Source organism: Miniopterus schreibersii, assembly GCF_964146895.1.
Source record: "Miniopterus schreibersii genome assembly, chromosome: 14".
In the NCBI taxonomy this organism is placed as follows: Eukaryota; Metazoa; Chordata; class Mammalia; order Chiroptera; family Miniopteridae; genus Miniopterus; species Miniopterus schreibersii.
Window position 1 is genome coordinate 55,786,852 of NC_138114.1, and position 139,506 is coordinate 55,926,357.

A 139,506-nucleotide genomic window follows, 5' to 3' on the forward strand; every position below is an offset into this window, starting at 1 on the left:
GGCTCTTGATGAATTGGTGTCTTTTCATCCCGGTGAAGAATAAATCCTGGAAACTGCGCCTGGACACTAAAGTGGGTGCTCGTATTTGTCATTTTCAGGGGACGGCTCCCTTTTTATTCAGGGTGCACAAAGCAGTTGGTGACTGGGCGTGGGGACGGGGCTTCCTGCACCAGTAATTTATGTGAGAATGTGTTAACAGCGTTTTCAGCGGCTGATGGATATGTTGTCACAGGACGGGACGGACTCTGTCCAGTGGCCGGTTGGTGGGAATATAAAGCTGGAAGGGGCCAGCCTCGTTCCCAGCAGGCCGATGGACACTCATCTCTTCCTGTGACCCGGGGTCTGAGAACTGGAGATCTATTGGTATGTTCAGAGCAACCCGGGGAGGGGGGAGTGGGTGGCGGACGGTCCCCTGGCTGAGGAGCCAGTTCATGAAAAGGCCTGGGACTGACTCGGGTTAGAACCTTGACCAAAAAGCAAACCCTTCCCCAAGCACACAGACTGATCATCTTCCTTGAGAATCAGGGGATTATTTGTGCTGCCAAATTTCCAAAATACAATTCCGAACCCATTTGCTTCAAGTGTTTCGCCGGATTAGATATTCCTGGCTCTCAAGTCATTTACATAAAAAGTCGCCTACGATGTGTTCCGAAGGTAAGTGAGCGCTTCTGGGCCTAGCGAGCTTTTCGGAGGAAAAATGATTGAAGGTTTTAATCTGTAGGGTCTTGAGCTTCAGCAGGAGTGCGCAGGTGCTGGGTGAGGGAGAGGAAGCGTATTAAAAACAAACGATCGCCGCGGCCCGCGGGCCTGAGCTGCGGGAGCTCCTCGGGCGGGGAAGGGCGCGGGCCGGGCTCGGGCTCAGGGCGCGCGGGCTGCGGCTCCGCCCCAGCAGGGGGCGCGCGGGAGGCGGCCGGCGACGCTCCACCGTCGCATCGAGGTTTCTCTCCCTCCCCTCCCCCTCCCCTATCTCAAAATCAATAAAAAATATCTGGGGGAAAAAAAATTATCCAGCCAAGTGAAAAAGGTAAATGGAAAATATGAAATTTAACAAGTTGCAACTTGTTCTTCAGTTGAATCTAAGATTCCGAGGGAGCTGACTTGCTCAAGGTCAATCGGGTGGTGTTTTTTTTTTTGTTTTTTTGTTTTTTAGCAGAACTGAGTCTAATTTAGGATATAATTTCTTTTTATTGATCCAAATACATGGGACTAAACAACACAGTTCTGGTTGCATTTCTGGCCCTTTCCAAGGGGTCGGCCGCGGGGCCCTGGGCAGATCCGCGCTCTCCGGCGCCCGCTGCTGCACCTCCCGCAGCGCCCCCGCAGGACCCGCTTCCTCGCGTTCCCAAGGGCAGGACAGCGCCGCGTCCCGCAGGCATTCCCAGCAGCCCCCCCCCCCCCCGAAGCTGCGGCGGCACAAAAGCCTCCCCCGGGGCCGAGAGGGGTCCTTCCCGCGTCCCCCGAGGGGTGCGGCGGGCGTCCTGTCGCTGGTTTTCCAACTTGAAGTAAAACCGCGGGACGCAAACGCCGGGCGAACGGCCGGACAGTCAGAGCCCCGAGGAATGGACGGGCCACCGCCCCGCACCACCCGCCCCGCGCCGCCCCGACCCTCGCCTTCCCGCGCCGCCCACCCCGCACTGCACCGCCCCGCGCCGCCCGGGCCCGCGCCTTCCCCGCCCGCGTCCCGCTCCCGCAGCTCGCGGGCTCCGGGGCGGCGCGGAGCCGGCTGCGGGGCGCGGCGCTGATTGGCCGAGCGGGCGCCGCCGTCCAGGAAACGGCTCGGGTTTCAGCGGGGGCGTGACCCGCGGGCGGGGCGGCGGGCGCGGAGCCGGGCGGCGGGCGCGGAGCGGGCGGTCCGGGAGCGCGGCCGCCACAAAGCCGGGGCGCCGCGAGGTCTGCGCGCGGCGTAGCTCCCCGGGCGCGGCGACTGCTCTCCGGGCTGGCGGGGCCCGGGCGCCCCGAGGCCGCGGATCCGCCGCGCGCTCCGAGCCGCAGCAAGTTGCGAGCGAAGTTTGGGGGAGGAGACGCCGAGCCCGAGCCCTTTCTTCCCCGCGCTCCCCGAGTCCGCGGGCAGCCCGCGGGCGTCATGCCCGCGCTCCTCCGCTGCCTGGGGCGCGCGTGAGGCCTCGGAGCCCCGGCGCCGGCGGGGACCCCAGAACCGCTCTTTCCTTTTGGGAGTTCTCCCGGAGCTCGTCGCGGGCTCCATCCCGACCCACGCCGGGCGCGGGGACAGGACCCATCGCCGAGGAGCGTTGCCATTCCAGGTACTCGCCGCGCCGGGCGCCCGGGGAGCTGGTCAGCGGGGAGAGCGGGCGCGGGGAGCCGGGAGGCCGGTGCGGTCTCCCGGCCGCGGGAGCGGGGCTGGCGCCGGAGGCTGCCCCGGTCCCTCCCTCGCTGGCGGCCTGGGTGTCGGGGGAGCTGGGTGCCTGCTGACCGCTGGGGTTTGGGAAGCGCGTCCCCCACCGCCCCGTCCAGACGCTGACATCTGCCCCTGCCCCTGCCCCGCCGCCCCAGCCCTGTCACACTCCCGCGGGCTCAGTCCCGCGCGCTCCCCGACCCCAGAGCCGGCGGGCGAGCAGCGGGGCCGCCTCGCTGGTGGCACAGCCCCGCAGGTCGGAGGCTCGGAAGGGCATCTTCGGGGTCCCTCACCCCAGGGCCCGGGGATCGCCTGCCCTGCCCCATCCCGGCCCCGGCGGGGGACCCTTCCCCGGCAGGGCACCCCCGGCGTGGGGCGGGCGCCGTCGCCGTAGGCTCGGCGGTGCTCGGGGTGGCACCTTTGGGGAGGGGGCCGCTTGGGTTCTGCGGTGTCAGCGCCGGGCGCCCTCGCACGCCGCGCGCCTGGGGCTAGGGGGCGAGCTGGACCCACTTTTTCGAGTTCGCAGCCGCTGCCGCCCGGAGATGTCGAAAGCGCAGGCGAGTTCCAACTTGCGCTCTGCTTCTCCCAGCGCCGGGCTGCGCTTGGAATCCGCCGGGGGCCCCGCGCGGCGCCGCGAACGGGGGGCCGGGCGCGGGGGTCGGCCCGGCGCCCCCGAGGCCCCGCCGCGCCCCGCGCCGCCCGCTCCCTGGCGAACTCTCCCCGGGCCTTTCCCTCCTCCGCCGGCTCAATAAACCTGCTCTTAAAGGCAAACCTGCTTTCACACTCGGGCACCCATTATGTGTTTGGTGTGAAACGCTATCAACATCTAAAACCCCATTGTCCCCTCGGTCCCAAATCCCTGTAAATCTTCCTCTGGCCTCGACTCATTTTCATCTGAAAAGCCCGTTTAGTTTGAATAGAAAAGCAATCAGGCGCCCCTCTCCCTTTCCCTGGAATGTCAATTAAAATGCAGATTTCTCTGAGCTCTTTACGCGGGAGAAGGGGGGACCCACTGGATATTCCAGGCAAACAAATGAGAGAAATGCTACAGTGAAACCGGGTCGGTGGTGCTGACGGTTCCCCCGGAGCTGCTGCAAGTTCGCCTCCGCTTCCCGCGGTAGCAGAGAGGGGACTGTGGTCCAGGTTCAGCCTGTATTTTGTATTTTTTGAGATTTCAGTATGCTGAGGAATCCGCCTGCTGCCCCCCCCATTTGACCCCTTGATAGCTCCCTCTCCTACTCAGCCTCGGGGAGAAGGGGGGTGCCAGGGAGGCTTTGAGCCTGGAGGTACATCTGCCCCCCTGGGGGGACCTGGGCACCCTCCACCCCCTCACATGGCACTGTTGACTTAAAAATTTAGGAAGAACAAAGCTCAGCGGGGGCAAGCCAGGGGTAGACAGACAGATAACTGTTAGGGGTGGCACAGGCTAAGGAATGCGGGCACTGCGTTGGCTTGCCTTGGGGTGCAGGGGAGTTTGGGGATGTTCTGGTACATTGAGGAGCCCCGCACAGACCCTGCATGGGCACCTCTGCCCAGCCAGGCTCTCAGGATGGTCACTTTGCCTGTCGTTGGGGGCAGGCTTGTGCCGAGGTGAAAACGGACCAGGGAGCCGGTGGTCACGAAGAGCCATCCATCACGCAGGGTGACAACTCCTCCCACGGCCAGGCCGAGAAGAGAGTTCCCTTTCAGGGGGAAAAATAAACACGCCGGGGCTTTCACTGAGGCCCCGACTCCAGGAAGGATTAGGGTATTGAAGGCAGGAAGCCGGGATCGTGGCTGCCAGTGGCATGCTGGGCCTGTGTTCCCAACACGGAACCTCGGGACCTAATTATCCCGCCTAGGAGGTCCCCCTATACGGCGTCCACTCTGGTGAGGGCCGTGCGGACCTGCCACCGTAGGCCTCCGCCGTCCAGAGATTTCGGGAGGGGGCTGGACCTGGAAATGGCTGTAATTCAGGTTTCTGGTGCAGCCTGACGGGATGAATGGATGGCTTGAGACTGAGCCGAGGCCACTGTCCACCTTCCTCTGCCCGGAGCAGAGGCTCCTCTGGGCCGGGACTGGTGGGTGAGGGTGGCTGGGGAGGCAGCCTGGGTTGGAATATGCCGGGATTTAAGATTGCCGGTGAAGTTGCCAGAGGCGGAAAATTCCCATGCATTCTGGAAATGCTGAGTAAATCAGTGAGAATGTTTGTGTACTTACCTCCCCCGTGTGTAGATACTGGGTTAGTTATCTTTGGAGGCTTTTGACTTTACGAGGAAAGAAAAGTTGGGGGAAATCCTCCGAGCTATCTGAGAGCACAGGGTGTGTGTACACACACACGCACTCACACGCATGCACACGCAGGAGCATGCTGGCTTTTGCTGTGGATCTCACCATGTCACGGGGGCTCTCCTTGAAGCAGGGATTTTTTTTTTTTTTTTCTCCTGGGAAGGGTGCAGCACCCTCTTTTCCTTCCCCTAAAACTTTAACCTTTAGTCACGGCTAAAAGGAGCAGTTTCTTTCCTGCAGCTTTGGGGAGGCCCAGGTGGTGTCGAAACCCTCTGTCCTAATTTGAAACATCAAGTTGGCGCGCAGAACGCGTGGGGCTTAAGAGATTTTTATATTAAAGGTCTCGCACCCCCTCTCCCCCAGGTCTTATAAAATGGGGTTCATTCATCGTGTTCACAGAACCCGATTGTTTTAATCAGATTTGCAAAAGTCTGCGCGTTCGGCTCTACCCTTAGGAACGGAGGAGACTGAGCCAGTGTAAAGGCCTTTGAGTATTTTAAGCCTGGAAAATTCCCGTTGCCTTGGGACGGAATGGTGGGCCCAGGAGCACGCCCAGCGCCCCCTTGTAAAATCTCTGCTCTGGAACTGTAGCCAATAGCTGCGCATGTTGGAAGTTGTGGGCCCAGTCACGCGTGACCATGGCTCGCACACGTGCCCCATCCGCAAGCTCCCGGTGTCCGTCCCAGCGCCACAGGCCCGCGCTTCCCCACGGCGCAGAGGGAAGGCGCTGCGGGCCGCGGCCGGGGCAGGGGCCTCGGGCTCGAGCCTCTTTCCAGGTCAGCTGCTCTGAGTGCCCGCAGTCGGTTCATGCTCCCTCGGTGGCTGCCGGTGACAGGCTGCGTCCTCCTGCGTTTGAAAATGAACCTTGACAAGTGTGAGCCGGCGGGAATTTCTGGTCGCTTTCCTGGGATCCTGTCTGTCCTCAGCAGCCGGCCTGGCCCCCCGGCAGAAAGAAGTCTGCGCTCCGGGGGCCTCCGGGGCCCCGCGCTCCAGCCCCACGTGGCCTAGGAGAAGTGCGGGAGGCTTGTTCTGCCAGCCTGGGCCCTGCCCGCTGGCTTTCCTGGTTGCCCTTGCAGCGGAGGTCACCTGGCTCCCGCTTCCCCAGGGCGGCGAGGGCGCGGGCTGGGCCTGCAGAAGCGGCCCCCGGATCTGCCCACAGCCGCGCTCTGCTCTGCGCCCCGAGAGGATGCGTTGCCCACGCGCGCTTCCCGGGCCTGCCCCGCGGAGACCCCGGGGACGCCGAGGCCCGGAGGGTTGGCATTTGCAGACCCTGGAAAAAGGCTGTTTGGGAACCGTCGGAGAAGCCGGCTGCCGTGCGAGCGCGCTCGGGGTGGTGAGCGGCCTTGGGGGGCCCGCACTGACCCCCGACTCTCTCCCCTCCAGAGGCGGCGGACCCCGGCTGCCGAGCCCGCAGGCTGAGGCGTTGCTGCGGCCCATGCGCGCCGGGGGAGCGTGCAGATGGGATTGACGTCCACGGGGGCGTATGGAAGAGCCCCGCGCGGCGGGACCATGGCCGGCTGGGGCCGCTTCCTCTGCCTGGCCGTGGTCGCCATGGCAACCCTGTCCCGGGCCCGGCCGGCCAGCCTGGTGCAGGACACCACCCTAGAGCCGGAAGGTAAGCTACCTCGTTTCTCCTTCAGGGTTCCCAGGGGGGTTTGGGTTTGGGTTTGGGTTTGGGTTTGGGGGGTGTGTCTGGGGAAGTGGCCCTTAGGCCGAGGCCGCGTTGGAACCAGCTGCCCTCGCGCCGGGACGGCCTCCTGGGCGCTCTCCCCGCGCGCCCGGGCCTCGGAGGGCAGGTCCCTGGCTGCCGGGCTCCGGGCGGAGCGTGTGGTTCGGTGTTTCTGGCGCGCGTGGCTCTGCGGGGCGCGGGGCCGGCGGTTCACCTCCGTCCAGGCCCGGAGCCGGGGAGGCGCGCGGTGCGAGCTGCCTGGAGCTCCCGGTGCCCCCGCCGGAGGGAGGGCCTCGCTTGCAATGTACAGAATCTCTGTTTCCCGGCAAAAGGAGCCACTAAGGGAAATTGCCCACATCTGAAATGCTGACTTTTTCATTTTCATTGTCTGAGGACAGAAATAGGCTTCCGAAGTTCAGCCCAGAGACGCTGGACATGTTCGATTTCCTTTTTATGCCGTGGTCATCCGTGATATTTAAGCTGCAGGTTCTGTTTTAGGTAGATTTGAAAGCAAATGTCCCTGGGCACCGCCCCCACCTGTGAGAACTCCTACCAGGGCCTGCCTTGGCTGAATCAGCGTTGGAAATTTAATTTCAAAGGCCGGTTGTGAGCGTAGGCCCAGGCGGAGTTGTTCAGCTGGGCAGGTTGGCCCCTCTCCCCAGGTCCCTCCGTGGCCACGGTAGCCACGCCTCTGCTTGGTGCGGCGTGGAAATCTGTCATCAGCAGGGAATATTGGTCGCTGAGTTATTTTCCGAGTGGTAATCCGAGAATAAAACGGCAGGTCTCAGCACTCATCGCCACTTAATGAACCTGTTTGCCGGGAGCCCACCTGGTGCCTGCTCCTAGTTCTGGGGGCCGCTCTGTCCTGAGTGGCCTGGGGTCAGCACAGTGTTTGGGAAAAGCCCCCTGAGAGGTAGGCTGGGAGAGGACAGGACAGCCGGTCCATGGAGGAGGGCGGAGCTCCGGTCAGAGGTGGGAATGCTGAGCTGGGGCCCGGTGAGACCCTGTGCACCGGTGGGCCACGGACGTTTAGGGCAGATCTTTTTCTAACATGGAGGTGGTCAGGAAGGAAGGGGGAGAGAGAGAGAGAAACGTCAATTTGCTGTTTCACTTATTCATGCATTCACTGGTTGCTTCTTGTAAGTGCCCTGACCAGGGATCGAACCCACAACCTCAGGATGACTTTCTAACCAACCGAGCCACCCGGCCGGGGCCATGCTGATGCATGTTTAAAGGGCTTGAAAGGCTCCTGGTTTCTACAAGTCATGCCTGCACTTCTTTAATTTTGCTAATAATTAAACTGGATGTTTCCCTAATTGCTGGCTTTCCCCTGAGTCCGCGGCTCGGTGCACACGGAGGCCGCTGAGCTGGGACTTCCGACAGTGGGAGCCCAGCCACGGCCCAGGTTAGGGAAAAACTGTCATTTTTCATTTAGGCTTTCAGGGCAGCATTATTGGGAGTTTATTTCAACATAAAATGCAAAATGGTCCTGGAGGACTCCTTTTATCGTGTTTAATTATGGAAGAAAGTTTCAAGGGTGTGTGTACACGCAGGAAGGAGGAAGTGAGGCAGAGAGGGAGACACATGGGGCGGGGGTGGAGTCCCCCCCGTGGTTCTTTGTGTATAAACTTGTATCCAACATTGTATTGGTGAAAGCAGGTCTTTCCCACCTGGATCTGTGGATGCATTGGGGGTTGGGGGAAGGTCCATGAATTCCCTAAAACTGTAGGTCATATTTTGCAAATGTTCTTCCGTGCGTTTTTCTGGGTTCGTAGCTTCTTTGAAGTTTGCGTCCAGGGTTGTGAGAGGTTAAAAAAAAGATTAGTGGAAGGTGTAAAACCCCAGAAGCGGCTTTGGAAAAGCGAACACACTCCTGGGTCTCAGTTTATCTTCCTGCATCTGAGGGCTTGATCCGATGACCTTTAGGGTCCGTTCATTAATGTTAGATGAGCATTAATATCCTCAGAAGCCTTCTGATTACCTACCTCAAAAGGCTGCTAGAGCGTAGCGTGCACTTAGCACAGGGCCTGGCATCTAATAAGCACCCAGGCCATGTTATCATTGTTTTTCCCCGCGAGCCTGGCACAGGCATCCCTTCCCTGCCCCTGGACCAGCCCTATCACTTGTCACCGTGTTGGATACAATGTATCTGGGGTCTTTGAGAACAGAGTTGCCGCCTGATGGAGGCGGCCCCCTCCCTGTTTCCAGGCCGCTGTGTTTGCTTCCTGCAGGGTCTGCGCTTGGCGTGTCTTTTAGCCCAATATTGGCAGCCGATCGGAGCCCTACAAGGAGTTCCTTCCATTGCAGGAGTTTTGCTTTGGTGTCAGAGGTTATTAGGAAGGAAATGTAACTATGGATGAGAGAAGAGCTTTTGACAACTGGAAGCAGACTGCCTAAGGCAGCTCCAGTTTAGGCCGTGGTCGTGCTGGGGGGCGGGGGGGGACACTGACTCTGTCCTTGTGCATGTCCGTCGGTGCCTGTCTGTCCTCCTTGGTACTGTAACTGGCTGTGGTTAACAATAAGTTCAACCTTGACCTCCTATTGCTCAAGGCCTTATCTTGGAAGACACTGTGGTTTGCTAATTTGGAAGCTCAGTGTAGATAATTCTGTTGGGCTGGACCATAGGAAGCTGTGTCCACAGACAAATGTGACTACGTTCCAGGATGGAGCCTGAGCCCTAACCCTAGAGGATCCTGCTCTAGTTGTCTCGGCTTCCTTCGTACAATATCATATCACGTCATCTATCACCATCGTATCACATGATGTCATCTATCATCATATCGTGCCATCGATCATAACATCGTATAGTGCCGTCTGTCTCTGGACACTCTCTGAAGTGGTAACAGCAGGGTTGGGCCTACTCAACTAAACTTAAGAAGAAAACAGTCTCTAGGAGATTTTAATTGTTAATATTCCGGATTAAAAGTGGGTTTTGTCAATTGGTTGTCCACCGTTGGGGACCAGCTGTTGGGTATAAACTCGGTTATAGAGGCACCAGAGGATGGTGGTCCTCAATGCCAAGCACTGTTTGGTGGATTAATATTCTAATTATTTAAAGTACAGCCAAGCTTGATGACCCCGGGGAGGAGGCGACTCTTACTTTCAAGTTCTCCCTGACTTTGTCACCTACTCCGGTTAATTAAGTCGCTGTTGACATTAATGGCATCTTTGTTTACACCAGCCCAGTAGGAGCTGAAATAAAAGGGCTTTTCCAACCCCAAACCCTTAATTACTTTCCCACCCTCCGCAAAGTGTGATTCTGAAAAGCAGTAACCTGGGAGGAAAGTAGTTTGCATGTTTTTTGGTGTGTGTTTTTTTTTTTTTAAACCACTTTTTGGGCAACCTTCTGAGGCGATGCTGTCCTGGACCAAGGGGAGCTGGTAAAAGCTCAGCATCAGAGAGGTTGGGTGAGGGGCCCACGCGGAGTCCCCCGAAGTCAGATTCTTCCAGTGTGGTTGACGGCCTTCCTAAGAGTATCGCAGATGCCGTAGTATCAGCCAGACGCATTTAATTGCAAGTTAAAAGGAAAGAAAAAAGAATATATCCGCATACCAAGAGTGGATGAGTTAAAATAATCTTCTGTTTTGTATTATCTGCGTCTCTGTGCCTCAGCACGAGTGTTAATATTTAAGAGTTGACTGTAACCCGATAGTTAGCTTAGAAACAAGGACTTATTCTTGGTCAATTAAGCCAAATGCAGGCTTGTGCAGTTAAACACACAATGAGGCCCACATTCTTTATTAGTATGTAAAGTATTTCACAACTCGCAGACAAAGAGCTGTGTTTAATATTACTTCTAGAGCAAAAATTTGGCACGCCCGGAGAACCGGTATTTGTATACTTTCTATACTGGCTCCCTCTGACCCCAATTTGGTGTGTGTTTTGCCTGTTTATTTTTAACCAGATAAAACGTCGAGTGAGTACCTACTTTGCAACCAGCCCCCCCAGGTCACAACGGAAGACTCCCAGGTTTTTCCCATCCAGTTAAGGCTGAGAATTCAGATCACAGAGCCATCCAGTCTGAGATGTTTCCAGTATTAGACTTAATGAATAATTACAGGGTTATGAAATAACTGAGGCGGCGTTGGAACAGGAAAAGTTTTGTTTAAGGTTCACATTCTCAGTAAAACGTGTCTCGGAGCCCTCCAGCCTGCCTCCGACGTTCGCTTTTCCGGGGTCCTTGTTACAGGGCCACCGCTGTCTTTCACAAGGGTGTGGGCTCAGTTGCGCATTTCCGACTGAGCTGTGAGACTTTAACCCAAAATATGGGGACTTGGCTTTGGGGGGGCCAGTGTGTGGGACTGAGTAGGAAACGCTGCTGGGGTGCTGCTTCCCACCGTGCTGGTGGGGTCCTTCGCGAGGTCACTTGTCTTGGGGGGCAGTTCAGAATTAATTTTTTGAAAGTTGTTTAGACCATTCCACGGAGGGCTCTGATCCAGTGGATTTATGGGCCTGTGGGAAATGCCCGTGGTCTGTACTGTTACTGTGCTCCCCTCCAGGGATGACTTTAGCCTTAGGTTTTGCCTGTTTTTGTTTTTTTTTGTATCCCTCTGCTGTATCCAGGTGAGATTTACAGATGGCTCTCCTGGCACTGAAATGTTGCTAAGCGGGCCACACCCCTACCCACCTCCTGCCCGTCTCGCCACCTTAGTGCAGCTGCTTTTAACTGATGGCGATGGTGCTGAAGGCCCTGTAGAGCTGAACCTCTCGAGCCTGAGGCCTGGGCTGCAGGTTTGGCCTTAGCTGAAGATGTGGGCTTCTGATTGTTATGTCCAAGAAGGACAGAGCCCTACGGGTTCAGCTTAGACCTGAATAGGGCTGTGAACTTGAGTTTCTAAAGCTCTGTGTACCTTGTGTTCCCTTTCGGGGAAGACGTTTACCTTCTGGCAGCCTTAGGGTCTCCACACACTGGCCACTTCCTCCTGGGGTGGCCCAGCCAGGCCCCGTTGGATTAGGGAGTCGGAGGAGGAGGTGAGGAGGGGAGCCTGAGGCCGAGTTCCTTAAAGGGGCCAGGCTGGGCGAGGTGCTGGGCACTCCTAGAGAGGGGCCAGCATGTCCCGGAGGTGCCTCCTGAAATGAACAGACGCCACTTTCCCCAAAGTTGTTATTATTTTTGTCCCCTTGCTCTGACCCATTGCTGGGCCTTTTCGGGGCCTGATAGAAAACCCAAAATGGCAGCGGCCCCAGTGGGGTGTGGTGCTTGCAGGCTCTCACTGGCCTCCGTTTACGTAACCGCATGCTTTACCCTCTGCATATGCATGCGGAAGGCTGGGCGCCTGGCGGGCACACGGCCGCTTTAGGCTTCCAGTGACTTGGGTTCGGAGCGTGCGCCGTGATGGGCTTTCACGCGGGTGGGAGCCATTGCCCTTCACTCCGCTTGGGAAGGCTCCCGGTGACCACGCCCGTCCTGCCGCCTCCTGCCCATCGAGTCGTAAGGATTTCAGATTCTTTCCGACTCTCCTGAGTCAGGCAGCCACACGGCGCATCTCTCCAGCCCCGCGTCCTGCTAAAGAGTGTAAATCCCGAGTCATATCCAAACAGGGCGCAGAAATGTATAGACTTTCAGGTGAACGTGTTTTGGGAGGAGGTCATACGGTAGCTTACGGGGAAAATCCCGGCAGGTTCGGGAATTAGGAGATGGATGCTTTACCGCTGTGATGGGTACGACACCTGAACATGTGTCCTGAGTGTTACAAGTGCTTCAAATTTGAAATTACTCAACTCTTTCAAAGACCAAGAATCCCTTGTAAAGTTACTCTAAATTCCGCATCTGATATTTTGTGTGCGTATATATATATATATATATATATATATATATATATGAACGTAGGAATATACGAACACAGTCATTTTGAATGTCATGTGATGCTCTTTCTGGGACGTGAATTCACCGAAGGAACTTGACATCCGGAGCCAGGTGAGTCCGGTTTGAGTCTCTCCACTATCTGCTGGTGCTGCGTGACCTTGGACAAGTTAGATAACCTCTCTGAGCCTCCTTTCCTTTATCGAAAATGGGGCTGGATAATATCTATCTTGAAGAGGGACTATGAAGATTAAATGCAAATGGATGCTCAGTAAATTATAATTTCTGCTCTACCCCTGCCCACTTCCCAGTCAAGGAAAAAACCTGATACAGGAGTTAAAACCAGCCTTTCAAGGCTGTTTACCCTGCAGTCGGCACTGATAAATCTGCATTTGCATTCATTAAAATAGAAAGGAGCTCTGGCCCTGGATCCTCCAGCCCTCATCACCTTGCGCAAGTCTAGACTTGCCGCCTCGCTGCTCGCAGTCCAGGTAGCTCAGGGTTGAATTGTTTTCCCTGTTGGAGAAAGTCGTTAGTAACAGAGGGACACAAACTGCTTGAGCAATATGTTTGGGTAAGGAAAGAGTTTTCTGTTCCAGGCTCCAGCGGATTGTCACTAGGCCCTGGGGAGACTTGTGCAGAGAAGGTTATGAGGTTGGTGGAAGCTAGGGTTATGGAGCTAGGGTGCAGCATGCTCTGCTTTGGTCCTGGCCAGTGAAGGGGTGCCCCACAGCGCGTCCTGGTCATCTCTGCTGCGTTTGCCTGGAGTGACTTCCCCGGTCAGCCTCTGGCCGCTCCTCAGTGCACAGAGAGCTGGGCTCCAGTCTGCGTGGAAGGGGGGTCAGGGAATTGATCCGGGACCCACAGTACTCTAGGGGGGATGGGCTGGGTGATCATTTGGGTGCTTTACCCCTGGGGGGGCTACTTGATGGACAGACTGGGGGAGCAGGGATGCAAGTGGCATGGTCAGTATGGATGGGGTCAGGTTCTTTTTTTTTTTGACAGTTTCTTTAAAAGAGTTTTAAAAATTTATTGATTTGCGACACACACACACAGAAACATCGGTTTGTTGTTCCACGTAGTCGCATTCACTGGTTGACTCCTGTCGGTACCCTGACCTGGGTATTGGGCGGATGCTCCACCAACCGCTCTGCCTGGCCAGGGCGGATAGTTCTTCGGCTCATTCCCTGGGAGGAGGGGCGATGGGAACAGTCACTCTCGTTAGCAGTTACTAAGTGTGCGCGTGTGTCAGACACTGCTGGTTACTTTGACATATCTCTAATTTCAATAACCCGGCTTACCCCGGGTAGTTCTAGTCCCACTTTATGGATGAGATAACTGAGACTCTTGGGGATGAAAGGATTCCTTCAAGACCCCACAGTTAGTGAGTGTGGCCCAGGCCTTTGGTGGGTTTATTGGTGCAACAGAATTTCCCAGTTGACCCCTCCCCTTTCCTGAGCAGGAGGGTTTTCTGTGGCCCCCTCCTTTCCGAAATCGGTCATCCCCCCGACCCCCCGAACATCCACACTGCTCCTCTGAAGCTATTTGAAGAAAAATCCAGGCAATAAAAACGCTCCAACAATCACCACCCTGCGATTCTCCTAGAACGAACGGCTCCCAGTGGCGTGAAGCGGATGGTGCGCCGCTGGGCCCTCTGCTGCTCAGACGGAGGGAGGCTGCTCTGAGCCCTGGCGGGTGACCCAGGCTGGGCCACAGGCAGGAGTCAGGACTGGCCGCTGGCCGGTGGGTCACCCGTCACCTCGGTGGCGCAGCAGCAGCCGTGCTCAGGTTTTCCTGGTCCCAGTGCTTCCGGCGGTTGCCCTGGTCCTACCGGTGTCACCCTTCTTGGTTGTCACTGTGGTACCACATCGAACTTTTTTCCTCGGCTTGTCCGATTTGCAGTGGGGTCCCGACCCCTGCGGAGACCTGTGTGCCTGGGCTCCCCCAGCCGGTAGCCATGGAGACGACCACTGCGCACCTGGCCTTCCTAGTGTCAGGGTCTAGGCAAGAAAACAAGAAGAGTGGAAGCAGCAGCACCCACGCTTCCTCCAGGCTCGGCCTGGAAGGGTGTCCCCAGGGAGAAGAGCCCATTTTTAACGCAAACAGACTTCGCTTTTTAAAAGAGGTAAACCGAGTGGTTCCAGCTAGCGGCAGAGGGGCACAAGGCCGGTTCAGTCCGGGAACTTGGCACTGGGTCACTGGCCCAGCGAATCCGGAGGTCTCGGGGTCACCGGTGCCCAGCAGGGGTCGGTGCGGGGAGAAGCTGTAGGACGTTTGCCTGGAGGGAGACCGGCAGCTTTCCCGCTCGCCTTGCAGCCCAGGCGCAGTGATGGCTCCGAGTTTGGCCCGTGTAGCTGTTCAGATCGCAGGGTCACTGCTGTGGCCTCTTTGAGCTTGTTCCCCAGATAAGGCTTTTGAGACCCTCCTATGCGCCAGGTTCTGTGGGCATAGAATGGGAGGTAAAAACCAATCTCAGTCCTGTCGAGTGGGGGACACAGGCGTTTGTCACATGACTGCGAAAACGGGGGCCAGTTCCAGTCCCAGGGGAGGGTGCTCTCAGGGAGAAGCGTGGTGTGTCTCAGGGATTCGGGGACCCCGAGGAGGCCCGGGCGCTGCAGTGATGAGCGTGTCAGGAGCCGGAAGAAGCAGGCTGGGCCAGGCCGGGGTCTGCGCCACGTTAGAGATTTTCCTGGGAGCTCCCAGGAGGCTGGTCTTCGAGGAGGTGGGCACCCACCCCGATTCTACAAACCCACAGCATCGGCCCTCGTCGGCACCAGCCGGACCCACTGCCTAGGTTGCTCCGTGCCCAGTCTGGGAAATGTCCAGGCCTGGCCGCTCTGTTGTCCGCTGTCACTAGTTGCTACTGAGAGGCGTCCACCCTTCCAGGTGTGGCAGGTGAGGAGGTGGCCGTGGGCAGCCGCACTTGCACGGGTCATTTCCACCTGCTCCTGGACCTGGACCGTCTTTCCTGGGGCTGCAGTTTCTCGCCAGGCCGGGGAGGAGGCAGGGAGGTGGTCCGAGGCCTGGGTGGCCAGGGAAGTCTGGTGGACCTGGGCTGGGTAGTGGTTCAGCTCCCCCCTCTCAGGCCTCTCGTGAGGACTTTCCTCTCCCGGGAGAGGGGTGCACGGTCTTGGCCACACCATGGCCACAGGAAGCCGACCCAAGCTGCCTGGGCGCCTGCAGGGCCTTTGTAGGGCAACTGCTCCTTGGAGGGTTTGAAAGGGGCTCTGAAGAGCGCTAGGGGCCCTTCAAAGTTTGTTTGTTTCCTGAAGCTTTTACCTCTATGCAAATACGTGGCTTAGGGCAGGGGAGAAAGGTTAACCCTGGTGGCGCCTATCTTAATTTGGAATTTCCTGAATTAATGTGGTTTCGGTCCTCTGGCTGAGGATCCCCCGGGGGTAATTTTTCTTTTCTCTGCAAATCCCTGGGAGGAAAATGATCCCTGCGGCTTAGACCCGCCTCTCTGGGTCCGTGGGGGCAAAGCCAGCTGAGAACCTGCCCCCTCTACCCGACTTGGGGAAACCTCTCCGAGAGGTCACTCCAGCTGCTCGCTAAAGAGCCCTCGGGCCACGATCTGTGCCTTCTGCCCGAACACGAGCTCAGCCGGCCAGGCCCTAACTCGCAGAGGCCTGAGCTGCCGGATCAAACCCATTCAAATGAGGAGCCCCATCTGTTTCTCAGCTCCCAGCTGCTGTCCCTTCATTTGCAAATGGCCGGGATGCTGCTGGGGGCACCCGTCGGGGCACATCTGCAGGCTCGAGTGAGGGCTGGGGTCCTGCTGAGAGAAGGCCAGGCCCTGAAGTAAACTTGCCGAACAATGCGCCCCAAAGTTCCCGAGCTGGAAAGCTGGAGGCAGCCCCGCCCTCCCGCAGGAACTCTTAACCCCGCCCCCCTTTGCTCCCCCCCCCCTTTTGTCCCTGGGGCTACTTTAAAATTGCTCATTTATTCAGAAAGTTCTTACGGGAGAGGGGCCTGTTCCATGGGCTTGGGGAAAATGTCAAGTGGGATTCGGACGTCGATCTGACCTTTAGGGGTTTGTAGGGCAAATGTATCCACGGAGTGTGCATCTTTTATGGACTATTTATGTCGGCGTCGGGGAGGCGAGCTCGGCTCGGCCGCTTCTGGGAGCCACAGGTGACACCGAGTGTGCAGAGGCGACGGGCCCCAGAACTTGCCTCTGGAATGTGGTCAGGCTGCTGGTCTGCGGCTCACTCTCTGGAACGTGGGCCGCGCACCCCACTCGTGCGGCCCAGGTCCTGGAGCTTGTGAGCCCTGTGAGCCCCCTGGGTCCCCTCCCCTCTGGGGCTTGGTGCTCAGGGTCATTCCCAGCATGCTGTGGGGCTGTGATAAGTCACCCTGAGCCTGCTGGGATCCTGTTCCCAGGGGAATTCTGGGGGGGTTGTCATGCCTGCCCCCCATACAAATATCAGGTATCCCCGATGTGTTGGATGGATGAACAGTGGATGGTATTTTAACAAGCCACGGGCCCCTTTCCTGACTGAAGTAGTCAAGCAGGTGTCGATAACGATGACTCTCACAGGATCCCTGGATGTTTGGTTCTGCTTGGGGACGTTCCAGAAATCTCCACTTAAGTAACTTACATGTATTTGATGTGACAGATTTGTTCATTTGAAAGAAAACCCTGTTTTAAAGTCTGAGGAATGCAAATTGAGGTTCCCATGTGGTTGGACAAAAACAGTCTGCTGATCAGTATTAATCTACAACCCACAAACAGGGAGCCAGGCCGCCCTGGCCGGGGCTGAGCGCAGGCAGGCAGGCAGGCAGGGGACCCCCGCAGAGGCGAGGGATGCTTTCTCTCGGATGCGCCCCCCACTGGAGGGCTTACAAAGGCCTTCCCAGGCAGCCTGTGGCTTTGTCCTTGTGGTGACCTTGGCCGGCAGTAGGCCAGCCTGTAGCCTGCTCTATAAACCAGGACTCCGATGTTCAGTGGTGTGAAGGGCCGTCCAGGTGGACATGGAGCTGACCTCACAGTGTGGCCCTTGGACCAACACCTTCAGCGTTACCTGGGAACCTGTGGGAACCTGGGAACCTGTCAGAATCCCTGACCCCACTCCATTCCTTCGGACCCAGAAACTTTGGAAGCTGTGTTTTAACAAACTGTCCGGGTGGTCTGTATGCAAAATAAGGTCTGAGCGCTGCCCTGATCCCCCTTTGCAAGCCCTCAGGTGGAGTGGGTGGGTGAGGGAGGAAGACTAGGTTTGGTTGTGCATGAACCAGGTGGAGAGACAGAGACCAAGGCGTCTTGGAGATGGGAGCAGTGCTGCCTGTTTTAATGGGAATCAGGAATTTTCACAGAGGAAATGATATTTGAGCTGGGCTTTGAAGGCTGAGTAGGAGCTTGCCAGGCAGAGTATCGGAACAGTGCCTGTGTGGACAGGAACCCAGGCTGAGAAGGGGAGAGGGTGGGATGGGCCTGGGGCCAGCAGCACAGGCCTTAGTGCAGGTGATGCTCCGCGGTGTTACCCTGTTGGGGTGTGTGTGGGGGGGTCTGTGCCCTTTTTTTAAAGTGGAGGTTAGATTTGCTTTTCAGGAGATAGGTCTGGTGGACCATGGTGGGCCCATGGTGTGGACCTGGGTGGTGGGCTAGGGGCTGGCAGAGGCCATTTGGAGAGATGGTGGAGGCGTTGCTGTCTTTTGAGAGCTGCTTTCGAGGCAGAATTAACAGGGGAGAGGATGTGGGCCCTGGTGGGACGAGAGGCCAGAGGGAGGAGAGGGGCTTTGACCGCGAGCTTGAGTCACTAAAACCTGCCGACTCCAGCAAGAGGCCACAGGAGGAGAGGTGGAAGGTCACTTGCTTGTTTTCGATAAGGCTCTATGGACATCCAGGTGGTGCGGCCCCTTGGCAGGTAGGAATATGACCTGCAAGCAGGGACTTGAGTGGCATTGATGTGGGGGTGGGGAGCTGCGGGGACGGAGGAGACCGGACGTAGGGGTGGTGTGCACATGCACACACATGCACCCCCTACACACGTGCACACACATGCGAACAGAATACAGCACATCCACAGATACAGGCAGGTCAGGAGGCTCCCAGAGGACGAGAAGACCTCCGTGAAATGTTCCTGTTCTTCGTACATGTGTGTGCTGCACCCCCACACACATGCACCCCCCCACATACCCCCCCATGCACCCCCACATGCACACGCACACCCCCACATACCCCCCACATGCACACACATGTGAACAGAATGACATCAGGTGGTGAACCACTAAACAACAGGGTGTCCCCAAAAATGTATACACCCTTTAACAGCTGATAGCTCAGTTTTGAAAATGAAATCTGCCTTTACAATTATCCAAAGCGTGTTGTACATTTTTGGAGCAGCCTGTATACGTTGAGGTCCTGGGACTGACAGAACGTTGGCGTTTCGGCCGACACTCCAGCCCCCTGAGCCGCCCAGGCCGGGCCCGTGACTCCTTTCTGTCCGCCGTCTTTGCGTCGGGCCGTGTGTCTTGAGGCGGAGACCTCTCATCTTTTAAACTGTGCAGAGTAGTTGCCCCCCCTTAAGAACGAGTGGCACCTCCGCCTTCCTTATAAGGCGCCGTTTGGTGTCGGTTTTGCTCTCCTGCGAGTCTGTTCTTGTAACGCGGAGGCTCCGGGGGCGTCTGAGCTGGAGCAGCCGCTCCGTCTCTGTCTTCGTTGTCCGTGTGTCTGCGGAGCCCCGGGCCAGGGCTCACGGGGACGGTCATTTCTGACGTGATTGTGAGACCTCAGTACTTTTATCTCTTTCTGTTGGTAAATTTTGATGCCAACCAGATGGAAACTGTGCCAGTGGAAAGTGGGGGTCCTCTCTTCTGAAGCCCCGATGCTGTGAAACACTGACGAGTGTCTGTCTGTCCAGACTCCCCCCACTCATGCTCGTGAAGAACGCTTCCGGGGTGCCGTGGACATGAGGGTTCCATATTCCCTTCTGATGAACGGGAAATCGGGGGCCAGCCAGTTGAAAGCTCTTCCCAGGGCCTGGTGTGGCCCCTCCAGGCCACGTAATGACCAGGTGAACCGGGACAGACAGGACCAGCCTCCGGTCACCTGCCTGGTCTCGTGCCCTGTGACCCTGCAGTGCCAGTCGCAGCTTCCCTCTGCTTCTCTGCGGGGACGCGGCAGCCCCACAGCAGCGATGGGGGTTCTCTTGTCCCAGGTGCCAGAATGTCAGGGAGGCCCCAGGAACCCAAGGCCGTCTTCCTGCTCTGGCCCCAGGCGCCCAGTTCGAGGTCCCGTGGGAGCCTAGCCAGGCTTCTCCCCGCAGCCCACGCCCCTAGCAGGTCGGGCTCCGCTGCGTTTACACTCCCCTGCCTGGCGCCTGCCCCCCCTTCTCCCCTTCCTGCAGGGGTGTGTTGGGGGCCTGAGCACCCTGACTTTCTGAGAGGGAGAAGCCTTGGGGGATGCGTTCCAGGGTGACCCCGCTGTGTGCTTGAAGCCGGGGTTCCCGTTTCTCAGCTCTGATGAATCTTGACCTTTGGGGAGACACCGTCTGGAGGAGACCCCAGAAGAGGCTCGGTTTGTGAAATGCGACGCAGGGAGCTGTCCCGGGGCGCAAACTGCCTTCTCTTCCCTAACAGTTTAAGTCTGTCGTCCGCGCCCCACGACGCGATTGGACCGGGCGGGACGCGGGCCTCCCATCTGTTCTCTGTTTGCATTTGGGAGCCATTTCAAAAACCACACGGCAGAAGTTTATAGGCAAACATTATAAAAAGTGACAGCCTGAAGTGCTGCTATCGCGGGCTTGGCAACCCAGAGTGTTACCTGAAATAGCTCATTCAGCGCCCCGGCCCCGGCTGTCTCGAGATGACATCGGCGGGGAGAGGACCACGCTGGGTGCCCGGCGGGGTATGTGCGACGAGGTCCCATAAGTCACAGCCTTTCCGGATCTCACGAGAGTTCCCCATTAGGGCCCCGCTCATGCACGGAGAATCCGTTCCTCGTGTGTGTCACCGAGAGGCAGATTCATGAGCTAGTGACATCGGTGTGACATCACACGGAGACGTGAGGGCGTGACTCTCCTACCCCGATCGGCCAGGGGACTTGGAAAGCGAGGTAGCCCTGCCTCAGGCTCCTTCTCCCTGGTGGAGGCCCCTCCGCTCAGTTCCCCATTAGCTTCCCAGAGACAAGGGCCTGAGGAGTTTTTAGGGGAGGGGAGGGGAGGGGCCCCAGCTCAGGGCAGGGCTTGGTCTGTGCAGGGGACGCACACCTTCCGTTTCTGACCCGTTGGGGAAGCATCCGTCTCTCCCTGCTGCTGTGAAATAGCAGAGCCGACAGTTTATCGGAGAGAAGCTGACCCCTGTGCTGCTGGCACTTGTCACGTGGTTGAAACTTCTGGGGACCGAGTTCCCGTGGAGGCTCGAGCCCCCCCGGTTGGTTGTGGGGCGGCAGCGAGGAGAAGCGGGCGTGAGCCTCCCAGAAGGTAAACTCGGCCTGTGCGTCCAGCAGCTTGAGGTCACAGGGGCAGGGAGCGTCGGACACGCCCGTGTGCTCGTTCCAGCTCCCTCGCTCCTTTTCAGACGTCAGTTCCCACCGGGACAGACGCTGGGAACACGTGTGTGGCGGCTCTGCAGGAGCGCTCGGTGCGGAGCAGGGTGGCTTCCGGAGCCTTCCCTCCGTGCCTGGGTGAGAAGGGCTGAGGGAGTTGTCTGCCCACGGTGCGCTCCGTGGGGGTTTCTCCCTGCTCCCCCAAATCAGAAAGCTTAAAAGCACGTGGTAGCACCAGGAAAAATAAGGCGGGAGATGGTAATATTGTTTAAACCTCCCGGGGGGTTCTTTGCTCTGAGCCAACTATTGTCATTTTACAGAGCAGGCCGCTCACCTTGGTGGAGTCGGGCGAGGCGCCCGCCTGTTAGGGAGGCTGCCAGGCGCGGGGACAGCGACCCCGGCCGTCACCCCGACCGTCGGGGCCTAACGAGGTGCAGGTCAGAGGATCAGGCTCCCGTTGGTTGGCTCCTTGGGTCCTCGAGGCCTCGCTGCACCAACCTGCTCTTCCAGCCCACAGGGCCTGGTGTCCTCTTGGGGACACGGGTCCAGCATCTCAGGCGCACTAGTTTCGGCGAGACTGGGAGGCTTAGCTGTTTCAGGGGAAGGCAAGGATCCCCTGTGAAATGATTTTCTTTAAAAACAGAGAAATCGCAACTCCACCTGTGTCGGGAGAGATTCTACTGCATCCTGATTGCCAGTGTCGCGCTTCTCTTCATTTGTCACACAGTCTTAGAGCCTCCGCTGCCCCCAGGACGCAGGGACCCGGCTTCTCTCTGAGGCCAGGCCAGGGCGGGCAGGCTGCCGGGGGCCCTGTCTCTCCGTGTGTGCCCAGCGGCTCCCCTGCGCAGGAATCTCCTGATGGCCAGACTGACTCGGAGGAGAGCCGGTCCCGTGACATCCTTGGTGACCTGCAGGTCACCTGACGTAGTGCTAATAAATATTATTTTGTGGCCCAGGCTGATTATTGTAAGTTCATTCTGACATGGTGTGTGCTGTTTCCGCGGTTAGTTGTTGGAAACGGGGGACCCAGAGGACATCTGAGCTCTGCCCCGACAGGATGTCAATAGGGCTGGACTGGGTGGTGCTCGGCCGGCAGTTCTGACCTTGAGTGAATCTGTGACTAGGATGCTGGAGACGGCCTGAGACTCGGGGTCAAGCTGAGTTCTGTTTCCTCCCCCTCTCCCACCCCCGGCCCTCTGTCCCAGTCGTCTCTTCCTCTCCCCTTTCTGCTCAGGATCCAGAGTTCAAAATACATCGATCAGTCACTCGGCTCAGTTGCGTCAGGGGTCAACAGGCTCGGGAGGCGCCGCCTGAGGCCCTTCCGACCGTGTTCCCAGCAGTATCTTTGCCACATCACCTGTCCTTCTCTTTGGAGAAGCCGTCTCTGACCATCCTATGCAGAGGTCGGCAAACCTTCTGTAAAGGGCGAGACGGTCGCTTTTCAGGCCGGGGGTCTTGTAAGCAACTCTTCACCCCGAGATCATACCGCGGTGACAGCCCCGCACAGTGACAGCAAGCAGCTTCATTACGCACAGGGAGCAGGCCGTGTGCCAGGAAAACCATGGTGATCAACACGGGCCGCCTTCCACGAATATGCCGGGGTGGCCCTTGTGGAGGGAGGGACCCACAAACAGCCACGAGACCCAAGTCCCCCTCTGGGATCTTGGTGTTTCCTCAGGAGACAGGACACATTCAACGGGAAGGTGGGCTGTCCCCAGGAGCTGGTGGTGACGTGGGCAGATGGCAGAGGAGGGGTGGGTCCACGTCCCTCCTGCCTCACCCCGAGGCGGGCAGGGAGGGGCCAGCCTTTAGCATGGGCTGTGTGGAGTGTCTGGCGTGCAGAGCTCAGTGGCTTCGGTTCTGGGTCTGTTTAAGTACCGTGGAGACCACCTCTTGGCTGTCTCGTGCGTTTCACGTAGTGCTTTTGGTGTAGGCTTGTATCACGTTAAGAAAAACCGCTTGTCCCAGCTCACCCAGCACAGAATTTACCCTTCAGTCGAGCAAAGTTCCAGTCTGAGCCCGAGAGCTCCTGGAAACTCAGCAGCTTTGTGGAAGGACCCGACCGTTAGCGTGTGTTGAGTGTGAGGCGTTTTCAGAAGCTCAGCCCTGTGACGACAGGCCAAGTCCAGCGTGGTCAATAGGTGTGCGCGCGCATGTGTGCACGCGTGTGTGCATGCTTGTGGGCAGGAGGGTGCATGCATGTGCGTGCCCGTGGACACAGCCATGCAGCTATGTTGAATGAAAAGTTTCTAAAACACATAAAACCACACGTCCTTACGACGGAATCTGCGGACTGCGCTGCAGGCAGGCTGTGGATTGACCGTCGACTTCAGTTTTCTTGGGCAACACCCTTCCGCGCTGGGTTTCGGGTTCAGGGTTAAAGCCTTGTGTGTGGTCACTACGTGGGGCAGCTTGTGCTGGGTGCTTCCTCGGCTTGTTTCAGGTCCTCAGCTCTGTGCCCAAGGGCCGCGTGCGGGCTTCCTGGGGGCCCTGGCCCCCTGGGGTGGCGGGGAGAGGCCAGCCTGCTGGGGCCCTTTGCAAAGCAAGAACTGCTGTCCTGGGACTAGAGGGGCCTCCACTGGCCTGCGTTGGACGTTCTGTCTTCCACTCCTTCCCACCTGTCTCCACCTTCTCTCTCCCACTTTCTGCAGAGCCACCAACCAAATACCAAATCTCCCAACCAGAAGTTTACGTGGCTGCGCCCGGGGAGTCGCTAGAGTTGCGCTGCCGGTTGAGAGATGCCGCCCTGATCAGTTGGACTAAGGATGGGGTACACTTGGGGCCCAGCAATAGGACAGTGCTTATTGGGGAGTACTTGCAGATAAGAGGCGCCGCGCCTGGCGACTCCGGCCTCTATGCTTGTTCCGCCGCTAGGACGGTAGACAGTGAGACTGTCTACTTCGTGGTGAATGTCACAGGTGAGTCGGCCCGCGAGCCCCCTGCTCCCTCTTCTCTGTAGCGTTTTCCGGGGCAAGTGAAATCACGATGGGATCTGCTCCCTGGGGGCCGGGCACAGAGCTTCACAGTTTGCTATTTACCTGCTGTTGAAGTTTATCCTGGGGACCTAGCAGGTCAAGGGGCTGGTCCTTAGAAACGATGGGTTCTGATGTGCAGAGGAACATTTTCTGCGAGGACAGCGCACTTTCACACAAGTGAGAGCACATCCCCCCCCCGCATCCCTGGCATTCAGCGTGTAGGACTCAAATTTGGATGCTGGAGATTCCTGATTCCTTTCATTAAAATTTGCGTTTCTCTCCTCGATTTTTCTTCCCTGCCGTGCGGGGGACTGCGCAGGCCCCCTGCTTGGTGGCCGAGTTTAAAGTTTTGTTTTCAGAACGTTAGTGACCGGCCCACGGTCACACGGGGCCTGAGCTTCCCTCGGGGGCGAGTCCCTTCCTCGGAGGGGACCCCGGGTGCTGCGAGGTCTTGCTGGGAGGATCTGTGGGTTGCATGCAATCGGAAGCTTGCGGGGACCTGGGGACCAGTCCAGCTTCTGCATGTCCAGCTTCAGGAGACGGTTAGATGCCCGAGAGCAGCAAACACAGGATCGTAATCAGGCCGCTGTCCCCACGGGGGGGAGTTTAGGCCCCAAGACCAGCTCAGCTAAACGCGGCCTCAGGCTTGTCGCCTGGGCCCCTGGGCTGTTGGCGCCCCTGCCCCCAGGACGAGGCGGGAGGTGACAGCAGCCTGTCCCTGTCCCTGTCCCTGCCCCCAGGACAAGGCAGAGGTGACAGCAGCCTGTCCCTGTCCCTGTCCCCGAGGACTAGGCGGAGGTGACAGCAGCCTGTCCCTGTCCCCAAGGACGAGGCGGGAGGTGACAGCAGCCTGTCCCTGTCCCCGAGGACCAGGCGGGAGGTGACAGCAGCCTGTCCCTGTCCCCAGGACGAGGCGGGAGGTGACAGCAGCCTGTCCCTGTCCCTGTCCCCAGGACGAGGCGGGAGGTGACAGCAGCCTGTCCCTGTCCCCGAGGACCAGGCGGAGGTGACAGCAGCCTGTCCCTGTCCCCAGGACGAGGCAGAGGTGACAGCAGCCTGTCCCTGTCCCCGAGGACCAGGCGGAGGTGACAGTAGCCTGTCCCTGTCCCTGTCCCCAGGACGAGGCGGAGGTGACAGCAGCCTGTCCCTGTCCCCGAGGACCAGGCGGAGGTGACAGTAGCCTGTCCCTGTCCCTGTCCCCGAGGACCAGGCGGAGGTGACAGCAGCCTGTCCCTGTCCCCGAGGACCAGGCGGAGGTGACAGTAGCCTGTCCCTGTCCCTGTCCCCGAGGACCAGGCGGAGGTGACAGTAGCCTGTCCCTGTCCCTGTCCCCAGGACGAGGCGGGAGGTGACAGCAGCCTGTCCCTGTCCCTGTCCCCAGGACGAGGCGGGAGGTGACAGCAGCCTGTCCCTGTCCCCAGGACGAGGCGGGAGGTGACAGCAGCCTGTCCCTGTCCCTGTCCCCGAGGACCAGGCGGAGGTGACAGTAGCCTGTCCCTGTCCCTGTCCCCAGGACGAGGCGGGAGGTGACAGCAGCCTGTCCCTGTCCCTGTCCCCAGGACCAGGCGGGAGGTGACAGCAGCCTGTCCCTGTCCCTGTCCCCGAGGACCAGGCGGAGGTGACAGTAGCCTGTCCCTGTCCCTGTCCCCGAGGACCAGGCGGGAGGTGACAGCAGCCTGTCCCTGTCCCCAGGACGAGGCGGGAGGTGACAGCAGCCTGTCCCTGTCCCTGTCCCCAGGACGAGGCGGGAGGTGACCGCAGCCTGTCCCTGTCCCTGTCCCCAGGACGAGGCGGGAGGTGACAGCAGCCTGTCCCTGTCCCTGTCCCTGTCCCTGTCCCCAGGATGAGGCAGGAGGTGACAGCAGCCTGTCCCTGTCCCTGTCCCCAGGACGAGGCGGGAGGTGACAGCAGTCTGTCCCTGTCCCTGTCCCTGTCCCTGTCCCCAGGACCAGGCGGGAGGTGACAGCAGCCTGTCCCTGTCCCTGTCCCCAGGACCAGGCGGGAGGTGACAGCAGCCTGTCCCTGTCCCTGTCCCCAGGACCAGGCGGGAGGTGATCGCAGCCTCTTGCTCAGCACCCACCCACCCACGGGTATGTTCTTTCGCATGCAGACGCCATCTCCTCCGGGGACGACGAGGATGACACCGAGGGCTCCGAGGACGTTCCCAGCGACAACAGTAACAAAAGTAAGTAGCCGCCGCCCCGAGGCCCCGGGGAGGGGCGCCCGGCGGCCGCTCGGCCCTGCCCGTCGACCTCGCGACCTGCGGCTGCCCGGCTCTCGGGTCGGAATCAGCCGTGTTGCGCGCGCCCTGCTCTGCCGTCTGTCCTTCCGTACCGTGTCCGCCAGCCACTCTCTTGAAAGCAGTCGGACTTTTCTTGCCTCGGTTTCCTCTCTCCCCTCGGTTTCCCGCTGTGGGGAGACCCAGTGAAACTACAGAACATCCTGGTTTTCTTCACAACGGTGGACGGCGCCTGGCCACCCAGTGGTCCCCCCCCTCCCCGGGCCACGTTTGGTGGTTACAACGGGCGGCGGGGATGTTGGTGGCATCTCGTGGGTGGAGGCCGGAGGTGCTGCTGAAACATCTGACAGTGTAGACGACGGGCCCACAACTGAGGCTGACCTGGAGGTGCCGAGGCCGAGAAACCGTGGCTTTTAAAACATGACTCGGTGCTGAGCAGAGCAGGAGAGTGAGCCTCACGCCGCAGGGAACACGGGGCCAGCGAGTGCCGTCGGCTTATTTAAAGGCAGCTAATGCCAGGCGCTGCCGGTAGGAGGCTCTGCTCGGCGGGTCAGAGGGCGGCCGCTCGGAGCTGGGCAGCCGGGGTTCCAATCCTGCGCCTCCGCTTCTGAGTTGGGCGACCTGGGCCGGTGATTTAATTCCGTGCCTCAGTTTCTTCAGCTGTAACACGGGAATAACAGGACCCGATGGGGTGGTGGCGATGATTAGACGAGTTCATGTCTGTGCAATGCCCAGAAAAGCACTGTGCGTGCTGAGCAAAGAATATGAACTGTTGCCCTGGCTGGTGTGGCCCGGTGGTCAGAGCGTCTGCCCACGCACTGAGGTGTCGATCAATGCCCCCCCCCCCCCGCTCTCTCTCTAAAAAAAGATAAAATACAGAGTTAGGTGTATTTTCCAATAACATGATCATGGCTGGAAATGTTCCCAAGGTGATTTTATGTTAGTCGTGGGTGTTCATCGCTCAGATTCATATTCTGCATTTTCTCAAAAGGATTTCAGTCAGTTTGCTGTTTAAACAAGGCCTGAATAAAGACAATTAGCTATTAAAGTGGGCCCAGAGCTTTTTAGAGGAAGAAGGGAAAATCGGTCTTGTCAGGCACCGGGGGTAACGCGTTTCTTAAGTGGGGAGTCGGATTTGTCCCTGAGTCTCCTAGCAGCTTGGGTGAAAAGGGAAATGCTTTGGTTTCTATAGTCTTTACTTTCTGGCGAGAGAAAGCCTGGGGCCTGGCTCACGGCGGCGTCAGCTTCACCTGAGAACTTGTTAGGAATGAACATCTCGGGCCCCGCCCAGCCCGCTGGTTAGAAACTCGGGGGTGACTCTAGGCACTCAAGGGTGAGAACCACGGGCTCAGGGATTCACATGCACAGATCTGCCCCAAACAGGGGGTTAGTGTTCGGGATGCTGCTCATAAAACAGCGGGGAGTCGGTGAGTGAAAGTGCTTTCCTCTGTGATCCCTACCAGCCTCTAATGAGGTTATTACAGTTTAATCATAGAGCCCTGGTGCCTCAGAAGACATCACTCACTTCTCATTAGTTCCCTGGCTCTGCAGGGGAGGCAGCGAGTGACTGTGGCGGTGATCACGAGGTCCGGCTCCGCGCTGGCTCCTGGCGCAGTCAGGATCCCCGCAACCCAGTAGGGTACAGAGGAGTCAGTCCTGTTTTATTGAGTGGAAATCCATGAATCAGTGAGCAAGAGGCAAAGCGGCGACTCAGCTGTGGGCCCGTTGCCTGGCAGATTGTAGAGCCCCTCGGCCAGTCCCCGGGGGGTGAGGGGTGGAGTGAGGAGGCTGGCGCTGTTGTTTACGGCCCTGAAGCGGTACCCGCGTGGGGGTGTCATTGCTACTGATTGGGGACGTCAGATTCTGTCAGCTCGGTGGTGTTGGCATGCCTGGGCCCTGCGCTGTCCTGGGGATGGGTCCGATGCCTGCCCGTCCTGATCAATATGCTAATCAATACCTGGGCAATACCACGTAACGGCAAGGTAGAGGCTATGTAACAGGTAGGCTGAGCGAGCTGATTCACAGGGACACCTGCCACAGACCTCCGGGTTTTCACCCTGGGCACCAGCCCCGACTGCCCGGTGCCCCTGCGGAAGGGCCGGGTGGGGCGTGGAGGGCTCCGTTTCATGAACGCCAGCCCTCATCGAGTGAATCGCCACCCCTTCACCTCGCCACCAGGGTGCTCTGTAATCAGCTCTCGAATGACACCCACTCTGCCCCGAGGTGGGTGCTCTGCGGCGATTAGGGGCTGGTGTTAGCTGTACCCAGGAGAGACTGCCGTCGGGAGCCGACTGAACGGTGCTGTGAAACCTTAGACGTGATTTGAAGCGATAGCGGCGCTCAGCTGGCTGCGCGGCCTCTGCCATCTGTTTGGGTGATTAGGCTGGTCACTGCACAGGTGCAGCCCGGGGTGGCCGAGATTAAGCAGCTGCAGCCTGTGTGGACAGGGGAATGCCGTGGCCGGGGGACTGGCCAGGCGGGCAAGGGATGTTGCCATTTAACGATTTGTGCCACCTCAGATGTCAAGCGCCTGACCCGATTAATAGGGAAAATTGCAGAAGCACCGAATTCTTTGTGTTCCAGCCTCCTGGAAACCACCCACGCGTCCAGCGTGATTCCTCTGGTGCCTTCTGACTGTCTGGAGATGCCACTGGGGTGCATCTGAAAGTTCCTCTCCAGTGAGGTTAACACACGATGCCCCCAGGACCCTGGGCTCACAGTGATGCTGCTGGGCTCTTTTTCTCTCTGGGTGGGTAGATGTCAGGTCTCTTATCTCATGGCTTGAAAACACAGGGTGTTTTCTCAAAATGTATATACACGCTTTGAGTAAAGTATATGTATTTTATAAAGGCGGTGTTTATTAAAATGCATTTCACTTTCAAAATTGAGTTACCAGCTGTTAAAGTGTGTGTGCATTCTTTGGGGACACCCTGTGCATTGCAGGTTATTTTATATTCCCTCTGCCTGTTTGTTAATTAATTTTGGTGGTTGACCATATAAAAGGCCAGCTTACCTGCCTGGTAGAGTTTTCAGATTCTCTGCAGACCTCAGAGAGTGTGATGTGGTGGCAAGAAGGAAGGCCAGAAGTTAAGGCAGGATTGGTCGAACTTTGGCCCCGGCACTGGCACCCTTCCCGTCGAGGCCTGGTTTGGTCTCTGTGGGCATGACTGGCAGTGCTCAGGTTGGTCTTAACTTCTCCCTCCTTGTTTGAGCCCAAGTCAAAGAGGGGCTCCCCTGTGACCGAGTCCCTCGGTTTTGCGGGTCCTTTTCTGTTCGTCCTTCGAGCGTGGTTATCGAGAAGCGTCTCGGACCCACCTCCCCGCTGGCTGGGCTTCTGGAGGGCAAGGACCCGCCTGGGTGCTGAGTGAACGTTTTCTGGAATTAGCCTTCGCACCCATCTTTGAAGGATCTCCTTAAAAACGCGTCTACGTGAAGAGAGTGAGCTAGCCCACAATAACTCTCTGTTAAAAATGGGTTGTATTTTTATGTGAATTTGGAAAATACCTGTTACTGGGACCCTTTCTTGGAGACTCACGGTGCCATCAGCATAACTGAAGCTCTGATGTGCTCTGCAGTGAATCACGTTTAGTTCTGCCCTTGCTCAGGGTTTTCCAAACTGATTGGCGCTGAGACCCGATGTAACATACAGCATCTGCCCACCGCCCTGTTGCCCGGCTTTGAAACCCTGCAGTGCTGGTTCGATCGGCCTGTCTTTCCCCACCCTCTTAGGTCAGGTTCTTCCATCACAGGGGTGAAGGGCGTTCTCAGGGGTGAAGGGCATTCTCGGGTGAAGGGCATTCTCGGGGTGAAGGGCATTCTCGGGGGTGAAGGGCATTCTCGGGGGTGAAGGGCATTCTCCAGGGTGAAGGGCATTCTCAGGGGTGAAGGACATTCTCGGGTGAAGGACATTCTCGGGGTGAAGGGCATTCTCGGGGTGAAGGGCATTCTCGGGGGTGAAGGGCATTCTCCGGGGTGAAGGGCATTCTCAGGGGTGAAGGCATTCTCAGGGGTGAAGGGCATTCTCAGGGGTGAAGGGCATTCTCAGGGGTGAAGGCATTCTCGGGGGTGAAGGGCATTCTCGGGGGTGAAGGGCATTTTCAGGGGTGAAGGCCATTCTCAGGGGTGAAGGCATTCTCAGGGGTGAAGGGCATTCTCGGGGGTGAAGGGCGTTCTCGGGGGTGAAGGGCGTTCTCGGGGGTGAAGGGCGTTCTCGGGGGTGAAGGGCATTCTTGGGGGTGAAGGGCGTTCTCGGGGGTGAAGGGCGTTCTCGGGGGTGAAGGGCATTCTCAGGTGGTACTTCAGCAGCTCCCTCGCTGGTGGCCTCGCATCTTACTGGTGCTGGACGTTCCCTGAGGCCTCGCGGGCCTGGCTGCCAGGACCCCACACTGCTGCATGTCCCCACTAGTGAAACAGACTCTCTCCGGACAGAAGGGGCCATTTCAAGGGCTGGTTTTCGAAACTCACCCAGGCTGAGGGCCTCGAAAGGTTCTGACGTTACACGTTAGCACAGGAAAGCGTGATTTAGCCAGTCCTTGTCTAGGTGTCTGAACGGTTACGTGGCAGCAAAAATAGCCACGTTTGCCCATTTTGGGGGGTGAGTGTTATTACCTCCACTTGTGTTCAAGTGGTAAACGTCTCTGAAGCGCCTGAGACTCGGCTCGTGGGCAGGTCCCGAGCGACAGGAAGCTCAGGGGGCTCCTTGACCAGAACTGGCAGCTGCCTCGGGATCCCTGCCGCTGGGAGAGCTACGGGGTGATGTTCTGTTTTGGTCTCAGGCCTGTCGAGACCTGTAGCCCATGCCCATACCTGTGTCGGGGGGAGAGGCAATGTTTTTGGAAGTAACTAGCGAAAGTGAAGGCCCTTGGCCCAAGATTTCAAACTCCTCTCGTTGATTCTCCTGCTGATAACGGTTTAGAGCCACCTCTGCTCTAACTGGGACTTTCACTCGGAGGAGATTATATCTAAGTCGGTAATTGTTGGTTTCTTAGTTATGTTTAAGTTTCTGAGAATTGAAAACAAAAGAAAACAAAGCAACAGAACAGTACATAGGCTTCCTAGGTTTTCTGAAGTTCCTTTGTGTAGTGAAAAGCTCACCATGAGTTGGTCTGGGCGTTTCGTCCCGAAGGCCAGTGAGGGGCTCCGTCCGGTGGGCCCGATGGAATAAGCGGCGAAGCCAGGACCTGGAGAGCTTTCTCCCGAAGGCAGGTCCCGGGAGCTCTCGCAGGGCCGCTGGTCTCCCGGGGGATCGGGCGTTTCGCACGCGGTCACTTGCCTGGTTCGTTTTACTGTTTTTCTTATCGAATGCCTCAGTGGTCAGCAAGTCAGTGGATTTAATGAGATTCCTCAACTAAAGCACCTCCCCCCCATTACACCCTCGCTCCCACCTCCGTGTTTTGTTAGATTTGTTTTCTCTTAGTTTGTGAAACACGGAAAACAGATGAACTGCAGTCTCCTTACTGCAGGGATGGGGGCGGGGCGGGGGCGCTCAGACACAGCCCTCCACCCAGGGTCAAGGCATTCAAATGTCCCGATTAGTGATATTTTTAAAGGCCCTAATTATAGACTTAAGGCACAGGCCTTAGTGGGGCTTTAGGGAGTTTGGGAGACTTAATCTAGGAGCCGAGACTGGCTGTGTGTGTTTTATTTTTTTTATTTTTTGCATCCATAAAAATACAGTTGGCAGTCATCAGTGGCCACGGCTCACGTAAATCCTGAACTTCTGACTTAATTACCATGGGAGAGTTCAAAGGGCAGCCTGGAGGGGCGGAGAGAGCCCTGCCCGGGGAGCTGGAGGCTCGGTCGGGCTGTGCCCGGCGACCTTGATCAAATCACTTAACCTTTTGGGTGACATCACATCGGCCGAGGGCCAGATGGTCACCGAGGTCGCTTTGGTGACAGGACCTCGTGTTTTTCTTTAAACTGCTGGGCTGGGTTCTCCCTTCTTGGTTTCAGGGAGAGAGAAGACCGTAAACCTTAGATGTCAGTACTGGGATGTGTCGGGGATTTTGTAGGGCAGGCTCAGCAGCCCGTGTTTTCTCATTAAGTTTATATTGCAGGGTCACAGCACACCCTCTAATCCTACCATATGTTGACGGAATCAGTATCTGCCTGGAATATTGGTACCTGGAAAGAATATTAGAGTTGGGAGGGTCCTTATCGAAACATTCAGTGCAGCTCCCTCCTTGTATAGCTGAAGCTTTGAACAGATGTCCACCTGGTTCGCCCGTTCACCCCTCCCTCCCTCCCTCCCTCCCTCCCTCCCTCCCTCCCTCCCTCCCTCCCCCCTCCCCTCCCCTCCCCTCCCCTCCCCTCCCCTCCCCTCCCCTCCCCTCCCCTCCGTCCCTCCCCTCCCCTCCCCTCCCCTCCCCTCCCCTCCCCTCCCCTCCCCTCCCCTCCCCTCCCCTCCCCTCCCCCCGACACCCCACAGGTTGTACCTTCCAGGCCGCTGCTCTGCTCTTGCTGGCCGGCAGACATGGAAAGGAGTATTTTTCAGGATGGAAGCCGCCTGGCGATGGGTAATCACGCGGATGACAGAGGTGGCCCAGGAAAGGACCGATGCGTCGTCGCCGTGGGGTGGGGGTGGTGGGCAGAGCCCGTGTGGAGGGAGCCTCGAGGGACGGCGCTCCTGTGGGGCTGGTTAGAAGGCTCTTGCGTCACCAGCCGCATCTTGAGCGACGTCTGCTGTTAAAGTAGGATCTGCGTTACTGCTCACACACAGCATCCGTTTCAGTCAAAGCGAGACGAGCGGGCATGAACCTCGACGACGGGTTTGTTTATTTGGGCAGGTCTTGCTGTCTTTTAACCCCATTGCTAGTATTTAGTGACTGAGAGTGTCGTGCTCTTGCTACAGATCCCATCAGAAGGGCCGAGAACGTCGGACACGGGGCCATGCCTGCCGCCTGGGTCAGCTTGTTGAGTCCTGCTTTAGTGTAGCTCCCTGTTCATGCCGCTGCAGGTCTGTCTCACGGCCCCTCCTCTGTCAGGCGGCTTTGACCCACTGCTCACATACCCCTGCGGCTGTGCCAGGAGGGTGTGCAGAGGGGAGCCACGCACTTCTCTCGAGTGCGTGCTGTGGCCTTGGCTTGCAGGCTCGTTTTGGGTAAGGCTGCTGAGCAGACATCGTACGGAGCACCTGCCGTGTGCGGCGGTCATCTCCGCGTTTGCAGGTCATTCGTTTAGGCCGAGTTCCTTCTGAGTGCTGCCCACCAGCCTTGGTGAGAAAGGGGAGCTCAGGTCGAGGAGTTTGTCAGGAGCCTGGTCCCCATTTCTCCCCACTGCACGGCATTTCGGGGGAGCCCTGGCATTTCCACGTGTCCAGGCTGCTGGTACAGCCGGAAATATTGGAGACAGGAAGAGTTTGCAGAGGACACAGGCCCCTGCTGCAGGAGACACGCAGGAATATTCCTACACTTCATTATGTTTCTAGACCTCCCAGGTTCTTCACACTTCCCATAAAGCCAGTATATCCCAGGAAGGGCCATTGTAAAATACGAAAATAATCCCCCCCTTCCGCATCGTGCTCATTAAAGGAAGGCCGCGTCCCAGAAACACCCCGTGCCCGTGTGACGCCAGCACTCGCCCAGAGGGGCGCCGGGCATCGCGATCACACAGGGAACCTCGGAAACTTGGCCCCACGGCCCCTTTGTGGAGTCTCGACTTACAGTTACCCAGGGAGAGAGAATGTTGAGCTCGGGGTTCGAGCCCTGTAGGTGACCTTTTCTACTTTCTTGAGCAGAGGAGGTGCCCAGACCCCATCGCACGGGCCGAGCTGCCTCTTCTGCGGGAGCCGATCGTATAGGTGCATCTGTGGTGACTGGAACGTCTCCCCGGGGAGGTGGCCACCTGCCGGAAATCCCGGCAGAATTCTCTCACCCCCGCCCTCCAGTCCTTCCTGAGGTGCCGCACGCAGGGGCTGGTGCCAGGCCTGCACGGCGTGTGACCCGGGCGATCCCCGCGTGGGCGGCAGCCTCGCCGTCGGCTCAGGCCGGTGACGGGACAGAGCCATTCCCAGCGCCTTCAGCTAAGTCCCACTTTTTGACGTTTTAGGGAACGTCAGAGTCAGGCCTGGTGGTGGGTAAGCGCATGTCTGCTGATTCTGTTCTGTAAGAAAGAAAGGGGCATCCGCGGGACCCGCTCCGCTGTGCCCGATGCTGTCTGTGAGCCCGGCTCCGTTCATATTTGGCGGGTTCGGGGGAACAGGCTTCTGTGTTTACCTAAACAGACTGCACGAGGGCAGACGCCTGAGGCTGCCTTTTCGTTTAGGGCAGGTCTGTAAAGTCTTTGTGCAGCGACAAAGCTCATTATTTATTTTGTGCGCCGAATGGTTTTCTTTTTAGTGGCTGTGGCTGCCGATGGATTTTTCTTTTAACATAAAAGTGATTGGGGTTGTTTCAGGAATGCCAGGCCCTGGGAGTCTTGTGATAAATAGGGGTCGAGTACTCCCTGGGGAACCCTGCAAGAGAAAGGGGTGTGTTTGTGGGCGTCTGGTCCCGAAGCCCAAGGGCCACCAGGTGCAGGTGTACCTGGGCCAGAGGGAAGAAATGAGCCCCTCTCCCTGGGCTCCCCTCCTCCCTCCTTCCCTCCCCGCCTGCGGCCTCTCTCTCTGTGTCCAGACTGACCAGTTTCGCCTCACTTTGCTCTGTCTTGGATCCTGTGGGCACCACCTTTGCTCACCCCCCGTGGCACGTAGGTGAGAAGGGTGAAGAGGTGCCCCGTGTGCCTTGTGGTTAGTTGGTCGTCATAAAAAGCACCGGGCAAGTCGTGATGCTCCACGGGCTTTATCCGCCAGGATCATGTTAAACTGTTGATGATCCTTTCAAGCGAGGCTCCAGCCCTGGCCGGTGTGGTTTGCACGTTGGCTCGAGCCCTGAAGGTCTGCGGGTTTGATTCCCGGTCAAGGGCAGGTCCCTCGGTTGCAGGTTTGGTCTCCGGCCCCAGTTGGGGCCCATGTGGGAGGCAACCCACCGATGTGTCTCTCACATCAATGTTTCTCTCCCTCTCTCTCCCCCTTCCACTCACTAAAAATCAATGAAAATAATACCCTTGGGTGACGACTAAAAAAATAATAATAAAATGAAATAAAGTGAAGCTCCGATGGGTAAGCCGACGTGGGTTTGGAGCACAGCTCACGTGTCTGTGGTCATTTCATAGGCGTGGCGCCTGAGACGGCACGTTTTGGGAGGACTTGGTGGCTGTTCTCGTGTGTGTCGTCATGTGTGTGAAGTAGCCTTTTAGACATGATTTGACACACGTTAAATTCTGGGCCTGAGATCAAGGGAGGGCAGGTTCCTCAAACAGGTTCCCCCCCGTTAATAGACCTAAACCAACCAGCAGGCCACCGCCGGGGACCTCCGCTGGGTCAGGTGTCGGAAAACTTTCCTAAGGTCAGTCGTACCCCGAGGTCTTGGAAACGTCCGCATGCAAAACAGAACGATCTTTTCTGCGAGGAGCTTGGCGATGGAGGTGAGGCCGTCCGTCCAACCGCCCTGTGCTGTTGTTTCCAAACAGGAGCTCCGTACTGGACCAGCACGGAAAAGATGGAGAAGCGGCTTCACGCCGTGCCCGCCGCCAACACGGTCAAGTTCCGCTGTCCGGCCGGGGGGAACCCGACGCCCACCATGCGGTGGCTGAAAAACGGGAAGGAGTTTAAACAGGAGCATCGGATCGGGGGCTACAAGGTAGGCTCGCGTCTCACGTTCACTTTCGCGAGTCCTCACGCCAGCGGGGGCCGGACGGAACGAGAGCCCGGCGTGGCCACGGCCGGTCGTTTCCGTGCTTGCTGTGGGAGACAGCGTGAGCCTGGACGGGCCTGTGATTCCGCCAGACCCCACTCCCACGGCTCTTTATAGGAGGCGAGTTGAACGGCAGAGGGGTCGAAAGTTGAGAGTCTGTTTTCTATACGCTTTACAGTCTATAAAACTGAAACTGCAGTGGGATCGGAGACGCGTAAGTGCCCGCGGTCGCGCGGCTCGAGGGGGCCGTGTGAACGGCGGGCGGGCCCGGGGCGGGGATGGGGTAGGAAATGTTGCGCAGGAGGAGAGGCTGCTGCCCGGGGGACAGACGTGTCTCCCTGTCCTTCATCTGCGCAGGTCCCCACAGCCCCTTGCTCCCTGGTGAGATGAGTCTTCAGCACGCACTCCCTGGGGGGTGAACTGGACCCACCTCCTGGGAGGTGCCCGTAGGTGCCCTTCAGGCCTTGGTTCGTCCATTCAGTGAACGTCGATTGAGCAGTGCCCTGGACGCCGGGTGAAGCTCAGGTCCAGCTACAGGGACCCCTGGTCCAGCAGGGAAGGCAGAGAAAAATCTGGGCGTCAGGACCCTGACGTGGGGAGTCAGGCGAGTGCAGCCCTGCAGACGTGCAGGGAGGCGATGTCAGCTCTTGGGGAGACTTGGGATCAGGGCGACCGGGAGGATGCTGGGCTGAGTCTGGGGAAGGGCGTCTCAGAGCGATGGGGGGTCTCCCGGTCTCGGCGTGGACGGAGTACTTTGAGAGCCGATTGCAGGGGAAGACGTCACGAACCCCGTTATGAGGTTCTTTGGTGCTTTTGGAACAAGAATGGGCTTATTAGTTACCTACTGCTGTGTAACAAATTACCCCAAATTACCCCAGGACGCAGTGGCTTTAAACAGCAGAGCTTATTGTCTCTCGCTGCCCCAGTCGGGGATCCAGGTGTGTCCCGGGGCCGTCCTGCGTCGAGGCCCCTCTCCCCGGAATTAGGTTTTCAGCAAAGGCTGGGTTCTCACCTGCAGGGTCACCTGGGGCGGGGGCGGACCTGCTTCCAGCCTCACCCTGCGCTTGTTGCCAGGGTCACTTCTTTACAGGGCGTTGGACTCAGGAACCCTGAGAGCCACCTTCAGTGCCCTGCCCCGTGGGCCTCTCCGCGTGGCTTCCTGGGGGCGAGCGGAGAAGAGCCCGGGCGAGAGTGTGAGGAAGACGGAAGTCACAGCCTCTGGGACCTAATCCTGGAGCCTCCCACCACCTTTGCTGTTCTCTGTTGTTAAGCAAGTCGCTAGGGGAGGAGATGACCCAGGGGCATGGCTGGCAGGAGACGTGGGCAGGAGACGTGGGGATCACGGAGCCACGCGAGACACCTGCCCAGCGGGTCAGGTAGAGGACACGTCCGCTGAGACCACAGGTCCTTGGGAACCAGGCGGGAGAGACCCCTTGGTGGCAGCGAGGTGCCTGGCAGGGCCTCCCTGGTGCTCCTCTCACCTGTGTTAACTGAGCCGCCATCACCTGAGACCTATGGCAGCCTCTGCCCGTCGCTGCTGTGGTTAAATGGGCCTCTCTCCACCCAGAGTGTGCCCTGCAGCCCTTTCCAGAAATACCACACAGTTACTCATCTCTAAAGAATTGTTTTTGTCTGCAGAAATGTTTGACTTTTGTTTGAACATTGAAAAATTAGTATCTGGAGGCCAAACCCAGAGGGCGATGGGGAGAGCCTGTGAGTAAGTGCCCGAGAGCACCTGTCGGGTAGTTTGTGTGGCGTCTGCTTCGATCCCGGGAAGGGGACCACTTCAGGGGCCTTCGCGACTCCAGCTCATGGGTAGAAGCAGGAGGCAGGAGCCCAAATTGCCTCTGTTAGTTCATTTCTTGGATCGGGCACAATGAGGTTGGAAGGTTGGCTTTTTTTTAAAGGCTGACTAGACAGAGGTTTAATTAGGCGATGCTGGTTGTAAAGGCCGAGTAAAGCTCTGAAACCGTGGCTCCTGGGATTGTCCTAACCACCAGGCGCTCTGAAACCACGGCCGGTGCAGCCTCGATGAGTGACGGTCAGCCCTGGCTGGTGCGGCTCGGTCGGTTGAGCGTCGACCCGGGAACCAAGAGGTTGCTGGTTCGATTCCCGGTCAGGGCACACGCCTGGGTTTCGGGCTCCATCCCCGGCAGGAGGCAGCCGATCGACGTTCCTGTCTGTCTCTGTCTCTCTCTAAAAAAATAAAAATCAATAAAAACATATTTTAAAAGAAGAATAGTCATCAAAATCCTGGTGGTCAGCAAATGTCCTCCCTTCGGACAGCCTTGGAAATGGGTTCACAGGGCCAGCGAGCCCCCAGAAACCCCTGGTCTCGAAATAAATACCAGTGTCGTGATTACGGGTACGGAGCTTTGTGCAGACAGGAGCCAGTGATTGCGGAGGTGCTGGGAGGCCGAGGGGCCTGATGAGAAGGTGCTGCCTGATTGAGGCAGGTGCAGCCGCTCGGCTCTGACGCCCGGTGATGACATTCGGCTAAACGACAGCACCTGTGCTCAGAGCAAACCGCCCCCCCGTCGGCAGGGTCCCTCAGCCTGGCCCCGGAAGGCGACATGACCACCGTCTCCCTGTTGTCTCATGTTGGAGCCATTTTCGGGGCGAAGGGGAGGGTGGGAACAAAAATCTAAAGTGTGTTTTGCTTTTTATAAGAAGAAAGGGCGAAGGGAGGGTGCTTCCCTTTGGGACGTGGCCTGCTGGCTGGCAGTGCCCGGGGCGCCTTCCCTGCCCTGCTGGGCTTCCTCTCGGAGCAGAGGCTGTGGCTGTCGGTCCGAGTGGCCTTGGAGGGTCACCCCGCCGGAGGCCAAGGTGGTCAACCTGGACTCAGGGGCTTGCACCACAGTGGTGCTGGACGCTCAGTGCGGGGATGCTGGCGACTTCGCGACCTCACCGAGCCCCGGAGTCTTCTGGGACCTGAAGGGGAAAGACAGAGCCCTCTCATCTGGGAGAACGTCCCCTACGGTGTAAGCCCCACCCGGCCGGCCTGGCTCGGCCGTGGAGCATCCGGCCTACGCACGGAAGTCGCAGGTTTGATTCCTGGTCAAGGGCACGTACCTGGGTTGAGGTTCGATTCCCTGGCCCCGGTTGGGGTGGCAACCAATTGATGTTTCTCTCTCACATCAGTGTTTCTGTCTGTCTCCCTCCTTCCCTTCCACTCTCTCTAAAGATCAATAGAAAAAATATCCTCAAGTGAGAACTAACAAAGAGAGAGAGAGAGAATCATGGGAGAGAAAGCTCGTTTTATATATAATTAAAATGACCAATGGAGCTGCTTGGGATTCGGTAGGTGAGCCTTTTTTTTATCAAAGGCTCGTGCGGAGCCACTGTTAGGTGACGGAGTCAAATGATTGTTTTCCTTAGCACGTGGGCAGAAGCTGGTGGGATGGGATTAATTTATTTAGAACGATAAGGCTCGACTTGAGGCAGAACGACTGCTCCCTAATTATGCCGCTGCTTGGGCTCGGCCGGCCGAGGTGGAGCTCTCCCTGCTCCCGGCCATCTGTCCTTAAAATGGGAAGATGGGCCGGGTCAGCGCGAACGTCTGATGCCCTCCAGCCCTGAAAACGACCTCGCAGCGTCGCCACAGTGCAGCAGCAACCGTTTTTCATCTTAAACAACAGCACTGGTGTTTTTTTTAATATGAAGAGGTTATCTTTATAGCCAGATATTTCATAGGGGCTCTGGGCAGTTATTACAATTAAATGCAGAAAAGCCAGAAGGAGATTGAGATAACTGATAGAGCACCTCCGTTCCCATCGCCGCCTTGGGTGACGCGTCAGGCGTGGAGGGGAAGCGCATCCTCAGACGCCACCCTTCAGGCCACACGCTCGCGGCATAAGAACCAAGAGCCGTCCCAGGGGAGAGCCCAGGAGCACGTTACTGTCGGCTGGACTCGTCCACTGTCGGGTGCACCATGGAGGGCAAACGGGGGGTATCCTGAATTATGGTGAAATATACGTAACATGAACTCTATCATTTATTTTTAAAACATGTTCATCACCCCAAACAGAACCCCCGCATCCATTAATAATTTCCCATCACCCCCCCCCCCCCCTAGGCTCGGAGCCCCTGACACACTTTCTGTCTGTGGATTCTCCGTTCCAGGTGTCTCAGGTGGACTCGGGGTCCTTGTCCTGTCCGACCTGGCTGCTTTCCCTTAATGCGTTCGAGGTTCCTCCAGGTTGTTGCGTGAATCAGAATCCCATTCCTTTTACAGCTGGAAAACGTTCCGTCCTGTGGGGAGACCGCGTCTCGTTGATCAGCTCACCTGCTGAGAGGCACTCAGGTGGTTCTGCCTTTCGCCTGTTGTGAGCCACGCAGCCGTGAACGTTAGCGTCCACGTGTCTGTCTGCGTCCATGCTATCGGTGCCTTTAGGTGTCTACCTGGGAGTGGAATTGCTGGGTCACATGGTAATTTTGTGACAAGGTAATTCTTCCTTTTGTGGGAAGTCTTGAGAATTTTATTATTTTATTTATTTTTTTTTAAACACATCTTTATTGATTTCAGAGAGAGGAAAGGAGGGGGAGAGAGAGAGATAGAAACATTAATGATGAGAGAGCCATTGACCGGCTGCCTAGCCTGCAACCCGGGCATGTGCCCTGACCGGGAATCGAACCCCAATCTCCTGGATCCTAGGTTGATGTTTAACCCCCGAGCCACGCCCGGCCGGGCAAGTCTTAAGATTTTTAAAGTTTAAATTCAAAAGGCGGTGGATGCCCTGCAGGCCCTCTGCTCCTCTGCCCCTGGGCACTTCCCTGAGCATCTTCAGGGCACAGACATCTAAGTTCACTTCCCATGTCCTCTGGAGAGATCCCTGGACTCTGAACCGCGTGGAGGGAAGAGCCTCCCCCCGCCTGGAGGATCAGAGCTCGCCCTGCCCTGTTCTCTGGACACCTCCTGCAAAGCAAACTTCTTGGTGTTTAAGCATCTAACAGGTGTTGGCTCCCTGTCTGCATGGGGATAGCACCAGCCCTTGACACGTGTCAGCTCAGCTTGGGCGCACACCCAGAAGGGGTGCCTTGGGGTCCCCCAGGAACCTGCTGACCATCGAGGCCTGGCACCGGATGGCAAGATTTTATGCATCCTAATGACACTTGGTGTGTGTTGAATTGTAGGTGAAGGCCGGGGTTAAAGGGGTGCTGTCTTCTGGGCACATTGGGCCCGGTGCCAGTGGAGGGAGGCCCTGGCAGCGTTTATTAGCACATGGACACGGCAGCCATCAGCCGGGCGCAGAGCCAAACTTTCCCTGCAGCTTCCAGCTCCTGGATGTTTATCAGCTGGTTATCGCGCACCTGGGCATTTGGAAATGTTAGGACTTTTTTGCAATGTGGAAACAGAACTTTGACCTTTCGCCTTTCACCTGGGCCTTTGGGTGTCATCACACACACGAAATCCACATCCCCAGGTGCCACCTGGAGGTAGCCAGGAGTGTAACGGGCACCTTGGAGGCTTTAGGTAACAAGGGTCCGAGAAAACCTGCCTGGGCCACCCCTGGGCTTGGCTGCGACAGGGCTTGGAATGTCTGTGGAATCCGGCCTCCGTGTCCCCCGGCGGAGCATGCGGGCCATTAGCTTCGGCCGGCTTTGTTCTGCACTGAAGTGTTATTTTTGAAAGTCTGTAGTGAGCATAGTTTTGAAGCCTCACGCTCTCTCTCTCTGCTCGTTGGCAGAAGAAAAGTAAGGACGGATTCCACAGAGATTTGGCCACGGGCAGGGGTGAAAAGAGAGTCGCGCATGTGTTGGCTGGTGCGGGTTTCTCTTCCCCGTGGCTTTGGTGTATCTGCCAGGGTGACAGTCCTGCAGGAGAGCAGCCACCATGCAAGGGAGGCCCGGGAGGCCCAAGGGAGCCCGGAGCCGGCTCAGTGCACTCTTCTGGGGGTGGGGTGGGGGTTAGGTTTCTGTTTAAATTTGAAAAGTGAAAATGAGAAGAAAGTAAACATTTATAATCCTGCCACTTAATTATATAAAGTGTGTTGTTAACAATTTAGTACCTTTTCTTTCTGATTTTAGCTGTGTTTTTACGGACATGTGTATAGATCCCAGCCCATCGGGCTGTGCGTGTGTATTTTTTACAAAACGGGATCATGAATACACACGTTTGTATTCAGCCCCCCCCCTTTTTTTTCATTTATCAATAACTTGATATCTGACCAGGTCGGACATACGAATGCCTCGTGTTTTAATGACTGTTGGCTGTTCTGTTGGACTGAGTTACACTCTGGTTGATACAGGACCAGCTAGACAGTGCTAAGGACGCTTCTGGATGGAGTCCTGGTTTTTGCCGCTACGAACAGTGCTCGAAGCAGCAGTCTTGCTTGTGTGCCTGGGAGTCATACTGCTATTTTCCATGTCAGCTAGATTTCTGGACGTAGAATGAACTGGGTCAAAAAAGATGTGTGCTGCTGGTTTTAATAGGCACCCAAATTATTTCACAGAAAGGCTTTTCTCCATTTACGTTCCCTCTCCCTGAGCCCCTGTTTCTCTGTCACCCTCCCCAAGTACTCGATGGCGTTGATCTGTCTAATTTTTGTTAATCAGCGAGTGAATAAGTGTCTCATTACTGTCCTAATTTGCATTTCCCTGGCGTTAATGAGGCTCAGCGTCTTTTCAGATCTTTATTGGGATTTACATTCCCTCCTCCGTGAGAGCAAAGCTGGTGTGTGTGCCTTTGACCAAACTGGCTGAACAACTAGCACCAAAGAGCTGAGGAATTTAGAAAAACATGTTGGAGAGGATCTTACATTTTTTGCCGGAAGGGTGGTTTCCTAAGGGTGGTTTACCCTGAATCGTGGTATGGAAACAGGATATTAAAAAAAACACACACAAAAAAACCTCACCAAAATCTGTGTGCCTTTGCTCCCCACCTTTCTGGGGTTCCTGTTTGTGGCCTCGTGTTCTCACGGAGCAGCCACTGTTCGCGGTAGGATGCCCCCTCCGCGGTTATCGCACGGCCCCTGTAAGGGCGTCCACTTGGAAAGTGCCCCGGCTCGTGGGATCTGGGGTTGGTGGCGCGGGGAGGCGTCGGGCTGGAGCTGTGGTGTAAGGAAATGAGCGGCCCTCGCGGGGCAGTATTGATTGAGGACTAAGGTCTCCGGGAGGGCAGAAACCCCTTGTTGGGTCAGCATGGTCCTCGTTGCGAAAGCATCTTATAAACATTAACTGGTTAATATTTGTAGCACATCTCCCGGAAGCAGATTCTCAGGGGCCCGTGCCTGTGAGGAGGACCTTGACGTGGGAGGCCGTGGCCCCGAGGGGAGGCCGGGCTGCCCCCGGCCCTGGGTTAGAAATGGCAGTGGTGTGCCAGCCGCCTGTGCCACGGTTAACGTTCGGGCAGAGGCAGATGCTGCCCGCCGGCCGGTTCAGGTTGAGCTCCACTTGGAACAGTCCATGGGCCAAGTCTGGATCCAGGCTCGAGAAAGACATCGACAGTTTGGACGGGGTCCAGAGACGGGCACTGGCCCCGATTAAGGGCTTAAGGGCGTGACATCTGCGTAGGGGCTCAAAGAACCGAATATTTACGGCAGGGCTAAGGTGCTGGATTAGGGGCTTGGTGACGTCGGGCCTGTGGCTTCATCCCTAACTTACCCTCCATGGGACTGGTGCTCAGAGGCCAGGAGAGTCCCGTTCCTGGTACCCCCGAGCGCGTGGGGAGAGGGAGGGTCTCATCGTGGGCCCGTTTGTCTCAGCTTAAATCAAGGAGCTAGTGCTGCCGCTTCTGAGCTTACAGCTCTAGGGTAGACCCAGGGGCCAGAATTTAGACAGTTTTTTATTTTATTTTATATGTATTTATTTTTTTCTACTCCTTACCTGAGGATATTTTTCATTGATTTTTTTCTTTTTTTCTTTTTAGCTAGAGTGCCAGGGAGAGAGGGAGAGAGGGAGGGAGAGAGAGACCTAGCCTCTCTTTTGGTTCAGCTGCAAGGCTGTGGCCCGGCCAGGGGCAGCCAGGGAGCCTCCTGTCCGATGCAGAGCAGACTCGCTCTGCTGCAGGTCTGATGCCTTCAGGTTCATCTCACTGCCAGACGTGCCACCTGCGGCAGTGAGAGTGCCTGTCCGTCACCCACTCCCCGACGTTGGACCCTGGGACAACCTCCATGGTCGTGCAGGAGGGCCGGTGACAGGCAGCAGCTGAAGTGCAGTGACCGGCTGACCAGAACCTGGTCTACATTTGTTGCTTGAGGTCTTGTTGAGAAGACTCCGGCCGTCACCCTGTGACCCTTCCTAAGACTGTTGGTGATGAGCAGTCGTCTTGGCTTTGAACTTGGCATCGGCAGCTCCCCTGTGCAGTAACGGCTTGCGTAGAGCTGACACCTGGCGTGGCCAGGGCGTGGCATGGCGTGGTGTGGCGTGGACGTGGCATGGGCGTGGCCAGGGTGTGCTGTGGCGTGGCTCAGACTCGAACCCCCGCTGGTGCTGCTTGTCACAGGGGACAGCTGCCCTGATAACGGGCGCTCATGCGTCGACTGTATTCTCCAGCTCAGTTCCTTGCCTCCCTTGTGTGCCCGTGACGGGCTCTGCTGGTGTGATTGGGGTTTTGTGATGAAGGCAGAAAGCACTTGCCACACTCAAGGAGTCATTCAGAAGGTTCATCAGAACTCCTGAAACGATAGTTAGAACGAGCTGGCCCTGGCTTTTTACCGTTTTCTGTCCATGTCTCCGAGTGCCTTGTCTGAAACGCCCTTAAAGACGGATTTGGAATCGGAGAGAAATGCTGAGGCCGTGACCCCGGGATGCCCTTGGTCCTCGTGAGGAGTCACGCTGGCTTGAAACTGAGGCTGTTACACTGTTTTGAAAGCCGGTGGGAGCGCGGAGTCAGTCGTTTGCCTGTTGACCGCACCGTGGGGAGGCGTCGGGATAACTGATTTTCACACGTGCTGTTATCTTTGAAAAGTCTCGAGGAGTCTGCAAACAGGTGGACTGCACCTCAACTGAGGAGTCATTGCTCCCATATTTGGGATTCTGAGTATATTTCTCAGGGATACGTAGCATCTGTTCAGCTACCACCAGAGACCAGAGCTGAGACTTCTTGAGACGCCCAGGCAGCCTCTGGGGGCCCTGGGGGGACAGCGAGAGGCGCTCACACCGGAAGGCTCCAGAAACAGCGCCAGCACCTGCTGTGGGCTCCTCAGGAGGGTGGCAGCAGCTGAGGGGGGCAGCTCGGCTGTGCCTGGCATACGGGCGGGGCCCCTGGCCTCGGCCCTGGCGGTTCCCTGGTGCCCGTGGGGCCGCGTGGGTGAGCAGCTGGTAGCCCGCCCTCCCCGGGCACTGACTCTGCGCAGGCTCGCACGCAGGTCCCCAGCCACCGGGCGGCCCTCGTAGGGACCCTCAAGCCTATGCCTGTGGCAGACTCACTGCCCCCCACTCTTGGGTGTGCGAACACGTGTCTGCTTGCTCGACATTCACCTCGATAATTATTTCTGTCACCATTCTGAGTACTTATTATGAGGAAAATTTAGAATTCAGGAGCTTCTTGACCTTCCTTGTCTCCCCCAACTTTAAAAAAAAATAAATGTTTTTTTAGTTTTTTTTTTTTTTTTTTTTTTTTTTTTTTAGAGAGAGGAAAGGGGAGAGGGAGAGACAGAGAACATCATCGATCGGCTGCCTCCTGCGCGCCCCCCACGGGGGTCCGAGCCCACAGCACAGGCCTGCGCCCTGACCGGGAATCGAACCAGCGACCTCTTGGTTCCTAGGTCGACGCTCAACCGCTGAGCCACACCGGCCGGGCTCCCCCAGCTTTTTAAATCACGAGAGCAAAGCGCCCGGCGTCCTGTGCCGAGGCTGTTAAATGCACCCCTGCTTTGATCTTTCCAGGTGCGGAACCAGCACTGGAGCCTCATCATGGAGAGCGTGGTCCCGTCCGACAAGGGGAATTACACCTGCGTGGTGGAGAATGCCCACGGGTCCATCAACCACACCTACCACCTCGACGTCGTGGGTGAGTTCGCCGCCCAAGCGCCGCCCGTCGCCGGCTGTGCGTGGCGCTCGCCGCGTCTGGCACCTCGAGGGTGAGCCTCGCTCCTCCGGGTGGAAGGGGGCCCGTTGGCTCTCCTTCCTCCGAAACACGAGCTGTCGGCCGAGAAGGATTCCGCTGTCCCTGGCAACGTCCTGTTTCCCGATAGGCCGGGTTTTATGTGTTTTGCGTGAGCCTCTTGGCTCCCGAGCGCCGTCCTGCGTAAAATGGACGTGGTTTGAAACCTGCTGACGCTCTGGAAGCTGAGATAACGCTGAAAAATGTTGGCGGGGGCGGGGCGGGGGGCGGGCGCGCTGCCGGAGAGCCTCGTTTTTCAGGGAGAGGCCGCGCGGGCGACGACGGGCAGCTGCCGGCCCGCGGCGGAGCCGAGGAAGAGCCCGGTGGGGGGGCTGCCAGCTGCCCGCGGGGCTCCTCGGCCCCCACGGTCTCGGCGCTGCAGGCTCCGCGTCCGCCACGGGCGCCGCGTCCTCTGGGACGGAGCTGTGTCCACGGCTCACAGGGGGGCTTTTCACCCAGCGCTGCTGCTGGGTGGTTCACCCTCATGGGGATGTTTCCATTGATCTTCTTAAATATGACTTTATTGATCTCAGGGAGGAAGGGAGGGGGGAGAGAGAAACGCCAGTGAGGAGAGTCCCTGACCGGCTGCCTCCCGCACGCCCCCCACTGGGATCGAGCCCGCAGCCCGGGCACGTGCCCTGACCGGGAACCGGGCCTGTGACCCCCTGGTGCCCGGTCAGTGCTCAACCGCTGAGCCGCCCCGGCCGGGCTCCAGTGAGTTTTATTTTTATTCTTTAGAGAGAGTGGAAGGCGGGGAGTCGGAAGGAGAGAGGAAGAGAGGGAGAGAAACGTTGATAGGAGAGAGACACGTCGATGGGTTGCCTCCTGCATTTGCCCCGACGGGGGCCGGGGGTCCAGCCTGCAACCCAGCCACGTGCCCTCTCCTGGGAGGAGAACCCCTCGCCCTTCGGCGCGCGGGCAACGCTTAACCACTGGGCCACACTGGCCAGGGCTCAACGTGCTATTTCAATTAAATATCTTCAGACCACATAGCCCGTTGTCCTGGAAACTCAAATTTCTTCCCGCCTTGCCGATTATGATGGGTTTTGTCCTAAATGATTGAGAAAGGGTGTTTCTGTCTCGAGGATTGAGAACAGTGGACGGGGGGGCCTGTCTCATCGTTGCAGGGATGCTGGGCTGAGGTTCTTTTGGTGTTTTTGGTAGAAGCCTTTTTTCTCTCTGTCTGTCATCCTGACTCTCGCAGTCGCCACCTGTCCTTGAGTCCTTGCTGTGGGCGACCTGTCAGATGGTCCCTGTTCATGTGCAGGTTGCAGGCTCCTGCTGAGGTCTCAACCCGGAGCCCACCTTGGCTCCTTTTGCCAGAGGGATCCCCTGTGGGGTTCTAGGAGCCGGTGCCCACCCACCGTGTGCCTGCAGAGAAGGCCCCCCCTCACTCCCGAAGCAGCCGGGCATTATTTCTCCGGTGGGCGCGTCTCCCGTAAAACATAAACTCTCTGCAGAGAGACCCCAAGCTGTTTGAATCGCCCGGAGAGCCATTAAAAAACTTTCCAGAGCTTGATTAGCCAAATTACATAGATTTGGTTAATGGAAGTTTTAGGTTAACTGAAAATTAAACAGAAAACCATTTTGATTTTCTGTCAAGTTAAAGTAAATTAAATCCATAAGAAACTCTTAGAAAGTAGGATACGGTCTTTATTTCCATGTGTATGTCAGTCTTCAGTGGGAAAAAAAAAAGCATTCGTAACATTTTATTTTTGTTATTTAGAAGGTTTTTGTATAACGTGGGTCCTCTGGGTCGCCACAGACTGAGTTTTAGGGTTGTCTTTTCTCACAGACGTATTTATGGACTGTTTCTTAGTGGGAATTGCTATGTCCACATATTTTACAAAACACAGAGAGAAGTTGACCCTCAAACGTGAGAGGAAAACGGTCGACATTTATTTTGGTGTTGATGTGCCAGAAACGGATTGTTCAAAGGGCACGGGCCTTGGATTCCACTTTGGGCCTCATGTATCCTGAATCTGACATGAAAGTGTTTCTATTTAAGGAAAGAAAGATTTGGGGCTAAATGTTCTAAATACCTAATCCTGAAAATAAGTAATTTATTGTGGGAATCAAATGACTGTGCCGTGGCAGTTCTGGGGGATTTCGGGTTTGCCCGGGTCTACCAGTCATCCCTTCGGGGCCATTTCAGGAGGCGGGAGTCACATCCTGGCCGCCCCAGCCAGGGGCTCTTGCTCGGAGCAGGTTTCAGGTTGGGTTGTTACGTAAAACATTCGAGAGCCCCCCACCCCACCGCCCCCCGGGCTTCCTGGCAGCTCATCTGCCCGTGAAGCCCTGAGGTCTCTCAGAGTCCAGGCTCAGAGCTGAGCCGGGCTGCTGAGTAATGGAATCGTGCTCTCAAACGCTAATCCCCTGGCAGTCGGGCTTGTTGAAAAGAGCGTATGATTCAGTGGTGCGATGTGCGGGGAGCGCAGGGTGTGTGGAGTAATGCGGAGAAAGGCCCGATTATGTCACGGGCTTGGGAGCTCGCCCGGCGAAGCGTGGGCCAGTAATGAATGACACAATGCTGGTTGGGATTATCCATTAGAGCTCAGCCCTAATAATTTTCCAAGCCTTGAACCCTCTGTGTAAAGAGAAGCCAAAGCCGGCGGAGCCCAGGACGTTTTCGGGAGAGATGGAGGTGAGAAACGCTCTCCTGGTTGCGCAAAACCCTCGTAACTGCTTTGAGAAGTGCTAATAAAATAAGAGCCGGGCCAGCTGAAGAGTCTCACGTAGACTCGCAGGGCAGGCGGCCGGTCGTTCGGAGCATCTCCGCGAGTGGAAACGGGGGCTCTGGCTCGAACAGGGACCTGCTGGTGGCCCCCGGGCCGAGTTTAATGCACGGCCGTGTGATCGCAGGGCCTCAGCCGTATCTCTGTCGCACAGCAAATCAGACTCTACCCGCGAAAGCTCACGTCCTCCGAGGTTTCTGTCGCTGTTGCTGTGATGCACGGGGTTGTGGTTCAGGTAGGGCGAAGCATCAGACTGGGCGAGGTCTTCGGTTGAGATTCTCCCTCGCCAGGCACCCCGTAAGCACTTCCCGCAAAAGCTGTGTCGTTCAGGCGACGTCCCTGTGTCCTGGGATTAGACAGGACTCTTGTCGTGTGTGAGGCAGAGGCTTTCCTTGGGGAGCCCTTTTAGAGCCTCGCGTGATCCCCATTAAAACTGACGCTGTAACTTTCCAGCCGCTTACTTGTGAGGGGAAATGAGCGGGAGGCTCCCCATTTCGGTGATGGGGGTGACGGTGAAACGGGCTCCCCTCCGAGAGCTGGCCCAGGAGGAGCGAGCTTTGGCCCTTGATTGTCAGTCGGCGAGGCCTGGGCCCTGCCACCAAAGGCCTTGGATAGGTCATCTCACTTCCAGTTTCACGATCCTTGTGTTTTAAAAGTGAAGGAACTGGTGCTGGGGAGGGAGGAGAGGTCTGTCTGCCCAGACACAGGGCACCAGGGAATCGGACAGTTGCTGAGCTTTTCCGAGCCTCTCTGTTCTCACCTGTAAAATGGGAATGACCACCTCCTTCCTGAGATGGCTGTGTCAGGCCCTAGGGGCTGCTCTAACCAATGACCACAAGCCGGGTGGCTTAAAACAACAGAAGGGTGTCCTGTCTCGGTTCTGGAGGCCAGAAGCCTGAAGTCAGGGTGTCTGCAGGGTTGGTCCCTTCTAGAGGGAGAATCGTCCCCGCCCCCCTCTCAGCTCCAGGTGGCTGGTGTCAGCCCTCGACGCGCGGACCCATCACTGGTTCCTGCCTCTGTGTGTCTCAAACCCACCCCCATCGCTCCCTCTAAGGACACCTGCCATTGGATGTAGGGCTCACCCCAAATCCAGGATGAAGGCACCTGCAGATCCTTAATTACAGGAGCCTTGTTTCTAAATAAGGGCGCATTTATAGGTTCTGGGATTTAGGACATGGACTTGCCTTTAGGGGCCACGGCTCAACCCACTGCCATAGTTATGAGGAATAGGTGGGTTAACAGGTGGAAACACCAGATTGGCAACTGGGTGGCCAGCGTCTGGAGTCCTCTCTGCTAAACTTTGATGCTTTGTTTTTTGGAAGGTCTGTGGGAATTTTTTAAAATAATTTTTAATTTTTCAAGTACAGTTAACGTATAATATTGTATTAGGTTCAGGCATACAACATAGTGATTAGACATTTATGTAACTTACAAAGTGATCACCCCAATATATGTGGTACCCATGGGACACCATTCACCTGTAATAACTTTCCCTGGACTCCGTGTGAGGTTTATTAAACAAGCTGAATGCCACGCTGGGGCCAGTGGCCGACGCTCCCATGTCCTGCGGAGGTTCCCACCTTGGACCAGTGCTGTCTCCAGACTGTGAGCCCCAGGACTGGTGCGGTTGCTGGACCTGCGGAGGGGATCGTGGGCTTCGAGAGCTCCAAGCTCACTGACTCGGCCTCCACCCCACCTCTCACCCCATTTGGGGAAATTCGGGCTCGGGGATGTTGGAGGCAGGTGGTTTGCTGGGACTCGGAGGAACTCCGGAGCCGGGGCCTCCTCTGCGTTTTATCAAATCCCAGGTTAATGCTCTGTGTGCCCCAGGCTGACGTCTGGGTTTTAGGTCGACTGGGTGAGACCAGCCTCAGCCCCTGCAGCCAGACTCTCAAAAGGCCCACTGTTGCCTCCACCCCATGTTCAGCCCTTTGTTGCAAAAAAAAAAAAAGTTTAAAAAGCGAGAGAGAGAGGTGGGGGAGATGGGAGGAGATGGGAGTGCTCGGCTTACTCAGCATCTTCCGCTTTGAGTTACAGGCTCTTTCCTTGGGGGGGGGCTCAGCTCTGTCTGCCCAGGGACCAAGACGCCTTCCTGCCTTTTCACCTGCTGTTAGGTGTTTCAGGGGACCGAGCGCCGTGGAGGCAGACGCAGTGCCTCTGGGCTGGCCGAGGCCAGCTGTGCCCTCTCTCCCGTCAGCCTAACTCCCCAGAAACTTGTCCTCACCTGGGACGAGCTGCGGGCAGCAGTGTCTCGGGGGCTGGTTGGGAGCCGGTCCGGGCCGAGCATCCCTCTGCCCGCGTGGAGACCGCTCAGGCCTCCTCGCCAGCCGCTTGCTTGGCGCCAGACCAAGGTGGGGTGTTGGCTGGCCCGAGACAAACCCTCTGTGACCCGGCCCCTGATGTGATGGGTCACAGCCCAAAAGCACAAAGGCTGCCATCCCGGGGCCGCCCCCTCAGGTGTGTGTGCAGGAGCAGGGAGCGTCTCCATTGTCTCGGGCACCGGCCGGGATGCCGGGCTGGGGGTGACACCTGCCTCGGAGCTCAGGCCGCCGGTCCCCAGGAGGGAAGGAGAAGTTGCGTAAGTTGTTTAGTGCTCGGGGCAGCCGGTGCCCCAGGAAGACAAAGTCTGCCGTGTGATCCTGAGCAGAGACGGGACTGAGGCAAGTCAGCATCCTCCCCCACACGGCTCCGGCTTGAATTTTGGATTCTCTTGGCTTTGGAACAAAGTGGCATTTAAGTAAATGAAGAAATGGTGGCCTTGTTAATGAGTCGGATGGTTTATTGCTGAAGCTGTCGAAATCAGGCTCATTCCTGCCCACTCGCTCCTTAGGGAGGGCCCCCTGTGTCCTGGATTCCGTGGCACCGTGGCCTCTGGGCAGAGTGCTGGTTTCTCTGTGTGATGAGGGGTGACCGGCAAGCAGCAGTAATCGGCACCGTGCCCTGAATCGAGGGTTTTCACGCCCGGACGCCTGGCCCTCACCTCTAAGTTGCACTGTGTGTGCGTGTCCCTTGCACTTGCTCAGTGCCACGGAGCCCCCGGGGTTCTGGACTCAGCACCCGGCCTGCAGGCTTCCTGGCCAGGCCGCCTTCGATTTTCCATAGTCACGATCTTGCTGCCAGTTGGTTCCTTCCCACTTCTTGCTCGGGGTTTAAGGCTTGGTGTTTATGCTGATGCTGGTCCCTCGGCCAGCCCTGGGCTGTGAAATTCAGCCGCAGGGAGGCGGGAGCCCCTCCACGTGAATGGAGCGAGGTGCCGAGCCAGGTAACGGGTCGCGGCTAATGCCTTTCTCACGTGGGCTCGCTCAGCAAACGCACAGCCTGGGAGCCGGAGCCGGAGCCGGGATTGAGTGGGAAGCAAAGTCCGCTGCTGCTTTTGTGGCTCCAGCACCCATTTCCATCTGTCTGTCTGTCTCTCTCTCCCCACTCCCCTTTCTTCTTTTAAATTTTTAAAATTGACTTGAGAGAGAGAGGAAAGGAGGGAAAGAGAGAGAGAGAAACATGGACCGGTTGCCTCCTGCATACACCCATCCTTGCCGGGTAGCGCCCTTGGAGGTGGCGGTGGAGGTGACGTGGGGGGGACGGCTCCAATTCTCCATCCTTTGCGAGCTCCTTGGAGGTCACGGAACCTCAGAGCCTCAGTTCTCTCACCTGTGAAATGGGGGTGACGGCACACTCTCCTCGTAGCCCCTCTGGGAGGATGGGTGGGAGGGCAGGGCTTTTAAATAACAGTCCCAGGCGGTGGTTAGTTGCCGTCACTGGGTGGTCTCCGACCTCTCCAGTCTCTAGGCCGAGACACAGGCGCAGAGCCCAGCCCTGGTTGGCAGCTTTTCACACCTGTTTCGCAGCTGAGTCCAGGGGCAAAAGCTGGTCATTGGGCGGCTACGTCACCCAAAATGTACTGACCAGCAAGTAAGTGCTCTCCTGCAGGACGGGTCCCAGCCGGAGGTCACTCCTCTGGGCACCGAGAGCAGGTGGTGTCTGTGGGGGTCGCCTCCTGGGGCTGGAGCAGGTGGTGTCTGTGGGGGTCACCGCCTGGGGCTGGAGCAGGTGGTGTCTGTGGGGGTCACCGCCTGGGGCTGGAGCAGGTGGTGTCTGTGGGGGTCACCACCTGGGGCTGGACAGGCACACGCCTCCCAGTGGGTGGGTCACCTTAGCACTTTGCAGCATCAGCATTTTACCCCTGTCCTTTGCAAGCCCTCCGTTGCCCTCTGCCCCGCAGCTGAGGAGGGGAGCTTTTATCAATTGCTTTATATTCTGGAAGGGGGCCTGGCTGGGCCAAGGGCTAATATTTGTCTAATCTTTGACATCGAGCCTGTGGTGTGGGCAGAGAGGTACCCCAGACAAGCTAATGCCTCACAGCATTTTGTAAGAAGAGGGTCCCGGCACATACCTGGAGATGGCGCAGGTGGGGACGGGACGGAGAACGCCGCGGCTCTCAGGGCCTGGCCGGTGAGCCCCAGGCGGTGATGTGAATTCATCGACGGCGGTCACAGTGTCCAGTCGTGAGCTACAACTTAGCAGTTTCCTGTCAGTGTGCGCTGAGCGGGAATAATACAAAAACAGTCTCTTGAGTTACTTATGTTTGGAATTTTGTGGTTCTTAACATATCGCAAATTTTGAAGCAAGAAATCCTCAGTTTCCCTCTAAACTCACTTATTCTTGCAGCTTCACGAACAGGCACTTCTGTAAAGCGAAAGACCCCTTTGGGGACGTGCAATGCCCTCTCTCGTTAAGGGGGGAATGTGGAAATGCCACCCTATTCCTGCCTTTTCCGATGATTCACCCCCCTCCCCTGCTGCTGTGCTCATGGTCTCCGCCTCTGGTTTAATGTCACAGTCAAGGGAAAGGTGGGGCGGAAATGGCCCAGGGTTGTAATGGGGATGTCGCCGCAGCTTAGAGGGCAGGTGAGTGGAAAGGTGGCCTCTAGAGCCCCTGTCACCTTTCACACTGGGGAGGTCACCTGCAGCAGGGAGGTGGGGAGTTGATGGCGAGGGGAGGGTGCCGGTGTTGCCATGGGGATGTTTCTCTGCTCTGGGAAGAGAGATGAGGCGAGAACTTCTTGCCGGGTTTGGAGGGAGAAACCAGAGCAGAGCCCTGTAGCAGGAGTCACCTGCGTCTACGGGGTTGTGGTGATTAATTCTCTGCCTGTGCTTGGCCTAGAGGGTGAGTGACTGAGTTGAATGAGACACGGGCTTTGCCCCTCTTGGAGTTTTCATGTCACACACAGAAGACCCCAAACTGCCACAGAGAGAAGGTGACAAGTAGGGATGGTGACGCCTGGATCTTGGTAGAACTTTTACTGTTTCTCTCTTCCCCCCTTAAGGATTCTCCACACAAGGCCTGTAGGAGTTCTGTCCATCCCAAATAAGGGTCCCAATCCAAAGGTCAGCTTGTGCCCAGACACGGTCCCTGTCACGCCAGGCCCTGGCTCTTGGTCTGGAAGGGCCTTTTGGACGTTGTACTTTACTTGAAAAGGGGTGTCTTTCTCCTCTGTGGTTTAGTGTGTACTCCAGGCTGAGCTAGAGGAAGGGTGAAGGGTTTAGTCTTTTAAATTGGACATTTTGGCCAAAAGAATCAAGGACACCACCACTGAGTGCTCGGTAGGGAGAGGGCTGGGCTGCAGGCTGGCCTGAGGCTCCGCCGCCTGGACGCTGAGGAGTGGCCGTCAGACCGCAGCCCACTGTGAACAAGCGGAGACTCTGCTGAAGCCTCTCGTTAGGGGATGCTCGTAGCTGGGAATATCTAGACTCCCTTTTATTTTCAGAGTCTGAGTTTGCCTCTGAGAAAACACATGAGGTTTTTTTGTTACAAGTTCTCCTGCGGCTCCAACCAGAGGGGGTGGTTTTTGTTTGCTCAGATGGGCTTGCAAGCTTTTGCTGCTGCTCGAACCACCCCAGGAGCAAGAAAAGGGAGATGAGTGTGATGGATGTTCCCAAACTTCCTCTAGAAACAAGGCTTTTCAGATGGGGAAAGTTGCCGAAACCTGTCCGTGCTGTGACCACGGACATCTTTCCGTGTCTTTGCATCCCTGTCTTCTTCATGCCTCTTGGTGGCCGCGTTCCGTCGTGGATACAGTGTAACACTTCACTGCCCTTGGCGCATGTTCAGGCTGCTACATCGTCAGTTGTCCAGTTACAGAAGGGGCCTCAGTGACAGCCGTGCACACACCTCCGCGTTGGACAGATTTCTAGAGGCGGGTCAACTGGGTCCTTGTTCCTAGGAATCAGCGGAGCGTTGGCCGCCTGTGAGCTTTCTGTGCGCTGCCGTCTCGGGGGGCTCCCCGGTTGGTTGGATTTTAGCTTCTCTTCAGATCGTTTGAGAGAAGATACTGTGGTTCGGACAGAGTTCAGCCTTGGTGACTAGAGGGCATGTTTAAGTCCTGGACTATTTTGTTTTTTTTAAACGTTTCCAGCACACTCTTCCCGTGAAGGAAACACAGCCCCGCGGACACCAGCCCATGACCTCGCATTCCCAAAGATGTGGCACCCGGTGGGAAGTCGGCGGGGTGCCGGGGCTCTGGGATGCCGCCCTCAGCTGTGTTTACCCGTCTCCTCGGGAGGGAGCCCACTGACGTACAGTTTTACCTCAGTGCAAACCCAGCACAGTGTGGGGAGGGAGGGGCCTTGTGTCAGGAGAGAAAAGCTCTCATTTAGTAAACTGGACAAGGTAAATATACTTAACTAATTGGGAGGGCAGGTTTTCCGTGACCCTGGGAATATGTCTTGTTCCCTCTGTGATAGTGTCCCCTTTGCCGTTCTCCTGTGGGTTGTTTGTTTGGTTGGTTTTTAGTGGTAAAATATACATCATATAAAATGTAGCATTTTAGCCAGTTTTGAGTGTCCAGTTCAGTGGCATTAAGGACATTCACATGGTTGTGCCACCGTCTCCACCATCATCCCCAGAACTTTCCATCACCCCAGAGCCGTGTCTCCTTTTAACAAAATGAAAGGCATTTTTGAACCTACATTTGGCATAACTTTGTGGTCACCAAAGAGTCTTCAGGTCCGGTTTAACCTTTCGAAGGGACAGAGTCAGGGGATCAGCAACATTTGGAGTATAAATAACACGTAGCCCTGCTCCTGTGATTGGCCCAAGACCTAACTGGACACCCAGCTGGTAGAAGTCAGCCCCCAGCCAACTAGCACAGCCTGTGACAGTCATTGGGGCCGGTACCTCCCCCCGGCTTTGGTTTTCCAGGCTGCCCGGCCCCATAGAGCAGGCACAAAGGAATCAGTGGTGTTTTGCTCCTAGCATTTCACATGGTGCAGCCTCCGTAGGTCAAGGAGGGACTTCAGCACAGGAGGGACGACACTTGGTCTTGCCCTACAGGCTCCTTCCTCGGGCTTTGGTCTCTGTGCCGAGGCAGGTGTTTTGGAGGGAGCTGGATTCCCAGGACTAAAGAAAAATTCCAGGTGCTCAGCATCCCAGTCCACTTGTCTGTTCTGGAAGGTGACAAGCCAAACCTTGGGGATGGGGAGGGGACTTTGACGCCGCCGGAAAGCACAGGCCTCCTTCTCATCCTGTGTCTGGACCTCGCCCTTTTCTACGGTCACTTTTAGTCCTGACCTCCTTTTGGGCCCGTCTCTGGAGCCTGGAGAAGCTCAGGGGCAGCAGAACTGGGAACCCGACTAGATGGGGCCCGTCTGGTTTGGGTGCACCAGGCGGAGTCGTGACAAGACAGAGTCTCCTCGTAATTAGCGTGAGGTCTTTAGCAGGTTATTGGGCTCCTCCAGCTTCAGAGGCCTTGCTCCCCTCCCCCTAATAACCCTGCCTCATGCTAACTGGTTTAGTGCGTTTTTATGCAACAAAAGCAACCACCGCCCACTCTTGAGGAAAAATGCTGGGCTGGGCTTTAGAGAAAGAATTCGTGGTTGTTCGCACTTGTCCTCAAATCGCAGTGTTTTCTTTCTCTATGTAGCTAAGGAGCTGCCAGCTTAGAGGACGGGTAATTAAATTTAGATTTTAATTTAAAGAAGGGGCCGGCGGGGTTCTCCACGCTGCTTAAATGAACGGTGCCCGAGAGCGGGAGACTGTGTTACCCGATCCATCCCGGGCACTCTGGTGATTTGGGTCCCTCCGTGTTTTCCTACGATGGAGCGGCTTTGAAATGGTTCTTTGTGGCAAGTGCTGAGTAGGGTTTTGGGGAGAAGTAGCTAGAAGACCAGTGCCTGCTGGGAACCAGCAGCTCTGGGCCTGATTAATTTACGGGCGTAATTTAAGAACCTGGTTCTCCTCCTGATCCTGGGATGTGAGGTTACCCAGCCTGTGTCCATGAGGCCTCTCCGCTCAGGGGACGTTTTTGTGGCCTTTGCTGTGTCAGAGGAAAAGCTGTGGATCTCTGATGAGCAAACATGTTCAATGTCCAGAGGAGGAGGGGCTGCAGAGTTTCAGTGGTCAGTTAACAGAGGTTTAACTCTGTCACTCAGGCATTTTCTCTGTCCCCCCCGGTCTCTGTCTCCCCATGTCTGTCTCTCCCTCTCTGTCTCTCTATTTCTGTCTCTCTATCTCTGTCTCTCTTCTCTCTGTCACTCTCAGTCTGTCTGTCTCTCTGTCTCTGTCTCTCTTCTCTGTGTGTCTCTCTCTCTGTCTCTGTTTCTGTCTCTCCCTCTCTGTCTCTCTATTTCTGTCTCTGTCTCTCTTCTCTGTCACTCAGTCTGTCTCTGTCTCTCTGTCTGTCTCTGTCTCTCTTCTCTGTGTGTCTCTCTGTCTCTCTGTTTCTGTCTCTCCCTCTCTGTCTCTCTATTTGTTTCTGTCTTTCTCTCTCTGTCACTCTCAGTCTGTCTTTGTCTCTTTGTCTGTCTCTGTCTCTCTTCTCTGTGTGTCTCTCTCTGTCTCTGTTTCTGTCTCTCTGTGTCTCTCTGTCTCTCTTTCTCAGCAGGATTTGAGAGTGAGTCAGTCTTGATATTTAAACTCTCAGCAGCTGGGCCTTGAGCTTTAGAAAAGTGGATTCATTTGCAGCACTTGACAAAAGGGAGTGAGAGAGCGTGAGGGGGGAGAGAATAGTTTTTCCAGCTCTGAGTCTGTTTACTGTGCATTTATTTGGTGGAACCTCATTCCAGCTGTGCAGCCAACTGTCCCATCGGCAGCAGCCACACCCTCTGGGCTGCTTTCCATTCTGTCTTAATTTGGAATTCACACAGGGACCTCAGAGTGGCTGTTGCAAAGGTTCCCGTCTGCCTCGGGCCATGGACCGTGCATCTGCAACCTGCAGAACTCAGAATATCTGTTTTTAAAAATTGCAGTAGAGACACAGGTGAGGTGCTTGTCAGCTTATCTGTTTGCCATATATCTATTTCACTCCCCTGTAAAAAAAAAATCTGTTTTATATAATATCTGGGAGTCGAACATGCTGTAAGAGAGCCTTGCCTAGTTCTGTAAATCCTGGTGAAGATGGGACTTTTGTTATCACGTAGAACGAGAGAGGCGCGAGCTCTGGGCTTTCTCTTCAGACCCAGAGAGAATTCAGGACCAGCTTCTCTCTGCAGCATCGCGAGCTGAGGGCTTCGTCTGCCCGGGGCCTTGTGCGGTTCGGGGGAGCCCATTAGCTGTTGGAGGACCTTCGTGCCCAGTGGGCCCGGCCGTGCGGACCGCCTGCTCTGCCCGTCTCCGCAGGACCCGCTCCCAGCCAGCTCCCCCGGCCGCACCCTGCGTTCACCCCCGTCTTTCGGAAGTTAGAACAGGAGTCCAGGGCTGTCATCCCCGGCTCCTGATCCCTGCTGAAGGGTCTGATGGGCACCGCGGAGGAGCGATCGCTGAAGGACGGGAGAGGAGGGGCACCGCGCTCGGCAGATGCTGGCACCCGGGACCCTTTCCAAGACGCTGGGGCAGAGAATGAAGCTGCGGCGGAAATCAAACCCTGCTGTGGAGAAACGAAACATGAGGCCTCCTGACTTTCTAAAAACATTTTAAATAACGTTCTGTGAGGTTTCATTTTGTACCGAAGGCAGCTGTAATAAGTTTTGGGAGGCGGTGTAAGGTTTCGATTACAGAGGGATCCCGCTTACGGGTTCTGTACCCAGAGTGAGAAAGGGCTGGGGGGCGGGGGGGGTTCAGAGGTGGTTTCGTAGGAGGTGAGAAAAGTTGAAAGGATGAATTTGGGACGGCGAGTGGGCAGCATTTGCTGTGCCGCGTACTGTGCCAACGCAGTAACATTAAAGCAGCCCGGGTGGCAGTCACTCCGTAGCTGGAGCTCAGCAGCATGGTGACCACCAGTCAAGGCTCCGTCGCGGGCCCTGCCAGGCTGCCCGGCGGCTCCACTCCCCGCCGGAGGCTGGCGCGGCCGGAGCGGCCGGGCCGCATGAAAGCGCCCATTGTTCCTGGGCACCGTGACTTGGTATTACAGGCACAATGTTTGCTTGTGGAGAGATTTATTAGAAACAAGCATGTTTCAGAAGGACGCAGTGGTTTGAAATTCAGCCGACCTGGCTTATGACATTTCGGGTTTTATAGTCCCTTTGTTTCTGAGCGTAAATATTTAGGTCCGCCGTAAATATTTACCTTCGAACACACAAACACAGGGCGCAGACGTGGAAAACAGAGCCCGAGGGTGAAGGGGGGCTTCGAATCCACTCCCCTGTGGGAAGGAGTGAACCACCCCAGCGGCTGACAGGTACAAAGAGGGTCAGTTCATGGGCTCGGTCGGCGGTGTCCAGCCCAGGGGACGGCTCCCCTCACGCTGTGAAGTCTCATGGGAGGAGGAGGGTGTGTGGACTTACCTCTGTCCGTCTCCCATGGCTGGGGCCGGCCAGCGCCCCGCCCCCGCAGCCCTCAGCAGGGCCCTGTGACGTCCAGCTGGCTGCCAGGCCGGCCCCGCAGGCTCACCGTGGCTCGTCCCTAGGACGCTGTGTTAGCCAAAGTGTGAGGGCTCCTGGGGATGTTTGAAGGGCTCCCAGCTTTGCAACTTGCTGCCCCCAAAATGTAGGAGTCTCACCCTCTGGGTTCTTTGCTCAGCCCACCTGGGTGGTGACACTGGGGGACGTGAACGACCCCTCTGGGCTCCGCAGTCTCTTTCTCGCGTGAAAACGTGGGCAGGTGCCTGTGGGTGATGGGAGATGCCGGGGCACCGCGTGCTAAGGAACCTCTAGCGCGTGTTCCTTCTTTGTTTTTCTTAAAAAGTTTTTAAAGACCGGCAACAGGCTTAGGCAGTAAAATCAATTTGCACATGGTCTGGCTCTTGTCCAGCAAATTCCAGTCGATGACATTTTCATCAGAAAGGCTCAGATGTGGAAAGGCTGAGATGTCTGTCGTTCTGATCCCAGCCCGGTGCACGGGGAGGCTCGGGTGCCACGTGCAACGTCCTTGGTGGGGTCTCCTCACGTCCCTGGGCAGCCTTTCGAGTGGAGGTGAAAGGAGGTGGTGCCCACCTGGTGGGGACGGGATAGGGCTGGGCCGGAACCTGCAGGCACGTGGGGCTGGGCGATGTTTGCCAACAGTGGGTGCCTGGGGGGTGGCTCTTGACCCAGCTGCCTGGCGGGAAGGCTCCGGTTAGTCTGTAATCACAGTGGCTTGTGAACGAGGCCACACAGCGGGCTGGGCGCTTACTAGCGTCCCGAGGGCCCCGTGTTCAGTGGCTCACGCACCTCGACGTGGTTCCCTCCACAGGATTTCCGCAGAGACCGTCTCTAAGCTGGGAGGGACCTTTCCAGACACAAGACGGGGGGGTGGGGGTGTCCTTTGTGGGAACTTTCTCCTGAGGGGGGGGAGGGCAGGTGGGGGGGGCGGCTGCCCGCCGGCCCGTGTGGGCTCCTCCGAGACCGTCTGCAGCGTCGCCAGGCTTGGCGCTGGGGTCCCTGTGCTGTTTCTTCAGAGCCACGTCCGAATACGGGAAGGCCTGCTTGTGCGTCCAGCACTTGGCAACAGTAACACTTAATATTTATCAGGGAAGCGACCGGGGGATACAAAATGAATGGATGGAATAAATTCCCGTAAAGAGAGGAAACGGTTTGTTCATTCAGCCTGTTCATGGCTTTGGGCTTTAGCTTTTAGTTTTATTTTATTTCTGAAACAAGTGAGGAAAATCTTCTCAGAGCCTCTTAGGCATGTGTTCGGGGTGGCGTGGCTCAGTGGTTAGCGTCCCCCTCCACCTCCTCCCAAAGGGTCTCGGGTTCGATTTCTGGTCAAGGGCATGTACCTGGGCTGCAGGCTTGATCCCCAGCCCCGGTCGGGGTGCGTGTGTGCGGGAGGCAACCAGTCGTGTCTCTCTCCCCCCACCTCCCTCCCTTCCGCTATCTCTAAGGAAGATCAGTGGAAAAAACATCCTCGAATGAGAGTTAACCAGAAAGAAGAAAGTAGGTCCCTTGCCCGCGATGTTAAGCTTATGGTCAAGGTGAGTCTCCCTTCCGGGAGCACGTGGAGAGGCGCCCGCGGGCTCACCGTCTGTTTTGTGGGTCGTCAAAGTAAAATTTCTCCCCTGTTGATTAGGTGCCACGGACAGCCAACAACTTGAAATATCCTAAGTCCTTTGCTCGGTTTTCTAAATAAGTATTCTTCTCAGGAGGGCCGCTCTCCGGCCGTCTCCTTTGAAGTCATTTTTGCTCTGGTTGGGCGGCCGTGTTGTTTCAAAGGAGTCGGCCAGCAGGCTGAGACCTTCTTGGCTGGAGCTCACCAACGGCCGGACCACATGACTTATTTATTCGTCTCTCCCCCTCCCGTCCGCGCTCCCCCCTCCCCTCCCCCAGAGCGATCGCCGCACCGGCCCATCCTCCAGGCCGGACTGCCCGCCAACGCCTCCACCGTGGTCGGGGGCGACGTGGAGTTTGTCTGCAAAGTCTACAGCGACGCCCAGCCCCACATCCAGTGGATCAAGCACGTGGAAAGGAATGGAAGTAAATACGGGCCCGACGGGCTGCCCTACCTCAAGGTGCTGAAGGTGAGGACTTTCTTCGGTTTTCTGTTGAATTTGAGAATAGACGGTCCTCTTATTAGGCCAGTGCAGAGTGTGTTGGGGGATTACGAGATCATCGGCTTCCTAGGGGGGAACTTCGGGGCGGCAAGGGGGACGCTGACGCCGGAGTCGGGACAGTTCAGTTATTCATCAGCCCCGAGATCTTCAGCGAGACGTTTCGGCTCAGCCGCACGTCTGTAAAAGTGGGGATCATGGTATCATCTCCCCCAGGGGGCGGTCGGGGTGGAGTAGCCAGAAGGAGCTTTGTGAGCGCTGGGCGTTGGGCCGATGTTGATTGTTTCGCTGATGTTGTTTTCTCTTCATGTGACATTTGTCTCAAATGTTCGTAGCCACCTTTTAGAAACAATTTAGATTTTTCTTTTTGAAGAAATCCCATAACCATTGACATTCATTCAGAGACGATTTAGACAATCAACTAGAAGATGGTTCTGCTCTCATGAAATGTCGGACCAAGAAAATGTCTCCTTGTGTTTTTGTGGGTTTTTTTATAATGTTTTTATTGATTTTTAGAGAGAAAGGAAGTGAGAGAGAGAGAAACATCAGTGATGAGAGAGAGTCATCGATTGGCTGCCTCCTGCCTGCCCCCGACTGAGGAATTGAGCCCACAGCCTGGGCCTGTGCCCTGACCGGGAATCGAACCCTGAACTCCTGGTTCATGGGTGGGCTCAACCGCTGAGCCACGCCGGCCGGGCTCCTTCTGTCCCTCATCTGGTTCCTTTCCAGTCCCCGTTGTAAGAGCATCGGCCTGTATTTTTTAGATCTGTCTTGCTGCTCAGGGTGGCGACAGAAAGCCAGGCCTGTGCCCACCGTGGTCTCCCACGCCCAGCTGCGCGTAGAGAAGGTCCTTAGGAAGAGCGGCTTTCCAGTGAAACCGTAGGTGGTTCAACTAACTCAGCCGACCGGGCTGCCTCTCCGGCTGAGAGCACTAGGGGCCCAAAGAGCCGGGAGAAGGGACTGACTTGGGGAACTGCTAACCCATTCCAGGTGTCGATAGGATCCTGTCACCCCCCCCCCCGGGTCCCTCCCGTTGTCCACGAGGACTCCTGTTGTTCCCCCTGGGCCGTGGCCCCTTGGTGCTGCTGTTCACAGGTCCCGGAGCTGTTTTCCTGCTGTGGGGGGACCCCAGACGGTGCAACTGCACATTGTTCTCTGTCTGTTCCAGCACTCGGGGATTAATAGTTCCAATGCAGAAGTGCTGGCTCTGTTCAATGTGACTGAGGCCGATGCTGGCGAGTATGTATGTAAGGTCTCCAATTATATAGGGCAGGCCAACCAGTCCGCCTGGCTCACTGTCCTGCCCAAGCAGCAAGGTAACAACACTTCTGTTTTTTGTTTTTTGTTTTTTTTTTAAGAAGGCTGGATGTAGAAGCTGGAAAGACTTGGTGCTTTGGGAGACTGCAGGCAGCTTGTAGGATAATTCTGTGGCCTCGGTATACTCATAACAATCTCTCTTTGGTGGTGCGGCTGGTGTGATGCCAGCAGCCATGGAAAAATGCCCACAGTGTTCAAGGCGCTTGCTCCAGGTCCTCCCGAGGGCTGCCCTCCACCCACCCAGCGTCTCAGTCATTCCCCTGGGTCACCTTGTCTGGGCTGCACGGTTCCCATCATCAAACACCGTTGTGGACACACAGCCGCCTGCCTGTTGAGTCCGTGGCACTGCGGATCCGCAGAACTCGCCTCCTTCGGCCCCCAAATTTTAGAGAAATATTGGCACGGTGTTAGTTGTTTCCTTGGTGGTGTAACTGATGCTCATGAGGTGCTGCCTTTGACCTTGATGCCCTTGACCCCTCTGTCCCTGATTTGGGGGAGTCCACGTAGTGAATGTACTGCTGGGAGCTACCGAAGGCAGCAGGTTGACTTCCTTCGCGAGCCTGACTCCCATTCAAATGCTCCCACTGAACGTGGGAGGAAACGGCCCCGCTCCTTCGCTGCCGAGACCCGGCTTGCTCTGCGCAGCGTCAGGGCGGTTACCCAGGGTGCCCGTAACCGGAGCCTGGTAACCAGGGCCCTCCCCCCGCTGGGCTCCCACGGGGCCAGGAGGATGTGCGAGGCGTCCCCTCGGACGGACCTGCGGTGTTTTGTTTTTCAACACGATCATCGAGACCGAACCATCCTTTCTCAGGGTGGTGGGGGTCTGCAGCCAACAGAAGCAGAACCCAACTTGGACTTTTGGGTGCTCTCCTTTCAGAACGCCCCCCCAAATCTAAAGCAAAGCAAAAAGCAAAGCAGTGGCCACGCGGTGGCTTCCTGTGGGCCGATTTTTCCATGTGTTTGGCTGCATGCACGTCTAGGTGGTGACGCTGTGTGGTGACGGGCCTGCGGAGGTGAGCTGCTCGTGTCCGTGTCTCTCGGTTGCGGGCTTTGTGGATGGGCTGCAGCCGGAATCTGCCGCGGCCGGAGCCCCCGGCGCCGCTCCGTGGTTCCACGGCCCCTCCACGACCGCTCCTGTCGTCTAGCCTCTTCTCTTGCTTCCCTTGTTTTCTAGGCGGCCGGTGTTAACACCACGGACAAGGACATTGAGGTTCTGTATATTCGGAATGTAACTTTTGAGGATGCTGGGGAGTATACGTGCTTGGCGGGTAACTCTATTGGGATATCCTTTCACTCTGCATGGTTGACCGTTCTGCCAGGTACATACCGCTCTTTCTCTCCACGGTTTCCCCCTTTTCTGGGTTGTGTGCTATGAAATCAACACAGCTTCTGTCCTCGGAAATGGCCACTTTTATCTTGGCGTAAAGATTTGTATGAAATGTTTGAAATCGTGCCCCGGGGATGACAGTGCTGCCCGGGAAACTCGCTCACAACGAGATCCCACACTCACGCCTACGGCCACGTGAAATGTCGCCCCGAAACCCCAGGGGAGCTTACGTCTCCGGCGACTCACCGAGTCCATGTGTAAATTCGCCCGTCCCCCATGTCTCCTAAGAAGTGGAAATTACTTTGTAAAATGCAAAGTAATTTTTTTCTCATTTCAAATTCCGTTTTGCTGAGCCCCTCTACGTACTTTTACCCCACTTTATATTTTTAATGAGACATAAGTAGACGGGCGGGTGTCGGGGTGCCTGGGAGAGGCCCCCCGTGTGGGGGGTGCACAGAAGCAGTGTGGTACCCGCCTCGGGAGTCGGTGGCTTGCTGCACGTGGCGATGGAGGGGCCTGCCGCTTGCCTCCCTGCACAGGATGCTCTTGCCTTCTTGGGCCTGATGTTATTTCCGCCCCACGGAGAAATCAACATCAGCGCAGCCCTGGTGCCTCGATACTGCTGCTGTCTGAGTCTTTAACTGATGCCTCTCCTGGTCAAACGTCCTTCGGGATCGCTGTCCGCTCTGACGCTCCTCCTCTGTCATTTCTGTTGTGAATGCGTAGACTGTGGTCTGCTAGCGCCTTATGTTCCACTCGGTTATTTATGCCTTATTTTTAGACTACGGTGCCTACCTGCATGCTCATTTTATATCTAGTAAAAGTTAATTGATCGTTTCATTTTGCGCTGTGCTGCTGAGAGTTTTGACTTGTCTTGCGAGCAATTTTCTGATTAAAACGTGTAAGCTTTAAATAATACCATTGCATTCATCTTCCCTTTCATCGTGAACCTGCTCTGTGAGCATTGGCTATGAAACAGTGAGATGCCTCTTACGTGGAGCTTGCTTTTACTTGCCGCCTGCGTCCCGCAGGTGCCCGGTTGGCACTCCTTAACCAGTTTGCCTGGCAGCACTCGCACATTAACCGAGAAAGCAGTTTGAGAGAAGTGCTGTTTGGAGGTGCACTGCTTGCCGATGGACCGTCGAGGCCTAAGGAGGGAGCACCCGTTACTGGAAGTTCACATAAGAACGTGCTCACTTCAGTAATTGCACTTAAGTGCAACACCGTTTCTATTTTTTCCTTAAAAGTCTAGTGATGTATCAGTATGACCAGATACACACAAATTGTAACAGTTATTAAGGAATGTTACAGACTGTTTATGGTCCGAACATAATGAGGCCACATTATAAGCAAGTCTGTCTTCATATTAAATGCATTCGTTTGTTCAGTTAAATGCTGGGCTATGTTAAGGAATTTGACACTTTTTTCAGGCCAGCCTGCGGGATGAGCCTTTATTCCATTTCATATGGAGCTGGGCTCCTCTGGGGCGAATCGCTCTGCCTCATCTTTTACCCAGTAAGACAGAGGCATTGTCCCGTCAGAAACACAGTGGGCATTGTCTGTATTTAAGGATGTGGTTTGTATCAGAGACCACCATGGAGCACAGTCCTCTCGCTGTGGGTCCTGCTGGCCGTCCCGCTCCTCCCAAATGTGCATGGTCTCATTGCCTAATCTGCCCTCCGTGGCTGTTGGCAGCCGATCCACTATCCCTGGATTGCAGAGGCCCCCCGGAGCCATAGGCCATAGGTAGTGACCGCCTGGGCCCTGGTGGTGAAGCGAGGAGCCCTTGGTTGTCCACCTTCACTTCAGGGAGGGACATGGCAGGCCCACGGCCCGTGCCGTGCGGCCGCATTGAGCCATCGGGAAGCCTTGTGAATGCTCCGTTGCCTTTTGAGTCCTGTAGTTGTGCCCGGAGGCATCCATCCAGGGTCCTAACTCTGTGGCCTGCTTGTCTGTCCCTCCTCGTGACCTACCATCCAGCGCCCGTCCGAGAAAAGGAGATCTCCGCCTCCCCAGACTACCTGGAGATAGCCATCTACTGCATCGGGGTGTTCCTGATCGCCTGCATGGTGGTGACGGTCATCGTGTGCCGCATGAAGACCACGACCAAGAAGCCCGACTTCAGCAGCCAGCCGGCCGTGCACAAGCTCACCAAGCGCATCCCCCTGCGGAGACAGGTAACAGAAAGTAGATAAAGAGTTTGAAGACGTTTACTCCTCCCGTGCCCCAGCCAGCTCCTGGGTCCTGCCCGCCGCTTCCATGCCCCTGTTTCTGTGGGCCTCGTGGGTCCAGCGTGCTTTCTTGGGCTTTTCGATTAGCGTTGGGAGCTTGGAGAGTCAGGCGCTGGAGCGTCAGTGGGGTCAGTCGGGTTTCCAGGGCAGGAGAGCTAATCAGCAAGACTGGAAGGAGCTCGGGGAGGCAGGCCTGTGTGTTTGATGAGCCTTTTTGACGCACTGGCCACTTCTGTCCCCTGTGATCTAATGCTTTTTTCTTCTTCTTGGAGATGGGCTTATCCTCTGGTTGGAGAGACTGTAGTTCCCTTGGACTTATTTTTTTAAGTCCAGGTCAGAAACCTGTGTCCCAAGGTGTACCTGGGCATCTACTTGATTTAAACCGGCCTGTAATGTCTGTCCAAACTGAGTTTAGGCTCCACTGCTCTGATTCTTACAGCAGAATCGTGTGCACGTATTATGTTATCGTTCGTGGTTCACGCATGTGGCTGTCGATTTGGGACTGGACTGATTTCTATACTGAATGGGCAACAGGCTGTTGCTGACCTCGTGCCTGGGCCTTGGTGGTTCCCTCTTGCCCGTAGGTGCCTCCTGATGGGTTTAATTTTGCTTTGGGGAGATGGAGGAGGATAGAGCCGGGCCTCTGCCTTCAGAGCTGAGTGGGGCTGGAACCAGTGGTCTGTCCTGGGGGGGTGGGGCAGACATGGATGCAAAGTGTTTACAGAACTATTTGGGACTTGGTTCCAGGAACGGTATTGTTGTTTTGAAACAGCGAAGTAACATGGCGAATGCTCTGGCTCTAATTCAGTGTGTATTTTGGTAGAATTTACAAGGCGCTTGTTAACATCGCAGGCTCCTTCGTCTCAGCCCAGAGGTCTTGAACTAGGCCAGGAGCCTGCAGTTGAAGCAGGACCTCGGGTGGTTCTGGAGTGGACGCTGAGGGACCCCGGGCTGACCCCAGCCTGGCCCCTCCCGGGACGGAAGGCGGCCTTGGGGAGGGTGAGGAGCCAGGTGGTCGGCAGCAGTGTGGCTGGGGTCTGGCTGCTCCCAGCCCAGCGCCAAGCGCGGGCTGAATGGGCCCTTGTCTGCTTCCTTGAAGCCACGTTTCAGGCAGGTCGTCCTTCATGGAGGCGGAGCGTGGCACTTGGAGGGTGTGTCGCAGCAGGTGAATGCTCAGATTGCATTAAGCAAGGGAAAGAAGGTGTCTACTGGGGACCCATCTCAAGAATGCTATTGTTATTAAAATGACACCACTATAATTTTTTTTTATAGAGGGTGGAACGGGGGGCGGGGGGCGGAGAAACATCGATGTGAGAGAGACACATCGATCAGTTGTTTCCCACGTGCATCCCTGACGGGATTGAACCCACAACCTGGGTACCGACTGGGAATTGAACCCACGGCCTTCGGGTTCACTGGACAACGCTCTGCCAAGTGAGCCACTCTGGCCAGGACAACCATTCTCATTCCCAAGGCCAGGGAAGCAAAGATGGGGCCCCTTCCCGACTCTGGGAGAGGCCAGGCCCAAGGTGACTAACACGGCCAGTGACCTTCAGGTGGTCTAGCCACCCGTCCCCCCTCCAGTTACCTCTGGGCCGTTCTCGCAGCCGCCCTCATGAGAACCTGGCCTCGGGAGGCGGAGAAGAGTGGTGTCCCCCCCCCTTCCTTTTCTAACAGGGAGAAGGGCCGCCCTCTGGGGGGGGCCCTGCAACTAAGTGTAGCTACAGTGTTGCCCCGTAATGATTTTATCATCTTTTCTGCAACTGTTGCAATGCTCTTCCTTTCACTCCCTGTGACGGGGCAGATGCCCTTAACATCCCCTTGGCCCGCCCTAGGCATCCTGTTTTTGTTTTCTGGCCGGCTAAGGACTGTCCTGCCTTCATTGTCTTTCTCCACCTGCACCGGGCCCTTCAGGGGCGTTGGGACCCCTCCTCCTGCTCCTCCCTCCCTCCTTCCTTTCTTCACCGTACTTTTCCGAGTGCTTGGTCTCACCCATCCGTGCAAGACCTGGCTGTCACCTTCGCCAGCGGCCCCAAGGTTATGGGGGGGGGGAGGGTTCATTCAAAATGGAACTGCCTGTGTTTTGGTTAGTGTCAGGGAGTATAAACAACGCTGAGGAAAGTGGGCACCTTCTGGTCCCCGGAGAAACAAATCTCTGGGAGATTAATTGGTTTGGGGGAGTGTTGACCCGCCTCAGCCCCTCACAGATGTCAGAGTGGATGGTGATTCTCACACAGCCACCTGGCCCGTGAGCGTGGCCCCCGTGGCGGGGAAGGAGATGCCTATCGGGCATCTGGATACAAGAGGGTTATTGGGCTGTAGCTGGAATGAGGCCCCAGAGAGGCCAGCAGATATGTTGATGGAAGAGAAAATTCCACCGGGATGCCAAGCATGCCTTCACCTGGCCACAGGTGAGCCTGTCGTCGGATGCCTGAGGATGGCCCGTCCCCGGGCGTTTACGAGCCGCTCTCCGCGCGTCTCCCCTCCTCTGCACACAGGCTGTGCCCTCGGCGTTCCAGGTGGAGCCTGAACGTTCCCTCCTTGGCTCCGCTCTTGCCCCTCCCCACACGCATCGGAGTCCATCAATTACTGTTTTTAGAACAAGGGAAGTTTTTTTCCTTGATCCTGTTGTGAGCTTTTCCTCCCTGACATTCACTGGTCTGTACTGGACTTACCGGTACGGAGACATTTAGGTTCGTTTTTTTGCCAGAAGTCTTTTCCTCCAGCACCGAGGAAGAAATGCCCGGGACCTTTTCCCAGCGGCCACGAGGTTTAGAGACTCTCGATGGGCTTTGGTACTTGGGGGAAGAAACAACTGTCGGGTGGGGAGGTGGGTGGCACGTGGCATCTTCTTTTCCACCCACATGCATGTGGGGCTCAGACACTGTGCCAGCCTCTCGCCCACCTGCCCCCTCTCCTCTGCCACCAGCATGTTTGAAGGGCCCGGAAAGGGCCAGCCCGGATCACGTCGTCTTCGTGGGCTGCCAGCCCTCGGATGGGCCTCCAGGGCTGCGAGTGGGCAGCATGGCCACTGTCCAGCAGCCTTCGCACGTTCACGAGTTAGAGAGAGGGCTTCACGGGCCGAGTTTTCCACAGGTCGGGGCGAGGGGAGGTGCGGAGGGAACTGAAGACACTCGCTCAGGAGGCAAGGGGCGGTGCTGGGCTCATTGCATCGGTGTTTCAGTGAATAAATACATCAGGTTCTTCCTCCGGAGCCTGAGGCTTCCGTAGGCCGGGATGGAGATTGAACTCCGTGAACAGAAAGCCCACCTCCAGGTGGGGGGACAGACAGGTGTGCGCAGTGGCTGGCATTTCAGAAGGGGCTGCAGGGTGTGTGTGTGTTTTAATGTTTTTATTGATTTCAGAGAGAGGAACGGGGAGGGAGAGAGAGAGAGAAACATCCATGATGAGAGAGTCACTGAGCAGCTGCCTCCTGCTCTGGGGATCGAGCCCACAACCCAGGCCTGTGCCCTGACCGGGAATCGAACCCGTGACCTCCTGGTTCATATGCGACACTCGACCACTGAGCCACGCCGGCCCGGTGTGTTTTTTCTCAGACTTCAGTTTCACCTTTTGGTGCTGATACAGTAGATTGGAAACCAGGGGGAAACCAAGGGCAATCAAGGTCGTGTTTTATAACAGACCCTCTGAGGCCAGGGGCACAGGAGGTGAAGGGGGCGGGGGGCATGTGAGTCAGAGGCAGTTCTCGGGGTTTTGTGTTAATGCTCATTAAACGTATCAGATTCCACGAGGGCAGCTCTGCTTCTAGAAGCTCATTTGCTCCTCGCAGGTAAACACCACGATCTCCGGACGTTTGCCGCGTTTGGGTCAATCCGGTGGTGTGACGGGGGCTCACTGGCTGCAGAAGCGTTTGGGAGTGAGAGTGGCCGTGCGGAGACGTGCCCTTTCCTGCGGCCGTCCTCCCCCCTCGGCCTTGGTCAGCCCTTGACGAAGACCTGACCCAGGTGTTGGGGGGATGGGACCTTCCAAGAAGCACCGGCCCGCCCGGGACTCGTGAGCCGTTGCCCCGGCAGGTTCGCTGCGAGTCCTGGGGGAGGCAGAGACTTGCTGAGAGCGCGTGTCTGATAAACTACCTGGTTACCTAGAATTCGTCGTGGGGGGAGACAGGTGCCACCCCGCGACCCTGGACCCTGTATCTCAGCCACCTGGCTGAGGTGGGAGCACTTTGTTTGGCTGGAGAGGAGTGAAGGGCGGGGCCCCCGAGCCCTGAGTCCTGGTTCCCAGCCTGAGTCGGGGTTTCTGGGGCTGGCTGGGGGGGGGGGGGGCGGGGTGTCCTCGGGAAGAAACGCACAGATGTGCGTCCATTGCCCCTGCCCTGGCATCTTTGCTGCTGTGGCTCTGTTCTCTGTGATGTTCCCGCTTGGTGGTTCCTTCTGATTAGTGAAAAGAGATAACACGGTTCCTTGGTGGCCCTTTAAAATGAAAGGAAAACCCCGCTTCCCTGCTTAGCCTCCCACGTGGGCTGTGGGAGTCCACGGAAAGCGCCTTTAGTTAAAAGCTTGATTTATGGCGCATGGTAAAGAGATTCCGGAAAGCGAGGAGCCGAATCCAGGCTGTGAAAACGCAGCTAACTGAGCAAGCGCCTGCCAGGGGCCGTGGGTGGGAGACGGTTTATTGGCGTGTTCGCGGTGGTTGCCTGTAAGCAACTTAATTACCAGCATCAGTGGAATATTTTTAAATTAGATAAACAGGAAACCCTGGAATTGAGAAAGAGTATCCGACAGGGAAGATGATTTGGGACCAAAAAGAAAAAAAAAAGTGATAATCTGATCGCGCCGAGTTAGTCTCAGGGCCGGGGACTCTTGAGATGATGCCTGTTAGTGAGATGTAAGTGGCCGAGGACACTCTGGACAGACAGGTTCTAACCCATCCCCCAAACCCTAGTCTTTCTCCTCCCAAACTGCTAAGTTTCTTCTGTATCCTCCTGAAACTTTTAAAATGCTGTGTTCTCGCCCCGCTGAGGCCGCGTCCCCACGTCGGACTCCGTAGGCCTCTCTGAGGAGGGCAGTGATTTTCGGGGACACGTCACCCCAGCCCGGACACGGCTCTTCACCCGTTTTGCTCCCTGGGTTTCTCCTCTCCGCTGACCTGAGTGGACCACACACTGTGGGTGGGGTTCTGGGCACCCCAGGGGTCCAGTGAGGACGGGCCGCCCGGCTGGGGCCTGAATTGTCTCACTGTGGGGCTGACTTTTACTGATTTCCCGGATCTCCTTGCCTGTGGTCGTCAAGCACAAGTTCCCAAAGCGGTGAGCGAGGATTGCTGTGTCTTCCTGTGCGAGGACTTTCCAAACGGCGTCGTGAGCTTTGACAACGCCGGTCTCCTCCTGCATCCACAGCACAGGCCCCGGCTCTCAGGGCAGGCGCACTTGGGGGAGTATCTTTAGCCGAACTTGTTGCTGAATCTTTCGGACCCTTCTCTGCGGAGGGAGCTGGAGATGCCTGGGCGGCTGGTGGACACTGCGGAGGCCCTGGCTGTGGCCTCCGGTGGGCCTGGGCCCCGCGGGGCTCTGCAGGGGTCCTGGCCTAGTCCCTGTGTCATTAGTGGGCGTCGGGGTGGATTCCACGGGGGTTCACAGCTGCCTTCTTGCATTTTCCCTCCTTGCTTCTGCCATTCGTCTGTGCAGCCCAGGTACTTGGGCGTGAGGCCCGAGCCTCCTGGAGCCTCCACGAGGCCTCTCTTAGCTCCACAATCAATGACTTCAGTTCCTTTAAAATTCTTTTTACCACGCTCACAGTGGATGAATGTGGCTGCGTAACAAAGTTTAGGGCCAACTCCTCCGCCAGGACTCAGACGGCTCAGAAATGGATGCATGGACACCTTAAAAGATAACAGGAACCCTGCATTAAAAATTGCCTGCTTCTTAATACTGAAACCACTGGTGCATTTGTAAAATGATTCTCCCGCCCTCCCCCTATGTATTGGTCGTCGCCTCGGGTTTCCATTAAGGGCAGCCGGGGTTACAAAGGGGAGAATCGACGTTTTCCCGACAGGACGTTCCCGGGAAGGACAGTCCTCCATGGGAGGGGCCCAGGCTTCACTTGTGAAAGTTCGTCATCCGTTGGCTCATCTGCACCCCGTCTTTGCTCCTTGCTTTGAACGGTGTTTGTCAGCACAGCCGGGGAGGGCGGTCGACCTGGGCAGCCATGCGGGGGACGAGCCGCTTGGACCCCACGTTCCAGCCGGCTTGGGCCAGAGTCTTGCGCGTGGTTTACAGTCGGGTGGTGGTCGGGGGCCCGTGACTGGACCAAGGTGTGTAGCGATCCTCAGAGGAGGCCCTCGGGTGGGCTCTGCACTGGTCCTTCATAGAAACCAGCTCGGGGGAGATGACGTAAGAAATGACTGTCAGACGCCGACCGGAGCGGACGAGGGTAAGTGGGAGACCTGCGGGCAGCCCGCGCCCAGGACAGAGGGAGCTTTCCCGGGTGATTGTGAATAAAGATGTATTTTCCTTTCTCTTGACTTTCCGTCCCACGTGCTCCATCCGCTAGTTTCTGAAACCGATGTTGACAAGAGGCAGTTGATTTTCAGCCCATTTTCACCCGGTGGCCTGGGCACCCGCCGGTTCCCAAGAGGACCCGGGAGGACCCGGGAGGACCCGGGAGGAGCCGGCCCCTGTGCTGGGTCCCGGGTGACCTTGGGGAAGGCACCTGGAGCCGCTGGGATGCCTATCACGTCAGGTCCTGCGTCCAGCTCCTGGGGATACTCTGCGTGACATTTCAGAAGACCAGGAAAGAATATCAGAGAGCTGATTGTCCAAACGTCTTTATGGAGTTTCCTAAGCACCACGTTGGTGCCCGGTCTGAGCTGGTCTGCGGGGAGGTTGGTTATCTGGGCTCGCACGGGTAATGCCGGAAGCAGTAACGATGCCCGGGGGGCCGTCTCTGGTCCTCAGGCGACCGTCAAACCCGGTCTTTGGAGCACGTAACTTGGATGAAATGCAGTCCTGCAGAGACGAGGGGACGGAGGAGCTGGAATCCGGTGGTTCTGGTCTCGGATTTGCGTCTTGGGCGGCCCCTCCCCCTTTCCTTCCCCTCCAAGCGCTGACCCCCTGGCTGGGCTCCGGCCGGCCTCCCGCCCCCGCAGGAGGAGCCAGGATTACATCTGCGTCTTTGCGTTTTGAATCCAGGTGTCTGCCGAGTCCAGCTCCTCCATGAACTCCAACACCCCGCTGGTCAGGATAACCACGCGGCTCTCCTCCACCGCCGACACCCCCATGCTGGCGGGGGTCTCGGAGTACGAGCTGCCTGAGGACCCCAAGTGGGAGTTCCCAAGGGACAAGTGAGTAGTTCCGCCGGGTGCATCCCCGAGTGGACGGAGACCTGGGCGTAAGGGGAGGCGTTGGGTTGACGTTTCCTGTAATGACCCTTAACTTGAGGGTCTTGCTGTGATGTCAGCAGACGTGTGCGAGGTGATGTTTCTGAAGAACCAGCTCTCAGAAAAGGGCCGATTCGCGCTTCTCTCCCCATTTTAAAAATAGTTCTTTTAAAAGAAGAGCTACTAAGCCTTGGATGGTCCCCAAACAAGATGGCACCTTGCTGGCCTTTTTTTTATAACTTTTTAGACAGTTCACACCCAGTCAAATGGAGTAAAAGTGGGATCATCCCGCTTGTTAAAAAGTCCTGGCATCTCCCTTCTGGTTCCTGGGACATGACTGTTCTGTGGTCCATTTCTTTGGAGAAATTGGGTGTAGAATAGAAGTCGTTTTAAGAATCTTTGTCCAGCGTTCCTGTTTTTAATGGTTATTAATGCGCCATCAGGCCGAGAAGCTTCGATATGGTGCCTGACATTGTTTCCCGTGAGTCACAATATCGTCCCTGTTGGATGACTCGGGGGGTCCGGTCATGCTGGGTCAGGGCCTGGCCCCCTGGGCTCTGCTGGGAGCTGTTTACCTCCTGGTCTGGCTTCAGGTCCATGTCCTTTGGGCTCCGGGAGGCTGGGCTTAAGCCAGGGGCTGGGCAACCTTGCGTGTCCCCTGACGCTCTGGGCTTCCTTCCCATGCAGTGACGGTCACGGTGCAGCCCTCCCAGGGCGAGCGCCGTTCAGGGCTCCCGTGCGGGCCCTTCCCCTTTCCTTTCCCCTCGTGTCCTGCTGACCTGGAGCTCTGGGCCGCAAACCTCAGCAAGACGCTGGTGCTGGGCAGAGGGTCAGAGGGTCAGTGCGCAAGGTCTTTGGGCTTCCAGCCCCCCGCCTCCTGGGCAGGGCCGCCTCCCAGGCCCACCTCCTGAAGTGAGTTGGCTGGTCATTGAAGGGCCTCAGCGCTCTCCTGGGCTCCTCTGGTGGTGGGCAGAGTCCGAGAGGAGCAGAGGGTGGAAGCCGCTGGCACCTCTGCCTCGATCGGCTGGAAGAAGCTCGGGCACCTGCCCCGTCTGTCCTGACGTGTGTAGCTCTGCCCTGAGAGTCCATCAGAGGAGTGTTTAATTACTGCCCAAGGAACTCATCCACAGATCTGGAAATCCTGCCGGGATCAGCTTTCCCAGAGCTCTGGGAGGAGAGGGGCCTTGCACGGCGCTTGTTCTTCTGATTCACTCACCTCCACCCGGCTGTGTTTCGCAGCAGCCAGCGCAGAGAGATTAACGTGCACCTAAGCTAGGACCACACAGATATCCTCCCATAGAGTGTCCATGGAATAACTTCCAGTTTTTTGGGGTACTGCAGTGAGACCATTCACCCCTTCATTCATTCACCCCTTCATTCATCCATCCATCCATCCATCCATCCATCCATCCATCCATCCAGGACTTGTTTACTGAGCAAGTACAGGTGAGGCACCAGAGGAAACACACAGGATGGTTTCTTTACCTGTAGGATGTGGAGAGAAGGGGGTGCCTCTCTCGAGCCCCCCGGCTCCCTGGTTCGATTACGCAAGTAGGCGGGTTCACGCCCGCGTTCCTATGTATATTTTAGGGCCCAGTTGGGGAGCTGTGACCATATTGTAAGAAATCGCAGCTCTCGGGTCCGGCCCGTAGTCCTTGCCACCTGCGACACCGCCGTCAACAGTGGGAGCCTGTGCCTGCCGGACTGCTCGCTCCCACCCGGGGGTGCCCCGGGAGTGGAAAATCTGAGTGCTCAGCGTTTCAGAACAGTATTTAGCACAAAAGTAGGTGGGGCGGGTTTCCAGTGAATGAAGGCTACTTAGGAGCCGTTTATTAGATTGAAGGCAGCAGTTACACAAAGGAAGGATTGTTGGGCTGTGGTAGCGGGGCCGAGGGACATAAATTAGCCATTTTTCCAATGCAAATGTTTATTTTCTGCCAGGACATTAAATTTAATTTTAGTTCGGCATGGAAACAGAATGACCTCAGCAGTGTAGTGTACGTTGCCCTCGGTCCTCGCTTAGCTTTTGCAAACCTTGGTACACCTACGACCAGGGTCAGCTAGCGCTTGGCTTATGTGAAAAGCCGCATCTGTACGTATTCTGGAGACCTCTTCATTCTGTTAATAACCAAGGACAAGGCACGGCTGTTCACAGGATGTGTCTGGAGCTTCTGAGCCTAGAAATGTCGCTTGTTGCTCACTTCGGATTTCCTTCGTTATTAATTTTGGGGAGTCATAAAGATTTCTAGGCTGTTATGTCAAAAAAAAAAAATTCACCCCAAGTTTTAGATTTTTTTCTTTTTGGCCTTTAGTGAAAAATTAGAGATTCCTTGAAAATTAGAAATTCCTTTAAGATCCATACCCTGTATCTTGGCCCCAGACTGTGACCGTAAAATCCATTGGTATTTGGATAATAGCGATTTTAAAGACATCACAGAGACAAAAATTAAGAGCGGCCGTTAGGTTTTCTTGGAGACATTCTGAATGACGAACGTTCAGTAGTGATGAGCTCCTTCTTGCTGGCACAGAGGGAAGCTGGCCGCCTCCTCGGCAGGGGTGCCTTCCGTAAAGAAAACAAACCCAGAATACGAATGTGAAATTTAATCGCCATTCCGCCAGTAATTGACATTCCCTAAAACGTCACTAAGAAAACACTCAGGCGCGCGTGGTCCCCGTCTCATTAGTTCCATATGATAAGTGCCCCGTGCTCCAGGAGCCGCTGAAAGATTTTTATATCTGGCCTGGAATTCCCCTCGCTGCCCCCTCACCAGAGGCCGCCTGCTAATCCCCTGTTTTCACACCCAGGCTGACGCTGGGCAAGCCCCTGGGGGAAGGCTGCTTTGGGCAAGTGGTCATGGCTGAGGCCGTGGGGATCGACAAGGAGAAGCCCAAGGAGGCCGTCACCGTGGCGGTGAAGATGCTGAAAGGTGAGCGGGCGGGGAGGGGGGACGGGTGGGCGGGGAGGGGGGGAGGGGCGGGCGGGGGGGGCAAGGGTGGGAAGTCTTATCAAGAGTCTTCTTTCGTGGCCCGTGACCTCTGTCAGGACGGGGTCAGAGAGCACATAGCTGACCTAGGGGTTGGGAGTTTTCTGTATAAATCAGCATCTTGGACAGACGATTTATCTTGAGCCGTGTGCACTTTTTAAAAAAGAAAAGCCCGTTTTGTCGAAGCGGTAGCCGCCTAGGGTGTTCCCGTCGGACTCCGTGTGAGTCTTCATTCCCTCCATCCAGGGTGGGCAGAAGGAGGGTGATGGCGTTTGTGTGGAAAATAAGGCAATAATTAGAAATAATCACAGGCGTAAACTCCCTGTTTCCAGCACTTACAACTGTCAACTCCTTTGGCCCCCCCAGCACCTGAACGTGCTTAGAAAGCACCAACTCGCACGTAGTTTTGAAGCCACGAGTCTGGGTGGCTCCTAAGGAGAACGGGTGCTTGGAGCCGCTCCCCGCCTCGGGGCCTGATGCGGAGGAGGACTGTGTGCCCTCACCCCGAGCGTGGGCTCCACCCACAGAGGCAGCACCTGCTGGGCCGCCCGTGTGTGGCAGGCGTCGTGGGCTGAGTGCCCCTCACCAGCCCCGGCAGCCCCTGGGCACGAAGCAGGGGGAGTGGGGGGCCCGGGCTTCCTGTCAGTCGGCAGAACTGGCTCGGGCCGTGGGGCGCAGAGGCACCCGGGACGTCGCAGGGAGGCCTGGGGGCTCCTTCTCTCTCGTTACGCCCGGGCCAGCTCCCCGTGAGGGCGGAGCAGGCGTGAGCCCCGGAGCCCGTGAGGAGCCCGTGCCGTGGCCTGTGGGCTCCGAGCTGGAGGGGGGCACCTGAGCGTGGGGGGCACAGGTGTGGCCGCTCCTTCCCCGGCCGGGGCTCGGCCCTCCAGGCCGCGTCCATGCAGATGGCGCCTCCCTCCTGAGTCCCGGGGGCTTTCTGCACGCGGCTCCCAGCCCTGCCCCGTCTCACCTTTGTGGGGAGCCCAGGTTTTTCCACATTGATTAGCTCGCGGGGGTCACGTGGGAAAGTCTCGCTACCCTTCAGAGGCTGCGAGCCGTGGACACAGGACTGAGCCAGTCTAGGCCGAGGTGATGGCCGAGGGTTGTAAAACTTCCGGCTTTTAGAGATGGAACCTCAGCCCCCTTTGAGGGGCCCGTGGACGGATGGACCTTCACTCACTCAGAATGTGTGTGTGCACACACAACACACACCACACACCCCACACCCCACACCCCACACCACACAATATAAACCACATCCCACACAACCCACCACACAACACAATGCACCACACACCACACACCACGTACACTTTTGTACACAATTTTGGGTCCCTCCTCCCCATCTGTGCAGCCCTGAGGGTTGTGAGGGCTGAGTTAGCGGCACTGGGTCTGGAGACGGTCCAGTGACTAGATGCCTGGCCCCCCTCCTCTCCAGATGCTCCCACAGTTTCAGCCCCGTGGTTTGGGGTGGTTCTGAGGCACCTCAGCTCTGCCAGAGGACGGAGTCATTTCACGAGAGTCAAACACCCCACGTTTGCTGGAAAAGAACCAGCCCCCGCGTCGGAGGCCTGTGTTCCTTCTAGTTCTGACTCGTGACCCTGATGACCCCAAATTAGCTGCTGGGCCCGGGGCAGGACCGTTCCCCGCCCAGGCCTTTGGTTCTAAAATTCAATTTCATGCTCTTTCAACTGCGTGCTCGGCAGCTAGCCGCAGCCACGAGCCGGTTAGAGGAAACGCACCGATTTCTAATGTGCCCGGTGTTTGCAGATGACGCCACGGAGAAGGACCTCTCTGACCTGGTGTCCGAGATGGAGATGATGAAGATGATGGGGAAGCACAAAAACATCATCAACCTGCTCGGGGCCTGCACCCAGGATGGTGAGCAGGGGACCCCTCCGGGTTCCCCGGATCCGTTATGTTCCTCGGGGACAGTTGGACTTGCTCCCAGAGCATCTCAAGCGCATGTATGAAGTTCTCTTTACAGTCTCCTTGGGGAGACGCTCCTGGCCCTGAAGGCACAGGGCACTTGTTGACGGTCCCTGGGGGCCGGGGGAAGGAAGGTGGGTGTTGGGTGACCTTGGACGAGGGGGCCTGTGGGATCCTGTTTGCAGGGCACCCCCCGCCCAGGGTGCTTGGAGAAGGCATCTCCTTAGGCTTCTGTTCTGTGCTTGCTGAGAGATTTCTCACAATAAAGCCCTGCGCTCTGGTCGACAAGTTCTCTGAAAGTGGGGGTGGAGGAAGCCGGGTCCTGCTATGGGCGCAGGTGGCTGGGCCCCCGAGAACAGGAGAGTGGGACACGGGGGCCCGTTGTCTTCCTCGGGGGCAGAGAGACCCCTGCCTCTCTTGCCGAAGAACCAGCTGGCACATTGGGGACCAGCTGTACGATAATTAATAAGCTCGAACAGGCCCATCTTGGCCCCAGCAGTTCTCTAGGTCTGTACCAGGAGTCGGGAGACGTTTTCTGTAGAGGCTGATGGTAAATATTTTCGGCTCTGTGGCCGCAGTTGTGTGGAAGCAGCCACAGTCATGAGTGGGCCTGGCCCTGTGCCAGGAGCTTAATCACAGAAACAGGCAGTGGGCGGGCTTTGGCCTGTGGGCGCCGGCGCCTGTCGATAGCACAGGTGGAGAGGTGTGTGGAAGGGCGGGCGCAGGATGGCCATTGCACCCTGATGGCCGGAATCGGGGAGCAGCCTGTAGGGAAATGGACAAACCCGGTGGGGCGTGTGTGTGTGATAGAACATACAGGCGCACGTCGGAGATGCTGCGGGTTCGGCTCCAGGCCACCCCAATAAAGCAAGTCACACGAAACTGGGTTTCCCAGTGCATATAAACATTGTGTTTACGCTGCACTGTGGCCTATTAAGGATGCAATAGCATTATGTCTAAAAAGCAATGTACATACCTTAATTAAAAAATACTTCATTGCCCTGGCTGCTGTGGCTCCGTGGTCCCAGATTTGATTCCCGGTCCAGGGCACGTACCTGGGTTGCAGGTTCAAACCTGGCCCCAGTCTAGGCACGTGCAGGAGTCAAGCAACCACAGTGCCTCTCACGTCGATGTTTCTGTCCCCCTCCCACCCCCATCCACTCTCTAAAACTCAGTGGAAAAGATATCCTCAGGTGAGGGGTAACAAGAAATAAAAATAAAAACAATATGCCACTTATTGATATACATAGATGCATGTAAAATAGTTAAAATGGGCTAGAAGGAGCACTGCTTTCCAGAGGGCACAGGTGTGAGAACTTAGTGACCAGGGAAGGACGCTCAGTGTCTTTGGTCAGTTTCTCAAAGACGTGAGGTTCTCTCGGCCAACTGTAGACCGTCATTTTGGGGAAATTAGAGAGCAGGTGTTCGATCTCCGTATGCTTTTCTGTGTGTTTAAATGAAAACAAACCAAAGGAAAAGCCCTGGGTCGTAATAACTAAATCAGCTTTGCCAAGCAGCCCGAGGGCGGATCCCGGGTTCGCCGTCTCAGGGAGCTTGTCTCGTCCACCCACAGGGCCTCTCTACGTCATAGTCGAGTACGCCTCGAAAGGCAACCTCCGCGAGTACCTCCGGGCCAGGAGGCCGCCCGGGATGGAGTACTCCTATGACATCAACCGCGTCCCCGAGGAGCAGATGACCTTCAAGGACTTGGTATCCTGCACCTACCAGCTGGCCAGGGGCATGGAGTACCTGGCCTCCCAAAAAGTGAGCTCCTCACATTCTCCCCGGTTGGGTGGATTTAGGTTTAAAGTGTCTCTGGAGCAGACGTGCTCATTCGCTACGTCAAGCCCCTGCCTGTGTCGTGCAGCCTGGGAAATGCTGGCTGCATTACTCACCTTAGGGTGAAAAGCCAGAGCACCCCATGAACCTCCAGCGACACTGCGGAGGTGAGCAGGGGTGGTGACTCCTCTGGACGGGGCTGGGCGGGACCGTCCCAGGAGTGGGCCTCCAGGTGGAGCGCAGCTGGTTTAGGGCACGCGGCCTTTAATTCTCATGGTTGAGGGGCTTTATTTGTTTTATGTTTATTGAGTTTTGGGGCATAGACTTCCAGTGTTGTGTTTATGGTCTTGAGTCTGAAATATGCTAAAAGTAAAGATCAAGAGCAGCGATATTTTAGTAACATCCCGTCCTGGGTATTACCTGGGTTTATTTCGTCCGATTTAGCAGGATGACCCTCTGCAGGCAGAAGTGGGCCAGGTCCCCCTGCGTTCCAGGAAAGCCACGTGCGATGGAGCTCAGAACATTCGTTACCCTGAGAGCAGCTAGATAGGTGCCCAGGTGCCCCCTGGGCACTTAGGATGACTCAGGACCGTTGTTGGCCCGCACCTGGGGGGGCTGCGCAGCTCCCTTCTTGGGCACAGGTGGGGTCAGACCCTACCTGCCCTGGAGCCTGGTGCAGCCTCAGGAATTCCTGGGGTCCCCAAAGAAGAGAGTCTGTAGTGGGCGTGGACCTGCAGCCACCTGGGGGCCGGGGTTCACCTCAGGAGACCTGGCCGTGGGAACCAATGAGGCGGTTTGGGGAAGGGGGTGGAGCTGAGGCCAGAGGAGGGGCACTAGGGGCAGGAGTGCGTGAAGAAGTCTGGAGTGTGCCCCTCTGCCCGAGAGAGACCAGGAGGATGGGATTAGGGGAGGGGAGACCTTGAATTCGAGGTGCCCAGTGGGCATCTATGGGGGAATGTCCCATAGCAGTGGTCCCAGGAGAGCGGTCATGCTTGAGAGAGGAACCTGTAAACCTTGGGCACGTATCTAAGCAGGGAAGCTGTGAGGATACATGGAAATAGACAGAATCGACGGGACGATTCTTCTGTCTGGGGTCAGAGGCAGCGAGGAGGCGGCCAAGGAATCTGAGAGGGTGGGGAGAGAGGAGGGGTGGGGTGGGACACTTGGGCCTGACCTGAAGCTCGTCCTAACCTTTAGATGGGCAGGGGTGGGAACAGGTCGCCACGTCTGAGCAGTGACCGCGAGGCGCAGACCACGTGATGCTGGCGGCCGGTCGGCCAGCTCAGCTCTTTAAGGTCTGGCTGTGACGGGCGGAGCAGGTGTCGCGATGCAAGGTCTCAGGACGACCTAACGCGGATCTTGTGTGAGGGACGCGGGGGGCGCCGGTCGCCTGCAGGCAGGAGAGTTCCTGGGTCGGCCTGCGCGCCTGGGAGGGGTTGGGGCCTCGGTGCTTTACATTTACTTTTAATGAGAGAGGAAATGGGGGTTTTCGACTTGAGATGCTGTAAGAAATGGGTCCACTTCTTTAGCCCTGGAGCGTGCTGAGATGAGCTTTCCCCCCTCAGTGTATTCACCGAGACCTGGCGGCCAGAAACGTCCTGGTGACAGAAAACAATGTGATGAAAATAGCGGACTTCGGGCTGGCCAGAGACATCAACAACATAGACTACTACAAGAAGACCACGAATGTAAGTCTCCGGCAGCGATGGGGGGCCGGCGGGCCCCGGGAGACAGGCGATGGGCGGGCAGAGCTGGCGGCCCCGGGGGGCTCCTTCCTCTGCCCTTGGTGCCTCCTCTTTGGCCTCTCTCCTCGCGAACTTCTCGGCGGCCGATCTGGGCCGCGTTCAGGAAACGCCCCGCGGGCGCGAAACTCCCGTGTACAGAACAGGGCGCGGCCCCTGGGGTCTTCCCAGGCTCTTGGTCAGGACCTTTCCCCGCAAGGATTAGGGCAGGGGAGTTTCGGGGTCAGTTTTTGGTCTCGAAGCTGGTCGGGGTGTGTCTGCCTGCTGGGGACAGCGGTGACCCCGAGGACCCAAGGGAACGGCATTTGTAAAGTGTTCCCGGCTCAGTTGCTCGGACCATACGCCAGAATCTTGCAGGCCGTTGTCAGGGCACATACCCGGGTTGCGGGTTTGATCCGCGGCCGGGGCGCATCCGGGAGGCAGATCCATGTTTCTCTCCCCCTCCCTGTCTCTCTAAAGTCGATGGACAGATCCCCGGGTGAGAGTAAATAACTAAAAAGTGACTACACCTGCCTGGTGGCTGCTGCAGTGGACCACACCTGTAGATACAGACTTTAAAAGAGTTTCCAAATCTGTGCACCCCCCACCTATGTGTGGTCCCCCCCGAGCTCATCTCGGCTCTGACGCCCGGCCCCTGGGCATCGTGAGAAGGTCGTTCGTGTCGGCTTTTAAAACAGGGCGCAGCCCAGCCGAGCCCACTCGGGTGGACCGATTTCAGCGTGCTGTTTTTCTCGTTTCTTCCGCGCGCGCAGGGGCGGCTTCCGGTCAAGTGGATGGCCCCGGAGGCCCTTTTCGACCGAGTGTACACCCACCAGAGCGACGTGTAAGTAGCTGCTTCCCCGGCGTCTCCACGGCATCGAGTCGCGCACACGTCCCCGCCTCTCTGGTGCCCGCTGCCTGTCACACGTTCGCAGGAGCTGCGGGGGAGGGGGCGGGTTTTGGGGAGGCTGGAACCAGAGCCCGTCACCGCCCTTCCTGGCTTCGAAGCGCAGGGGACGAGGGACCGCTCACGTCCTCCCTGCCGGAGCAGAAGGTCCCGTGCCATCCGCCCCACCTTGAATCTATTCACGACGTGCCGCTGCAAAGCTCCTGGCGAATTCGCCAGGCTGGTGGCATGTTTTTGCTCCCTTAACGAAGGGATCCTGACACTTTCCCCTTGAGGGTGTCTGAAGAATTCCCCCGTCCCAGGTCTGTCCTTAGGGGGGTGGCTGAGGGGGACACGGGCCTGCTCGGGTGACGTCTGCAGGGCCGCTCGCGCTGTGTGTCCCTGGAGAACATTCGGGTCTTGTCTTAGCATCCTTGGTGCTTAGAGAACTACAGTGAAAACTAGATACTGATCCCGTCACGATGCGCTTAAAAATGCTGCCAGGGTCGGGCTCCACCCGGTGTTTTAGGATCGTCGACCTGGGAGTTTGGTTGAGAGATGTTCCCGTGGTGGGAAGCGGGGCGCAGGGCGCAGAGGACCTCTCTCTGCTGTTTTTGCCAGTTTCCACGAGCCTATAACTGTTCCGAAATGAAGAGTGTAAAGAAATCAGCTGAGCTATGTTTTGCGGGAGCGGGAGGGTTTTGGGGTCGGCACGCGTCCACGCTGTCAGCAGTCCTGGGAGGCGGGCGTCACGGCCCCGTTTCCGCGGTGAGCTCGCGACCCGTGTGCACTGCCTTCCTGCTCTGGTTCTGCACAGACCGGGGACAGTTCATCTCGGAAACTCGCCGGCGTAGAGTCGGGAAGGGTTCTATGCCCAGATAAACGCAGGGTTCTCGGCTCGACCACCCCAGGGTGGAGCCTCCTAAACGAAGCTCAGAGAGTCCCACGGCAGGGCCGGGTGTCAGTTCTGCCCCAGGGAACCTGTCTGGTTCCCGTCGTGTGGAACTCGCCTGGGCGCAGGGCCCCCCGCCATCCTCACAGCAGCCCGGGGCCCACCCCCCCGCGACAGTGAGCCAGGAACCCTGTGCCCTTAGATGCCCCGCCGCCCACACCGGGCACCCGTTACCTTGAGAAATTAGCTGGCCAGCCTCGTCCTGCCCACGGCCCATCCTGGCGGGTCACAGCCCTGGGCCACGCAGGCCGAAGGAAGCGTAGGAGCTGGGACCTCCACGTTGCTGACGCTGCCTGGAAACGACCGACGTTAGGAGGGACGGAAGGAAAAAGCCCATAATCCCAGACCTCCGTCGAAAAGAGAAAAGCGCGATGGTTTATCACTGCTTAGTGTCGCCTGCGGGGGGGCAGGAGGGGCAGGAAGGGGCACGTGGGGGGACCCGCAGGAGGCACGCTCGGGTCCTTGGTCTTTGAGCGGGAAGAGACGGGTGCTTCTTGAACGGGGCCCGTCCGGCTTCCTGGGATTCGGTGCGTGAGTAACGCTCTGCTCTCCCCTTCCTCGTAGCTGGTCCTTCGGGGTGCTGATGTGGGAGATCTTCACCCTCGGGGGCTCGCCCTACCCAGGGATTCCCGTGGAGGAACTGTTCAAGCTGCTAAAGGAGGGGCACCGGATGGACAAGCCGGCGAACTGCACCAACGAGCTGTAAGGGCCGCGTCTGTCCCGCCGTGCGGTGGACCCGCCGCGAGGCCCCCGACCTTGCAGATGTGCCCCCGAGAGGCAGGGCTGGGCCTGCCTGGGCTCCATCCCTGACAGCGGGCCTGCCGGGGTGTATGCCGGGAGCTTTCAGTCGCAGGGTGTCAGGCTGCCCGGCAAGGGCCCCCGACTTCACAGTGACGTGGGATGATCCGGGGCCGCATGCGGGGCCTTGCCACTGACTCCCCTGAGAGACAGGATGATACACCTGCCCCCCAACGAGCTAGAAAGCCGAGGGGCCGCCGGCTGAGCGCAGGATGGGTCAGGGCACCAGCCAGTCCCCCCTTGCTGCCGGTGCCCTGCCCGGGGCAGAACGCGGAGGCCGGTGCTCCTGCAGCCCCTTTGTGACCACTGGAAATGCTCTCGTAGTTTAGCACCAACCGAATTTCCTCAGAGCCAGTGCACTCGTGTCTGGTTACCTGCGGTTGGGCCCGTACTTCAGTGCAGAAGGTTAGAAAGCTGTCCAGGTGCCACCCCTAGAGTCGCGAACTGACTGTAAAACGGCGAGCCGGTCTCTAGAAAAACCCGCCCCACGTGGCCGGTGGAATTACGCTGTGTTTGTGACACGGACGTGTCTTGCGCGGTAAAATCGGCGCTTTGGAAAGGAGCCCCCCTCGGCCCCCAGGAGGACCTGAGGGAGGGTTGACCTGGAGCCTGCCGTCTGTTGTGGGCGTTCGTGGGGATCTCGCGTCTGATCCCGTGAGTGCTTGTCGGTGGGCGTCGGCCGAGCGGCCGAGTCTTATTCTGTGTCCTGTAAAGGCGTGATTGTGCTCCCCGGCCGTGTTGCTCCTCTGACACAGGTCTGTCCAAACCCATAATCGAGATAAGGTTGGGACCCGGGCCTGTCCCGGACTTAATCCGGAAGTCGGTGGGCGGCCCAGGGGCGGCGGATTGATTCGGAAGAACCTGACTTTAACGTTGTGGTTTTCCAACTTCACTTCCTTTTTAAACTGAGGAACCTTTGTCCGTTAGACTCGTTGAAAGAAAACCCCAAACACCAGGTGTAGATGACGCTGAGCACACAGGCTGCCTTTCTCGGCGGCCGGGCACCGTCCTCGAACATTTTGGGCAGAGATGTTTCTGTAAATGAAACTCCTCTTCGGGGCACCAAGCGGCGACGATCTCGGGAAAGTAGAAACCTCTGACCGAGGGGCTTGGAGGCTCTGATACGTCCCCCGGTTCAGGGCCTCGGCAGGGGGCCCGTGACGGTGGCTGGCGGCCGCGCCGGTGCTCGCAGGGCTAACGCAGCGGGCATCGGTCTTGCAGGTACATGATGATGCGAGACTGCTGGCACGCGGTGCCCGCCCAGAGGCCCACCTTCAAGCAGCTGGTGGAAGACCTGGACCGCATCCTCACGCTCACCACCAACGAGGTAGGTAGGACGCGCCCCCCGGGCCCCGGCGGCTCCACAGGGTCCCCACGGGTCAGACAGAGTCAAACTGCGTCTTCCCCGAACCCCGACTGTTCTCAGAACTGGGTTTTGAGAGCAAAGCCCGAGGGCCCTGCGTGGGGCTGCCCCTCACCGCGGCTGCGGGCGCCGGGCCCAGGGTCTGTGGGGGGGCGGGCGGGGCGGCCAAAGAAACGTCCAGCACAGCATTGGGGTTGGCGTGGGAAGGAGCCTGGGTGGACTCTGGTCATTGGTGCGCGAACTGCTGATGTTTGGGTACCAACGGGCCCGGGCGCCCCGAAGTCCGCCCTTCCCCCTCCACACAGCAGGCGACCCAGTCAGCCCGTGGCCCCGCCGTGGCCCCGCCTGGTCACGGCCTGTGGCTCGGGGCCTTCGTCTCCGTGCATGTAAACTACACATAGTTCCTTATACTGAGTGGCTTACGTGATTTTTAAGGGAGAACTTGTACCTTTTGCTAAAATATTTACTTTCTAGAAAATGGGCAGCACCTCTGCCGACTGTCACTCACGGTCTAGTTCGCCGCGTCCGTGGCCGCTTCATTGTGCTCGCGGAGTAGACGCTGTGGTGGTGGAAGGGGCGGGATCTAAGCAGGGAGGGCAAACCCGTCGAGGCCGGAGAGACCCCGCGACGGAGAGAGATTGTTGGCCAGCGAGTCTTTGCCCCTCAGTGAGGGTGCAGAGCCCCTTCCGACAGGACGGGAACCCCAAACCCACAGTTGTCACAACAAGTCAAAGGTTAAAGTGGCGTAAATATCTTAGAAAGAAAATAACACGTTTATCGTTGAATAGCACATTCACTAGCTTCAGGGTGATTTAGACGAACCCAGCGCTGTGACGCGAAGCCTCGCCGGCCGCACTATCTGCCGGGCCTGCCTGCGGCTGATAAGCGGAGAGCTTGCGCTTAAGTGAACGCAGCTGACCTCCAGAAGTTGAAAGGAAAGTAGCAGTTCAAGGGGAAAGAAACCAACTTTCTTCTCCTGCCAAAATTGTTGTTTCTAGTATGAGTTCCTTTAACGCAGGGCTTGGAATCCACGGATATTCCTCTTTTCCCATTTACGGCTTCATTTAGACACTAGAACCGCTGAAGTTCCATTTTGATGGTCTTACATCCACTCTCCACGCTGGGTGTTTATACGTTTACATTTAACGTGGGCCCGTCCCCACTGAAATTCACATCCCGCGTCCTTAAGCAAAAAAGCAGAGTCCCACATTGTCTAGCGGATATAAAAATCGAACTTTCTTTCCTTCTGAAAATCATTACCACATGGGCAAGAAAAATGGTTCCATTTAGGACAGAATTTCATTTTTATCATTGTAAGCAAAAAGCGCTCTTTGATGTGGTGGGTGTGTTTGTTTCCAGTTGTGCGGTTAATGCTGATGTTGTTGGAGCTGACACATCCCCCTTCTCAGGCGGGACTCCTTGCCAGCCCGCGTGATGAATTATAGTGGGTCGTTTGGTTTTTTTGTCTTTTCAAGTGTGTAGTCGCCAACATTCTGTGGGCTCTCTTCTGATAACCCCGAGGCCGGTGGTGCTGTGGTCGGCACTTCTTGCCGCCTCTCGGCGAAGCCGTGTGTCAGACGGGCTTTGCGCCGGGCTGTGTGGGCAGAGGCACCCGGCGCAGGGAGGCCCTGAGGCCCGGGAGCTCCCCGTTCAGCGGTCTCTCCATAGTTTTAGAGTTGGGGTCTGCAGACCGTTTCTGTAAAGGGCCAGACAGTAAAATCAGGGTGTCCCCCAAAATGTATATGCACTTTAACAGCTGATTCTCGTACATTCTGAAAATGAAATGTATTTTAATAAACGCCACCTTTATAATTCTTCTAAGTGTGTGTATACATTTTGGGGGGACACCCTCGGCTTCGTGGGCCGTATGGTCCTTGTGGTCCCTGTTGCAACAGCTCCGCTCTGCCTGTGTCGAGACAGCGACGAGTGTGTCTCTTTTCTGGAGAAACTGGATGGACCCTCACATTTAAATTTTATGTGAATTTTGTCATGTTATATCATTTTAAATGCCATGAGATATTCATCCTCTTTTGATATTTTTCCCCCCCTAACCATTTAAAAATGTTAGAAACTGCTCTTAGCTCCCGGGCCGCCTGAGTGCAGGGCGGTGCTCACCCTGCCCCCGAGTCAGAGGCAGGGCCACCCTGGGCCAGCCTGGGGGCCGTGCCACGGGAGCCACGGGGGGCAGGGGGCCGTTTCGAATTCCAGACCTTCAACACTGTGAAGCCAGAACCTCTATTTTCCTACACTTTCCCTGGACAGTCCGTTGTGGTTTTAACACCCTTGCGTCCATCCAAGGGTTTTGTGACCCTGTGTATGTTTCGAACTCAGAGAGCTTCCCAGAGTTGTCTGTGAATCAAGTTATCCCAGAAACTACGCAATAGTCAAATGTAATTTGTGAAATGAATATTCCTGGACTAAACTATTTAGGGGGCCCGGGGAACCCATATCTTGTGCGTTTTCATTGTGCTGGGGCTGGGATTTGAACCCTGGGCGCCAGCGAGGGGGCAGAGACTAAACAGATCCTTTGGGTCCGAGCTCCTTGCCGTCCGTCCGGCGAGGCTCTAGCGTTCCCCGCTCGCCAGTCGTTTGTCCTGACGGGTTAGAAGGGAAAAGTAAAGGGCAGCCTGGAGGAAATAGGGTTGGGGTCTGCAGGAGGCCTTTGTGCAGCCAGGTGGGCAGCGGGGTCTCTGCACCTTCCGGGGGCCCCCCGTCCCGTCCCAGCTCCCGTGTCACCCTTTCCGGAGCCTGCAGTTGAAATAAAAGTCTTCTCTTCCCTTCTTTCAGGAGTACTTGGACCTCAGTCAGCCTCTCGAGCCGTATTCACCTTGTCCTGACCCGAGATGAAATAAAACGTCTCTCTTCCCTTCTTTCAGGAGTACTTGGACCTCAGCCAGCCTCTCGAACAGTACTCACCTAGTTACCCCGACACCAGGAGCTCCTGCTCTTCCGGGGATGACTCTGTGTTCTCTCCGGACCCCATGCCTTACGAACCATGCCTCCCTCAGTATCCACACGTAAACGGCAGCGTTAAGACATGAGCGAGCTTGGCCTCCCGGTCCCCACACGGGCGGCCCCAGGAACCTGGCTGCACTGAGCAGGGGGGCGATGCCCCCGGGAGCTGCTGTCCCCACTTGTATATACGGATCAGAGGAGTAAATAATCGGAAATGTAATCGGCACACGTGTAAAGAGTTTATACGGTTGGAAACTCGTCACCTTCGCCAGGGGAAGAACGTCCCTGGGGCGAGGGATGGACTGCGTGGGCCACCACGCGCCTGTGGCCCGCTGTGGGCGCTGGCTGTGGACCAGCCGGACTCGAGGCAGACGCACGCCCTGCCTTCCTTGTGAATTTTGTAATAATTGGAGAAAATATATGTCAGCACACACTTACAGAGCACAATGGCAGTACAGAGGTGCTGGGTGTATGTAAATATATTCAAATTATGTATAAATATATATTATATATTTACAAGGAATTATTTTTTGTATTGATTCTAAATGGATGTCCCAGTGCACCTAGAAAATTGGTCTCTCTCTTTTTTTAAATAGCTATTTGCTATAAATGCTGTTCTTACCCAGAGTTTCTTAATTTCCACCGAGCAGAGGTGGAAAAAATACTTTTGCTTTCAGGGAAAATGGTATAACATTAATTTATTAATGGATTGGTAATATACAAAACAATTAATCATTTATAGTTTTTTGGGTTTTTTTTTTGTAATTTAAGTGGCGTTTCTACGCAGGCTGTGCACCGGACTAGTTAATCTACTGCTTGGACCTAACTGGTTATCAGATCCTTTGAAACGAGACATATTTACCGAAGATGACCGATTTGGGGGGAGATAAAGTTGTGTTTAAACTCTGCTGTCCGATGGTTGTTAAGCCAACTGCACGTCTGTGCGGAAAGAACCGGTTAACGGGGTGTTGGGTTCGATGTGCAGCCCTGTCCCTGGGCCCACGTGACCTTTAACTGGACTTCCCCAGACCAGTGGGACCAGCGTTCTCCTAACAAGATGCCTTAATCCATTCCTCAAGGAGGGACCTCGGCCGAGGTGATGGCGAGAGTCCTCCCCGGCGGCTGGCCTCCTGCCCAGAGGCGCGGCCGCCGGCTTCGCCTGCGTTCTCATCGGTGAACCTGGAGAGTGGCTTCCAGATTCGTGGGCGACTCGTCGCAGGAAATGGAAACACCGAGTTCTGCTGATCGTCTGGGAGCCGCGCTTCCATCTTCTTAAGGGATCGCTTCCCGCGGCGCCCGGCAGGACCTCCTCGTGGATCCGGCCCGGCGCCAGCCTCGGGCGAATTCTCACCGCGCGGTTGGGCCCGTAGGGAAGTGTTTTGCTTCCGAGACACCTGCTCACTTCGCCGTAGCCACGCACCACGAATGCGGAATACACTGATTGTACGCGTTATGAAATTGGAGAAAGTATTTAATAAAGCCTGTTAATTTTTATACTGACAATAAAAATGTTTCTACAGATATTAATGTTAACAAGACAAAATAAATGTCACGCAGCTTATTTTTTTAACACTCCTGTCTCACCCGATGGTTTCCTGGGCCGGGCGGGGGGCTCGGTGCTGTTGGTGCAGCTGCAGGGAGGGCAGAGCCGGGGGTTCTTGTTCATTACAGACGGGGGGGGGGGGCAGTGCCTGGGACACGTGGATCCAGGGGGAACCAGGGAGGTGGGTTCAAGCCCTGGCTTTGCTGCTCTCGGGGCAGCGGGGTCTCATTGGACCTCTCTGGGCCCCGACTGCTCCCAGGGGAACAGGTGAGAGATGGCCGGGGAGGGAGATTTGCAAAGTGGGAGCTACCGTAGGGGTGGGCGTGGGGTTCAGAGGGGAGACAGGAGGTCGGACCCCCAAACCTTCAGCTGGCTTCCTCCTCATGTGCAGAGAGTAGAATTTGCTTCAGAATCTCACAAAGGCCAACTTGAGGAAATTTAAAAATGATTTTACTCATTTCCCTGCCACCAGGAATCTGCAGAGAGAAGCAACCTTTTGCTTGTTAACAAGTGCGAGCCTATGACTCAGGGTTTTATTTATTTTTATTTATTTTTTATTTATTATTTTCTTACCCGCACCTGAGGATATTTTTTCCACTGCTTTACAGAGAGAGTGGGAGGGGAGAGAGAGATCAATGTGAGACACATCGACTGGTCTCCTCCGTGTGAGTCCCGAGCGGGGCCGGGGTCGAGCCTGCAACTGAGGTAGTGCCCTTGGCCAGAATCGAATCCGGGACCCTTCAGTCCACTGGCCGACACTAACCCCTGAGCAAAACCGGTCAGGGCGACCCTTGGGCTTTATGGCGTCTGCTGCCAGCCTCCAGGCTCCTCCCAGGCTCCGGCCGTGCCCTCAGCCTCGCGGGGTCGCTGGTGATCACAAGGGTCACCTTTGGGGTCTTGTGTCTGAGGCTGTTAGTGGAGCTGGGCTCTGGCCAGCCGCCTGGACAGTGACCCGCAGTCTCAGTTCTGCATTTACCCATCTCCTGGGCTACCTGCCGATTGTTTTCCATAGAGCAGGGTCACAATCCCACCCCAAAGTGTGAGATTTTAACAAATAAGTGAGAGCAGCGTTTAATCACAGGTGTGCAGGGTGAGTGTTTTCACCTCTGGGGTCCCCCTGGCCAGGGCGGAGGGTGGGCTTGCTGGTCCTGCAGGTGTGTGTCAAGCAGGCTTCACACCCAGGTTCTCGGAAGATGAATGGTGCACATTCTGTGCTTTTGAGACTGAGGGGGCAGGTTATGCTACGAATCTCCTTGTACAAGCCTTTGTGTGGACACGCGTTTTCTTTTGATCTCAATTATTTGGCCTGACTTTTACAAAGAGGCCGGGCAGTGAGGAGGGCTCCGGGGGGCCGAGTGGAGCGAGGGGCTGTGGAGGGGTCAGTTCCATCTCCCTCCTCTGCTGAGAAAAGGGAGCGGTGCCCGGGATGCAGAGGGCCAGCGATGCTTGAGCCGGAATCGCAGGTGCTTCTCCACCCCGGGTCCCGCTTTCCCTCAGAGAAAGCCTCCTGAGCCCGAGCATTACTTAGCATGTGCCCCGAGCCTCCCGTCCGGCCTACGTTGGGATGTTGTTTATTTTGTGACTTTTTAAGGATGAATGCAAAGTTTATCTTCTCTCACGTTTCATCCCCAGGAAGTCTGAAAGGGCTTGGCTGGCAGGGGCGGCAGAGCCTTCCAGGCCTAAGTGACATTTAGGAACCGGGCCCTTCTGCGTCCTGTTTCCCTCGGGGCTGCTGGGGGTTGACGGGCTCCTTCGAGTTGCCTCCGGGTCCTGTCTCGGAGGTCACACGAGGTGCTGCAGAGCACAGCGGGTGTGAGGTGGTCAGCGCTGGCCAGTGAGGAGCTCCAGCCGTGCCATCCTCGGGGGACCTTTGAAATAACAGGCGGCGGGTTTCTTCTCATGGGCACAGCTGACGCCCAGAGTGTGTAGCGTGGTTCAGGGACAGAATCAGGCCTAAGGGACCCGTGCAGGCGAGCGGTTTTCCTCACGTGGCTCAGAACACGGCCTCCTTTGGGGCTGTGTCTTTGTAGTTTTTCTCTCTCTCTCTCCTAATTCCTTTGCCGAGGGCACTTAAACTGGATCTTGCCTGTGTCCCTCCCACGTCAGAATCCCCATCACGATGCACTTGGAAAGGGGCAGAGGACCTATAGAATTTCACCAGGCCCCCCTTATACAAAAAACATTTAATACGCTGTAAGTCAGTAAAAATAATGATTGAAATGTTTAAGAATCGTGAGATCATGTTTACAACACTCGACCTGCTATGTCCCCTTTTTATTAAGCAGGGTTTGCTCTGTGGACGCTGCCAGGCAATGGCCTGGGTGAGCGTTAAGGGGCGATTCAGCCCCATTAGAACTGTCCCCACCCCGCTGGAGCCGGTGCCCTGGTGGCAAAGCGCTCGGGAGGTGTTAGCCAGGGGAGCGCCTCCCTGGCTCCGCATGTGATGTGACAGGCAAATCAAAATGGTTTCGTGACAGCAGGAAATACCGCCTGGAGCCCTCGGAGGCAGCGTGATGGCTGGTTTGCGAGGGTTAGGAGTGTGGGTTGTGCTGGGCCGTCCCGGGCAATCTTCGGAAAGTGTGACACTAGCTGTCACCGGACAGGGTGGCAAGATTGACATAAGCTCCGTTCTCTCCCCGGGCAAGAGCGTCAGGGGCTCCGGTCGACCCCGGGGCATCCTGCCCCTGAGCGCGGGCAGAGGCCCCGTGGGGGAGGCGGCCGGGAGCTGGGCGGCCTGCGCGCTGAGCTGCCCTTTATCGCTGTCCCGTGACTCCTGCTGCCCTTTCTGGAGAAAGGCTAAGTGTGTCTTTGACACGCTCACCCGGCAGGATAGGAAATCGGAGACCTGATTCCTTCCCCCCAGCGTCTTCACTCCCCAGGAGACGGGCCCTTCGGTGGCTTTGTCCTGGGCTGAGACTTAAGCAAAATGCAGAAGCTCCTGGGTCATTGCTGCCCCCCCCCCCCCCCCCAGGGCCAGAGCTGTGGACGAAAAAGGCAGAGTCAGAACATTAACCCGCAGAAAGGGCAGTGACCTGGCCGGGCTGGGGCTGCGGTGGGTGGGGAGCCCGCCCTGCTTTCGGGTACACAGGTCGGGGGCAGACAAGCCACAACCCACAGGCCAGATCCGGCCCAGTGCCCGCTTCTGTGCTGCCTGTGAGCTGAACGAGGCTTTTACATTTGTAAGTGGTGGGAAGAAAATAAAAAAGATAACATCTGGTGACATGTGAAAATTATATAAAACTCAAATGTCAGTGGCCATAAATGAAGTTATTGGCACATGGCCACACCCATTCATTTATGTATTGCGTGTGCTGTGTATTGCGTGTGCTGTGTGTTGTGTGTACTGTGTGTTGTGTGTACTGTGTGTTGTATATGTACCATGCATTGTGTATCGTGTGTGTACTGTGCATTGTGTTAGCAGTTGCGGCAGAGACTGCATGGCCCACAAAGGCTGAAAATGCTACACTCTATTGCTCTTTACAAACAGTTCTGCGACCCTGGCTTGGGTACTGATGGGCCATGGCCTGTGCAGGTGACTGTGGGTGTGGACAGTAGCAGATAACAAGGTCCTGAAATTGGGTGATTCTCCCCAAGAGAGGCCTGGGGGTGGGGATGAAAGTCGTAAGAGATACTAGCCTCTGGCCGCGCGGGAGGTTTCAGATCCTCTGGAGACGGTTCGGGGCGATGCGATGTGCCTGAACGGGCCCTCCTGGCGCCACTTCCCCCCGAGCCCGTGTAGCAACACGCCCGGTGCTCCTGCAAACGGGGTTGCCACAGAGATCCGAGCTCCAAGGCTAAGTAAACACTGGGGCTCCAGGAGGGACGGCGGGAGGCCAGCGTTCGCAGCTGAGCGATGCCTGTTTGGCAGGAAGTAAACCTGATCTCCCCCAGCAAAGGCGCACCTTTGTACCGTGAGGCCCGGACGCCTCGGCAGGGCGGGGACACCGGGTTCAGGGCAGATGGCTCCCCTCACAGCCCTGCCGGCCGGTTGCTCTCCCATCGCTCCCTGTTCCTGCGCGCAGGCCCACATCCTCGTCTGAACCGTCTCTAACCCACAGGCCCTCCTGGGACGGGTCACGTCGGAGCCGCCTTCGCTCGCCGGACACACAGCTCAGTGTGACTCCTACTTGCTTCCCAGTAACTGGAGTTAAAATCATCTCTAAAGGTCAGATTGCTGGAGGCCTGACGTGACAAGGCCACTTGCCCCATAAATCAGCACACAGCTCCCCCACCCCCACCCCACAGTAAACAGACCCGGGAAGAAATCTGCGTGTTTAGTAAACGTGAGCAGGTAATGTGGAGATGCAATAAAAACGCTCGGGTCTGGTTTCAGCTCTTCCCCCGTCTTCCAGACGAGGTTTAGGCCAATCAAGCGCTAAGCCCTTATTTTTCTGACCTGAAAGCAGGTGAGTTTAGTCAAGTGCAGGAGATGTGAGAAGAGGGGGACCCCTGGGAAGGGACTGGGGCCTTTGTAGCTGCTTGGGGCGGCCCAGCCTCTGGCAGATCCCCAGGGAGAAAGCCTAGACCCTCTCAGCGGCTGGGAGGGTGTGAGGGAGCGGCAGGATGTAGCGGTGTCCCCCGAAAGGTAAGGTACACCTTGTTGGCCTGACCTGATTTACATGGCACCTGTGGACCTGTGGAGAACCTGAGAAGGGGCTTGGGCAGCGGCCGGGCAGGTATTTGTGGTTGCAAGTGTGTGTGTGCGCACACCCCATTGTCGACTAGGCTTTCCAGGCTTTTCAGAACAATGAAAACATTTAGAATTCCTCTGCTGGCCCCACGGCGTAGGGCCTCTGGGTTATTTAAGATCTCGCACGACCCAGGTGCTTCTTAGAAGGAGTGTTCAGACCAGCTCCAGGTCTGCAGAGGGGCACAGCCGCTGTCAGGAGGGAGGAGGGCCCTGGCCGGTGTGGTTCAGTGGTTAGAGCGTCGGCCCGCCCACTGAAGGGTCCCGGGTTCGATTCCGGCCAACGGCCCCTCCTTCGGTTGCAGGCTCGATCCCCAGCCCTGGTCAGGGCGTGTGTGGGAGGCAACCAATCGATGTGTCTCTCTCACATCTATGTTTCTCTCTCTCCCACTCTCTCTGGAAAGCAACAGAAAAAAGGTTCTCTGGTGAGGATTTAAAATAAAAGACAGAAGGGAGGAGGGGTGAGGGGGGTGGGAGGTGGGCACAGAGTGACCCAGGATCTTTGCAGGAGGAGCCGTGGGCCTGGGCGGGGGTTGGGAGTTGGGGGATTGACCTCCAGCTGCTTTTGCGCAGCAGGCCCACGGCTTTATGTAAACCAGGGGTCTTGTGTTGTTGCATTTGAGGAGGTGGGTGGAGGGTGGACCAGGGCCATCGATACTCCTGAGCCGCCTGCCCTGGCCCATCGCTGCCCAGAGGCCCACTGGGCCTGAGCAGCTTCACCGCAGAGCCCTTGTCACCAGACAGAAGCTCTAACCTGTCCTGGCCACGCCCACGCCCCACCCGCAGGTGGAAGGAGCGTGGAGCCTCCCTCCCTTCCCGTCGGAGCCGGGCCTTCTCCAGCCGCTGGGCAGAGCTCCACGTGGTGAGCACACAGAGCCTCAGATGTTGGTGACACCGGCACCCCATGGCCACCGTCACTAGAGGGGATTAGCCTTTGTTCCCTTGAGACCAAGCCCCTGAGCTCCACCTGGACAGCCCCCCCCCGGCCGGCCTCCCTCCTTGATGGGCCTGCCTGGGCTCCGTGGGCGCCCGAGCCTGTGGCACCTGAGCAGAACTTGCTTATCGGGGGTAATTAATTCCCCAGCGCGTCAGACCACACACCTGGACAACAGGTGGGTCCTGCTTTTCTGCCTCCCTGTCTTCTGAGTCAGCTAACCTGGCTTCAGGTGAAAGTGGAGGCCGGGAGACATCCCCTCTCATAACGGAGTCATTTTCCAAAAGCCCATCTGAAAGCCACAGACTTTCCAGAAGAAACTCTTGCTTGCTTTCCCAGCTGACCTAGTTGCAAAGGAAAGTCTTATTTTCTTAAAAAGCTGAGCTCTTGGTGTGTGTGGACAGGCGGTCAGCGTTTCCATGAGAAACTCTTTCCTGGGCTTTAAAACCCGGCCATAAAGATGTGTTTTGAACCGGAGTCGCTCCTCCCCCGGTGGAACCTGGGAATCTTTATTTCAAGGGCTCTTAAAAGCTCCTTCACTCTTCAAGTGCAAATATGTGTGGTTTGCGGCTCCCTGGACCACGGCTGGGGTTTGGGATTTTGCTGCCTGACATTTTTCCAACCTTTCATTTTAAAGCCACTGTCTCCCATATTTATTTCCATGGTTGAAATCGGTATTTTCTCTCTTTATGATGAGGAGAGGGCTGTGTGAAAGGGGACTTTGCCCTTCCCAGCTGCCGTGGCGGGATCCCGGGCGGCTGCCTCTCAAGTGTGTTAATTTACGTGGACGGACAGGAGGAAGTGGGCGCCGTTCAATTAGGAATTAAGAGGAGGCTGCGTTCCCGGCGGCGCTCGCCTCGTGGCTCTCGTCGGAGCCCTCGCCTGGCCTTCGCCGGTGTTCACGGCTCGGCTTGGTTACCTTGATTGTTTCAATTACCCAGGCTCGATACACTTATTCTCAAAAAATTTTGAAAAGTAACTCTGTATCGCTTATTCACTTCCTTTTTTTCAAGAACTAGTTGACCTTCTAGGTGTGAAGAGGTGGCCGGCAGAGCGTGCGGATTTGACCCGCCCGGCGTGGGTGCTCCCTCTGCCCTGTTCACACCGCCCGCCTCAGACTGGCTTCCCCTCCCTGTCTCCCGACTTGGTCAACACAACCCATCCAGGCTCCCACGCTGCAGACTGTGGGTGCTGCCTGATTCCTCCTCCTCTCCTCCCCTCCCCTCCCCTCCCCTCCCCTCCCCTCCCCTCCCCTCCCCTCCCCTCCCCTCCCCTCCCCTCCCCTCCCCTCCCCTCCCCTCCCCTCCCCTCTCCCCTCCCCTCCCCTCTCCCCTCCCCTCCCCTCTCCCCTCCCCTCCCCTCTCCCCTCCCCTCTCCCCTCCCCTCCCCTCTCCCCTCCCTCCTCCCCCCTCCCCTCCCCTCCCTCCTTCCCCTCCCCTCCCTCCTCCCCCTCCCCTCCCTCCTCCCCCCTCCCCTCCCCCCTCCCCCTCCCCTCCCTCCTCCCCCCTCCCCTCCCCTCCCCTCCCCTCCTCTTCCCCCTCCCCTCCTCTTCCCCCTCCCCTCTCCTCCCCCCTCCCCTCCAGTATCCAGTTAACAGCTTCCTGTCCACTGTCCTGACGGCCATGGCCATTCGTCACCATCACCTTCCCCATCACCATGGCCACGGCCACACCGGCGTCCTCAGCATCTCTCGCCCGGGCTCAGCCTCCCGACGGGCCCCTCCAGCCAGGACGGCCTCCACTCTGCTACCAGTTTCAGTCCTAAAAAAGTCACATCTCATCCACTCTCTTGCTTAAATCTTGGCTCCTGCTCTCTCCGGATAAAGTCCAAGCTCCGCAGCACGACACCCGAACCAGCTCTCCAGGCCTGTCGTTCACATTTCCCTCTTCCGTACCCGGTGGGACAGTCACCTGACCCCACCTTGTGTTGCTGTCCCCTGAACTCATCTTTCCACGGGCAGCCAGGCCTCTCCTAAAACCGAGGGTCTTCTCTAAGCCTAGAGGCCTTGCCCAGGCGCCTTTCTCAGGCAGACCCTCAAAGCTGATCCATCGTCACATCCCTGGGAGGCTCCCTCCGTCTCTTCCAGGTGGAGTTGCTACTCTATGCAAAGCACCGGGAGACTGTTCGTCACACGGTATTGTGGTTTATCTTTCTTTGGGTCTTATCATCTCCTAGACCATGAACACGTTGAAGATAAGGTCCTGGATCTTTGTTTATCTCTGAATTTCTGTCATCACCTTCTACAGCTGACCATAGGACGTGCTCCATCAATGTCTCGTGAATGGAATAATTATCCCTAATGCTTGTAAAATGCTGGGTACGCACCAGGTGCCCTTTCAAGTGCTTCACACATTTTCATTTGCCCAAATGCCTTGGAGGTAGAAGCCCTCTGAGAGCTCCATTTGCTGAGGAGAAGGCTGAGCACAGAGAAGTTATGTGAGTTGCCCAAGGTCACACAGCCAGGACTGAGTTCAAGCTGCCTGAGCACAGAGCCCGCCTGCTTGGTTTCCCAGGGAATGAGTCCCACGTCAAGCGCCCTGGTCAACCTCTGAATAGGTTTGAGGTGAATGTCATGGCAGGAACCCAAACCCAGGATCCCCCTGAGATTTCCACCTCAGACTGTGGGCCGAGGGCCTCATCTCTGCGCTCTTCGCCTCTTCGGCCACTCGACCTGGTCACCCAGGTAGCTCAGGTAGGGAGGCTGATGAATTGCTGGCTCGCCTTTGGGAACATATCACCTAAGACCTGAACTCCTGATGTAAACAAACGCTTGTGGGGAGCGGAGCCTCGGGACACAGGTGGGGACACGCTGAGCCCTTCAGTGTCACCCTCACTATCTGGGAGTCTCTCTGAGGTCAGAGGCTGACTTCGTGCCAGTCCGCAAGCCTGAGTGTGAATGATGGTTTTCTGTGCTTCGGTCCAGGGCACAAGTGACCCCAGGTGACCATTCCATGTGGCTGAAGTTTCCCCAGGAACACAGTCAGGAGAACGGTGGCAGCTGCCTCCTTCCAGGCAGGACCTGGATGGGCTTCATCATCGGCAATGTTGAGGTACAGTCTCCCCTGGACGTGGGGACCTGCACTAGGGCTCTTCCCAGACCTATTCCACCTGCCACAGGAGCTCAGGCCAGGCAAACAAGGTCCCGTAAATAAAGGGCAGAGGGAGAGCCAGGTGTGCTGGGAAGAGCAGATGAGCAGCGGGCTCACCTGGGTGCCAGCGCTGGCCTGTCACCATGCAGGCATTTGTTGCTTGGCCCTCCAGCGTAATTCCCTCCCCTGACCCCTTCCAACAGCCCCTGCTCGGTTCATGACCCGTGAGGTCCTGGGAAAGTGGACCCAGCGCCAGCCGACCCGCACCTTCCGGGTCCTGGAACTGCAGCCATTGGTCAGGAGTGGACAGGAGACCTCAGTCCGTCGAATCAGAGGAATTTGCTGGGACAACGAGACTCTCTTTCCCTCTGAGGACACTGGAGGACCCCGTACCCGGGGCACCTGTCAGAAACGCAGGTTCTCAGGCCCTCCCCCGCCGGACCTGCCGAGTCGCACTCTGTGGGCCCCCCGGGGACCCGCCCCCGGAGGATCCTGATGAGCCCTCCAGTTTAAGATCATCTTCTCTATTTCGTTCAACTGACAGATGATAAAAAACCAAAAACAGCCCAGCTGGTGTGGCTCAGTGGCTGAACATTGACCCATGAGCCAGGAGGTCACTGGTTCGATTGCCGGTCGGGGCACATGCCTGGGTTGTGGGCTCGATCCCCACGTGGGCAGGAGGCAGCTGATCAGTGACTGTCTCTCATTGATGTTTCTCTCTCTCCTTCCCCCTTCCTCTCTCTAAAATCAGTAGAAACATATTTAAAAACAAACAAAAAAACCAAAAAACAACAAGAAAATAACCAACCAAAAAAACAGGCACGAAGAAGCCAGGTGCCTCACCCAGAGCCCCAGGAGCCAGGACTGGCGCTGCTCCCACCCACACCATCCAAGGCGCGTCTCTGTGTTTTCATTTCATTGTGAACTATTCCAGCAACAGGAATCTCTCCTCACCTTTTGAGGGTCCTTTCCTCCAGGGACGGAAATGAGTTTCGTGTGCTCTGAGTCACGTGGGGTGAAGCCTGCCACTTGCTTGCGTGTTTACCTCCCGCATCACAGACTCAGTGATGCCCGGGGGACACCTCAGGGTCGGCGAGGACCGTGCTCTGCCGAAGAAGCAAGTCCGCCGAGGCCGAGGGCCAGGGCAGGCGAAGAGGATGGCGCTTGCTGTCATTTCTGGGGTCAAGCTGTTGATCTCCTGGCTGCTCCCTGCACCCTGGTCTGGGCTCCCTGCGTTGGCTTGCACCCCGAGGCCCTGCTCCCTGTGTGTGTGTGTGGGGGGGCAGGTGGGGGAGCAGCTGGTTGCCGGCCAGGGCCGTGGCTCCAGTCTGGGAGCCCAGGCATACCTCGCCTCTCTCTGGCTCCCCAATGCCATATTAGGCTGGCCCTCTGCAGGGTGGAATCTCTGACTCATCCCCCCCCACCCCACACTCCTGCCCGCTTTGGCTGAGATTAGATTTCACTCAAATCTGCGGGTTCTAAGGTTTATGTGCTGTTTCAGTTTGGCAAACGGCTCCTTGTTTCAAGTCAGAGAAAGAAGCCCTTTTCGAGAGGGGCTGGGGAGGGCTGTTCTTGGCGACTGAGTATTTCGTGCATCTGAAAATGTGGTGATTTCAGGGCATGTGAACCTGAAAGGGGCCGATTTGTTTCTCCAGTGCCCCCAGGTGCTAACAGATGAGAGGCAAGGAGGCTTTCTCATCAGAACGACGCAAAAACAGCCCCGACCCTCCCAGGGTCCTGCCGGCTCCCAGCCCCGCGCTGGGTGCTCAGCGTGTGTTTTCCCAGCGACACCCGGACCCACCAGGTAGACAAACGCTCCCGTTTCAGGGAAGAGAAAACAGGTCCAGAGAAGTCAGGGCCCAGCTGGGGCCACACGGCTGAGAGGTGACGTCGGACCACAGCTCCGGTCTCCCCGTGGCTTTGCCCAAGGCCGGCTTGGGGGGTTGCTCAGCAGGGGCACCCTGCGTACAGTGAAGGTAAACGGTGAACCACGTCCTCTCTCCGTGGACCCTGCTGTTTCCAGGCCGACTCTCACAGCACCTGCCAGAAATGCTTTGTACACTTGCTGAGCAAACATCTCAGTTCCATCCTGGGTCACAAAACCATCGAAAGGGGAAACTGCTTGTGGCGGGAGAACGTGGCAGGCACGTGGCGGCAATGGCAGAGCGGTTAGTTCAAGCCCGGCTCTCCTGCTGGGCCAGCTGCGGAACTTCCCTAAGCCTCCGTTACTGATCTGTGAAATGGACAGAATCCCGATGCCTGTCTCCCTAGAAGGATCTGAGAATCAAACCAAAGAGTCTCCACATTAAAGTCCTGGGCAAGCCCCAAAGTACTGAGCAAGTGCCAGCTCTTACGACTACACGGCCCCTTCGTATGGTGCATCTGAGAAAGGGCCCGGCCTTTATGACAGAAAGGTTTTTAAAAAAGGAAAGAAAAGAAAAAGTCAGTAACCTGTGATCCTTGGCTGCTTTGTCCTAAAATGAAGTTGGAATCCAACAAGAAAGGCCTGGGAAGCCTGAACGGATCAGATAATTCTCCCAGGGCGGGTGGGTTATCACACGGCCCAGGCATTGGCCTCTCTGGTGAGCATTCCCCCACCCACAGGAAAACCGCCGATGTTATCTCCAGGGCACGCCTGCTGCCGAGCAAGGGGGTGGGGACACATCCAATGAACAGCAGAAGCCGAGACTGGGGGGCAGCCAAGGCGGCCGGGCCTGGAAACTCCGGGAACATTTGTCTTTCTTAGAGACCCCCATGTTCCAGGAGCAGGATGGGGCATTTAAATACTGTTCCCTTGCCTGACTCTTATCCAGAGAACTGGTAACCCTTTCCAATGTGTGAAGGGGGATGAATGCCTGAGGAAGGGGGTCACCCCTGTTCCCTCTGGCCCGAGGATGGGGGGAGACTGAGGGCTCGGTGCTGGAGGAAGGTGTGTCAGCTGAGCTGTCCCCAGAGAGGAAGGACGTGTTGATATTTGAGCAGGGCCCCTATGGGAGGAACTGGGGACACAGTGGAGATCACCCCTCTGTGCAGGTCTTTCCAGCTACGCTCCCCTGTGCTCCTAAGACGGAGATTCTCAGCACTTGCTTGCTTGCCCAGTGGCCTGGAGGGCTCTCCTCTGGTTGCTCGGCTGGAGTTTGTATAAAAATTGAGATGCCGGGGTTCTGTCCCAGACCTAAGGTGTCTGGATCTCTGGGAGGGGCCTGGGGTTCGGAGGAGCAGACTAGGGAACAGGGAAGGTGGTTGGCATCTGTGCTCGTGAGGACGATGTGCTAAGGTTCTGTTACTGACACTGATCACACGAGCAGCTTGGCTTTGGACGTGGCCACCTTCACGCACCTCTCCTCGTTCAGCGTGGGCGTGGGCGTGGGCGTGGGCGTGTGGGTGAGCAGGCTGGGGTCTGCTCAGTGTCCTGCAGGAAGACTCCGCTCCCTGCTCCTTCCCAGCCATCATTCCTGCTGTCCTCCTGCGAGAACAGAAGAGAAATACATTCCCTTCTGCTCACGTAAACGCCCTCGTCTTTCAGGGCCCCCCAACTTCATCCCACCCTTGCTTGAGGCACACAGAGGGGGAGAGGCCCCTTAGTAATTACTGTTGCTTCCCGCACGGCAGGACCCGCTGTATGTGGGAACCAAGCTCTACACTCCCTTCCTCCCCCTCTTGCTGTTTACCGAGGGCCTCGCCCTCGCCGGCGACCACGCGGGTGCTCCTTCATACGTCAGCTCATTAATCTTCGCATCCACCTCATAAAGCAAACGTTATCGTCGCCGCTTTACAGATAAAGGAGCCGAGGCTCTGGGTGGTGGGTGGGAGGATGGGTGGGGGGTAAATAACTCATCCAAATGGCAGAATTGGGTTTCAGACCAGGGCTGACTCCAGTCTCTTGCTATAAATCAGCAATCCTGCAACTCTTTGGTCTCAGGACCCCTTTACATCCTTAAAAATGATTGAGGATCCAAAAAGCTTTTGTTACTGTGGGTTATAGCTATCAATATTCATCATATTAGAAATTAAGCCTGGGAAAAACATAAAAGTACTTATTTCACATAAAATAATAAGCCCATGACATATAAGACATATGACTTTTTAAATGAAAAGTAACTATATTTTCCAACCCCCCCCCCCAAAAAAAAATTAGTGAGAAGTGGAATTATTTTACATTTTGCAAAGCCCTTTGTTGTTTGCCTTAACAGAAGACAGCTGGATTCCTGCATCTCGTGTGCGTTCAGTCCGTTGTGATACCACAAATCGTGTAGGCTCTGGGAAACGCCGCTGTATACTCTTAAGACACGAAGCGTGAAAAGGCAAATAACGTTTTAGTATTGCTGTGAAAATAATTTTGAATCCATGAGACCCTGAAAAGGTCTCAGGGACCCCCAGGGGTGCCTGGGCGATACTTTGAGAACCGCTGTTGCAAGTTGATCCCCTGTCTTTTCTTCGTGTTCTCGACGTTTCTGGGTGCTTCTTGTCTGCCATCTTCGGCGCGGTCTGGACCTCACGCCTGCCCGTTGCTGGGTAATGTGAGAGCTGGAGCACGGCAGCCACAGAGCTCGCTCTGCCCGTGGGCTCCGGCCAGAGGCTGCTGCGGTCCAGGGAGCACCCGTGTTCTCCAGTCTGCGCAGGGCCCACGGGGAGTCCTCTGTGCTCTTGACCAGGCTTCGCGAGAAGTTGAGAGCACAGCTTTCTGATCACCCGATGAATTACCACCATTTATTTTCAAGGGGAAACAGAAAAATATATGCATTTCTCTAGTGAACTAGGAATCAAAATACACCCCTGCTGGTTGGGGGAAAATGGGGGTGAATAGGTGGAGCACAGGGGATTTTTAGGGAGTAAAACTATTTTATATGAGTCTATAATGGTGGATACAGGTCATTACACACTTGCCAAGACCCATAGACTGTACATTACCAAGAGTGAGCTGTAATGTGAATGATGACTTTAATTAATAACAATGTATCCATCTCTGGGCATCAGTTGTAACAAATGAACCACACTGATGCAAGATGTTGATAGTAGAGGGAAATCGTAGAGGGACGGGCAAGAGGTTACATGGAACCCTCTGTACTGTCCCTCATTTTTCTGAAACCCTAAAACTGCTCTTAAAACAAAATGGCCCTGCCTGTCTGGGCCTTCGCCAGGGGCTCTTTGTGGTTTGGGGGCTGGGGTGTCCACTGGCAACCCCTGAACCGCTGTCCCGATTTTGCCACGATGCCGGGAAACTGTACCCACTCACGCATCCTGGTCCCCCCCCCCCCAGACATTCTCTCGGGATCTTCCTCCCATTGTCTGTAGCTCCCCGAAGTCTACAGTAGCATCAGCGAGGATTTGGAGGGTGTAATTCTGGCGGTGAGACTAGCAATTAGAGGATTGCTTGAAAGACTCCTGGCGTTGTTTAATTACTCGAGAGCTATCAGCCCATCATCAAGGGATAATAGGCACAATGAAGCAAGAATTCCGTGTTCACGGCTGGGGAACTCCTGGGCGGGGTCCCGTCTCTCTCCAGGCCACTCGGGACTTCCTAGGGTTGGGACCCCAGCGGGAAGGTGCCCGTGACTGGGTGGGTCAGGGGACGTGGCTGGCCCAGGGGCGTCACCCGTTCGTCCATCACCGACTCAAGCAGACAAGCTTTGGTTTGCTATGACCGCACCCCCACACCCCATTTCTTTTACATAAGCCAAGTCTGGAGAATAGAACCTAGTATTGCCATCCTTCGTTCTTGGGGATTTGGGGACCACAAAGGTGAAGCAACAGAGGGCCAGTTTTAAGGAGGCGCAGTAAGTGCAGGCTCAGCACCTGGGAGTGAGGCCCTTTGGCACCCTAGGTGCCCCGCCCCCGCCCCCAATCCCGACCCTGTTGTACAAATGCCTTCCCTCGACCGCTGTTTGAATCTTCAGAGGTGTTACCTGCCTTCCCACACCTGAGTGACACACACTAGAAGTAGTTCTCAGCGTGGGCTCCTCAGTTTCTCCCCCGGCTCCCCGGGGCCGCAGTCTCGGGAAAACTGCTTAGCTCTGGAAGGTTCCACAGCCCAGTGAGCACACAGGCTCCCAGATAAAATGTGCTCGGGAGACAATAAGTAGTTGTTCTGAGACTGAAAGCGGAGACCTAGTGACAGGGCCGGGGGGGGCTTTCTCGGTGATTTCATAAGACGGGGTGGGGGTGGCGGGTGCCGTGTGTGAGGACAGGTACTCCCGTGACCCTCCTGAAGAATTTACTTGGTTTTTTTGGGGGGAGGGGGTTCTCTCTTTGCTTAAACTTAATTGGTAATATTATAACTTTCAATTTAATCATTGACCTAAATGAGCCGTATTTTATCTCAGCAGGAGGCTGGCTGGGCTGGAAGAGACAGCTGTGGCCGCGGAGAGGGGGAGACTCTCACTCAAATACTTGGGCTGCCAAGTGACACCACTTCTGCTCCGAGATAAGACCGAGACGTTTTCAAGCTATGTTTTCAAATCATAAAGAACCGAGGCTCCTGCTGGAGATAAGATACCTGGGTTTGGAGCATCTGGGAGCTGTAGAGGGAGAGGCTCTAGCAGCGCTACTGAGATTACCGCTGAAACCTAGATTATAAGTAATTAAGGTTTTGAAAGTTTTCTCCAGGTGCCCAGTAGGCTCCTCGGTATCTCAGATTCTTGAGCTGGCGTCAGGTTAACTATTAAAAGAGAAGAAAAAGGTATTTCCAACAAAACCTGCCGTTTACCTGGAGCCCGCACCATCCCCGCTGCCCCCGCGGCTTCCCGGCTCCCAGGGGATCGCACGTCGGGCCCTCCCGGCCGAGACCCGCGGCGGTTGACTTCGTTGTGACGTTAAATGAGCTCCCTCGTTTTCTCCCCGGAGGACAGGGGTCTTTCGCCACCGTGTCCGCTGTGATCTCCGCGCAGTCTCACAGCCGCAGGTCGAGGGGGACCGACGTCCTCTCATTCCTCCTCCGACCTGTGGCCTTCTGCTGGAACCGAGCCCTGGGCCTGCCCCGGACCCTTTCTCAGAAAGAGCAGGTGGCACTTTTCTTTCTCCCTCTCACCTGAGAATATTTTTTCCATGGCTTTTCAGAGAGGGTGGAAGGGGGAGAGAGAGGCATCGACGGGCTGGCTCCCCCACGCGCCCGGCCCAGGGCCAGGGAAGGACCCGCAGCCCATCGGGGCTCCACCCGCTCGAGCCCCCGCAGCCCCCCAGCCTCGGAAGCATGTCCACCCTGAACGGCCGGTGCTGCCCACGCCTTCGGGGGTGCACCTGGGACCTTGTAGCTCCAACAGAATGCGGGTGTTTCCAGTGTGTAGAGGTTTTAAAAACCCAGGAGCAGGGCCCTGTTTGGCTCCGCTTGGCTCATGTGCTCCTGGAAAGTGAAGTTCGGGGGCCATCGGCGGTCACAGCATCTCCTCTTACGGGGGGAACATCCTACGTCCAAAACCGGCCCAGTGACTGCGGCCGTCCCCTCGCTGGGGACCTGCGGAGCTGCCCTCACACCTCCTGATGCCCCACGCAGCCCATCTGCCCACCACACAGGCTTACGTCACCCCCGCACGCCCAGGTGCTCCCCGCCTTTCTCCCCGGAATAGTAAAACGCAGGGTAGCCGGGACCAACGGGCCCTCGATTAACAGGGAACCTGTTTTCCATTCAGCTTCCGGGGAACGTTGAAGACGGTCCCCGGTGGGGGGCTTCCTGCAGAGGCTCAGGCGTGCGGTGTGTTCCGGGGATAAATATGTGGCTTGGCCCCCGCCCCCCGTTGCTTCCAGATGTCCTGTGTGCTCTTTTTAGTGCGATGAAATCTCCGTAGCGTAAAACTCACCACTGAACCCTTTTAGGTGCACGACTCAGTGGCACTAAGGACATTCCCAGTGCTGTGTCACCGTCACCCCAGCCTGTTCCACGGCCCCAAACGGAAACTCTGAACCCCTTAGATCACCCCTGCCCACCCCGTGACCTCTGGCCGACTGTCCATCTGTGAATCGGCCTCTCGAGATGCTTCATAGACGTGGCATCATCACGATCACGCTCCTGTGACTGACTTCACTCCGCGTGACGCTTCCCAGGCTCGTCACGCAGGGCGTCTCAGGGCGTCATTCCTTTCCGTGGCTGGATTCACCTGGGCGTCCCTCCATCCGTGATGGACACGCAGTCAGCTGCGGTGGACAATGGAGCAGCCGTGAACATGCGTGTACAGCAAGGGCCCCTGGCAATGCTGCGTAGAAATTCATTTCCGTAAAAATGACGCTGGGGTGTCTCCAACTACGACAGAAAATTACGTCTCCGGTCAGAAGGGAGGCTCGGCAGGGTCGTGGCGAGAGGAGAGGCTCCAGAGTCCCGCAGGCTCACCTTCGGGCCTGGGTTCAGGGTTCCCCGGTCGTTTCTGCGCTGCTTTGAGGATTCGGTGCTTCCCAAGGTCACGTAGCAACCAAAAGGGCCTGTGGCACTTGTGGAGACACAGGTTCCCCAGCCCCCCCCAAGCCGCTGCCTTAGGGGACCCGGGAGGGAGGCCTGGAGACCCTGGCCTTGACCAAGACCCTCAGGTGAGGCTGGTGGAGCCGGAGTTAACCCTCAGCACTGAACCCGAGCCCGGGCCGGCCCGAGCGCAGGGCCCGATACAGGTAGGAGCCTGGGGACGGGACCCTGGCCCTCGCCCTCGCACTGAACCCGAGAGAAAGGCCAGAGGCGATCGTGTCTGAAGGAACACGCCCAGCAGCGGCCGTTTCCTTAACGAAACTAACGATGGGCTGTTTTCTAGTCTGAGCAACTAACCACTGGCCTCTAACTAGAAGTGATGTTGGCAGCTTACGTTATAAAACGATTCACTTTATTCATTTCTACGTGTGGTTGTGCACTTGGGTGCGACTGCATTGAGTGCGGCTTAAATCTGCCAGGAGGGCGCGGGGGGCCCGGGGGGCCGGGGGAGGGCACGCGTCGCGATATGTGGGAGGGAGAACTCCCTGCGGGTAGTCGTCCAAACCTGAGACCGTCCTGCTAAGAAAGACCCGGTGAATTTATATCAAACAAACCAGGTTGATGTAATTTTTTTATGCCCTTCAAATGGCAGAAGGAGTGGACAGAGGGGACGTGGTAGATGTAATTTGTTCCAGGTTCAAAGACGTGTATTTGCGTCTGATGAAGTCTTATGAGAAAACGTAATTCAGGTTGGCTTGGAGGTGGGCGGTCAAACGGACAGAAAGCTGGTTCCAGAAGAGGCTAAGGGGAGCCGGGAGGGAGGCGCCCGTCCTGGGAGGCGCAGCCGCTAATTAGGGTGGCGGGTGGCAGGAAACGGGGATGGTTCAGGTTCCAAGGACGGAGAAACGAAGGAGAGCGTGGGGTCTGTGCGGGAGGTTAGCAAGCCCAGCACGAAATCGACGGCTGGGAAATAACCGGGGCCGCGGGTCGTCCCGGAGGAGAGCAGAACCAGGAGTGTCGGGGTGGAGAGAGGCTAGGACTGCTGGTAGACGGGCAAGACGCGGCCGGAGGGAGTGACCCACGGGAGCGGCGTAGTTGCCGGACCCGCAGGTCTGCTGGGCACACGCGCCTGAGCCCAGGGCGACCGACGCCAGTCCCCGTCTGCGTAAGTGTGGCCTTGAGGTCTCCCCCGTGAGCGCTTGCAGATGGGAAATTGCCCAAGTAGAAGGGACTGCATCGGATGCAAACTTAAGAAGTAGTTAGTGCATCGGGGTGGGGTGGGTGGGAGCGGGGGCCGGTCAGCTGAGATGACCGGTGCGGCTGGGCCAGAGCAGGAAGGCAAACCGGTGGTCAGAAGGGGAGCTGGGGGCTCTGACTGGGGGCCACCACGACTCTCCCACTTGCCTTCAGTTAATCACTTAGCCTCGTTGAGCCTCAGTTTCCCCAACAGTATAAAATGAGAACAGCCCTGACCCATTTAGCTCGGCGGTTGGAGTGTCGGCCTGAGGACTGAAGGGCCTCGGAACCGGGTCAAGGGCCGGCACCTGGGTTGCAGGCTCGATCCCTGGCCCTGGTCTGGGCGCTTGCAGGAGAAACCAATTGATGCCTCTCCCCCTCCCCCTTCTACACTCTGAAAAGTAATGGAAAATTATCCTCAGGTGAGGATTTAAAATAAAATAAAATAAGAAAATAAAATAGGACAAGACTTCCTGCCCCCACAGGCGCGACTCAGATGAGATTTGTGTGTAGGTCACTTGCGGGCTCCTCCCTGTGCTTCCTGCGAACGAATGTGCTCAGTCCACGCTTGGGGGGGCGGTGGGAGGTATTGGGGAGCTCCGGGCAGCACCTGTACCGCCGTCCCTGTGTCTCAGTTCTGGTTTTCTACAAGCAGAAGCCGCCTGCCCTGTTGCTACAGCAGTGGAGTCGCATCTAACGCGGGCAGATTTTAGAGCCGTCCCATGAAGTGAGAATCACACGTGGTCAGAATTATCCGTGAGACCCCGAGAGCACCCACAGAATATGGTACTTTGCTGTCCCTCTAAAAGTTTCCGGCTAGTTTTCCCTCCGGTGTTGGAACCGATCCCCTTCTCCCCCCAGTTGAGCACCAGGTGAAGCAGTTGGCTGGACCGATGGGCCACGCTAAGTGAAAATACTGATCTTTTAGCACTGAAATGGCACTTGGATGGTAAGGTGCTCACACCAGAGGGGACCCCAGGAGCCGCAGGTGGGGCCAGGCTCCCCATCTGTGCCGACTGCACACCGCTCTGGGCAGGTGGGGCTGCTCTGGGCCACGCAGAGGTTTCCTTAGTCCCCTCGGGCTGCTATAACTAGACCCCGTTGTACCGAATCACCGCGTTTTGTTTCTCCGTCCACCCACTGGCGAACGTTCGGGTTGTTCTCACGCTCTGGCTGCTGTGCCCGTTTACATACGAGAGTTTACGTGAGCACCTGCTTTCCAGCCTCTTGGATGCGCACCTGGGAGTAGGGTTGTGGGCCACGCGGTCGATCCGTGTTTTATTTTCTCAGGAGCCATCAAACCGTTTTCCAAGCACCGTAGCATTTCACATGCCCACCAGCAGCAGTTTGAGGTTCCAAATTTTCGGCATCCTTGCTAAAAACACGTTTTCCATTTTTTCGTTATTAGAGCCATCCCAGGGGGTAGACGGCGGGTCCTGTGTGGCGCTGATTTGCATTCCTCCGACGGCTCATGACGCGGGGCCTCTTTTCATGTGCTTCTTGGCCATCTGTGTCTCCTTCGGAGAAATGTCTGTTCAGAGTCTTGCTGGTTTTTTTTGTGGTTTTTTTTGCCCGGTTTTTAATGGGTGTGTTTGCTGTTGCTGATGAGTTATGAGTCCTTTGTATATTCCGCATACTGGACCCTTGTCCGCTGTGCGGTTTGCAAGTGTTTTCTCCCGTTCTGTGGGTCGTCTTCATTGTCCTGACGATGTCCTTTGATATGCAAAAGTCCTGAATGCTGGTGACGTCTGATTTATCTGTTTTTTCTCTTGTTGCTTGTGTGTTTGCTGTTACATCTAAGAGCCTATTGCTAAATCCAAGGTAATAAAAATTCATTCCTATGGTGTGTTTTTTTAAGAGATTGTTTTAGCTCTTACATTGAGGTCTTTGATCCATTTTGATGGATTTTTTGGTAAATAATGTGAGGTAATAATCCAACTTCACTTTTTCACATCCGTTTAAACGTCTGCCTAGCATTCTGTCCCATAGTCTATTATTTAACCAGCTTTCCAACCCGATGTTGGGTTCCTGCCGATCTTTTCCTACTTAAAACAACAATGCAATGAATATTCTTGTGCGCAGTCACTTCCGGCCTGGGCGTACTCCTGGGCTAGATTTCCAAAAGCGGATCAGCAGGACCAACGATCGACCGGCCCTCGCCCTCCCTGGAGGTGAGGGGTGACCCGCCTTCCAGCCCTGGCTGGGTCGCGTTCTCAGCATCCTTGCCCATCCCCGTAGAGCTCTGCCAACCATATGGGTAGTTTTCACTCGGAATGTTCTTATTATGAGCACAGTTGTCCACCTTTTAATATATGTTAAGAGCCTCTTGTCATTTCTTTGCTGTGAACTTTTCCTGGCGTTTGCCTATAATTTCTGTGGGATTATTGGTCCTGTTTTGTTTTGTTTTGTTGGAGATGTTTATGAATCAAATGAGGACTTGTCTGCAACTGGCTTTACCTTTCAGCTTTATTGTTTTTCTTCTCCAGAGAAAGTGCTTTACTCTTTTTTTATTTTTTAAGATTTTGGGGGTTAACTGGCTACTTCCCGTTCCGATGCTACCGTATTATTTTTTTCTTGTATTTTTATGATTTTAATATATTATTTAATCTTCGGTGCAGCTGGAATTCATTTGGTGATGTGGTGTGAGGTAGGGATTCATTTTCTCCTATAAGGTGGTTGTTTCTGAGGTCACGAGTCCTCAGTTTCTCCTCCAAACAAAGCAGCAAACCCCAGGCCTGACCTGGGCGGCCAGGTTGGGAAGGGCCTGTGCACGGGAACCAGAGGGTGGCCCGCTCTGGGCTTCGGCTGCCTGAGGAAGCCGAGAGGAGTGATGAAAAGCGAGGCCCTGGAGGCAGGATGCAAACGGGGTCCCTCAGAGCCTAGTTGTAAGAGCTGCACCTGCTCAAATGGTGAACCTCTCTGCTGGTTATTTTTTCCTGCCTGCTTCATGGGGAATCGTCAGCACCTACCCCAATAGACCCCTGAGAAGTAAAGAGAGCCTGGTATGGACACTGCTCAGCACAGTGCCCAGCAAGCAGCAAGCACAGGACAGCTGCTGCCACCATCATGGTCACCGTCACCATCGTCGCCATTACCTGGACACTCGGTGAGGGCTCCAACCTTAGGTCTGCCCTTCCCGACACGGAGGGCGACCCCGGGCTCCTCCACCTGGACCGGCTCCTTCTGGCCTGTCTTCTTCCAGGGGAGCCAGGCGCGATGCCCCAGTGGGGGGCCTAGGCCATCGTAGCGGGTTTCTGGGCTCTTCTGTGCCCCCATCTATGGATTCATCTTTTTTAATTAGAGGAAATAAAATAAAAACACCCATCAAGTGTAACCCTGAAGGGAGAAGAGTTCCCACAAAGGGTTGGCACTGAAGCTTGGTGACCTGTTGGTGGTAAACTGAGGTTCAGAGTGAGAAAGTAAATAAGTAACCCCAGTGAGTGACTTCCGTGGACCAGAACGCAAGGCAAGGCCCAGTCTCCCCTCCCCGGGGCCACTTCCACACAGCTGCTGGCCCCACCCTCTCACAGGCCTGTGCTGGCGGGAGGCAGGGCTGGGGGGGCCTTTGTTTTCCTTTGTAAAGATGGACAATTAAGCCACCTCCTCACTTATTCTAAAGGAGCGTCCCAGCTACAAGGTCACTTGGCATCACATGGCACCCCAGGGTCGCCACCTCAAGCCCCCAAAACCGGGAGCTGTGTTGTTTCCTATAGACCAGGGCAGTAAGTGGGTGAATTAACCCTGGTGGGGTTTTGGTAACAATTATCTCCTGTTGTTCTGTCACCTTTGAGGAGGCAGCTTTCTCTTCCCAGCCTTAGGGAAGGGAGACACAATTCAGAGAACAAAAGAGGCAAATTCTTGCCTTTTGAGTTTAAAAGGAGATAAGAGATAGGGCCCAGAGGTCGTCAGGGCCTGAGCGGCCCCAGGGAAGGAAGAGAGATCAGATCTGTGGGGTTTTTCAGAAGGGACTCCAGCCGCCCAGGCAGGTGGGGTCTGAGTTCCAGGGGCTCTGGGCCTCCCCTGCTCACCTGGGGGCTCTGACCCTCCCCTCACCCAGGGGCTCGGGCTCTGGGGCAGAAGGGGCTGCCGGTGAGGTCGCTTTGAAGGTCGTCTCCGAATCCCAGGTGAACGTAATTTTTATGGAGTTTGGGGCTTCAACAGCTTGGGACCTTCTCTAGAAAACTGTTCAAAGGGACAACTTCAGAGTCAGGCGCAGGCGGTTTCTCTGGAGGTGATGAAATATTCAGGAATTAGTGGCGGCGATCGCACAACTTTACAAATATACTGAAAACCACTGAATTGTATACTCGAAGGCTGTGGATTTTACGGCATGTGAATTAGGTCTCAATTTAAAAAACACGATGTTAAAAAAAAATTAGGCACAGGCCTGCCTCCCACACCTGGGCCTGAGCGAGCCTCCGGGAACTTTGACGCAGTCCTGGAGGAAGGGTGGGGATTCGTGGGGTCAGGCATCAGCTAGGGGGGCACCAGGAAAACCAAGAAGCAGCATCCCTCGTGCCCCAACTTTAGGGGCCGAGACTCAAGCCTGCCCCGTGTGCACTGGCTCTGGCTCAGAGGACCAGGCCTCCCTCGGACAGGACAGGTGATGAGGGGACTGGGAGGGCGTATAGCCCAGGCCTCTGTGCCCGGCTGGGGGAGGCGGTGGCCAGAGGGACCCCGCTCCCACCCCGTGCAGTTTTGGACGGAGGAAAACCACGTCTGCGGTCTGGGCAAACAGACACGCTCCTTGGGGGCCAGGGACCTGCCACTGTCTAATTTATAATCGAGTCCTTGTTGATCTTGAACCAGACCCGGCTCCTGCACAGCTTCCATTCCTCATATTTTGAAGATTCGGGCCCCAAACGCATCTCAGGGAACAAGGAGAAAGCTCAGTGTTTGAAAGTGAACCAGCCGAATAAATCACCGTGTTTCTGACACGATGCCCATTGAATACGTCTGTTCTCCACATTGGCAGCCGCCTGTAGGAAAGTGCCTGGACACACACATGCTCACACACACTCACGCACACACAAACACACATGCTCACACACACGCTTATGCACACACACTTTCACACACACACACATGCTCACACACACGCTCACACAAACACGCACGCTCACACACACACACAAACACACATGCTCACACACACACGCACACACGCACACACACACATGCACACACGCACACACACCCGTAACTTTCTGAAAGGCTCATTCAGCAGGTCTGCCCCTTTCAGTCCCAGCCCCCCTCTCTCTTTTCTTCTTTCTCTCTTTTTTTAAAATTTTAAACCAGCCCTTCTGGTGCGAGGGCAAGTGTACACACAGTCCCCCTTTGTGTTTGTAAAACAGCCCTGTCAGGGGAGCAGTGACGGTCACATTTGTGGTTATGCAAGCGCAGATAACAGCAATCAGATCTCAGGCGAACCCACAGCCAGAAACCTCCCAGCGGCAGGGTGTCCTGCGGGAGGGTGGGGGACTGTGTGCGTGTGTTTGTGTTTTGTTGGAGGACCGGGTACCTTTTTCTGCCAGGGGCCTGGTTAAAAGCAACTTCGGAAGCTGTCCAGTTAAGGGGACCCTGCCCTGACCCGAGACACGACGTTCCTCTCCTGGCTCAGGTTCTCGGCTGTTTTTTCTTTCTTTCTTGCATCAGATGATTTAGGGTTTCCTTTGGTCTCCAGCAGGTAACCTGACCTCCCCGCGCTGGAGGGAGCGAAGGCTAACGAATTCACTCAGGCGGAGGCCGGCGGAAGGATAGCATCGGCTCCCAGCGCCATTGGAGTTTTTGAAAGAAAGGTGCTGTTCTGGAGCCGCCCTCCAGATCGTTCCAAGTCTGATTTCCCTCAGGCAAATATGTTGATACCTGCGGCTTTCTACAGTGGCCGGAAGAAGCTGCGATTGCCAAGGTCTCTCAGGCCCAAAACAGAACCCAGCACGTACTGGTTCGATATCAGAGACCAAGATCCTGAAAATGTGATCGATGTCTAGCGATCGTGAAGTTAACTTTTTGTTGTTGTTGTTAATCTTCGCCTGAGGGCATTTTTTCCATTGCTTTTCGGAGAGAGTGGAAGGGAAGGAGGGTGGAAGAGAGAGGGAAACCTCGGTGTGAGAGAGACACGTCCATCGGTCGCCTCGAGCGTGCACCCGACGGGGGCCGGGAGCTAACCCGCAGCCCAGGGACGAGCCAGGACCGGAGTCGGACCTGAGACCCTTCGGTGTGCAGGCCGACGCTCTCACCACGGGCACCAGGTTAACCCTTTACGAGGTGTCCGGTGTCTGAGTTTCTCTGCGGGTTGGTCCCCCTGCCTTCATTTTGGGGTTGCAGTTATTTTGGGGGGGAAGGTGTAGCAGATGTAGCAGTGTCCTCCTGAGGACCAAACGCCCCATCGTGGGACAGGTGTCAGGAGACATACCCTGGTTCTTATCTGACTCTCTTTTCTGTTCTGTTCTAACATATCCCTAATTACATTGAAAACAAATGCATGCTTTTCTACTTTTCTTCTGGGCCCCCGAATAACTGTCCCATTCAGCTCCCCTTTCTACTCATCTCTACCCAAGAGAGAAACCGGAGGCAGGTGAGGCCCTGCAGGGCTTCCGACGGGAGTTGTGAAGACGGGCGTCATAAATCCTGGATTGTTTGGGGGCGGGGAGGGAGGTCGTATGAGGAAATAAGTATTGTTCTATCTTTTTAAAGATACATCTTCTCACCCTGGCCGGTTTGGCTCAGTGGTTAGGGCCTTGGCCTGCAGACTGAAGGGTCTCAGGTTCGATTCCCGGTCAAGGGCATGTATCTCGGTTGCAGGCTCGATCCCCAGCCCCACTGGGGCTCGAGGGAGGCAACCAACCCATGTGTCTCACATTGATCTCTCTCCCCCTTCCACTCTCTCTGGAAAACAATGGGAAAAATATCCTCGGGTCAGGATTAAAAAGTAAAACTAAATAAAATAAATAAAAAAATAAAAAGCCATGAAAAGAGAGATACATTTTTGCCCATCTGCAGCCATAAGTGTTTGAGTTAAAAATTATACTTCGAATGCGGTGCGGATGTTGGCATTTTAAAACCAAATGCGATTGGCCTGTGGGTTGCTAAGCAACCTGTGCAACCCAATCAGCACGGGGTTTAGCGCGAAGCTGGTGCAGGAGGCAGAGCTCGTGGCTGTGTCCGCAGCGGTGGCCGGGGCGGGATGGGCGCCCTGCGCCCTGGCCGGTTGGCAGCTCAGCCCTCCTGGCTTCCTTTGCCTGGACACGAATTTTAATTTCCCTGTGTCGATTCTCATTATCTGTCTACATGGGATCCCCTTTCTGGTTTTCAGAAATAATTAAGGAACAAGCCCTTCCACTCACTGCATTTTTGGCCTCGATGAAGACATTCGAGAGGTTTCAGACAAAACAGGGCCCTTTCGGAGGAGCCTTTGAAGATGTTCTTTAAAGGCAGTTCTGACAAACAGAGGCAAACAGACCAATTAACCCAGCATCGGAGCCCTGGCGGCTTCAAACTCCCTTCAAGGGGAATCAGCCCTCGCGCTAATCGAGGGGGTGCCAGACCCTTTGAGAACATGGCTGGGGGGGGGGGGACTGAGTCCAGGGGAATGGAATTGACACACTGTTGCCAAAAGAGGAGCTCTGCGCGCTAGGAATTCTTGTTATAGTTGCAAGTTAGAGAAAATGGCCAAACCACAGTTGGAGAAAAATTCCTAATGGAATAGTACAGGTTTGTAAAAAATAAAAATAAAAAATCTCTAGCTTTGAACCTGAAACCAATACAAAATAAAATTGAAAAAATAAAAAATAAAAAAAAGAACCAGAAGGGGGGGATGCCCAGAAGTGAGCCCGCCGGCGCTGGGGTTTGAGGTTAGAGTCGGGGTCGGGGTCGGGCGCTGGCTCCCGGGGATGAGCTTGATAATACCTCCCCGCTCTCCCGGGAAGCCCGGCCACGGGGCCCCTAATTCTCTATTGGTTTTTCACATCGGGGGAGACAGAGGCAGAGCTTCAGGCCTGCGGGTCGTGCTAATGAATTGCCGAGACCCCGGGTGTATGTTTCTGTGGCCTGGATGCTTTCTCAGGAGAGAAAAAGGAAACGATTGGCTGGGGAACTGCTTTCCTCAGCGTGGACTCTACAGGTCGATTTTGTATCGTTTTGGTTAAATGAGCAATATTCGGGGCTCAGAATGAAGAAACGTAATCAATGTGTTCTGGCAGAAGAGGTAGTATTTTCAGTGTCCGCCCTGCAGGAGTAACTGTTTCACAACAAGGGGAGGGGGGAGAAAGGAGAACGGCTGCCCCAGGCTGGGGGGCCGAGAGGGCAGAGGGGCGCGGTCTCCCCCGGGGCCCCCACTCTGAGCACTGGCAACCGCCTGGGACTCGGGCAGGGGGACGCGTCTGGAGGACCCAGCAAACTCCTCTTCAGACGGGGGTGGCAGCGGCCGAGGCTGGACTGACGGGTCTGAAATGGAACCAGAACCTCAGCCCCACGGAGCTGTATCTGTGATCGTCTGTCCTGTCTCTCTCCCCGCCGTCCTGGCTGGTTTCTGGGGAGGAAGCGAGGCTGGGGAGGTAGTTTGCCGAGAGTCCCGTGACTAAACGAGGCCGAGCTCCATTCTCCCCACGCCCCCAGCTTCTCCCGCTGCACCTGAGCCCTCAGCCTGCTCAGGACTCGGCATTTCACGTGAGGCTGGCCCTGGGAGGGCCAGGCTCCTGCTGGGAGACTGGTGCTTTCCGCTCACGCCCTGCCTGCCACGCGGTCCTCACGCTGCTGGGGGCCCTGGGCTCGGGGTGAGACGGCCTGTGGCCCAGGCCAGGGCAGGCCTTCGCCGCGTCTCCCTCCACGCTGTCTCCAGCTCCCGTCCTATCTCTGCTTTCTCAAGCTCTGCCTTATCTCTCCCAGATAACGGGCTCCCCTCTCTGACGCCCAGCACCGACTGGGCAGGAAAAGGAAAACCCCAGTGCCGAGCCCAGATCTAGAGGGCAAAACCGAGGCCAAGGAAACGCGGGCTCTTCTACAAAAACGAAGCCACTGGCTCTTGCAATCCGGAAGCCACCTGGGCAGGCGGCCACCGCGGCTCCCGCCAGCTCCAGGGCCACATCGGCTCTGACCCACGCCAGCAACACGGGTGCCCCACGCTCTGTGTGCTCACACCCATGAGGCTAGAGGCCCTGGTACCATTGCAAGGAGCTAAATGGCTGCGCGGCCAAGCTGATCGGGAGGGACAGTCAGCAGGAGTATTACTCTCACCGGCTTCCACCTCCCGGATCATACCTGCTTGCATCTGGCTGGCGGAGACTAAGTCACAGCTGGAACCCTAGTTGCAAGGGAGTCTGGGAAATGTAGTTTTAGCTTCCTGGCCTCTGCAACTCAAGTAGGCATCGCAGGAGGGCAGAAGGAGTGCTGGGTACCGATCGGCCACACTAGGGTGGCCCTGTCGCAGGGCGACCTGTAGGATACTGAATGGAGCTTCTAGGTAGAACTGCTAACCGCGCCTGCCGCGTAGCACACGGCCTCTGGCAAGCGCCCGTCTCTGTATTTCACGTGCTGGGCAGCGTGGGCAGGGCGATGTGGTGCCAGGCGCTCTGGGCAGAGGTCCTGGTTACCTTTGCCGCGGAGGAGGGGTGGCATGGTGCATGCTGCCTGTAAACGGGGGGCCGGCCCAGGCGTCTCATCACACTTAGCAACCTCTCAATTTATAAGAAACAGACTCACACATGGTCACTTCATCCCAGGGAACCACGGGAGAGGTTGCATATTTCTTCTCGATCTCAGTGTTGTCAAAACCACAATATCTGGGTCTGCGTGGTTTCTGGTGAAACAGGCTGTTAAGCTATGTCGGTGCAGACGTGGGCTTAAACAGACAATAAATCTCGGTAGGTACAGGGGACTGCTATATTTGGACTTAAACCTGTTAACCTCACAAGATAAAGATCGGTTTGATGGCTTAGCTTCCCGGGCTGGGCAAAGGTTCAGCAGCGAAAGGTTTGTGGGTTTCGTGGCTAAGAAAACAGAGTAGAATCAGCAATCTCGAGTGTCAATATTGATACTGAATTTTACGGTTGGAACCGAGGCCAAAATTGGGCCCTTGGTCCTTGGCTCTGTGGAGGTCAGGAATTCCTGGATTCTGTTAGCCTGACATTTCAAAGGACTAGAGCTGTTTAGAAAGGCCAAATATGCGCACGCAGGCCGACGTGGAAGGGCCGGCACTTCGGCTCTGTTTAGGAACGCCTAGCACCGAGGTGACCTCGAGTGTAAGCAAACCCCGGTTGAAGAAGCCCAAATGCACATGTGTTTGCTCAGGGGGTTTGTAGGAGGGAATTTTCATGGAAAACTCCCGAGTCTCACACCAGTTAGCTTCCTTCCGCATTTTATGTGAATGTTCTCTCTTGGGTCCCCGGAAATCCACCCTTGTGGGCATGAAGCCCTGGACCAGGCCAAGGTCTTCCCTGGGAAGGAGAACTTCCTTGGTTGCTCGTGGTATTTCCGCTGCTTTATTTTTAGCTGAGCTGGGAAGATCCAGAGAACAACAGGGGAATGCCAGGCTCATCTTTCCCAGCTTCCCACGGAGAGAGTTCGAGAAACGAAGTTGCAGTAGGAAGCCTGGGGGGGCTCTAGATTGGCATCTGGTCGTCAGCCCTGTGTGGTGCCCCCTCACCGGCACCCTCGCCCTCAGCCACCCCGACTCTGAGGTTCTGCGAGCCAGCCAGGCCCTCCCCAGGCCCTCCCCTCGCCCGTCCTGCCCCCCAGTCTCTTCTTTCCGTGGGAATCCATGCTGTTCCTGAGAAGTCTTTCCCGTGGTCCAGCATCTTGGACATTTTACTTAATTAGCTTTGAAGTTACCCAACTTAGCTTCTGAATCTAATAGGTCCTCAATTATTTTTCTTAAAATATATTTTTAAAAATGGATTTTTAGAGAGAAAGGGAGGGGGAGAGAGAAACATCAACGATGAGAATCATCGATCGGCTGCCTCCTGCACACCCCTAAGCCCACAACCTGGGCATGTGCCCCGACCAGGAATCAAACCGTGACCTGCTGGTTCATAGGTTGACTCTCAACCACTGAGCCACGCCAGCGGCCCTGCCCTCAATGATTGATCCATTGCTTCACTGAGCACCCCCTCTTTTCCTTTCACCTCCCTCCACACCCACTCACGGAAGTGGACGGGTCTTGGCTGGACCAGGGGCCAGGGGACCTGCAGTTGTGTGAGCAGTTCCTCGTCCAGCACCAGCGAGGGTGCCGAGGAGCTGGTGGGGAGGGGACGAGGCAGGAGGTAGGCCCCCCACCAGAGGAGTCCACTGGCAGGTGCTGGCGCGGGGGACTCGCCAGTGAGACGCGGGGACAGCGACTCTGAGGGCCGGGCCCGCGTCTGGTCTAGAGGAGAGTCGCCCCTTCGTGCCAACCAGAGCAAGTGGGCTGCTCAGTGCGGTTTGCAGCCCAGGGACGAATTAATAGTACCCACCCTGGGGTGTGTGTGTGTGCACTGGCAGGGACCTACCAGTGACACGAAGCTTAAGACACAGTCCTTAGTGATAGGTCCCCACCCACTGGGGAACCTGTGAACCCAGCAGCCATGGACCAAGAGCTAAGTCGTGGTGGACAGAGAACTGCGGGGGTGAGCAGGGCGCCCAGTCCTCACGCCCTGCCTGCCCCTCAGCCGGCCGCGGGGGCCTCGGCCGGCTGCTCGCAACTCGAAGGGTTGGGGCCAAACAATGAAAACAATTTTCTTTTAAATTAAGAAAAACGTAACATAGAGGAATGTGCACGGAGCACAGGAATTTTCACAGAGTGGCCCCTGGAGTTCGCGGTGTCAGCTCACCCAGGTCAGGAAGTCGGAGGACGCCAGCACCCAGAGGTGCCCTCGGCCCCGTCCTGACCTCTGCCCCCTTTTCTCTCCAGCAGCCACCACCGTGGTCTCCATAGGCTGAAGTCCCTTTTGGCTGTGACACAGAGTGACTCTAGACACGGCCTCCGCGGAGGTCTCACAGCCCTGGCAAAGCTGGTAGGAACCAGAGCTCCGTCATCTGAGTCCTTTTAGATAGTTTTGCAACGAGTATTTGGGGCCCAGGTTGTTTCTGGCCACCAGAACTCTATTTTTTTTTTAACAACCAAAGACACTCAACCAAGTTTCTATATCTGCTCTCTCCCCCGTGTCCTTGGCACTGTGGTTCTGAGGTTGTATGTGGGTCAGAAAATTCTTGCTTTCATCCCAAGCTTAGGACCAATTACAAAGCTGTTTTTTTCTGGTGCTGCAAAATTGGCTGGGTGGGTACACCATGGGGCGAAGCTGTTCTCAGGACTGCCAGGCTGTGACTTGGCTGCGTACTTATGACCGTAAAAGGTTGTTTCAAGCACAGAAAAAAGGCAGGCCCGGTGATTAAACACACACACTCGCACACGCACACACGGGACACACAGCACGCCACCCAGAGCGTGGCCACGAGCACATCATCCGCACGATGCGCCCATTCAAAAGATGTTTGCAAAAGGAAATGGGTTTGAAAATTCTTCGAATGGAAAAAGTGGGGCTGGATACTGTTCAGAGACAAATGAGCCCCGAGGTTTTGCTGAAAAGCCGGTTTCCAGAGAGGCTCAGGATCGTTTGCTGTGGCTTTCGCTGCATTAGAGGTTTCTAACCTCTCCGTTGGTGACGCAGTTGGAACTTCTGATGATTCGCTGGGGAGCGAGTGTCCTTCTTTGTCTCTTCCCGTCTGTCCGTGGGCTCGGCCCGGGTTGGGTCCTGCCTGCCCACGTGCCCCCTGCCTCAACGCCCGGGCATGCCTGCTTGCACACCCACACCTGCGCACACCCACATGTGCGCACACTCGCCCAGCTGTCCTCACATCGCTCCAGTCCAGCCACCACCACTCCTGCCCACCCCTCGGAAGCGAGGTCAGGGCGGGTCTGATCCTCAGCCCGCTGGCTGGGAAGATGTTGAACAAGACAGTCCTAGGGGGTCTCCTTCTGACCCGGGGGGCAGAGACCAGGGCCTCTGCTGAGCCAAGTCAGGCTCCATCTCCTCCTGCTGGGACCTAAATGTTTCTCCCCACAGGGCACCTCTCCCTGGGGCGGGTCTCACAGGGAGCTGGAGAAGGGCATTACTTCTCCAGGGTGTTGCCTGATGTGAGGAGTGGGGAGGCCCCAGCTCCTAATCTACCCCCTTTCTCCCTCCCACCTGCTTGTTGCAGTGACCAGAGCCTTTGGGCCTTTGGTCCTCAGGAGTTTCCTATTAAGAGGCTTGCACTCGAGCCTGTAGGAGCCAATCCCTCCTGGAGACCGGGCGGCCGTGAGGAGCTGTGGGCGGGGGTGGGCGGCAGGGCTCTTAGCAGGTGCGTGGAACCCTGACGTTCAGTATCGCGACCCGCAGAAGGGGACGTCCTGCTTCCAGGTAGGCGCGGGTTACAGATCAGTGTGGTCTCCCAACAGGCTGAGGATTCGTCGGTGTGGGCCTGAGGTCCGTGGGAAGGTGTGATCCAGGCACTAACGATGCTCAGGTGATTTCCTGCCTGTCTGCTACTTGGTGCCTCTATTTCTCTGTGCTGAGAAAGGAGGCACATCTCCGGATGGGCATAGACCTGGGTGCAGACGATGAGCTTTGGGGACACTATTCAGCGTCCCCGGCCTGCGCAGAGGAGAGCCCCTTCCTAGCACTGACGGAGCCGCAGAGCCTGGGAGCTCGTCAGGCGGGGTGACCCGGCGGGCTCCCGCAGGCCCTTACAGAAACCCGGAGATCGTAGCAGAGTAGAGCAAAGTAGTGCTTGAGTGTGAGTCCATGCACGACTGCAAATGGAAATACAGAGTGAAACTCGATCGAACCCGGTCCTGCTCTCCCGGGCTTCCCGGGGCGGAGGAGATGGCTACAGACTGGAAAATGTAATTTCAAGGGGGCCTGGAGAGAGACGGCCATAAAGCCCGGTTTGTTTTATTGCACGTTGTGGGGGGAAAGGCTTAGGAAGTGGCTAATGGAGGAAATGAGAGATGGTTCTGCAGGACAGGGCTTGATAAAAGGAAGGTGGCCGAGTTCTCCACGGGAGGGGGGGTCATGCTGCTTTGCTGCTTTTTTTTTTTTAATCGGAATTCATGAAGGTTTCTCTGTAACTGCGGCCAAGCAGAAACCGTGGGCTGTTCGAGTGTCTGTTTATCGGGGCCCGGGAGGCAGAGGCGAAAAGGGGCCACAGCCGGCTGTCAAACTGACAGAGCTGTGCTGGCGAGTGTTCAACCACCGGCCTGGGGGTGGGTGGCGGGGAGCCCTGAGCCCTGGCAGTTGCCCATGTCCGTGGTGTAAATACTCCCGCTGGGGCTGATTTGAGGCCACCAACAGGGCTTCCCTGGGCGCAGAGGCACAGAGGGGGTTCTCAGGAGCCGGTGGGAGCCAGTGCCGGCCTCGCCCCGCTTACGCCGTCACTTGTTTCTTCGGGTTTGATGTGGGGGAGGCGGGCGGGGGCAGTGGATCGGGCTGCCCCTCCTCAGTGGGCGCTAGCAGCCTCTTCGGGAAGGCGGGCCAGGCCGCTGTCGGTGGCACCTGAGGCCGGAGGAGAGCCAGGTACAGGCCACTCTGTCCCGAAACGGCGATTTAAAATTCTAATTTCTTTCCGTTTTATTGATTTCAGAGAGAGGAAGGGAGGGGGAGAGAGAGAGAAACATCCGTGATGAGAGCGTCATGGGTCGGCTGCCTCCCGCACGCCCCCCACTGGGGCCTGCAACCCGGGCATGTGCCCCGACCAGGAATCGAACCGCGACCTCCTGGTTCCCGGGGCGACGCTCAACCACGGGGCCACACCGGCCGGCAAAACTCTAATGTTTTAAAACGATTCCTGAAGAATCTGAAATGCTTCAGAGGAATTCCGGGGAGCCCAGAGGATTGTGAGCAGGCAAAGGAATAAATGGGGTCTTGAGGGGAAAGCGCCCGTTACTGGAAACGAAGGCTTTTTAACGACGTGTGAGCTGACCCTGCGTAGCGGGATCATCGGGGTCTCGGGGTCGCCGTCTCCGGCCGGGACGCTTGCGAGGAGAGGAGCGGCGGCTGCTTCCCTGGGCTCCGGCGCGCACGCCACGTGCCTGGCAGTTGCTGGAAGACCAGACCCGAATCAGAACGTTCTGCCCTGTTAGCCCTAGAAGCGCAGTCACGCTTGTCGGGCCAGGCGGGCGAGGCCGAGGCCACTTAGGGGCACCTCTCCTTGAGTGTAGGGTTTCAGGGGAACTCGGGGCCGCCCCTCCCCTCGGCAGCAGCCCCGGGAAAGGGGGTGTCATGTGGGAGGCCGTGACCCTCTGGGGAGCAGCCCTAATGTTGGGGTGTCTGAGGCAGATTGTGACTGAGCCAGGGTTTGTGTACGTACGATCAAACGTTCAAAACACAAACATACCCCCCACCCGGCAAAAACACATGAAACTTAAAAAAATCCAACACCATGAAAAGGGAAATCTGCCGTTTAATGGCTTATTTCTGTTTGCTCCTTCCCTCTAATTCATCCCATGCTTCGTGGACACGTATGTCTTTTAAATCCTAAGACGGGAAAGCTAGGAAGCTCATTATGCAATTTATTCTGTGTATTTATTGCTAAGCATCGGAAAAATAAATAAGACCCGGTTTTCATCTCCTCAAGACTCTCGTTATTTCATAAGAATGTGGCGATTTGGAAGAGCTGGAACTCGAGCCAGGAGGGGGGCCGCGGGCACGGCTCAGGGCTGTGCTCTTAGGGCGCAGGGCGGGAGGGTCGGCGGGAGGGAGGCAGGAGGAACCTGCGCCCACGTTCGGGAGAGAGGCAGGTCCCAGGGCCAGGCGGGTGGGACCGTGGGAAGGGAAGGTGGGGGGTGAATAGGGCTTTTGTTCTGAGAAATACTCAGCATGTCCTGCGCCCTTACTGTTTGCCAGTGACCGTGCCTGGCATCCCGCGGGCACTGTCTCCTGGGAACCCCCAGGGACCCTGTGGGTACGTCTTTCTATCAAGTCCATTTTACAGATGCAGAACCTGAAGGCCAGAGGGGCAGTCACTCAGCAGGTGTGTTATACCCCAGGGTTAATTCCAGGCGGTCTCCCCTCAGGCCCTGGGCCCTCAGCTCTGCCTTGGCTGCGTGACCCGGGAAGGCTCCCTGGAGGAGGGGCCTCTGGAGGCGAGGCGGACCTCTGGTGTGCGAGTCGGGGGGCATCCTGCGCAAAGGAAACGATGCCGGCACAGGCGGGGCCGTGGGAGAAGCAGGAGGCGCAGGGCTGGGCAGGGCCGGGAGCCCCGAGTGAGAGCAGAGGCTCAGATGGCTTTTGAGGACGGAGCATCTCATCGGGGCTGCCGCTCGGGACGCAGTCGGGGGCAGGAAGATGAGGGTCTCTCCTGGGTTCCAGGGTGGAGAAGAAGGGAGGGGGCCTCCCTCCTTCCGTCTCCCCGTCTCCCTGCAGCAGTTTTGACTCGATATCTAGAAGTCCCCCATGTTTGTGGTCTTCTCTATAATTTAAAATGCTAGAGTCCAGCCCTGGCCGGTGGACTGAGCATCGTCCTGGGCACTGAAAGGCGGCCGGTTCAAGTCCCATTCGGGGCAGGTGCCCGGGTTGAGGGCTCGATCCCCGGCAGGGGGCGTGCGGGGGAAGCCGATGGGTGTTTCTCTAACATCAGTGTTTCTCTCTCCCCCTCTCCCTTCCTCTCTCTCTAAAATCAATAAAAACGTATTTAAAAGTATAAACTGCTGCAGTCCAGACTATGAGTGTGTGGACGGGATCGTTACCATCACCATCTAGGGAAAACCCATCTCTCTGCTTCAGACCCCCAGCGGCGATCAGCTAGTATTTAAAACATTATCGCAAGGGGCGCTCTCCCGGGTGGCCCCCTTTCCCTGCCGGCACAGCCAGGGCTCCTGTTAACCATAAAACCGATGAGGGAAATGACTCCTCACGGGCGCATTGCGTTCCACGCGCGGGGATCGGCCTGGATGTTGCGCCGACATCTCCCCGCTGCTCGGGCAGGTGGGAACTGTCCCGGGAGCCCAGCCACCCGGGCCCTTTGCGGTGCTGCCCCGGGCTTGGTGCTGACCCGCCCAGTCCAGCCGGCGCTTCGGAGGGTTCTGGCTGCCTGTGTCCAAGCCTTGAACGCTGTGACATCGACCTTGAGTGACAGTGACCTTTCATCAAGTGTCACTGCCACACCTGGCAGGAGGATGGCCGAGGCCTCCCCGGGCTTACAGAGCAGGTGTGGGACCCCGCTCTTGCCGGTTTGATAACAAACGTTTGTGTCTGGGGCAGAATTCAGCCTGAAGCTAGTTTGCGTTGTAACCGAGAAGGGAAGTGGTGGGGAGGAGACCACAGCCCAACATGCATCTAACTGCTGGAGGCTAGTGATAGTCCCCCCAAGGGAACCTAACAACTGGGAGTGGCCACACGGACCCGCCTCAGCCCGCCACCCTCGAGCATGAGGCAGGCATCACCATACCTTCCTCTTACAGATGAGGAAACCGAGGCACGGAGGCCGAGCTTGCCCAAGGCCACTCAGCTGGGAAACACCGGCTCCAACATCCCAAATGTCACCTTCACTTGTTCCGCTAAAGCAAAGTGCACCTGCCGTTCCTGTCTCGTCATGAAAAGATCCCGAGCAAGGAAAGAGTGGAGGTGATATATGTGGGGTTTGCTATTTAAGATACACGACTGTCAAAAGTCTGTATTTTTAGAATTCATTGCCCTGGGGTGCAGATGAGACTGTGCGTAGGCCTGGCCCAGCCTCCGGCTTTGGCTCCTCTCTTCCAGCTCCAGGGGATCCAAATATAGTTTTTTTAAGCATTGGTGCCTTTCCCTCTGGCTTATTCTGATCTTATTTTAAGGGCAAAGGAGAATGCTGAGCTTGGCTTGGGTAAAATTGGAATTCGCCCGCCTGGGGTTAATGCTAGTCTTGCCTCCAGAAGGTGGAGTGATGAGACCTCTGTGGTAGGTGCCCCCCATGAGCTAGTCTCCTCCGTTGACAAGACTGAGACCATCTAGCTTAGCCCAAGCCAGCCGTGGAAATCCCCCCGCCTTGGCTGCGAGTGCTGTGTGGGGACCACGTCCAGTCCTGGCCAGCGATGGGAGCTGGTGCGTGACTTGGGGACTTTCCTTCCAGATAGAGGCGGAGAACATCATGGGGAGAAAGCCCTTTGCTCCCGCCATCCCCTCGGTGCCTGGATGGGACGCTGTCGCCTGAGGACGCGATGTTTGGTGCCCAGCAGTCATCCTGTGACCGTGAGGGGAGACTCACCCACGTGTGAGGAAGGCCGGACAGAGGAAGGACGGGCGGAGCTGGGCCTGGTGGGGCTGGGGACTGGCTTAGCCAGCCCCAGGAAGGCTGACCCGTCGCCCAGCTGCTATGGGAAACCAACAGAGCTTGAGCAGTTTTCAGTTGTGTGCCTGTTACTTGCATCCAGAAGCATTCCTACCCCGACGCTCGTTAATTATTAGGAACAAAACAAGGGACGGGTGACGAGGTCTCTGCAGGAACAGTCAACCCTGAGGTTCATGGCAGTGCGTCTTGAGACCGTGATTAATCCCATATTCATACACCGAGGAGAGGCCCATAAAATGCAACAAAGTGTTACTGAAAAACGAGAGGGACTCCGTGTCCCAATGAGGGGTGTTTTGGTTACAAACGACTGAAACAAACAAACAAACAAACAAACAATGAAAGGAACCCATTGGCCCCAGAAGTGACAGGGGGACACGTAAGCTTCAGAAACGGCTGGATCCAGGCTCCGTGAGGCCCGAAGCCCCAGGCTCTTCAGCTCAGCTCTTCCTGCTGTTCGGGCTCCAGGGGCGGCAGGGAGGCTGCTGTTGGCGGCAGGCGTGCGGCCTCCGTCGCTCCAGCCCAGCAGTGAAAGGGCCCCAGGGAGACCCACTTGTCCATGGGCCCTACGTGGTCTGTGTCCCCAGGGAATGTGATGCTTTCACGTAGGGCTCGGTCACCGGCCTGAACGCGGGGCCCGGGCAGAGGCGGCCGCACCCGAGACCGAGATGAAGTCGGGGACTGTTACCCGAAGGCGGTGGATGCGACTTCTCGGCTTGGCGCCCAGGGGGCCGCCAGACTCAGCAAAGACAGACAGAGGACGCCCAGTTAAGTTTATCTGAACTTCAGACACACAAGAAATACGTTTCTTAAGCATAAGTATGGCCCACGCAGTGTTTAGGATGTAAGCTATACTTAAAATTAGTCGTTGCTTATGTAAAATTGGAGTTTAAGTGGACAGCCTGTACTTGCGTCTGCTAAGCCCGGCGTCCCCTCTCCCGGCCCCTGCGCCTTCTCCTGTCCCGTGAGCGTCCACCACGGTCAGTGCCCCTCCGTCCACGGAAGGGTCCACGAAAGAGGTAGGAGGTGGCCTAACACGTGGGACGAGTGGAAAGAAAGGTCTAGAATATGCAGGGTTGCCGTTTAAACGGACCTTTACAAATACGAGTTTTCCCATTTGCCTACGGCAGTGAGCTGGGGTTGAACGCAGGCAGTGCTGCGGCCCCGACACCCCCTCACCCCGGCGCTAAGTGGGGGACTCGCCGATTTCACGCACAGACCAGGAGACGGGAGCAGGTTCTTTCATAACCATGATGATGATGATTACAATCCTCACCTGAGGCTATTTTTTCCATTGAATTTTAGAGAGAGTGGGGGGGGAGGAGAGAGAGACATCGATGTGAGAGAGACGCACCGACTGGTGGCCTCCCACACGTGGCAGGAGTGAAACCTGCAACCCGGGTAAGTGCCCTTGACGGGACTCGAACCCGCATCCCTTCGCTGCTCTAACCACTTAGCCACACCGCCCGGGGTGCCACCAGGATTCTTTTTGTCTTGGTTCGTCCGTTGTATTTCAGGAGCTTTAAAACCCGACAAGACAACCCCGGGGGCAAGGAGGGATTTATGGTTTATTTACTTATAGTTCCCGGGCTCTCTGCCGTGTGGCGAGAGGAGGGATCCCCAAGTGGAAGAGCTCAGCTTCCAGCTCCGGCCCCTTTAAACACACTTCAAAGGACGTGCCAACAGGACTGAGAACGAAGTTTCTTCTTAATGTCTCCCTCGTTACGGCCTTGCCGTCTAAAGACCTCAACGTGCCTGTGTCGGAGGCGGGCAGCTTTCCCCTCTCATCTTGAAACAGAACCGTGCGGCGTCCGCTCCAGGAAAACGGGGGTGATTTTCCTTCTCCCCCGAGTAGAAGTAGCGCTTTATGGTTAGCACATGTGCCTCTCCTTTCATGTGCCCCTTTGCATTACGCCCGCTGTCTCTCCGGGTCTTTGTAGTTGGAAAGGTGAGGCTTTCCCTGTAAACACCGGGGTCCTGCAGGAATGTCCTGGACGGCTGCCCCGAGAGGCACGTCTGCGGCTTGTGGGGTGACAACCGTCCGCGCTGGGCGGCTCGGGCGGGCGGCCTGCGGGCTCCCGTCTCGCTGCATTGCACGGTGCTTTTCCCCTTGTTTGGAATTGTTTTTCGCTGGCGGGACAGCGGTGACGCTTGGAGTTCTATTCTTGGCTGTGTCAGCTGGAGTGACACCCCTCAGGCCCCTCGGTCCTCTTCCGCCCCTGGGAATATGGGGTGCTGACATCTACCTCTCAGGGCTGTGGGGAGCACGTGGACCGTGCACTCGGTGTTTCCTGTAGCTGCCATAAGAAACTGTTCAGCGGCGGGATGGCTTAAACAACATAGGTCATTCTCTCAGTTCTGGAGGCTGGAGGCCTGGCATCAAGGTGTCGGCAAGGCCAGGCTCCCTCTGAAGGCGGCAGGGAGATTCCTTCCCCACCACCCCAGCGTCTGGAGGCGCTGGGCACTCCTTGGCTTGTGGCAACATCACACCAGTCTCTGCTTCTGTCTCCCTGTGGCCTCCTCTCCCTGTCCCTGGGGGTCTTTTCTGTTTCTGATAAGGACGCCCTTATTGCGCCAGGGGTCACGCTCATTCACCGTGAGCTCATCTCGATCCACATCTTTGGTTCATCCGCAGAGACCAAATCAGGCCCCATTCCGAGGCTCCTGGCAGACGTGGGTCTTTGGAGGCCACCGTTGAATCCACTGCGTGGCTTGTGGTGCGGTGCTGGGCTGCCCGAGAACCGGAGATGCCCGAGCCACACGGGAAGGTTCTGTAGCCTCCTCAGACCTCCTGAAGAACAGGCTATTTACTGAAGGCCTCGGAAAGTGTCTTGCAGGATCACCGGCCAGGTGGTTCTGTGCCAGGTGCTGGGAGCCGGGAGCCAGGTGAGCACTGCCCAGCCCTTCAGGAGCCCACGGCCTAGCGGAGGGAGCGGCCTGTGAACAAGTGATCACGATGCTCCTGTTGATTAGCCGCTGCGCCCAGGACTCTGTCCAGAACAACCTTCCGTAGCTGCGGGCCTCACGGGTGGCTCGGGAGCCGTCCTCCGGCCCTTCTGCCTGCCCTGGGCCGCGCCCTCCTGCCTCTGCGGCCGGTTTGGCAGGTAACTCGCAGGTTAATCTCAATCACTGCTCTCCAGATCCTTGTCTGCTCTGGTTTTGGCTTTTATCCGCATTGGAAGCATCTCAGCTGGCTCACAGCTATTTAATTTTTTCCCCTGGTGATGGATTTCTACACCCTTTTCAAAAGACAAAGCAAATTGTTTGCTTAACCTCCCCGGGCATAAGTGGGCCAGGGGTGGCGTGGGAAGGGAAGCGCACTCACTGCTCCTGCGGGCAGACCTTCCTGGGTATTTCCAGAGAGGTTCTCACCGACTCACCTTGTTTCATTCCCCCCCTTGCAGTAAAAACACAACACGACCCACCCACCCGACCCTCCTTCCTCTCCCCCTTGCCCCCCTCTCTCCTTCCCCGGCTCGCCCACCACAAAACGTGGCCAGCATCTAGCTGGTGTCGTGTGGCTTATGTCTGTATCCCTTAGAGGTCAGTGTGTGGGGCGCAGAGGGCCCCCACGATGTCACTTCTTGCTGACAGGCGACGGTTGCATTGGTCGAATGGGGTTGGAGCTGCGTGAGAAGTTTAGCTCAGGAGAACCAAACTTTTGGGCCAATTTCCAGAGTAACGATTCTCAAAAGCAGGAAGTACACGGGGGTGACGGGGGTGGAAGGTGCTCACTGGAAACCGAAGTGCTCGGCCCTCCCGGAGGCCCTGGCTCCTTAGGTCCAGGGGAAGGGCTGCCGGCTGCGTTTTAGAGGCTCCCCTGGTGCCTGACACAGAGCCAGGCTTGAGCTTCCGCTGCCCGCGGTGTCTCCCTCACCCGTCAGATGGGGATCCCTGGACCGAGAGCTGGGCATCGCTGGGTTTAAGGCCCCAGGTGATTCCCACGTGTGGCCGGGCTGAGGACCAGGCGGTGCTCAGGCTCACGCTGCGGCAGGTCAGAGACGGGCGTGGGGCCCATCCTCCTGCTCGGAGGCAGCGGCTCTGCGGGGGGGGGGGGGGTCTGAGACTCATATTTCTAACAAGTTTTGAGGTGCTGCTGATGCCACGTGTGTGGGACCACACGCCGAGGGGATCTGGGGAAAGGGGGTGGAGCTGGGGCTCCGGAGGCTGCCACCTGCAGGTGTTTTTTTAATTTTAATTGGCGTAGAATTGACACACAGTATCCTGTTAGTTTCAGGTGGGCATCGTGATTGGATATTTATGTTCATCGGGAAATAGCCCCCAGGATGCGTCTAGTTACCACCTGTCACCTGCAGAGTCGTTACAATGTTACTACTGCATCTAATGTTACTACTGTCGATACAATGTTACTACTGTATCTCTGAATCTGTTTGTTTTTTCTTTAGATCACAGATCTAAGTGAATCACGCGGCGTCTGTCTTTCTCTGTCTGACTTCACTGAGCCTAATACCCTCTAGGTCCATCCGTTCTGTCTCCAACGGCAAGCTCTCATTCTTTCCTAACATTTTATTATGGTTGAGTGACATTCGTCGCATATATGACCACGGCCGCCTCGTCTCCACCTGTCGGTGGACACTGAGGCTGCTTTTAGAGCTTGGCCGTTGTGAATGATGCTGTGAGGCAGGCGGGCCCGTATCTGTGGGAATTGGTGTTTTCATTTTCTTCAGGTAAACGCCCAGCAGTGGAAATGCTGGGTCCTGCGGCAGCTCTGTTTTTACTTTTTGAGGAGCCTCCACACTGCCGTCCATCGTGGCTGCACCTGCCTGGCCCCTTCTCCACGTTGTTGCCCACGCTTGTTACTGTCCTTTTGACCGTAGTCGCTCTGACGGGCATGAGGCGGTTTTCATTCGCATCCCCGGTGGGTAGTGGCGCTGAGCCTCTTCCCGCGCCTGTCGGCCGTCTGCGTGTCCTCCTTGGTGGAATGTCCATCCAAGTCCTGCGTGGTTTTTAACTGGGTTGGTTTCTTAATAGCGAGTTGTGTACGTTCCCTGCCTATGTCGGACATGAATCGTTTAGCGAATGTTACGTGGCAAATACCTGCTCCCGTTCGGCAGGCTGCCTTTCTGTCCTGTTGATGGTTTCTGTCTCTGTCTGTCTCTGTGCAAAACCTTTGTAGTTTGATGTCGTCTATTTGTTTAGTTTTTGCTTTTGTTTCCCTTGTCTGAGGAGATGGGTTCAAAAAAAAATAGTACTAACACCAAAGAATTTACTGTCTGCGTTTTCTTCTAATAGTTTTATAAGGTTGCAGGTCTTGCATTCGGGTCTTTAACCCATTGTGAGTTTATTCTTGTGTGCGCTGGAAGACGGGGCTGGGGTTCACTCTTTCGCACGCAGCTGTTCTGTTTTCCCAGCACCATCTATCGAGGAGGCTGTTTACTGCCCCGTCTATTCCTGCCTCTGTCGTCACAGATTGATTGACCGTGCGCACCGGCTTATGTCGGCCTCTCTTGTCCGTTGACGGGTCTGTGTTTGCGCCGGTAACGTGCTGTTTGGATGGCTGTGGCCGTGGAGCGTGGTGTCCTGCAGGGTGTAAGGCAGGCGTGTGGATCGGGAGGAGATGGGGCAGGATTACAGCAGCCGCGCCGCCGCGGGAGGCGTTGTCTCTGCCCTTCTCCCCCGAGCGGGGAACTTGCCATCCGGATCTGCGGCCCAGGAGCCACGTCAGCTGAAGGACACGATCCTGTAATAACCACTGAGTTCTAGTATCTACCCCACCTTTAGCCTGTGGGACAAAGGCAGCCGATGTCAGGAGCTGTGCGCCCAGCGGAATAGAAGGCCCTCTTTGTTTGGTGCCAGGCTTATCTGCGAGCGCTTTACAATCGTAAGGCAACACGCCCACTCCTGTTTTTCTTGGGCAGGGAAGCCTGAGCCCTGGAGCCCTTGTGACATCTGTTGAGGGGGTGGCTGTGTGTGAGGGGGAGGGACGCCCGACGGGGAAGCCAGGGAGTCTCCGGCTCCCAGGCCGCGCGGCCTTCGGGGATAGTTTGCTCAGCTTTCTTTCCTTTTGGGGTCTCGGTGCCCCCTATGCTGCCATGTCTGGCCTGCGGCGCCCTGTGTGGCCAGGGCACAGGATCTGCCCTTGTTGCAGGAGTTTGTCCTGAGCCAGGAGCAGGAGGATATTCCAGAGCTCAGGCTCACAGCCCCCCGCCCGCCACCGCCGGCTGGAACTCGGGGAAACGGCTTTCTACGAGCATCTCCTCCCGACTGTAAGAGGGGATAGGGCTCTTTGCTCTTTAAAACCATTTCCCCGGTGAAGCCCGTGAAAGAGATAGAAGGGTCAGCAGCTGCTGGGCAGGCTCCTCCGGTCACTCTGCCCACACCCACCGGGCGCCCACCCTGTGCCTGGCGTAGTTTGGTGCTGGTGTTGCCGAGAAACAGGGCTGGGGAATGTCGGGCCCACGGGCCGGTTATTGGGTCTGGCCCTGTCAAGGCGACTGCAGGCAGGGCTAGAAATTCAATACATCTAGGAGCTTTTTTCATAGCTAATTTTTAAGTTGATAATTTTGTATGGCCCTCAAATGATGTTATAAATATCCAAACGGCCCTTGGCAGTAAAAAGCCCCCCCCCCCGCCCCCCCGCCCCCCCAGGTTTAAAACCTCAGAAATTCATTGTCTCGCAGCTCTGGAGGCTCGAAGTCTGAGATCAAGGTGTATTTCTACTCAAATCTTTTGGAAAGTTTTAGCTATTACTTCCAATCTTTTTTCTGCTATCCGCCCTACATCTCCCTTAGGGGCCCCAACTGTCCCTCTGTCAGGTGGCTGGGAATCGTTCGTCCCACAGCATATGGACGGCTGCCGGTTTTGGTTCTTTGTTGTCCTTGTCATGAATCCTTCCTCACCGGAGGATGTTTCTTCCATCGCTTTTTCAGAGAGAGTGGAAGGGAGCGGGGGAGAGAGAGAGAAACCTCCATGCGAGAGACACCCCATTGGCTGCCTCCGGCACACGCCCCGGCCGGGCTGGGGAGCAAACCTGCAACAAAGGTGCCCGCCCTTGACCGGGGGGAGAGCCTCGGGCCAGCACTGACCACTGAGCCACCGGCCAGGGCTGAACCTTTCTTACGGTGTTTTATTTTGGATATTTCTGTTGTTATGTCTCCGAGTTCATGGATTTTTTTTCTTCTGCAATGTTTAGCCTGCCATTAATCTCGTCCAGTGCTGACATTCAATGGGGGACTTTAAAACATATTTTGTACGTCTCTAGTTAACCCCGTTTCAGGTGTTGGGTAGGTTATGATAACCGGTCGCCGTCCTCGTGGGTTCTAACGTCGGTGTCCGTCTGGGTCAGCTCGGCTGGCTGACTGTCGTCTTCCTCGCTGGGCCGCGCTTTCCCCTCCGTGGTGCCTGGTAATCTTTGGTTGGGAGCCAGACATTGTGGTTTTGCCTTGTTAGGTGCTGAGTATTTTTGTGTTTCTATAAATATTCTTGAGCTTTGTTCTGGGATGCAGTTAAGGGAGCTGGAATCAGCTTAATTCTTTTCAGTCTTGCCCTTATGATTTGCTGGGCTGTCCGCAGCTGTGCTTCTTCTAGGGCTCATCACTCTCCGCTGTTGAGGTGAGACCTTCCTGAGTACGCAGCAGAACGCCCCGTGGTTACGAGTTTTTCCAGTGGGGCAGGTGAGAACTAGCGGTTTACCTGGCCCCCTGTGAGAACCAGGAGTTTTTTTCTGCTAATTCCTTTTTAAAAAATATGTTTTTATTGATTTTTAGAGAAAGAGGAAGGAGAGGGGGAGAGAGAAAGAAACATCAATGATGAGAGTAATCATCGATCGGCTGCCTCCTGCATCCCCTCCCCCCCGGGAATCGAGCCCACAACCTGGGCCTGTGCCCCGCCCAGGAGTTGAACGGTGATCCCCTGGATCCTAGGTCGATGCCCCACCTCTGAGCCACGCTGGCCGGGCATTAATGGTCACTTTTTATTGTACATTGTTTTTTCAATGAGGGGACCAGATACTATTCTAAAGGGGGTGTGTGTACGTCTAACCCTCTAATCGCAGGGTTGGTTCTTTGACCACCAGCCCCATCCGAAGGCGGTGGGGCCCCACCTGGAGTGAGCACATTAGCACGACTCAGGTGTGACTGAAAGAGCCTTACTGTGAATAACAAAAGATGCTCCTCTCACCATTTTCTTCCTATTTTCTTTCCTGCTGGTGAGAAACTGAGGCCAAGAGGAGACTTGTCTTGGGACAGGGAGGGTTTAAAGGTGTGTTTTTTTTTTTTACCACCCAGTCTTTAAGTCTGGGGTTATAAGCCAGTCTAAGAATATATGTTGAAAATAAAAGAAAATTTGATCTCAGCACTTGAAAACCGCTGCTCTTTCAAGCCCTTTTCATGCTCCTGATGGTCTCCCGCTTCCTCCACCATCAAGTGGGGGACCCAGGCAGAGGCGGAGCTCAGGGACCCGGTGCGTGTCCAGTTATGTGGTCTACAGGGCACCCAGCAAAGGTTTGTCTGGACTTGTCAGCTTCCAGCCATTTTAGGGTTTTTTGTTTTTTTAAAAAAATATGTCTTTATTTTTAGATGGAGAGGAAGGGAGAGGGAGAGAGAGAAACATCGACGTGAAAGGGAAACACCGATCAGTTTCCTCCTGTACAAACCCCCACTGGGGATTGAACCCACGACCTGGGCATGTGCACGGACTGGGATCGAACCAGCCACCTTTAGGTGTGTGGTCAGTGCTCAACCGACAGCTACACTGGTCAGGGCTTTTTTTTTTTTTTTTAAAAAAAGCTTTTAAATTGCTGCCGGCACCTCACCAAATCCAGGAAGAGTCTCTGGGCTTGGAGCCTGGACGTCCGTATGAAACAGCCGCCACCCAGGCTTCCAGGTGATTCTCCTGCGCAGCTGGCGGGGGAACAGCTGCTCTGCATCACCCTGCTCTAATTCGCATGTGTCTGCAAATTACGCAGGGATCCTGTCAACAGGCCGATTGTGACTTAGTGGGTCTGGGGGTGGGCGGGGGCCCGAAGTTGTGCATCTCTGACGGGCTTCCAGTCGAGGCCCAGGATGCCAATCTGCGGGCCAAACTTTGAGCAGCGAGCTAGACCTCCCTAGAAAGTGGGTCTGTGGACGCGTTGGTTGAATAGTTTCAGCTGTTGGACTGCCTGTTGGTCCTGAGGAGGCTCGAGGACCCTTCCCAGGAGCCATGCCTTTTTTTTTCCCCTCCTGTGTTTTTGTTTTCTAAATTCCAAGAGCTGGGGGAGGCTTTGCCCAGGAGGCCTGGGGCTACGGCTCAAGCCCTTGAAATCCAACTGCATACCAGGGCGCCACTCGGCTGTGTCACCCACACTGGAAGAGCCCTTTTCAAGAGTGACATCTATCCTGTTCCCTCCCGTCTCTCAGTGGAGCCGGCCCTGTAAGCGCCGGGTCATTGCAGGTTGGCAGGGAGGTCTCCTGTCCACGCGAAGCAGGACTTAGGCCCCGCAGGACCCCCAGCCCCCTCACCAGCAACCCAAACAGTGGCGCTTCCCTGGGCACGAAGCAAACCCAGGCCACTCACTGGCTGTTCAGGATGAGCCCAGCTGCAGCCCCTTCAAACCCGGGGCTATTCTGCTAGTTTTGATCTGAGATGCGATTGGTGGTTAATGGTCCCTGAAAGACGTCTTTATTTATCACTGTTGCTGATCTCCGTTGCCTTGATATCGATCTCTCCCAATTTTCTGTTTCGTCCTTTGAAATGCTGGGAACCCAGCAGGCATCTCGCCCGCTGGCGGAGTTCACTTGTTGGGAGCTCATTTCCTTTTGCAATTAATGTAGAGACATTTCACTGTAACTGTTACTTGGTTGGCTTTTCTTTTAGACCCGAGGCTCCAAATGAATGAAGACCTGCAGGTTTGAAGTCGGGTGGCAGGTAGATAAGAGCCTACTGGGAAAATAAATTGAAAACTTCTAAGGAAGCCTCAGTACTTGGCTTAATCGGTGTACTTATCAAGAAGTTGTAATTCTTTTTTTTTTTAATTTATCTTTATTCTTGTAAGTATTACAGATGTCCCACCTTTTCCCCCCATTGATCCCTCCACCCTGCATCCGCCCCCCAGGCCAGCCACACTCTTGTCTGTGTCCAGGGGCGATGCATTTATGCGTCTACGCTCTTTGGTTAATCTCTCCCCACCCACTCCCCACCCCACCTTCCTACCGAGGTCCCTTAGTCTGTCCCATGAAGAAGTTGTAATTCTTGATATGATAACGCAGGAAACAAATGCAATGTCAGACTTGGAAATTTTAGAAAATTGAGAATTTTGTTGATCAGAATGTCTGTCATCCTCAGTATTTTTAGGAAGCCTTTATTTATGTTCAGGAAAGATGCGTTAAATAATAGTACAGTTTATTCAGCGAGCCGTGTTTATGTCTTGGCTCCCTTTGCTCGGCAGGTAGGAGGCACCCAGTGTTACTGCCCACTGTCGAAGTGCTGAGTCCCGGAGGGGACGCGGACGTGAATGACACACCCCTGCACTCTAGGGGCCCAAAGCCCGGGGGAGGCGGCTGGTAGATAAGAGGGAGCCTTGTCGCAGGAGAGGGAGAGGGTCTAAAGTTAGGCCACAGACAAGAGCTGCATAGAGTCTAACACGATAGAGCTAAGTGTCGTTTCAACAGATCCGTCTCGGGCCCGTTTCCTCTGGCACCAGAACAGGTGGCCGCTCTTTCATTCCTGCTCCGCTGTGGAAGCGTTTGGGACCCTGCGGTTCTAAGAGTACAGGTCTGTAAACGCCAGGCCGGTTCCCAGGGAGGGAAGACGCCCACAGCCAAGAGGCAGGGGGACAGCAGGTGCGCGTCCCCCCTGGGCCCCTCGGAGGCACGTGCCCCCCGAGGGGACCGGCAGGGGAATTCCCTGCGTTGTCTCACCGATTTACTTTCCTCGTAAATCCATGTGTGTACTTTTCTGTCTGGTGCACAGAGCTGATGGGAGTTACTTGGCGTCGGTTTTGTTCTGATTCCGCCGTAGGAAGCCAGGTGCTGGAAGGAAGATACGCCGAAGGGCCGGGGAGTTTGGGGGAGGAGAGGTTAGTTCCGAACAAGGAGACGGGGAGTCTTTTTGGGACAGCGGGGAAGGGAGTCCGGCCTTGGGGGGAGGTGTGGCTTTGACAGGTAAAGCCTTTGTTTGTTGCCTCCTCTGGGGAGCACAGGAGACGCCGGGTTTGCGAGAGAGGCTGGGGAGACACCGACGGCTGTTCCCGTCCTCATTCCAGACCCCCGACTCCTGTGGACTCTGGCTCCGGCCCCCGGAACCCCAGCCCGTGCCTTTCCCCAGACTTTGGCTCCTGGGGACAGAGGGGTGAAGTAGTCACCGGCGGCATTAATCACGTGAATCGGGGGCAGTTGCTGTCTTCTGCTCGACTCTAGGTGGTGGGAAGACAGATTCAGCGAAGGTTTGCGTGGGAACGAGGGCGGGACCCGAAGGACAGAGCACTGGCTGTGCTTGGGGAGCACAGGGCAGGTTTGCGGGTGGCCGTGGGGCGAGGAGTCTCTCCCAGCGTGTCCTGGGGCCTGCAGAACACTCTAGAAAGCCATCCACGCGTAATATAAGGATTCTTATAAGATTCGATCTGGAAGGATTTGCTCAGAGAAAAGCCTTGCGTTTCTGGATTTTTGAGATGTAAGTGAAATATCTCCCGATAATCACGTCCTCATGTAGAAACCTCACCCGGAGTGTTTTGGGTGCAAAACTGTGTCCACAGCTTGAGTGTAGCTACAGATTCCCTCACGTAATAACCTGGCACCTCATTAAAGATATGAGAAAAGGTCGAGAAGACACTCATTTAGAAGTGTTTAGACTATGAGGACGTAGCCTCAGTGGTTAGGAAACAAACAGTGGCCAGAGCAGTGCCCATTTCTGTTGACTTTTCCATGCACCGGCCCCCGAGTCCCTCAGTCCGCACAAGGACAGTGGGTGACGACCCAGGCCCGGCGCAGCTGGAGCGCAGGGCGACCCGAACGGTTTTCTGAGGGGCGAACTCCGAGTGGGCCGCGCGGTCTGACCACAGAAACCCGGCTCGCCTGGCATTTTCTGGTGTTTGACAGCTTGGCACTCAGTGCAGAGCAGTGACAGCCATGTGGGTTTGCTGGAATCCAAGGCCATCTGAAGGCATTACAAGTATGACAGAAGACATTAGAATGCATCACACACACGACCGCAGACATTGGAACGTGGCGGGGGAACCCGGCCATCACGCTTGTACAGAGCTGTTCCCCGCGCCCTCGGGTCCGGGGAGAAGACGGCAGAGACCTCTGCAGGCGCTGGTAGCGCAGCTGAGCAGACGGCCTCCTACGCCAGACCCCCCTTGACCAGAGCCCCAAACTCTACAAAATGGCAACCCCTCCCGTGGGGGAAGCGCAGGCTCTTTGTGGAACGCGCTCCCTGTTGTGTTCTCACTCGCCTCCGAGGGTCTGAAGGGCAGTGTTACTGGCCCGCTCACAGCCTGCTGGGGTCAGTGGCCGCACTGGGGTTTCACACCAGGTTCCCAGGCCCGGTGACAGTGGCGTGTCTGTTGTCTAGGGCGGCCGTGACAAAGGACTACAAATTTGGTGGCTTAAAACAACAGGCATTTATTTGCTCTCCA

General features: G+C 56.5%; 1 protein-coding gene across 10 annotated transcripts; it reads left to right on the plus strand.

Annotated features, from left to right (window-relative positions):
- The first annotated feature begins 6,034 nt into the window (after positions 1-6,034).
- FGFR2 (fibroblast growth factor receptor 2) lies at positions 6,035-90,353 on the plus strand. Of its 10 annotated transcripts, none has more exons than XM_081158309.1 (17): positions 6,035-6,236; positions 23,233-23,499; positions 25,667-25,741; positions 35,303-35,472; positions 45,355-45,478; positions 60,984-61,174; positions 62,373-62,520; positions 65,829-66,031; positions 73,230-73,381; positions 76,223-76,344; positions 78,169-78,279; positions 79,901-80,091; positions 81,672-81,794; positions 82,601-82,671; positions 84,230-84,367; positions 85,685-85,790; positions 88,703-90,353. In XM_081158309.1, the coding sequence occupies exons 1-17, from the start codon at positions 6,080-6,082 to the stop codon at positions 88,865-88,867; spliced, it is 2,514 nt and encodes an 837-aa protein (XP_081014435.1). In that variant the 5' UTR covers positions 6,035-6,079; the 3' UTR covers positions 88,868-90,353. The 10 variants fall into 10 exon arrangements, with proteins under 10 accessions (XP_081014435.1, XP_081014438.1, XP_081014437.1 ...); XM_081158312.1 differs by having other exon boundaries at positions 65,829-66,025; XM_081158311.1 differs by lacking the exon at positions 62,373-62,520 and adding an exon at positions 63,696-63,840.
- The last annotated feature ends 49,153 nt before the right edge of the window (positions 90,354-139,506 follow it).

Coding starts and splice junctions, on each gene's coding strand:
- FGFR2 (XM_081158309.1), top strand. CDS start 6,080: ATGGGATTGACGTCCACGGGGGCGTATGGAAGAGCCCCGCGCGGCGGG. Junction 6,237..23,232: donor CACCACCCTAGAGCCGGAAG/GTAAGCTACCTC, acceptor CACTTTCTGCAG/AGCCACCAACCAAATACCAA. Junction 73,382..76,222: donor TGGGAGTTCCCAAGGGACAA/GTGAGTAGTTCC, acceptor TTTCACACCCAG/GCTGACGCTGGGCAAGCCCC.